The 144,179-nt window shown below is 38.2% G+C and overlaps 2 pseudogenes; both read left to right on the forward strand.

Moving 5' to 3' along the window:
- Positions 1 to 16,203: 16,203 nt before the first annotated feature.
- Positions 16,204 to 16,743, forward strand: LOC139448200 (uncharacterized; annotated as a pseudogene).
- Positions 16,744 to 58,882: 42,139 nt separating this feature from the next.
- Positions 58,883 to 96,610, forward strand: LOC139449009 (uncharacterized; annotated as a pseudogene).
- Positions 96,611 to 144,179: the final 47,569 nt, after the last annotated feature.

Below are 144,179 nucleotides of genomic sequence, written 5' to 3' on the forward strand. Positions count from 1 at the left end.
TCGAAAAAATCGAAGTACTATTGATCATTTAGTACGATTGGAATCTTTTGTGAAAAGTGCCATTGTCAACAAACATGCAGTGTCAATATTTTTTTATCTTGAGAAAGCTTACTACACTACCTGGAAGCATGGCATTTTAAAAGATTTAAACGAGTTTGGTCTGAGAGGCCGCTCACCACATTTTATATCACAGTTTTTAGCCGGCAGGCAATTTCAAGTCCGAGTGGGTTCAACCTTGTCTGACCATTATAATCAGGAGCAGGGTGTGCCACAAGGAAGTATTTTGTCAGTTACTCTATTTAGTATTAAAATCAATAGTCTTTCCAAGGTTTTAAGTGATGCAGTGGATGGATCACTTTTCGTAGATGATTTTAATATATCTTGTCGTGGTAAAAATATGCACACTATTGAGAGACAGCTACAATTATGCCTGAATAAAATACAGAAATGGTGTCTTGAGAATGGGTTTAAGTTCCCCAAAGTCAAAACAAACTGTATCCATTTTTGCAGCAAATGTAAACCGCATAAAGACCCTGAACTATTTTTGGCTGGTTTTCCTATTAAAGTTGTCAAGGAAGCCAAGTTCTTGGGTGTTATATTTGATAATCATCTCAAATTTTTACCACATATAAAATATCTGAAGACTAAATGTCTGAAGGCAATTAACTTGTTGAAAGTCGTTTCTCATTCAAAATGGGGAGGGGATCAGACTACTCTCCTTCATTTATATCGTTCTCTCATCCGTTCCAAACTCGATTATGGCTCTATCATTTATGGTGGGGCCTGTAAAAGCAACTTAAAATTATTAGATTCAGTACATCATCAAGGCCTGAGACTTTGTCTTGGAGCCTTTCGAACATCACCAGTCGATAGCTTACATGTAGAGGTCGATGAGCCATCTCTAAAACAACGTCGAATCAAACTTTCATTACAATATGTGACTAAATTGTACTCAAACCCTTCGAATCCAGCATTTGAGTGTGTGTTTAATCCTATGTATGCCAAGTTATTTCAATCAAAACCAAAACTTGTTCCTCCTCTAGGGTTCAGAATTCAGCCACATATTACAGCAGCTAATATTGATCTTTCAATTATCTCACCTTCCCGGCTACTGTCTACACCTCCTTGGCAACTAGTTAAACCAGAGGTAGACCTAACACTAACTACCCTAAAGAAATCTGACACAAACCCATTGGTATATCAACAAGAATATGCCCAATTAAGGTCCAAATATGATTCTCATCGATCTATTTTTACCGATGGTTCAAAGGATGGTGGCAAAGTTTCAAGTGCCACTGTCATTGGATCTAAAAGGGTGTCTTCGAGAATTCCTGGTACTAGCTCTATTTTTACAGCTGAGGCCAATGCTATTCTTATAGCATTGGAATACATTCAAAACCAATCATCTCATCAGTTCATCATCTTTTCTGACTCCTTGTCATGCCTTCAGGCCATACATAATTGTTCTTCAGACCATCCACTAATTCGTGATATTTTAGAATTGAATAATGTTCTCGCCACTGCCCAATACAACATCGTCTTTTGTTGGTTGCCCAGCCATGTTGGAATTGTTGGTAATACAATGGCTGATGCTGCTGCAAAAGCAGCTCTCAACAAATCTGTGACACCACTTCTTCTTCCATAGAGTGACTATAAGCCTGTTATGAGATGTTACATCAGGGACCTTATGCAAAAGAAGTGGGACACCCAAGCAGGTGTAAATAAATTGCATGAAAATAAACCAACTATTGGCTACACCTACTTGGGTTGTCAGTCCAGATTTGAAGAGGTAATTTTGCGGCGATGTCGTATTGGCCACACGAGATATACACAGGAATATCTTTTAAAAGGTGAAGATCCTCCGTTCTGTATCCCTTGTGATGGAGGAATCACGGTCAAGCATGTCCTGCTTGACTGTATTGATTTTTCCATCACAAGGGATAAGTATTTCAAAGTCTCATCCATTAGGGATCTTTTTAATCAGATAAGTCCACATTTTATACTTGCTTTTTTTACAGGAAATTGAATTGATAGATCAATTTTGATGACTATGTATTGTAAATAAATAAATAGCTTTTACTTTTGATAGTATGAATAATTAACTGAGATTGTAAGTGGCTATATCCTCGAAGGGGGTTAAAGTAGTGCAAAATTATTGTCCCCCTGAGAGGATATGTTAGACCACTTCATTCAAAGTAATTTATCTATCATTGTTTTTAAACGTTTTAAACGTTTTAGAATATTTGTATATTTTAATTTTCGGCTAATCTCGTCAACATTCGCCAATATCTAAAGGAATGGTGTAAATCCTGCTGGGGAACCTTGTAGGTAGCTAAGGTACTGTAAGTCCCCTTGGTCCCTAGTATGGTGGCTTAACTTTAGTTGTTGGTGATTAATGGCCTGTTTTTATAATGTGTCGTCTGTTGTAATCAAATCATTTATTGCTCTAAAACTAGTTTTATACTTATGATCAGTGATATATTACTGGTTGTTATACTGTCCTTCGTTGACAGCTTTTATATAAATCTATAATATAACTGCATAACTTGTTCAAGTCACGATATGGCTGAAATATTGCCGATGTGACTTTAAATTAACTCCCTCACTTTGATGATCGATAATATCTTCTGTTGCAGTGTGAAATGTTAATTTATTGTGAGTAAGCCTAATCCCTTTCTCCAGACATTAATTGATCACTCACCAACAACTGACAAGAGATTACTCCTCGTTAAGGCAATACTAAGTGATACAGTATACTGCAGGTTAACTCGATTAATTAACTAATTAAGGGTTAAATGAGATTGTTTACTTAGAGTGTGATGTAATCCGTTTGATGTCGAATTACAAAGAGTGAATCTTCAAAAAGGGTAAGCATATCCAACACTACCGGTAGCATCTGACATTCACAAATAGTGTTGTTCTAATACATCAAGCTATAATACTCACTGCAAAAAAAATCCATATATACAAGCTTGTATATCCTTTGGAAAGATGATATTTCCAAAGGATATACAAGATTGGAAAGATGATATATACAAAAATATACAAGTTTGTATATATGACATATACAAAATATACAAATTTGTATATATGGTGTATCCAAATTTGTTTTGTTTGTATATATTGGTAAAGGGAGATAATTATTATGTATTTGTGTATAATTATTATATATGTGCAAATTGAAGTGTTTTAAGTTGAGCACTGTGTTTCTTTGTATATGTTGGTAAAGGAGGATAATTGCTATGTATTGCTCTATAAATGTTTTGTATGTGCAAAATGGTATCAGCAAGTTACAAAAAACTGATTAAGTGGCGGGTAACATTACTGGAAGGTTTAATTAGTACTCCACACTGTTAGCGGGAGTACATACTGTCCTTGCAATGATATTGACGGGTGGGCGGTTGAGGCGTCTGGTACTTTTCCTGGCGCGGTGCTTGGTATGTGAGTAGACTTTATGGTCAAATGCACAGAGAGGATTAGCTGTCGGGGGCGATTGCTTTGGCGGTAACTTCTGTATTGAAAGTGTTTGAGCTTGGATTTGTTTTACGGGGAGGCCGCGATGTGTTTTGTAACATGCTCTCGTGCACATATGCCAACAGAGTGGATTGCACAGAGGATGAAAACTATTTTATCACTACTTAAAAGTGTTGAATTTGGTTTGTTCTGAGCTGTCGGTTTCATTGTAGATATACATTGTTATAATGTGAAATCTCGGCGGAAACGCGGAAAATCGCGTTTTGTAAAACGGTAGTCCTTGGAAACATCATCTACAAAATATTATCAAAGATTAGTTTTTAAAAATACTACGAAAATATTGTGTTTTCTTTGTATATATTGGTAAAGGGAGATAATTATTATGTATTTGTGTATAATTATTATATATGTGCAAATTGAAGTGTTTTAAGTTGAGCACTGTGTTTCTTTGTATATGTTGGTAAAGGAGGATAATTGCTATGTATTGCTCTATAAACGTTTTGTATGTGCAAAATAGTATAAGCAAGTTACAAAAAACTGATTTAGTGGCGGGTAACATTACTGGAAGGTTTAATTAGTACTCCACACTGTTAGCGGGAGTACATACTGTCCTTGCAATGATATTGACGGGTGGGCGGTTGAGGCGTCTGGTACTTTTCCTGGCGCGGTGCTTGGTATGTGAGTAGACTTTATGGTCAAATGCACAGAGAGGATTAGCTGTCGGGGGCGATTGCTTTGGCGGTAACTTCTGTATTGAAAGTGTTTGAGCTTGGATTTGTTTTACGGGGAGGCCGCGATGTGTTTTGTAACATGCTCTCGTGCACATATGCCAACAGAATGGATTGCACAGAGGATGAAAACTATTTTATCACTACTTAAAAGTGTTGAATTTGGTTTGTTCTGAGCTGTCGGTTTCATTGTAGATATACATTGTTATAATGTGAAATCTCGGCGGAAACGCGGAAAATCGCGTTTTGTAAAACGGTAGTCCTTGGAAACATCATCTACAAAATATTATCAAAGATTAGTTTTTAAAAATACTACGAAAATATTGTGTTTTCTTTGTATATATTGGTAAAGGGAGATAATTATTATGTATTTGTGTATAATTATTATATATGTGCAAATTGAAGTGTTTTAAGTTGAGCACTGTGTTTCTTTGTATATGTTGGTAAAGGAGGATAATTGCTATGTATTGCTCTATAAACGTTTTGTATGTGCAAAATAGTATAAGCAAGTTACAAAAAACTGATTTAGTGGCGGGTAACATTACTGGAAGGTTTAATTAGTACTCCACACTGTTAGCGGGAGTACATACTGTCCTTGCAATGATATTGACGGGTGGGCGGTTGAGGCGTCTGGTACTTTTCCTGGCGCGGTGCTTGGTATGTGAGTAGACTTTATGGTCAAATGCACAGAGAGGATTAGCTGTCGGGGGCGATTGCTTTGGCGGTAACTTCTGTATTGAAAGTGTTTGAGCTTGGATTTGTTTTACGGGGAGGCCGCGATGTGTTTTGTAACATGCTCTCGTGCACATATGCCAACAGAATGGATTGCACAGAGGATGAAAACTATTTTATCACTACTTAAAAGTGTTGAATTTGGTTTGTTCTGAGCTGTCGGTTTCATTGTAGATATACATTGTTATAATGTGAAATCTCGGCGGAAACGCGGAAAATCGCGTTTTGTAAAACGGTAGTCCTTGGAAACATCATCTACAAAATATTATCAAAGATTAGTTTTTAAAAATACTACGAAAATATTGTGTTTTCTTTGTATATATTGGTAAAGGGAGATAATTATTATGTATTTGTGTATAATTATTATATATGTGCAAATTGAAGTGTTTTAAGTTGAGCACTGTGTTTCTTTGTATATGTTGGTAAAGGAGGATAATTGCTATGTATTGCTCTATAAATGTTTTGTATGTGCAAAATAGTATAAGCAAGTTACAAAAAACTGATTTAGTGGCGGGTAACATTACTGGAAGGTTTAATTAGTACTCCACACTGTTAGCGGGAGTACATACTGTCCTTGCAATGATATTGACGGGTGGGCGGTTGAGGCGTCTGGTACTTTTCCTGGCGCGGTGCTTGGTATGTGAGTAGACTTTATGGTCAAATGCACAGAGAGGATTAGCTGTCGGGGGCGATTGCTTTGGTGGTAACTTCTGTATTGAAAGTGTTTGAGCTTGGATTTGTTTTACGGGGAGGCCGCGATGTGTTTTGTAACATGCTCTCGTGCACATATGCCAACAGAATGGATTGCACAGAGGATGAAAACTATTTTATCACTACTTAAAAGTGTTGAATTTGGTTTGTTCTGAGCTGTCGGTTTCATTGTAGATATACATTGTTATAATGTGAAATCTCGGCGGAAACGCGGAAAATCGCGTTTTGTAAAACGGTAGTCCTTGGAAACATCATCTACAAAATATTATCAAAGATTAGTTTTTAAAAATACTACGAAAATATTGTGTTTTCTTTGTATATATTGGTAAAGGGAGATAATTATTATGTATTTGTGTATAATTATTATATATGTGCAAATTGAAGTGTTTTAAGTTGAGCACTGTGTTTCTTTGTATATGTTGGTAAAGGAGGATAATTGCTATGTATTGCTCTATAAATGTTTTGTATGTGCAAAATAGTATAAGCAAGTTACAAAAAAACTGATTTAGTGGCGGGTAACATTACTGGAAGGTTTAATTAGTACTCCACACTGTTAGCGGGAGTACATACTGTCCTTGCAATGATATTGACGGGTGGGCGGTTGAGGCGTCTGGTACTTTTCCTGGCGCGGTGCTTGGTATGTGAGTAGACTTTATGGTCAAATGCACAGAGAGGATTAGCTGTCGGGGGTGATTGCATTGGCGGTGACTTCGGTTTTGAAAGTGTTGAAATCAATTTGTGCTGAGCTTGGATTCGTGTGTACGGGTAGGCCGCGATGTGATTTGTAACATGCTCTCGTGCACATGGCAGATTAGCCAACAGTGTGGATTGCACAGAAGATGAAAACTATTTTATTATTAATCTAAAGTGTTGAATTTGGTTTGTTCTGAGGTGTCAGTTTAATTGTAGGGAAAACATTTTTATAATGTCAAATCTAGGCGGAACGCAGAAAATCGCGTTTTTTTTAAAAACGGCAGTCCTTGGAAAAATCCTCTTCAAAATATAATGAAAGATATTCTTTTTAAAATACTCCGAAAATATCGTCTAGCCGGACAACCGTTGCGGATTGTCCTGTTTTCGAGTTTTCGGCATCAAACATGCCTTTATTATTATTCATCACACAATCATGGGATCATTTCCGGACATCATACGTTTTCTATCCTGAATACTTGCACTTTTATAAGTGAATGAGATGTTTTACAGTTGTTCATGTGAAAAAACTATGAATGTTTATTCAGCGTCCGAAAACCCATGACACGGGGGTATATGTTGTATTAATGTTTTATGTTTTACAAAAAGATAATAAGTACAAAGGTATGCTTTTCTCAATATGCTTCAACATGGGGAAAGGGACATTGCACGTTTGTGGCAGTATTGCTCCCAGGTGGCGTCCTCGTCCACTAATGCCTACATCCACTACAATAAACAAAGTCATGCACCAGTGATTTTCAGCGACACCTACTATCAGAGCATCATTTCTGCATCATTGCATTAGTTCTTATAGTATATACATCAGCAGATATTTGATGATTTCAAAGAAATTTCAAAGAGTTCATTCCTAGCATGGGTATGTTGTTTTCATTGTGTAGGATTTATTCCACACTGTTTTATTTATTTGTAGGCAAAAGTGGACTTAGGCATTAGTGGATGGAACCCAGGTGGCCGGGTGCACAGAAACTATTCCCGATTTTTTTAAAGTACTGATTTAACTCCGAAATTTTACATCCGCCATCTTTGTTTTTTTTACTTTTGCCACTGTTACATTTGTTGGTATGAATATTGTCCAGACGGCACAAAATTGCTTAAAATGCAATCAAAAGTTCAAAACATTTCTTGGGGCTCAGTCTCATATTGTTAGCAAAGTCAACAAACTACGACCATAAATGTAATGTACAACAGGCGCAAGAAAATTTAAAAAAATTCTTACAAATACAAATGATAAGAAGTCGAATATGAATACTTATACCTGTACTTTTTACAACAAGAAATTGACACATTGACGTATTCAGATTAAATTGATATGTTCTTTACTTATGTAAATGCAAATGATACAAAAATAATTAACAGTGAGATACTATCGCTATTGTGCAAAGCATCCAGTCCCAATGAAAATGAACAGTATGCCGATGTTATACAAAGCAATCATATAACATATCGCGACTGATAGTTCTAAACAATCAGGCAATCAACATAATGACGGTATCAGTGGGCACATCGTGATATTTGAAGATAAAAAATGATAACACATGTCATCAGTCTGGGAAGTAATACACAGCATCTTGACAATGAACAAAAAGAATAAGAAGAAGAATAGTTTATTAAAGTGTCACTATTTAAACAACCAACCATTTTGGCTTTTGAGACAAAATACGCATCACCCCTCCATAGAAGTACAACGAACACACACATCCGCAAATTCAGTCACTAACCCACCCACATATATTACGTTACACACACCACACCACACCACACCACACCACACCACACCACACCACACCACGGGATTCCATACTCGGTATTGACCCATGACATATGCTTCTTCATGTCAGGGAATGGGTTTTTGGATGGTGGTCAACGGACACGTCTTGCCTTAGGGAAAGCTGCTGTACTGTCCAGCTTCTTAATGTATGTCTCATCTGCGAGCCTCTTCGCCATCTGCAGTTCCGTCGACTCGCAGTTCTTTGGTCGTATTGTAAAAAATCTTTATGCCGTCTTCGTCATAGTTACTTTCCTCGGAGGGCATCAACTGAGCTATCTTTAATGCGTCCTCGTACCTCTGTTTCTTCTGGACGGGAAGGTTGCGATGGCGTATCCCGAGGACTCGGTTACGACTCTTCTGAAGAAAAACAACAACTTTATTTACAATTGCATTTCAAATTTATAATGCATATGTATGTATATTCATGTATATGCTCATGAGCAATGGAGGAGAATATGTGAAAATCAAATTCAAATTTATTCCGATAACCCTTAAGCAACGTGTCAGTATTATAGCTTGATGTATTAGAACAACACTATTTGGGAATGCCAGGTGCTACTGGTAGTGTTGGGTATGCTTACCCTTTTTGAAGATTCACTCTTTGTAATTCGACATCAAACGGATTACATCACACTCTGAGTAAACAATCTCATTTAACCCTTAATTAGTTAATTAATCTGCAGTATATTGTATCACTTAGTATTGCCTTAACGAGGAGTAATCCCTTGTCAGTTGTTGGTGAGTGATCAATTTATGTCTGGAGAAAGGGATTAGCCTTACTCACAATAAATTAACATTTCACACTGCAACAGAAGAGATTATCGATCATTATGCCTTTAAAAGAAAGTGAGAAAGATTAAGATTGAATGATACATAACGGGCCGTGCCTGCATTATATAGCCTGCAAGAATCGTCACTGTAAACTAATAGAGGATTAATTTCAATTTTACAGAATATTCAACTGCTAAGTATATGATAAAGTGTTGAAGTAGCATTAGATATGTTTGAGATTACAGTTTTCAATTAACTGTATAATGTAGCTTGCTGTCTTTGAGAGAGTCAGTATCTGTAGAGCTGGCTTGGTCTAATTGGTATTCAGTCCCTGGGACACAAATATTGTTTAATAGCATTGTTTTGTGAGCAGCCGGATGCGTAAATGATATGTAATATATTTCCGTATTATATTTTATAGTACTTGTTGTTTTAATATTGTTAACAACAGAGAGAACGAAGATTTTTTTTTTGAAAAACCATAACAGCATGCATATGTTCTAGCAAAAGGAAACTTGATAAATATTCATTTTGCTTAATTTCTACTTTGGAAAACTTATTTGGAGCTCTGAAAGTTTGACGCTGTATAATTTGGGACGCGCATGGTTGGATGCAAACTAAATGTTTAATTCTCGCAAATTTAAGACACCAGCGGCGGTATAGGAGCATATATCTAATGTCATTCAATACAGAATAATACATGAAGATGTTTCAATGTTAAGATTAAATATATCTAACGATATGGAAATTAAATCTTGATAACTGTTTTTAATCTTTGATCTTTTGGGAAAATAATAGTGGAACTGGTTGAGTGACTGACGTATTCTACATTAAAAAAGTGACAGATACGTGATTTACATCATTAAAATTTAAAGTGATACAGTGATACAATTATAAGTGAGGGTTGTGATTTCTTAAGGAACGAAGTCAGTATTTGGGGATTTAACTTGCGCGTTCCGACATTATGCGTATTTCGCACACGATTAAGAAAATAATGTAATTCATTTATTTATATGAAGTACAAATGCATCAATCCTTAATCACCCGACTTGTTGAATGTTATTTCTTGAATACACAAATTGCATAACACATTCCCTGAGGACAAACCCAAATGGCCCGTCCCTTTGTGACAGGTGTTAATTAGAGAATGTATTGCCACCACATTATGTCCCGGCACTTTTATGACATGTAATGAACCTAGTCGGTCCCTGAATCTGTAACAACAACATTGGTCTTATAAAATCAAAGTAGCATAAATGTTACGTAATTCGTATTAAAAAATTGACTGATAAATATAACATGAATATAACATAATATTGGGAAAATATACTTAAAAGGACATGATTAAAGAATTTCAGAATCAACTGTTTCTTGTATTTATGACCGACTTCACACAAACTGAATAATTAATCATATGTTTATATAGCTATAATTACATGCATGACACCTACATTATCATGAAATAATAATGTCGGTCATGTTTGTTAATTTGTACATTTCGTTGTTATTGGTATCCTGGGAATGTTGTAATTATACACGTGTTCTGGTCTTATTTGACGTAGAATACATGAAAAACGATTGGTCAACAGTTTGGTGCGGTCAATGGAAAGGTGTTCAATTACTAAGAAAAGCTATTTAACTGTTTAATACTTAATACGTGTCTTAAAATATGAATTAATTCTTAAGTTATAACGTTAGTGCAAATTCACCCGAACGTAGGATGCACATGGACCGATTGCAAAATAGCTAAATTGACAAATTGTTTCCCATAAACCACTGAATATAAACTCACTTAGCCTTTAGAATAGAAAGGCGAATCGTTTCTTAATATATTGTCTTTTAAGCCGATGGAACTTTAAATCACTACAACCGGGTCCGAGGCGATAAAGGATTATGTGACAAAATCTGGTATCATGGCTTAACTGTATATAAGTCACACTGTCCAAGTTTAATAATCCTCTATATCAGATGACTATTCAAATTATTAATGGTATCAGGTAGGAATAACTTGGCAAAGCATTCTGTTCTACAACATATAGCCTGTATATTGGTTTGATTTCTATAAATGTAATTACTAACAGCAAAGATGTTCTCCATCTTGTAAAAAGGTGTAATGGCTGTGTTAGTTTCTTTATATATTTTCTCGTGGCCTGTACCCCTTATCGCCCCACAAATAGTCCGTATTGAGTGAGTGAGTTAAAATTTAACGTCTCATCGGCAATATTTCAGCGTCCGGAATGAATCTTAGTGGAAACATTCTAGGATTAATTCTTGTTCTTGGTACAATTATCCCAAATATGGGCATTATATGCTTGTTCATAACTTCTAACGATTTATGTGAAAGGAGTTATTTAACTGAGTGAGTGAGTATGGTTTACGGCGGTGGACACCAGAAAGGTATCTAAGACTTCTAAGGCAATTTACTCATAGGGATTTCCTTTTTAACTCGTCAATATCAGAATCTGACTGAAATATTATTCCCAAAGTCATAAATATTAATTCCTTTCATTTTAAGATTAGGTTTTGCACTTGGGAAGACTTTAATTTAACGTGAAATAGAAAGCTTCTGTTTATTCTGGATTCAATTTTACTTACTTTCATCCATTTGGTAATTTTCTCCAAATCAGCATTAATATTTTACGCAGTAGTATTTGGAATTGTCCCTTTGGGGATTTGTCTGGACCCCACCGCAAACACAGTAAACAGAAATTCCAATGTGAATAATATGTACAATAGTTTGTTGCCTCGACATGCAAGCCTCCATAATTTAAGTTATAATGTAAAACTCATAATAATATTAAATTATATTTAAAACAAATAATTAATGGATTTTACATGGGAGACGAAGCGACACACATTGTATTTTATAATAATGCACAATTTTGAATGCTTTAAACCTGTTGCATTAAACAATTACTGGATTTGATATAGTCATATAGTGAATCAATATGTGTCTAGTCTTCCAAATGTTCTATTGCGAACACATATAGTGTCAGCGCTCATGATCGCCATATCTATGAATGAATAAAAATATCATCATTAATAAACTCACCTGAGCTCACTGTGTGTTCTGAAGACAAATCGCTGTTAGGCATCCTGCACGGCTTCGTTCACGTTCACCCTCGAATGTACCATAGAAATCTGCGATTGTGCGTGTTCAATGTTCGAATGCATTTTTGCGACAGGCGTTCGTTTATTTATTAAAATTCCACTAATTCATTAATCACATTGAGTTGCTCGCCTCTTCTCCAGTTGCTCACACTCTCAACTGATGTAGCTGCCTTGATTAACTGGAGTCCGGATGTACCTAATTACAAACTGTGTTCTAATTATGCTAATCATGGAAGTGCATTATACTGGATGACAAACTTAGTAATCCTTTCACACTAATGATCCTTGTTTACAATGAACGCATGCCAATTGACTAAACAAACATCCTTAAGTAGAAGTATCACAATGGACGGTGTGTACAACTGTTTGACAAACAATATCAACCAATATTTCATATTACATGAAATCACAGAAACATATATATTAAATTTTACTTTAAAAACTCCAGAACTAATGTCGTGAACGTAATATAATAGGAATTTATTCCAACGATGTGTTTCCTATATATGTTTCCTTGTACAATTTTAAATTCACGGGTTTTTTATCTATTATTTTGCAATGATCGTGACAATCGCTAAAAGGCTACTCTCTTGCTATTCCGTTTAGTGGTTATTCTAGTTTAGACAGCGACAGCCTCTCGTTATACAACCAGTGCTTTTCTAACCCCGATTTATTTAAGACAGCTTCTGTCATTCGCTATACAAACAGTGTTTTTTCTAACCCCGATTTAGTTAAGACAGCGGCAGCCTTTCCCCATACAAACAGTGCTTTTCTAACCCCGACCTAGTTAAGACAGCGGCAGCCTTTCGTTATACAAACAGTGCTTTTCTAACCCCAATTAAGTTTATACAGCGGCAGCCTTTCGTTAAACAAACAGTGCTTTTCTAACTCCGACCTAATTAAAACAGCAGCAGCCTTTCGTTATACAAACAGTGCTTTTTCAAACCGCAATCTAATTGAGACAGCGGTATTATTTACATTATCTGTTACTAAAATCTGCACAAATGTTCTACTTCTTATGTAAAATGCTGTCAACATCAAGAAATAAAAATTATTTCATAACACTCCAAATATAGTTGCCATAATGAAATAGTATTAATGTGTTATTGTCACGTGCAAAAATACTATTCGGTAGCATTAGTTTCAAACCCCAAAATAACCTCTTACGAGTTCAAAAAACTCAATGAAGCAGTGGTAAAATCTATCCATATATACAAAATTGTATAGTTTTGGAAATACCAACTATACAAAATTGTATATTTTGGAAATACCAAATATACAAAATTGTATATTTTGTATATATGGGTATTTTTTCTTGTGACTGACACGTTGCTTAACGGTTATCGGAATAAATTTGAATTTGATTTTCACATATTTTCCTCCTTTGCTCATGAGCATATACATGGATATACATGCATATGCATTATAAATTTGAAATGCCATTGTAAATAAAGTTGTTGTTTTTCTTCAGAAGAGTCGTAACCGAGTCCTCAGGATACGCCATCGCAACCTTCCCGTCCAGAAGAAACAGAGGTACGAGGACGCATTAAAGATAGCTCATTTGATGCCCGCCGAGGGAAGTAACTATGACGAAGACGGCATAAAGATTTTTTACAGTACGACCAAAGAACTGCGAGTCGACGGAACTGCAGATGGCGAAGAGGCTCGCAGATGAGACATACATGAAAAAGCTGGACAGTACAGCAGCTTTCCTTAAGGCAAGATGTGTCCGTTGACCACCATCCCAAAACCCATTCCCTGACATAAAGAAGGATATGTCATGGGTCAATACCGAGTATGGAATCCCGTGGTGTGGTGTGGTGTGTGTAACGTAATATATGTGGGTGGGTTAGTGACTGAATTTGCGGATGTGTGTGGTCGTGGTACTTCTTTGGGGGTGTGATGCGTATTTTGTCTCGAAAGCCAAAATGGTTGGTTGTTTAAATAGTGACACTTTAATAAACTATTCTTCTTCTTCTTTTTGTTCATTGTCAAGATCCTGTGTATTACTTCCCAGACTGATGACATGTGTTATCATTTTTTATCTTCAAATATCACGATGTGCCCACTGATACCGTCATTATGTTGATTGCCTGATTGTTTAGAACTATCAGTTGCGATATATTATATGATTGCTTTGTATAACAACGGTAGCTGTTCACTTTCATTGGGACTGGATGCTTTGCACAATAGCCAGAGTATCTTACTGTTAATTTTTTTTGTATCATTTGCATTTACATAAGTAAAGAACATATCAATTTAATCTGAATACGTCAATGTGTCAATTTCTTGTTGTAAAAAGTACAGGTATAAGTATTCATATTCGACTTCTTATCATTTGTATTTGTAAGAATTTTTTAAAAAAAATTGGCCTGTTGTACATTACATTTACGGTCGTAGTTTGTTGACTTTGCTAATTAACGATATTATAATTAGGCTGAGCCCCAAGAAATGTTTTGAACATTTGATTGCATTTTAAGCAATTTTGTGCCGTTTGGATAATATTCATACCAACAAATGTAACAGTGACAAAAGTCAAATAAACAAAGATGGCGGATGTAAAATTTCGGAGTTAAATCAGTACTTTTAAAAAATCGGGAATAGTTTCTGCGCACCCGGCCACCTGGGTTCCAGCCACTAATGCCTACGTCTACTTTTGCCTACAGTTACTATTGCCTCAACAACTACAAAAAGCGGTGTGGAATAATGCCTACACAATGAAAACAACATGCCCATGCTAGGAATGAACTCTTTGAAATTTCTTTGAAATCATCAAATATCTGCTGGTGTATACTATAAGAACTAATGCAATGATGCACTGATAGCAGGTGTCGCTGAAAATCACTGGTGCATGACTTTGTTTATTGTAGACCGTAGGCATTAGTGGACGACGCCGCCACCCGGGAGCAATACTGCCACAAACGTGCAATGTCCCTTTTCCCATGTTGAAGCATGTTGAGAAAAGCATACAATTGTACTTATTATCTTTCGTAAAACATAAGACATTAATACAACATATATCCCCGTGTTATGGGTTTTCGGACGCTGAATAAACATTCATAGTTTTTTCATATGATAAAACATCTCATTCACTTAAGAAAGACAACTTTATCATAAAAAAGTCATTATTGGAGTATTAACAATTTCTGTGTGACCCCTCCCCCCCCCCCCCCCCCCCCCGTTATAGTGCAAGTATTCAGGATAGAAAACGTATGATGTCCGGAAATGATCCCATGATTGTGTGATGAATAATAATAAAGGCATGTTTGATGCTGAAAACTCTGATCGAAAACAGGACAATCCGCCACGGTTGTCCGGCAACACTATATTTTCAGAGTATTTAAAAAAAATATCTTTGATTATATTTTGAAGAGGATTTTTCCAAGGACTGCCGTTTTAAAAAACGCGATTTTCCGCGTTCCGCCTAGATTTGACATTATAACAATGTATACCCTACAATTAAACCGACACCTCAGAACAAACAAAATTCAACACTTTAAATTAATAATAAAATAGTGTTCATCCTCTGTGCAATCCACTCTGTTGGTTAATCTGCCATGTGCACGAGAGCATGTTACAAATCACATCGCGGCCTCCCCGTACAAACGAATCCAAGCTCAGCTCAAATTGATTTCAACACTTTCAAAACAGAAGTCACCGCCAATGCAATCACCCTCGACAGCTTATCCTCTCTGTGCATTTGACCATAAAGTCTACTCACATACCAAGCACCGGGCCAGGAAAAGTACGAGACACCTCAATCGCTTACCCTTCAATTTTCATTGCAAGGGGAGTATGTACTCCCGCTAACAGTGTGGAGTACTAATTAAACATTCCAGTAATGTTACCCGCCACTATATCAGTTTTTGTAACTTGTTGATACTATTTTGCACATACAAAACAAATATTGAACAATACATAGCAATTATCCTCCTTTACCAACCTATACAAAGAAACACAGTCACAGTGTTCAACTTAAAACACTTCAATTTGCACATATATAATACTTATATACAAATACATAACAATTATCTCCCTTTACCAATATATACAAAGAAAACAAATTTGGATACACCATATATACAAATTTTTATATTTTTGTATATATCATCATTCGTATCTTGTATATGCTTTGGAAATATCATCATTCCAAAGCATATACAAGCTTGTATAGATGGATTTTTTTTGTAGTGCAGGATGATTGACTCATTACCTGTGGTGTTTTCCAACCCTTCAATCAGACTACTTTATGAGACAATTTTTTTAGTTTCCTTTTTACGGATTTTTTCGGATTGGTGAACTGACGGTGCGTAGTTCGGATGAGGAAGCGGCCTTGCAGGTGCAGGACGTTTCACTTTCCAGCTCCGCGGCCTATCTTAACATATCGACGTATAAACACAACAGCGGTAAAGCTTGCAAGATCGTCACACTAGACAAGTTAGACAGTAACCTATGTCCAGTTGCTGCGCTCAAACGTTACCTACGACAAAGGTCTCTCTTCCCAGGCCCTCTGTTTTGTGACAGATGCTTTAAAACGGTAGCAAGATCCTCCTTTAACGAGGCACTCAGAGTTGTATTTAACTTCTTAAGGTTAGATTCTACTAGATACAAAGGACACAGTTTCCGTATAGGTGCAGCATGCTCGGCAGCAAAGAAAGGCTGGTCTGACGCAAAAATTCGCAAAGGGGCCGGTGCAATTCAGATGCATTTAAAGCATACATTCGTGTTCAGCTGTAGAGAATAAGGGTTGTTGTCGGTAGCGTAGCTCAGCGGAAAAAGAGCTTATTCGCTGAATAGGACCAATTAACAAGTTTGGCTATCTAGAGTTTTATTTATCACTTAAATGTAGGGAAAATGCGATTGTTATTGATCTACTCATACAGCTGCGATTACAGAGTAGAGTCTGTTGTTCAATGTATCACTTACTATGTTATGATGTGTGTTAACTTGTTATGGTTCATTATGCCAAGACAGGGAGTGTGGTGTTTCGCATGGGCAGACACTATGCTTCATGGTCAGGCGAGTTTGTTCAATTAAAGTCAACTATTTAAAAAAAAATAGTAGCTACATGTAAATATTTACACGTCCCAACTAGGGGCCTTTTTGAATTACGTAGTAGAGTTGAGTGTTGTATGGTTGCATTTTATACCTTACCCTTATAATAATGAGCATGAGCAGACACTGTGCCTCAGGGTCAGGCAATTTGCTCAATGAGTTTCATTATTTAATTCTAATAATTATTAATGTTAATAATTTCATGTTCCATCAAGGAATCTTTTACGATTTCCATTTCGTGCGGGCTATCTCAAGTATTGGTCCGCACCAATAATTAACTACAGCTGTTTTAGATTACATTGTTTACGAAATGTAGGCCTATACAGTACGTCATGATACAAAATATTTTATGATAAGCTAGATAAGAGATATTGCCACCAGGATTTACGTTTGCAGGCAACAGACGATACCGAAGACGAATCCCCAGGTGGAAGTGAAGAGACTCGGGCGAACCGGTCAATACATAATACTTTCTATGGACCTGGAACGCTGTGCTATGTTTGTGTGTTTGTATCAAAGAAACTCAATCAATGCAGATCGAGTTACATGGAACATTTTCCTTGAATCCGGAAACATGCTTGATCAAAGTTGCAGGACTCTTCGCGGGCCTTGTAAGGCAGTGAACAATAAACTTTCACAAGCATTCCATACGTGATTTAATAGCTTGCATATATCATATTTCGTGCATAGAGTTAGGGAGGAGGAAGCTGCTTTAAATTTTATTGATACGTTTCTAAAACTCGTTCCGAGACCGTCGTCGGGTGGGGGCATAGTGTTCCACTATTTTGGCGTCGATTCCCCCACAATTTCGGATTGGCGAATTGTACGCTTAGGCGTATATACCTTGTAATAAATTTGTCCGCCTTTTGTGCGGGCCTAAACAACAATTTTCATTGTCTGTAATTTTTGCCACAAATGAACTGGACGTTCTCGGGTCTAAGGGTTTTTGAGTATAAATGCAAAAAATTTCAAAAACATTGTTTTATGGGAAAAAAACCCAGTTGCGCTTCATGTGCGCTGCCCGGTTACACCTAATGGCGGGAATCAATACGTCACTTACACTGCAAACACGAAAACGTCGTCTTTTTCCGTATATGGTCATTCGACGGAAAAACGACTAAAAATTCATTAAAATTGATTAATTGGTGAGAGTCTAGAAAGTGTACGGAAAAAGGTCGAGTTTTTCAAGCATAAAATGGACGGAAAAACGACAGTAAAACGATGCTTTTGCTCCGCCTCATACAAATGTCAACGGCCAATCCCGAGGCTCCGGTCCCGTAACGCACGTGATCCAGAGGCTTCCTTCAGGAGGATGTTGGTTTCATGTTTCTGGAAGCGGTGGCATGCCCTGCTCTAGGGTCTGCCCCGCGTAGTGCCACGAGATTTACTGATAAGTCGGTATAAGCATATGTAACGTGAAATTCAGGCACGCGCCAAAAAGTAATTTGAAACCAAGTTACCATGTTTAGTGAGATCACGTATCCCTCCGGCATGAACGGTTGCCTCTATCGGACAATCGGTTGTGTATTAAATGGTTACAGCAGTAATGAAAGTTAATGTCGAATTTATAATCCTGCATATTGCACTTGATACATGGTGCTCTAACGGGGACAAAACAAGTCCATTTGCGGGTCCACAACGTTGTATTATGCCCTCTTCACTCGATGCTTTGCTCTCAACTCCTAGCTTCATCTGTTGCATGTCATTGTATCCCATTTGCGTAAATCGATGCTCATGATGTCAGTCACTAGACTGTCTGGTCCAGACACGATTATTTACAGACCGCCGTCATATAGCTGGAATATTATTGAGTGCGGCGTTAAACAACAAACAAACAAATACTGCATTTCATTCATATAACTATCAGACACCTCGGACTATATGTACAGTACGGAAACCACGACCGCACCACGTTGTACCTCTTTCGCAATTCCCATGTCCCAATGAAGACGCAGTATCAAAAGAAAACAACGAGTATATCTTCCTTCCCGCATCCCCTTGCTTAGTTTGTCTCACAGTCAATGAAGCATATTATTTCCCTTCCGTTTAGACCTTACTGTAATGTTATATCCGTAAATAAAGCAAGTCTAGTTATTCCACATCTAAAGCATCTCACTGAGCTCCTTTCTAATATAGATATAGTAGGTCGTTGTTTGTATCCAACTTATACATTTTCAGAGACGTCGCATTAGTCTGCGCCTCACAAGTCACCGGCCAAACGGCTGGTTAGTGCAGGCTGGACCTGTGACCTCGTTACCCCCGTACCGAGGTGTTTGCCTGAGGGAGAGGGGGAAATAAGTTTGTGCTACTGACCAGCGCCGAGATCGCCCGGCGCATAAACCACGCGTCACGACACACAATATACTGTGTGTACAAATCTTTAGAATTGCGAGATGTTTCTTTGATTAACGCAGGAGTTTTATTGATTAAGATGGAATGTTACTCATTGGGTATTTCAGCTACTTACAGTCTGTAATGTGTTTGTTATTATTTCAACTGTAATGATCTGTCCTCAAGATCATATATCATAACCACTCTCTGCGGCCCCCTGACCACTCTGTGCTCTCATTCGTGACTTGTTTCTGACCAAATCTCATTATTGTGGACAGCTGAACTTTACGGAGTAGCATAGACATATCCAACGAAATCGGTCGGGCCATTTCTTCTAAATAAATGACATATGTGATGAAAAATTAAAGCTGGAAACAAAACACATAAATGTTTCAAAACCATATATTTTCAGAAAATGGATAAGCTTTGGATGCAATTTGAAATCTTGACGATAGGTTTAAAACTCTTACATATTTGTAATTAAAACATGAGTAGATTTGTTTATGTTAATGTTTGTATTTCTCTCTTTTTGGGAAAGTAAACATGCCTCCTCTGCTTGTCATATCGTGGTCATTGATCATCAGCTGTCACCACGTGACATGGTCCAGCACAAAGACTGTAATTGGAAAGCGCATGTACTCTGGCAACCTCAATAGCAACAATCTGCTATAAAGCTAAGATCCCAGCACATTCAGACCATTTGGGGATATTGTAGTCAGTACATGGTACCATACGCGTATATGATCTGTAATAATATGTGTTTAAAACATGGGGTTTGGAAGCGTTGGTAAAACACACGAACGCAGACTATATTCTGATCAATTCAAATGAAAAATATGCTTTCTTGTACGTCATTACACATAATTATGACACACACAATTATGACAATACAGTGAGTGAGGTCAACGCCACTTTGTACAGTATTTCAGTTACATTACCGCGTGTCAGACTGATGTGGGATGAAAGCCCAAAGTGATACAGATTTTGACGTTTTCTACTTTGCTGAAACCCATGAGCACGGGTACATGTATGGTGCTTACACACCTAGAGACAATGGAATCGAACCCACAATCACAATGCATGGGAACGCAACGATGCACAGCATATTACAGCGCCTTAGGTGGAACACAACCTTCGACCCCCACCCATTACACTTGAAATGCCTTTGTGTTGGGTTCCTCCGGTGGAGCAGGATACGATCCCCTTTTCTCGAATAACTGGTAACTTCACTATTTGAAAGTAATCCATAAACACATGCCCATGATGTCGCTTCTATGAAAGATGAATTTTAATTGTTGGTTACGTTCTTAGTTGGTTAGTTCATAGACCCAAATCATTCATCTCGCGGAGAAACCTCGTGCGAGCTTCACTGGCAAGGCGAACGTTATCAACATTTACGTGTTCTATTGAATTAAAAAAACGTTTGTCCTTGTAAATAGGGAACTTCTGTGGTTAGAACTCATTGAATATGGCATTTCAGGCAATAATGTCCACGCTATCAGATCCCTGTATGACCATGTACTTTGCAGTGTCTAAGTCAACCACTATGAAACTGATATCTTGCATGTACCGTCCCATGTATGTTATCGTTACCAAACATACACACATGGACGCGCAAGTGGTGGGTGAGCGTGAACGTGAACGTGATCGTGAAGAACGTTGTTCATTTCTGGTCGAGAAGCTACTTTCTTCTGCGATCACACCGCTTACAGCATATACGAGTATGTAGGCTCTTTGTTCATGCAGGAATGTACAGGAAATGATACGAAACAATTCTCTGTGAACTAAGTACATGTTTAGATGATATCAAGTCTCCGTTCTAAGATACAGTGATATAAGTATCTAGTACAATTAACAATACATGTATATAATAAAATAAAATAACTCTCTGACGGAATGTGTGGTACCATTCAATCGATCGGGTACGAATCGTAAATGTATAACTAGACGCATCATCTATTCATACCAGATACACAAAAACAGCCTGATTTTAGTAACAATGGCTATTACATGTCAACTGAAAATTCTAATCAGCAGATAAATTAGAGAAAGTGATAAAAATGAAAGTAATCCATATTAATCAATGCTGTCAATAAACTGAAAATCATATCTATCGGAGACATCCCAAGTAAGGTTGGGTTACCAAGTTTAATTCATGACCATATTTACTATAATTCAAAATAGTGATACATTCTTCAGAGGAAAGGGCATACACACAAGAATTTAGTGTTTCCGCACGTGAATGCACGTAATATTTGGCATCTCAGTTCTCTACTTCATAATGCTTCACACAGGTGCTGTATCTGAATTTGTTATGTGTATATGGAAGCATACGCATAGCATGAAAAACACTTGCTATTCGCCAGTCTACAACAGTGAAAATAGTCAAACAAACTTGTGTTGTCGGTGCAGTATCATATCCTTGGAACCGCTTGTGCACAGGCAAGTTGTTTAGTACAATATTTTATATTAAAATCTATGTCATATTGTTTCCACCGTTTTCTCTATAACCTTTTATGCATGTTTATGTTGCTTAATCTTATTGCTCACGTCAGTGTTCCCAAATCTCGATTATCAATACAACATGTAATGTTTCTCCTTCCTAATCCAATGTTAAAACACTTCAGATCATAACCAACATCTAATACACAACAGATGATGCCAAGACATTTTTTATTTGTATTTATTGTCTGTACGATATTAGAATTGATTTGATTAGTCTTTAAATCTTATGTCTTGTGTATTTGTTCACAAACAGGACCCTCAGTTGATTTAAGGAATTTAACATACAGTTGATCGTCATGTTATCTTACTTATATACGACAGTCTGATAACGAAGTTTTTAAAATTAATATGTTGAAAAAGACGATGAACGATGGTTGTGACAGGGATGATTGTATGGTAGCTGAAGCAGACAGATTAACAGCCGTTTTCGACGAGGGTCGCGTGCATCACAAGGTTATTTGAATGACAGTGGCAATTAATGAGACAATTATAAACCACTTTGTTTGATTGAACGTAATGTCAAAAGACAGTGAACCGACATCGTGGCGTGTTGATGTTGAACCGAAAACATACAATATCGGTCCGCAACGCAGCATCACCAAGAAACATAACGTCTAACGATACCTCATACACTAATTCTCTTTTCTCTATGAAACTAGAGGCTGGTAGTTTATTGTTGATTTCATGTTTTATGTATGTCATTTTCTTAAGATGATTCATAAGATATATTCTCTCACTTTTAATAAAATATTAATGAGCCTAGCAAATGATTGACAGTAACAGATGTGGAGTGTTCGCTAAGCTAATCTCCAGATCTGAACATCAGCTGTGCTACAATGTTTCACCGTCCCGATGAACTTGAGCCTGGTGTCCAGTATTTACTCCCCTCATTACTGACGTTTAGTTACACTGTTGGTATTTCACAGTAATGCCGACGTTGACCCTCGCAACTAATTCCTTTCTGTAGAATCAGTTCATAATTAGTTAACACTTCCCTTTGTAACCCTATCTATTGAATACAGGAAACGCTTTTGATTATTTTCCAATAATGAAGTATTCAGAATGAACAATAGACTTGTAGCGAATTCTGTGACAGAATATGACCATAAAATCCCGTGCTGGTTGAAAAGGGCCGTTGAGCTCATATCTTAATTAAGCGGCTCTTATGATCAGTTACTTTCTGGATATGATATACATGTTTTCGTTGATTACATGAAAAAGCAGAAAATACTGAATACATCAATTCGTGAAGTGTCGGCTTTAAGATCACTGCAGCCAAGCCTGAGACAACGGGAGCGTATAACCTGACAGAATCTTGATCCATAATTTACATCAAAGTATATACCAATCCTATCATTGCTTTTTATAAAAAAAATTAAAACTTCGTAAACTACCGGCATTGTTGTATTCAACAGGTAGTGAGTTCCAAATATTAGCTGCATCTGGAATAAATGATTTGGTATAATGATTAGTTTGACATTTTATATTTTGCAGCTGTGAGCAGTTTCTCAGATTATAATCACTTGCATCCGACTCTCTATTTGGAACTAAGGATGAGAGATAATCCGATACTAGATTGTTAACATATAGGGATGTGCCATCGGCCTTACTATTGTCGCAAAAGACTGTTCTGACTGCTTTGCCTTTATCCAATTCTCAAGCAATAAAATCATATAAGCAAGTCAGATGGTTAGCTGTAGGATCTCCTGGCACGAAACATGATTGAAGATTTGTAAGCAAATTATTATCTCTTAAGTACTTGAAAACATATTTAAAAACACACTTTTTAAATTTCTAAGCCACACAACACGTGAGAGCTATAGGTTATAATAACTGTATTCATTACTATAACCTTTCTTGTAAATAGGGGCGGTCGGGTAGCCTAGTGGTTAAAGCGTTCGCTCGTCACGCCGAAGACCCGGGTTCGATTCCCAACATGAATACAATGTGTGAAGCCCATATCTGGTGTCCCTACCGTGATATTTCTGGAATATTGCTACGAGCTGCGTAAAACCATACTCACTCACTCTAATAAATAGGTATTACTGAAGCTTCTTTCCACCTTACCGGAAAAGTAGACGTATCCAGGGATACATTAAACAATTTAGCAAGTGAATATGATATCGCTCAAGCACTTAATTTCAATAATATATTGCCGATACCGTCGGTCCCTGTTGCTTTGGTAACATCAAAAGACAGGAGAATATCTTGAACTTCTTTAGTTGTTAAAATGACAGCAGAGAGCGATTCTTCTGTTTTAAGCTAAATATCACGGAGAAGTTTTCAGGATAGTTAACAGATGCCTAGTCGGAGAAATAATTGTTCATCACATTTGCAATATCTCTTGTATCATCATATAGTATATCATGGTAATTGATAGGAGGAAAGTATGTACTATTGGTGCCCCTTAAATAATTTTTAACTAGCCGCCACAATGCTTTTTCACCTTACGCAACTATCAATTTTGAGTACATGTTTTCTCTTTGCATAGTAGTCGACGTATCTCACTAGCGATCCCTAGTGGATCATTAGGTCTAATTGTTACACATTTGTTAGGAATATAGGAATATGATTATTACATACGTCAATAATTGTCCGGGTAAAACATTGTGCCACAACATCAACATTTCTGGATAAGAACAAATGATCTAACTTTGTCTCAGTTTCTGAATTACATTATCATTTAGAAATTATACCAACTCATGATATTGTTTGGATGGGTACATTATGTATACATTTTGTAATCGATATATGCGTACTGAATGTTTGTTTATTACTAAAAACCACTGTTACTTTATTAGAGTGAGTGAGTGAGTGAGTATGGTTTTACGCCGCTTTTTCCAGCTATATCACGGCGGAGGACACCAGAAATGGGCTTCACACATTGTACCCATGTGGGGAATCGAACCCGGGTCTTCGGCGTGACGAGCGAACGCTTTAACCACTAGGCTACCCGACCGCCCCTTACTTTATTAGAACTTAGTAAATGACATGTAATATAATGTTAAACATAATGTAAAATTCCCTATACTATATTTCTTAGTAGTTTCTTATTTTTTTAATTTCATTGTGTATTACTACAGTAATAAACCCACCCACACACACCACATAACCCAAGACATCCCATGCAGTATTTCAAATATATAACCCCTGCCTCATCTCTTTATGGCCGTAAGCCAATTATAGAAGAGTGCACGTGTTTATGCAAGAAATCGCACTCACTCGTGTGTTCACTAATTAGCCACGTTATAATTGCTTAAATTGTAAAATAATCAGGATTCACGATAGAGATGCAATGACCTGTAACGAACACTGCAATGACCTATAACGAACACCTGCCACGATAGCCAGTCATCAGCTGTAACTTTATTTAACGAAGACGAAGTGAGGTTAGCGGCATAATCACATGGTTAGAGAAGAAGAAGATGGCAAGCAGTTACGGATGTCAGCAACCTGATTTCCCTGATCTCACAACTGGGACATTGACGGCTGCAAACGTAAGCATGTGTTCAACATATACAAACGTTTTTTTTTATATATTTCAGTGAAGCATTAGGGTGGCCCAGAACCATGACGTGTTTTTACAGACAATGACTAATGATTAATTATTGTTTGCTGTTAATTTGTGAAAAATATTGCTCTTTTCAAGATTTCGAAATTTCGGTGTCCTTGTGGTATGTCTTGCATAATAAGCTAAAAGACTAGTCATGGTGCGTCCCCTTCTTGTTCGTAATATCGACTCAATAACCTTTCTCTCACACTTGCCAGCACGGTCTTTGATCTGAATGAAGCGATTTCGATATGCTTTACCCAAATACTGATGGCTTCTGGTTTGTGTGTTTATGGTGAGAAATATTTAATATCACACTTGTTCCATGTTTCGTTATTTAGATTTCACACGGATACATGGAGATGACCACACCTGAATCATCTTCACGTACTTTGAATGGGGAGAACCTCACACCAGAACAACCAAGTAAGTTAAAATCCAGGACCTAAAACATATCAAATACTCTTAATTGTCCCAGATTTAAGATCGTGATGGACGGACATTTTAGTTTTTTTAGATTAAATGTAATATCCCAAGCATAATCACAATAGGTTATGAGATGATCATATGCGTAATGTTTCCGTCATAATTACAGGGAAATCGTACAATAAAACGGATATCATCTGTCCACTTCATTTGATGACGTACTTTCGAAAACAAAGCCCGGAACATAGACATTTGCTGGTATGTATCCTACTCGGTATAACATGATTTACGCTATTCAGAACATGTATAACATATCTATTTTATGTCACATACTGATATTAATTGACAAGCCTATATCTATGATCACTTAACAGATCAACTCTGTTTTATATATCTTCCTACTTCTCCAGCAGTATGCAATTACTATTTTCAGAGAGTTATGAGAGAAGCACACACTGTTCACAAGTTTGTCAATAGATTTGACAAATTAAGATTTGCGGCAGCTCTCGATCAGGTACTTTGTCACGTTCATACCTTTACCCATTGAACATGACTGTCCATGTCTTGACTATGTCATTCTTGAAATAATAAAACCAGCTACCGTTATAAGTGAATGATGAAATGATATACAATGCAACTGAAATTTAGGTGTACACAAATTAAAAGTGTACTTAATAATGTCCTAGATGTATGTGTGCATGCATGTCTTTCACAGAGTGGACGAATTAAAACAAACAAATGTATTTCGATATGAAGTAATTCTACCTCTAAGAACTATAAGAGCTATTAACATAGCATAAGTTCACAAGCTTATAATGTTCCAAATTTACAGGTTTTATATGAAATTCCCGCCCTCAAGTGTGTGAGAACCGAAGTTATAAAACTACTTTTTATTTCGTGGAGAAAAAGAAAATACGAACAGAGGTAAGTGTCCAGAATTTTAGAATCAGTCGATATGTTGTTATTTTGTCAAAGTGTAACTTACATGTACACACATTTGGTATTTAGTAAACGTTCTATTGTATTCAGCATGCGTAGACGAAAACCGAAGACAGCAAGCGTTAGACGACCTCTAGTTGACGTCCCCTTTACCTCGATGTTGGCGAAGTCGGACGGGTATCAGCTCGTCAACGCATCGAAATACCAAGCCAACGTATACCTCCAGCCGCCTCTGCATCCGAAGACAGTCTGTATGTTAATTCCTGTGTCCAGTAATTAAATGTGATTCTATTATCATAAGACGAATTATTCATTCATGTTAACAGTAGCACACAAAAGAATAATTGCTTTATACATACTGATTATGATATAGTTTTACTTTTTTCCTTGGAAATATACGCTTGTCTTTAGAAAAGTTTTAGACCTGCACAATCACTGTGGAATATATCTATTTTATGAAAAATACAACAATCTAGATATGTATTCAAAATCACGTCAAGCCAGCTCTATCTAGCTCTATTCCGCATGAAATCACCATCAGTAAAATTATTTGTTTAACTTTAGAGGCGAGAAGAGTATTGTCTAATATAAGATATCATAGACTAAATATTAGTCTAAAACCTTCTCAGTACATCATACACATTAAACGTAATGTGTACGATAACACTTTGTATCCTTCTCGAAGCTTTTCATTGTATAGTTTAATTATTTCAGTATTCTTATGTTCATGGTTTCGGCATATTTTGTTCTTCTGGGGTTGTAATATATAGAGTATAGTTTGCTTGTTAACCGAACAAGTTTCCTGAACATTAAGGAAAGTAAATATTTTCTAAATCAAACTAGCTTAAAGAAACATAAAACAATAGGCCATTATTTATTTGAACTTTGTATTTCAGGACAGATGAGGAGAACGGTTTTAAACATCTAAACGATGATGCCTGTCCAATGGCAGCATCTATCATAAGATGTTTTGACGAGGCAAGTCAAAGTCGGTGAGTTATTGTAAAAGTGTAAAAAAAAACATATGGTCCTCTGGTAAGGCATACAAAAAAACCGAACGATTTTGTACCTTAAAAAAAGCTTTCATCTACTGGCACTATTCCGCCTTCTGTTCTATGCATTGGTTGTATCATGATCACTTAAGGACGCATGTGCATATTACATGTATGTTTATGCTTTGATAAACGCATTAAAAGGCTGGAAATAAAATATTGGAACCATGTGTATCAACAAAGTATATATACTATTTTCCTTGTTTACTTTACAGAAGTGAACATGGGAGCCCGAAATATACATCGGATAGCGATAGTTTCCATTGCAAGTAAGAAGCACTTGATGGATCAGTTAACTGCATAGTGTGTACTCAGAATGCTAGGCCACATTTTGTCAAACGTTATGTTCAGTCGGCAACGGTGAATATGGTGAAATGGTTGACAACACCTCAGTATCATATTATATATTTTACTGCTTACTTACTTTGGAGATTTAACGTGCGCTTTCCGACTGATGCGTATTTCGCACACGGGCCCGGCCAGGCCATTTAATGTGTTTCCGAAAGGGGCGAGGGTGGTCTGTGCAACCCAAGAGGGGGCTTTTGGGGTTGCTTATATAGAATTTGGGAATTTTGAGATTTGGAATAGATGCTGATGGGGTTGGGGAGGAGAACTAAGGGAGCTGGGTATGGTGGATGATTGTTTGTTTATGTGATTTTGATTTGGTAGGTTATTATGGTTTTAGATGCGTTTTATTAGTTCCGTTTTTATTAAGAATACGCCTAAGGCCTTGAAGTTTTCTAGTTTATTTTGTGGGTTTAGTATTGCTTCTAGAGTGAGAGCCTTGTTTAGATTGAGGGTGGTTTGTAATGCGGTTCGATGTGTTAGGTAGTGTGTGCAGTGGATGAGTGCGTGTTCTGGGGTTTCTGGTTGTTTGCAGTGTGGGCAGTTACCTGTAGTGTGTTTTTTAAATTTTTTTAGGTGGTTATTTAGGTTGGTGTGTCCTGTTTGGAGTTTAGTGATTACTCTGTCGATTTTTTTTGATGGATGGAGAATTTTTGGTTTGGTTAGTGGTTTGCTGAGCACTCTTTTGATTTTGCTATTTGAGTTTAGATATAGGTTATGCCATTTTTTTGTGATTTTTTGTTTGTTTACACTTTTAATTTTTGATTTTGAGATGGGTAAGTTTAAGCTTATTTCTGGGATTTTAAGGGATAGTTTAGCTGCTTTATCGGCGTTTTCATTACCGTATATTCCTACGTGGGCGGGTATCCACAAGAAGGTTATTTGTTTGCCTGCTTTTGTTAGGTCGTTGGAGCTTTTAAGTATTTGATTTATTAATTTAGGTCGGTTTTTGGTATTTTTGTTTTGGAGGGCTTGTAGTCCACTTAGGGAGTCAGTAAGTATTAGGATTTTTTGGTTGTTTTTGGATTCTTGATTGTGGAGGGCTGAGGCCATGCCCATTAGTTCGGCCGTGAATATTGATTGGTTATTTGGGAGTCGGAAGGATTGTGTGGTTTTAGTTGGTTGTGTGGTATGGACTCCGAAACCCGTGTGTTTGAAGGTCGGATCTGAGGATCCGTCCGTGTAAATGTGACACCAATTTGGCCAATTTTTGTGTATGTATGCTAGTGTGGTAGTTTTAGCTATGTTTGAGTCGGTTTGTTTATTTATTTGGCTAGCTAGTGTTGTGTCTATTTTGGGTATTTTAAGTTTAGGGGTGAAGATATTTGATTGTTTGCAGTTTTGTTTAAGATTTTTAATTTGGTGTTCATTTAGGTAGTTTGTTATTCTTTGGGATATTGGGGTAAGTAAGGGGTGTTTACGAGCTAGAGCTTGGTTTTTAGGGCTGATGTTTTGGTTTATTAAGTTTTGGATGAGAGGGTTTGATTGGGACGCGGCCCAGAAATTTAAGCTTAGCTGTTCCCTGCGTAGACTTAGTGGCATTTCTCCTGTTAAGGCCTGAAGTGAGGTGTAGGAGGTGCCATGTTGGGTGCGTGTAATGAGTTTGAGAGCCTGATATTGTATTGAGTCAAGTTTTTTGGATAGAGAGTTGTTTAGGGTGTTGTATATGGCGCAGCCGTAGTCTAGTTTTGATCTAATTAGGGATTAGGGATATTTTACTGACATGCGATTCAATATTTATAATAATTACACACCTTTACATTAATATATAGTTTAAACAACACATTCCTGTCCATACATAATTTATAATATAATAGGCAAGACACAGCACACAAGTGACATGTGGCAGCTTAATGAGGGGTTCAGTATGTATTCCCGTGAAAGGAACTCGCAGATAAAGATTTTACCACTCCCAGTTGATCCACATAACTAATAAGTGAACGGGGTGTTTCTACTTGAACAGCACAGGCCTGTTGTTAAAGGCACACATTGCTAAGGCAATTGGGGATTAAATGGGGGGCTAAGGCAATTGGGGATTAAAAGGGGGTCATCTCACATATGACACAAGTAATTGGTGAACTATTTTCAGATACATTATAATAAGTGTCAACACTTTTTGAACAAATGTGTCCAAATTCATCGATTTACCACAGGTTGAGCAAACCAATATCGAGCTAACAATCATCCCGCTTCGATCATGTATTTAGAAGTCACCAAAGAAGAGTGAGTGAGTATTGTCTTGTGCCGCCTTTAGCAATATTCCAGCAATATCACGGCGCGGGACACAAGAAATGCCGCCAAAGATGAAGCATGGGAAGCTAGACCATGCCCATGAGAGGGAGAAGAGACAATCAGGAACCAGTGAACATTGCTGTTCACATTTAGTTGGAATTATGTATATTTAAGAAGTGAAGAAATGTGTGTCTCTTGATGATTTTGGATAACTAGGAAGTCACTGAGTGAACTGTGTTGAGCAGGTCTCGTTTAAGGGGGATGAGTACAGCTAAACGAGCGGTAAGAAACTGACGGTCTTTGTCCCTGTGTAAACATACCTATGTGTGTACCACAAAGCATGGGGGCTAATCCGACTAACTTAAGCCATTGGAGTTTACATTATCTTAATGTACGTTTCTGTAGTTTATATTGCAACACCTTCAATAAACGTTATATGGCTAGACAGTTATACTTTATGACACTTTACTTATTTGTTTACAGAGGTTCAACCTACAAGCGTGCACCCACCTCTTATGAAGTATGTGAAAGTATAACCAACAGGTATGCAAAATGTTACTACATTGATAGAAGCTATTTTACATGGATTGATCTTGGTCCGTTTAACCTGTACTCGACTTCGGCGATATGGGTTGTGATGAATACAGGTAAGCAAGACACGTATTTATAGATTCATATATCGAATGGAGCTTGTTTAATAAATAATTCATCGTTTTGCCTTTCTAACATGTATAATACAGTCTAAAGTTGTGGTTGTTTGTACAGGAATTCCCCTTGTACGGCTACAGCTTCTTCCAAACCCATGAGCAATGTTAACAGCAGGTAGGAGGCATAATGTTAATGCAAATTGTAATACAAAGAGATCACTATATCAGAGGGATACCAGTACAGTATCATGTTTGCAATACTACGCCACTCATCTGATGTTTCTACAAATGTTTGTTTTGCCATTGTACAATATGTAACCAAGTTTGTTGTTGCTTTGTTGCTGGAATGGTATTGATATACGTTCTACGTGTTTTCTAACCTATAATACAAGTTCATTCATACTTGTTACTTGCAGCCTGAATTTCATGTGGTATTGATAATGGCTTGGTCTCCATTACAGAAATCTGGCACGTTTGACCTCTGCAGAAGAAACGCCTAGTCTCAACAGCAGGTGGATAACATATAGTTTCTCTTTCTTCAAAATAAGTAATTAAAACAAAATCGACAAATCCCTTCCCATTATCATACGAAATCTCCACTATTAGGATAATCCTAACGTAAGGTGAGTCGTATGACGCTCTTTGAAGTCTACACAGAAAGAGCCTGATTGATTGTACCAGTCCTCAATAGTTGTGAAATTTAGGAACCAAGACAGGAGTTGCTGGAATATTGCTCGACATAAAGGGAAAGGTGACTATTGGAAAGTTGAAGTCATCTCTCTTGTAATAGAGTCTTGCGGTCGGGTAGCCTAGTGGTTAAAGCGTTCGCTCGTCACGCCGAAGACCCGGGTTCGATTCCCGACATGGGTACAATGTGCGAAGGCCATTTCTGGTGTCCCCGCCTTGATATTGCTAGAATATTGCTAAAAGCTGCGTAAAACCATACTCGCTCATACTCGTATACAGTCTTGTGGATAGTGTTTTGTCACTCTGACTGTTTACGCACCTGATCTTCAAATGAGGAACGCGACAATCTACACATCTTATAATGACATATTTATATAATGTATATTAATTAATGTGTTCGTATGGGGTAAATATGACAACTGCTATTTTCTCTTAAAACTATTTTCCATAACTAATTATGTTACTGATATAGTTTGCCTTCGTCCTAAACGTATGCTTATATTTGTTTCTCATTTAGGACAGCGACGCCGTTCCCTCACTATTTTAACGAAACAGACAGTGCTGAAGACAGGTAGGTACATGCACGTCGGATCTCTGTAATAGTTTACCTTAAAATAACACATGTATGCCAGTAATTGGACGACACTCATTTGAACTTTGTTTCATTTTAGTCATAATAAACCATCTAAAATACATATATATGTTTCAAATAAAAACAGTGTCCCTTTGGGCCAATTTGATCCTGCAAAGGTTATTTGTATTTGTGTCAATGGTAGTGACATCTGTCGAACATTAGTAATATTATGAAAAATAATTGTTACATCGTTTCCCCAAGAAAATACGTTGATCATATCTTTCAGCGACAATACTGAGAACGTGCTGTCTCACGGTAATTTTTCCTTAAAATAGAATGGAAGAATTGAGAATAAATGATGACATCAGAGCTGCTAGCGTTCCAAGATTTATTCAGGTGCAGTGTGTAATAAACATTTCAATTCAATTAATCACATAATCATATCTAATAATCATAAATTATATCATTACAAATAATTGTCATAACGTCGTGGTTTCTTATGACATAACTACTCAGAATATAAATCAATAAGCATTTCGCTTCAATCTTATAACATATCAAATAATCACCATTACATTATACACAAATAGATCAGGATGGAACTTTAAATAACGGCACAATAACAAAGACAACACATATGATTCACAATACCAATGTCAGCTGAAATAATGCAACATTAATGATAGACGTATTTGTAGATATATTACGGTAATGCAGTTTCGCGCATTACCGTAGTTCTTCTAATACAAGTGTTATTTAGCTATTTTATGCAGAGCTCGCATACGAGCATTGTGCATTCAACTATTAACATCAAGTTACAGGTATTTCATTTCCTATCAAGCTGACTGACTATTAACTAAGTTCAGCATTACTGCTAGCAATGAATCTACACATATTGACCACATGACATATTTTACTTTACGACGTCGTTGATACTTGTACTAGATTTCTTATTTATATCAAGATTTTGATCAGGAATAATTAATTTCATATTTTATTGATCGAAATTACTACAACCTACATAAGTGATTACAACCTTCATAAGTGATACCTATAGTGGCATATTGTGCATTGAGAACATTCCTAATTGTTATTGAAGATTCAAAATACATTTAACAATAACTTAATCATGAACCAACGCATGTGGTTGAAAATATACAATGTTCAAGAAATCTAAGACAATAATCATGAAATACATTCAACATATTTGAAAACAACAATTAAAACAATCTGAGACAATAATCATAATACACATTCAACATGAATGAAAACAACCATTGAAACAACGCATGAAAATGTCTTACCTTAAAATAGAATGGAAGAATTGAGAATAAATGATGACATCAGAGCTGCTAGCGTTCCAAGATTTATTCAGGTGCAGTGTGACTTGGTAGTTACTTACTTACTTACTTACTTTGGAGATTTAACGTGCGCTTTCCGACTGATGCGTATTTCGCACACGGGCCCGGCCAGGCCATTTAATGTGTTTCCGAAAGGGGCGAGGGTGGTCTGTGCAACCCAAGAGGGGGCTTTAGGGGTTGCTTATATAGAATTTGGGAATTTTGAGATTTGGAATATATGCCGATGGGGTTGGGGAGGAGAACTAAGGTAGCTGGGTATGGTGGATGATTGTTTGTTTGTGTGATTTTGATTTGGTAGGTTATTATGGTTTTAGATGCGTTTTATTAGTTCCGTTTTTATTAAGAATACGCCTAAGGCCTTGAAGTTTTCTAGTTTATTTTGTGGGTTTAGTATTGCTTCTAGAGTGAGAGCCTTGTTTAGATTGAGGGTGGTTTGTAATGCGGTTCGATGTGTTAGGTAGTGTGTGCAGTGGATGAGTGCGTGTTCTGGGGTTTCTGGTTGTTTGCAGTGTGGGCAGTTACCTGTAGTGTGTTTTTTAAATTTTTTTAGGTGGTTATTTAGGTTGGTGTGTCCTGTTTGGAGTTTAGTGATTACTCTGTCGATTTTTTTTGATGGATGGAGAATTTTTGGTTTGGTTAGTGGTTTGCTGAGCACTCTTTTGATTTGGCTATTTGAGTTTAGATATAGGTTATGCCATTTTATTGTGATTTTTTGTTTGTTTACACTTTTAATTTCTGATTTTGAGATGGGTAAGTTTAAGCTTATTTCTGGGATTTTGAGGGATAGTTTAGCTGCTTTATCGGCGTTTTCATTACCGTATATTCCTACGTGGGCGGGTATCCACAAGAAGGTTATTTGCTTGCCTGCTTTTGTTAGGTCGTTGGAGCTTTTAAGTATTTGATTTATTAATTTAGGTCGGTTTTTGGTATTTTTGTTTTGGAGGGCTTGTAGTCCACTTAGGGAGTCAGTAAGTATTAGGACTTTTTGGTGGTTTTTGGATTCTTGATTGTGGAGGGCTGAGGCCATGCCCATTAGTTCTGCCGTGAATATTGATTGGTTATTTGGGAGTCGGAAGGATTGTGTGGTTTTAGTTGGTTGTGTGGTATGGACTCCGAAACCCGTGTGTTTGGAGGTCGGATCTGAGGATCCGTCCGTGTAAATGTGACACCAATTTGGCCAATTTTTGTGTATGTATGCTAGTGTGGTAGTTTTAGCTATGGGTCGGTTTGTTTATTTATTTGGCTAGCTAGTGTTGTGTCTATTTTGGGTATTTTAAGTTTAGGGGTGAAGATATTTGATTGTTTGCAGTTTTGTTTAAGATTTTTAATTTGGTGTTCATTTAGGTAGTTTGTTATTCTTTGGGATATTGGGGTAAGTAAGGGGTGTTTACGAGCCAGAGCTTGGTTTTTAGGGCTGATGTTTTGGTTTATTAAGTTTTGGATGAGCGGGTTTGATTGGGACGCGGCCCAGAAATTTAAGCTTAGCTGTTCCCTGCGTAGACTTAGTGGCATTTCTCCTGTTAAGGCCTGAAGTGAAGTGTAGGAGGTGCCATGTTGGGTGCGTGTAATGAGTTTGAGGGCCTGATATTGTATTGAGTCAAGTTTTTTAGATAGAGAGTTGTTAAGGGTGTTGTATATGGCGCAGCCGTAGTCTAGTTTTGATCTAATTAGGGATATGTAGAGAGAGAGGAGAGTATCTTTGGAGGCTCCCCAGTTAGAGCCAGTTAGGCATCTTAGGGTGTTTAGGTCTTTACTGCATTTAGTTGTTAGGTTTTGGATGTGAGCATCCCAGGTGAGATGTTCATCGAAAATAAGTCCTAAGAATTTGGTTTGTTTTTGAAATTTGATTGTTTGATTGTTTAGCTGGAGGATTGGGGAGGCGGGTTTCATGTTTTTATGTTTGAATACTATTCCTGTTGTTTTTTCTGAGTTAAGGGAGAAGCCCCATTTGTCAGCCCATTGTTGTATTTTATTGAGAGATTTTTGGAGTAGATTTTTCGCCATTTTCATGCTTTTAGTGCGGATCCAGATGGCTCCATCATCCGCGAATTTTGATGTGTTTACTTTAGGGGATAGACCCTCGAATAGATCGTTTATCATTATATTGAAGAGGGTGGGGCTGAGGATACTGCCCTGTGGAGTGCCATTTTCTAGGGGACATTGGTCCGATAGAGTTTGGTCTATACCCACGGTTATTTTACGATTGTTTAAGAAGTCCTGGATGTAGTTTATTATCCGACCTTTGAGTCCTATTTTTTTAAGTTTTTGTATTAGCCCATCGTGCCATACCATGTCGAAAGCTTTAGAGAAGTCTAAGAAGATGCCTGTGGTATATTGTTTATTTAGTTGTCCTGTCTTAATATCTTGTTCTAGTCGGGCGAGGTTATCTAGGGTTGAGCGGCCAGGAGTGAAACCGCTTTGATCTGGGTTTATGGTGTTATTTTGGGTTAAGTAATGTTGTAATCTATTTTTAGCCATTGATTCCATTACTTTACATAAGTTTGAAGTTAGGGATATTGGCCTATATGAGTTAGCTTGATTAGCTGGTTTATTAGGTTTAGGGATTTTTTTGACTAGGGCCTGTTTCCAGGGAGTAGGAACCTGTCCGTTTAGGTAGATGAGATTGTATAGTTTGAGTAGTGCCTGGAGTAGTTTTAGGGGGAGTTTTTTAATTATTTGGTAAGAGGTTAGGTCTAATCCTGGGGCTGTGCCCTTTTTCCTGTTTTGGATTACGTAGAGGAGCTCCTCCATTGTGTAAGGTTGATTTATTAGGGCTCCCTGCCTACTAGGCAAGAGCCCTCTTGTTATCGTTAGATTTATTATTATTATTATTATTTATTATTATTATTATACCGGCGTATTTTGTACCAATCATAACACCAAAACTACTGCTCAGCATATCTTGAAACTTTGCAGCAAGATAGCTTAGCTACTGAAGTGATGCCCACAAAAATCTCAAGACTCTAGACTCAAGGACTAAGGGCAGATAACTCAAAACAACTTTAAAAATCGCAATTTCAACAGCTCATAACTCCGCCACGAAAGCTCCAAAGACTTTCAAAATTCTTGATCAGGTGCGGAATCAGATGCCCAACAAAATCTTTACACATCCAATGTAGCAAAATTGCTTCGTTTGGCCTCCATATCGGATTAAGTGTTTTGGCACTGTTTTTTACCAAATTTCTCAGTACTTGACTCCCAAAATCTCCTCAGCTCAAACTACCTGCTCAAAAGCTTCCAAACTCTCCATACTTTGGCTCCAAGTACCATACTAACAACTTCAAAGATAAAATGCTGAGATATGTCTTCAATGGCCGCCATGTTGACTCCAACTTCCGGCTCAAAGGTATTTTCAAACTTTTGAGAGAACATCTTTAGCAAGCTCTAGCATTGGAAACTTATCAGGTAAGGCACTTGAACAACTTTTGTTGAGTCTTGCTTTGGTTGCTGAACAAGATCTCTTCTTGCTCTTATGTCAAAAGTCACGTGATCTGGCGGCCATATTGGATTTTGCTAGCCTCTAATATAATTAGTTTGCAAACTACGTAGCTGCTAAAGTTATTGATTGAAAGTGCTACAAATTACCACAATGCACCAGCGTCAGATGCTGAACATTTCATGTTCTTAGATGTTTGTCAAAAGTTGCGTCGTTTGGCGTCCATATTGGATTGAAGACCGTCAGAATGCAAAAAATGATAAAAACGGCACAAAACAGCATATATCTCCGCCAATATTGCTCCAATAGCTACCATATTTTGCATGTGTCACCGTCATGAGATACTGATCATTTTCGATCGGGCCGTCAAAATCGATATTTCCAGCCGTTTGGCCGCCATCTTGGATTTAAGTTTTTTTTCGTCAGGTTGCCATGGAAACCAAACTTGACAACGGAATGCATTGATATTCACAGCACTATTAGATACAGATCATAAGAAGATGTCTGCAAAGTGTCAGATATGTACGTTACATAGTTCGTGAGAAAATGACAAAACAAGGTTTTGGTGGACAGACGCGCGGACAGACGGCGGACATATATTTCATCAAAACTGACCTATACATATCATAGAACAGGTCGGGGTAATGCATAATTACTAATCACTTCCACCGTACATGCAATTACAGTCGCGTGACAGCTCGCCAAAAAAAGTACATTTTCGTTTTACGGACCACCTAAATGACCTTGACCCCGTGACCTTGGTGACCTTGACTTTTTTAAAATGGTTTTAGTCCTGCTACCCGATCCCGGGGTCAAAAGTGCCAAAATCGCAAAAATAACGATTTCTTATTAGGGCTCCCTGCCTACTAGGCAAGAGCCCTCTTGTTATCGTTAGATTTATTATTAGGGCTCCCTGCCTACAAGGCAAGAGCCCTCTTGTTATTGTTCGATTTATTATTATTATTATTTATTATTATTATTATTATTATTATTATTATTATTATTCCGCCGATTTTTGTTCCAATCCTAACTCCAAAACTACTGCTCAGAATTTCTTGAAAATTTTCACAAAGATAGCTTAGCTACTGAAGTTATATCCACAAAAATCTCAAGACTCTAGACTCAAAGACTAAGGGCAGATAACTCAAAACAACTTTAAAAATCGCAATTTCAACAGCTCATATCTCCGTCAAGAAAGCTCCAAAGACTTCCAAAATTCTTGAACAGGTGCGGAATTAGATGGCCAACAAATTCTTTACACATCTAATGTAGCGAAATTGCTTCGTTTGTCCTCCAGATCGGATTAAGTGTTTTTGCACTGTTTTTTACCAAGTTTCTCAGTACTTGACTCCCAAAATCTCCTCAGCTCCAACTACCAGCTCAAAAGCTTCCAAACTCTCCATACTTTGGCTCCAAGTACCATCCTAACAACTTCAAAGAAAACATGTATTTATGTCAAATGTGATATATTTTCCTGTTAGCACTTGACCTGGCGATTCCAGAACACCAAACCGTTTGTCTGTAGCTCAATGGACAACGGAGCTACAGCGTTTCTAAGATGGCACTCTTTGGCCCCAGTCCATCAACTTGCCAAATAGCACAACTCTAGACAACTGTTACTCGGGAACTACTGGTCCGATTTCGGCTAAATTTCGTGTGTATTGGTAGAGTATTGTAGTCACGCAGCATATAAGAGAGAAATGATACATAATTTATGTATAACAACATTTGTTGCCTATTGTTCCTAGCCAGATCATTGACAGCGCAGGTAGAAACGGACTATAATGTTAAAGCGTACTGCAGACTGCTAGTGGGTAAGATCTACCGAAACTGACTATAATAATGAGCCGTTGTCAACCAGTGGTACACACGGGGTTTTCTTTGCTGATTGGATGAGTTGTTTTAACAAGAAGATGACAAGAAGGGACTGATATGTGTTGTTACTGTTAGATAATGTCCCAAGCCATCTCATCCCTGAGCACAGATCAAATTACAAGATCCATTTCCTGCATATTACAATATCAAGTCACCAACACCTCTGCATGCTGGTATCTTCCAACCTGAACAGACCCAGAGCCAAAATGGGAATTTTTTTCTTGGTCAAAACGGACCGGTGAAATATCCTATTGATAATCCAGGTCATATTATAGTCGTACACAGTAATGCACATATCCTTCCGCATATCGGAATGCACTTATATAACCACAGTAGATAATGCTAATAGATTAGGGACATTAAGAACTCAGTTTCAATGGTTTTTAGTACTCTGTATAACCAAAGTGCAATTTATCAAAATTACTTCTATGAATGGAGAACAGGATCCGCAGCTAAACAATTCCGATAGGGAGCCCGCCATCGCTGCTCGCAGCTATATTTTCTAGATTGTTATTGTTTGGTTCTTTTGTGGGTTTGTTTTCTGTTTTAAGTTTTTCTTGGAATTTTTGGCTGAAGTTGCTGTTACTGCTAACGGGCGAAAAGTGGTTGGCGAGATTATTTGCTTTTTGGGCGGGGTTGGTTGAGTTGTTAATGTTAGGGTTTTTTTTATGTAGTTTTAAGCCTCTAATGGCGTGGATTTTGCGCCAGACCGTTCTGGCATCTGTACGGTTATTTATACCTTCGCAGAATTTTTTCCAGTCTCTACTTTTGGCTATTTGGACTAGTTTTTGAACCTGGTGGTTTAGTTCGTGGGCTATGTTTAAATATTTGTAGTCGCGTTTTGCTTTATTGAAGGCTGATTTACGTTTTCGTCTAGTCTGTTCTATTTCCTCATTCCACCATGGTACCGTCGGTTTGCCTGTCTTAGATGTTTTGAAGGGGATGGAGGTTTTGGCTGCGTTTATTATATAGTCTGTTAGGTTTTTACAATAGGTTTCTGGATCCTTATTTTCTATTTCGTTTAAGTTAGCTTCGTTGCAGATATCTTGGAATTGGTCCCAGTTAGCTTTATTGTAATGAAATTTTGGTTCTTGGTTTTCTGTTTGGATTGGTACGTTTGTATTTCCTATGGTTATGTTTATGGGGAAGTGGTCGCTACCTAGCGGGACGTCGTGCACTTCCCATTGAGTGCTTTGGGCTAGATCTGTGGTGCATATGGTTAGGTCGATAGCCGACATTTTTTGGTTTATCTTATCGTACCTCGTGGGATGGTTGCTATTAAGGAGTACTAGGTCGTTTGTTTCTATCCATTCGGAGATTAATTTGCCATGATTATCTATTTTATCGTCTATGCTCCATGTAGGATGGTGAGCGTTAAAGTCTCTTAGGAATATAGTAGATTTATCGCTTATTTTGAGTAGTTTGTTTAGATCCTCAGGTTGGACTTTTTGTTCCGCCCATTGGTAAATATTTATGATGTTTATGTTTCGGTTATTTAATGTGATTTTAATGCCGTTGGCTTCTAGGTTTGGCGTGTCTATTTTTATTTCTTCGTAATTTATATCTTCCCTGATAAATATGATTAGTCCTCCTGCGGCTCTTCTTGTTTTCGGTTTAGCTCTGTCAGTTCTAACTGAGTTGTAGTTAGGTAGTGTGAATTTCGATTTTTTTGAGAATTTGGTTTCCTGTATACAAGCAATGTGAGGGCCTTTATTTAGTTTAAATTTAGTTTTTAGTTCATGGCCGTGGGAGGTGAGTCCGTTGGCGTTCCACTGAAAAATATTTAGTCCTTCCATTATTGGTTTCGGGTGATTGGTGATTTATTTTTTATTTTTTATTTTATTCGGTGAGTTCTTTTAGATGGAGGTTAAAGAGGAAGAGTAAAGATACGTGAGTTAATTTTATAAATTTTGAATATTATTTTTATATTTTGATGTGAATTATTAAGCAAGTTTGCGCACTATAACAATACCGAATGTCACCGAATGTAAACCCTCTTGGTTTATGGAAATGCAGTGCCTCAGTAAACGTATGCTTGACTCACGGATGCGCTCAGAAACAATATCTATTAAAAGCAGATATCGCCATCAACTTACCCCTGATTAGAAATATGGTCGGCATAACGATTATGAGCACAATTACACGACCCTGTCTTACTTTCCTTCTTGGGGCGGTAGGGTAGTCTTGTGGATAAAAGGATAAAAGGTTCGCGCGTCAAGCTTAAGAGACGGGTTCGATTCAACACATGGGTACAATGTGCGAAGCCCATTTCTGGTGTGCCCCGCCGTGATATTGCTGGAATATTGCTATAAGCGACGTTAAACCATACTCACTCACTCACTACTTTTATAGTTGTTTTATATCTAACAAATATCTATTTCAGCTGAAGCATACGACGGCGAATGCTGCGAGGTTTTCCTCCAAGCTAAACTGGACAATAAGGATTTCATGACATTAGAAGGACCATGGAGGGAAATAAATGTAAGATGTGTAGTTTAGATTGAAGCTTGATGATGGGGAGATGAAATCATGCATACTACTTTTGACCTATTGAAAATTATAACGTTGCTATATATTTCCCTCTGTCACAGTTGAGCAGATCAGAATGCAACAAAATAAGTGTGGCCACTGAGAGATATCCGAAAGGCTCGCTACAGGAAGACGTGTGAGTAGATATATTTCTAAATGTACAGTTATGTTTTCTGAGAAAACCCAATGTTTCACAGAATCGTTATATATGTTACACCAAGTTAGCACACATTCCTTGTCTTTATATTGAATTGACATATATGAGCAATGCTGGTAGCTATACTTTCCTGATTATATCCCCTACCCCCGGTGTGGCAGGGTTAAATCATGACCCTTTAATTTCACTCGAGTGTAATACTGTCCTTGGATAGAATCCAGAGTGACCAGAGTCTGGGGTCAAATCAATCCCCTCTCAGAATCAAAACAGCCCCTTCATGATATAATCAATCTCTCTTAGGAACAAATCACTTTCCCCAGAAAGAACGTATCATATACATTTATTTATTCGGAATTAGTATAATTTTATAAGGATACAGGATGCAACAGTAATTATCAACAAGGGCGTTACTGGTGTATCGTGTGTGTATGTGGCGTAGGTCGGAATGGTATTCACCACTTGACGAATCATGTTTTCCTCATATGCAATACATTGTATTAAAGTTCTAATTTTCAATCTAACTGCGCATAATTGTTATAATCCCACAGAAGAATAGGAAACCTTAAGTCACATTAGTTTCAAGTGAAGTATCAATAAATAATGTATTTTTCGTCAAAATTCATAGTCATCATATATATAAAAAGTAATTTAAAGTAACATTCTTTAGAAATATCGGAAACATAACTCACCTAATAAACTTGTACCCAGTAGATTAGGAGACATGCAAATAAATATTGCTATGACTTGTGTGAACAATTGGCAGTAATACTATGAGCAGTAATGCGTAACTGGTATTGCACATGCACTTAATTATGGTGGCTTTGAATATTTTTATATACTAGTAAAGCTACGTGTATGAGGGTTTGTTATATCAAACATTAGAAACGTTGGAAGAGTTGTAAACATACTAGAATACGTTTAATACAAAAAAATAACAAACCAAGGGTAATTTAAAATGCCTATTCTTTCGATATATTCACCTTATTACCTATTATCATGAAGATATATGTTTCAATTCTTTCTTTTTTTATCGCACATAATATTTAATAGAGCTTTCATGGATGGTATGGGTCCTATAGAGTAATTTGATCCTGGGGAGCGACCTGATCATGATCCTCCTTCACCGGCCTGAATAAACATATTCTGCAGTCATGGTGTAGGGCAATTATGAACAACATCCCCAAAGAGGTCAGCGGGGCACCTTGTGGCCGGTCAGATTATAGTGCCGGGGGGGGGGGGGGGGGGGGGGGGGGGTTGTACCAAAGGGCTATGGGCTGCTGGGATGCGTATTTTTTATCATACCACTACTGGAAGCTGGTCTCTGACATCCTGTATATCGCCACTGAAATGACCTATAAAGCATCTCTTCAAGGCTGTTCTTGGAAGAAAAAGATCATTACTGAAACTAGTCGATTTCAATTATGTTGTTAATGAAATGCTTAGGTCGTTGCAGTTAACTACGGAAATAATTCGGTTGTATCTTGTTAAAATAACAAGTCGCAATAGGATAGAATGATTCTTGAAAGTCCCAATGAACATTCCCTTTACTCTGATTTGGTAGACCATCGGTGATATGGGTAGACTAGTTGGGCACTAAGACCAGGACAGCAGTACACTGACAAGCTTTGTATTAAATAAGAAGGAACTCAACATCATATATATATAGACTTTGGATGTAAAGTGATTTTACTGTGTATTTATAACGTAATGCTGCTGTATGTGTACATTAAACCATGGGATGACACTTGTCTATATATGTTATTATATTATATATTAATATAACTTGACTGAGATTTATAAAAATGCAATATTGTTTATTTTAGACTGATGAATGAGCGCAGCCTGCTTGAAGAGAGACAAGTATGGAATCAGAACGTACAAATCCATCATGATGTTGAGTGAAATAAAAACATTTTGGAACACTTTGAAAATCCATCATGTGATATTTCAAGAATAGATATTGATCTTTATTCCACCCTTCTTACACAAATACAACCCACGCTAGAAAAACTGCAAAAATACAAAATCTGACGGTTTGATATTCGCACGCAGGATTAAGGAACCACACAATGCACGGACCCGCACATAAACCCCCATCCACGCAAACATCGACACACCTACTCACACACCGACACGCAACCCATAAATACATGAAGATTAAATAAGGCTTTGGCAGTTTCATTTGCAAATGAATATATCTTGAGAAACATTTCTAATGCGGAGACAATTGTGGAAGTGTTGTACACGACAGCGCCAGCGGTCAAATCTTCGTCGCGTAGAATGAGGTACTTTCCAAATATGCTCGGTGTGGAATAAGGGTTTCCAATTGTAAAATGATCTCTCTTATCTGACTGTACCATTAACTTCACTGCCCCTAGTCTCATGCGGGGCAGTGAAGTTGAATCCTAGCTAAACCTGAACTCACAATGAACCATGTGGCACGGGGAAGACTGTCCTCTGTCCAGTTATACTCTGACGAGAACAACATATTGAGGATGAGTAGTAGCCTTGCTGGGGCTTTAAACATTTTATTTCAATTTAGCGGATTTTGAAATGTAAACAGCAAATAAAATTAAGTTTTAAGTCATCTGAAGATATTAGTTGAATCCTACTTATTTTGTGGCTACTATGAAATTTATCAAAGCTCTTTTGAGCTGAGATGAATGTCATAAAATTCTTGGCAAGTCTATTATAATAATTTCCTCTAAGCTACCATCCGTTAGGTTTTTCTTGAACACTATAAATCATGAAATTAATGAGTCACCTAAATACCGCGAGTGTCGACCCCCGAAACTGCTTTATGAAAATAATGCGAGCGATCCTGCCTTTGAACAATACAAACTTAACTTAAACTGTTGAACTAAGGTCCATGAAATCAAAAGCAGACATTGTAAGAGAACGCATATTCAATGAGATTGTACAGGTTCTCTGTGTGGATGACAAGCACAGTTTGTAACTACTTATTATTTCCAGGGATTGTAGGATGAATGGACACCTTCTGAAGGCAACATGAATTTAAGTTTGCAATGATATGTTAGTATGTTAAAAAGTTAATATGTTCAAAGGGTTCTTCATTCATTACATGTACAGTGTAGAGGATTGCTTCTTTCTTGGATTAGTAATGTGTTTTTAAATAATGATAAACTGCGGGGCATTGAGGATAATTGAGAATGGAAAGAACTGTTGTTAAATTTGATTATGTCCATTTATCCACTACTCATTATTGCAACAGTTTGTAAAAAGCCAACTGTGATTGTGTAATTGAGTGTTAACATCAATTGGTTCAATGCAGTCTGTGGTAACAATTGAATCTGCAACCACATGAACCAGACTAAGTTTGAAATATTGTCAACTGTACCGAAAAAGGAAAATGCATTATCATTAAAAATACAAAGACTACCATCAACAGTTGTGTATTAAGCGAAATGATTTTTTAAATAAATTATGTTTTAAAAATATATCCGTGTAGAAGTATTCTTTAATGCTGAACAAGCGTTCATTATTTGGATATAACAACACTGAGGTAAGAAATTTTAATTGAAAATCAAATCTATGATAAAATCAACTGAGAGGTATAGGTTTAATAGCTCCTCAGTTTATTCTTGTCTTTATTTTACCTCTAGCTATTCAGAAATAAAAGTGTGATTATTATTTCATATTAGATATAGAGATAGGTATTGAGATTATTTCTAATCGTGGTATTGTTAATGCAGATCTTAATTCATAAGGATATTCCGAGATGCACACATCTAAATTTAGTTTGTTTGATTAAATGTGTATCATTTTGAAATAGTTACAGAGACTTGATAACGTGATAGTAAAATATATCGTTCCTATGCATATAACTAAGAATGTTTAATTTCTTTCATGTATCTCAGAATAGCGTTTCATCGGCTAGTCCAGGGAGAGCAATTTGCTGTCCATCAACCGACTGACCTGCGCCGGGCAGTTAAAAGCGGTACTGCAGAGTTTAATGAAAAGTTGCTTGCTCTCTTTTGAGCAAGCTATTACCCTGTTCCATATAGTATTGAACACGCGTAGCAAGACTAGATAACTTGAACATTTCATTAAGTGTTTCCTTATTTGGTAAATTCCGCAGTGTGAACACATGACAAGCAGGAGAAGTTTTGTTTAAGAAAAGAGTAGCCGCTATTCGTATTCAAAATTGGTTGTACAACTCGAGGGTAAGGGCTTGACTTTCTGGTGAAATACGCTTCACAAAAAATGCTCGATAAGATTTAAGATGACCATGGTTCCTGAGTTGTCATAAGAATAGACGAGCGGCCTTGACAGTGTTGACATATTCTCCAATGAGTCCAGTCTGTCGATTTTGTGAACCGGCCACCAAAACCGATCTACATCATAAGTGCAAGACCCATGCCATCTGATGTATGCCATACGCATGTCCTGGCCGTGTATATCGAACTGAAAGAATCCAAGTGTTTTGCCAACTTGGAACACTTGGCCTTTCGTCACAGCAACTGTCGAGTTTTCAAAGTTTGACTCATTTGTCAGTGCCCTGTATGTATACTGCTTCTTAAAAATTCTGTGTGTCCATATTGCAGTCTCAAATCGTTTTATTGTTTGTGACAGTCCTTTGTTTGACAGCCACATTTTAACAACCTTTTCCTCTGTCCTGGAAATGTTTCTGGACTCGTTCTTCAGAGTATCCGGTGAGCTTTCAGAGTGAGTCGTTAAAACACCAGCATATCCCAGCAACGTACACAGTGACTGCATCTAAAGACAAGCGAGAGGAATATAACTGCGACGGCAATTTCAAATGACTTAAAATTGGTCGAAGAGTGAACATTAGAATATACATTGTACTTGTTTTCACGACAGTATTGATACCGAAGCGAATCGATGTTCAGCGCAGGGTTCAATTCATTCCACTCAAAGACATTTAATTTTATTATTTATGCTAGCGTGTATAAAGACTCCTAAATTTACTATTTTCTACTACTCAAATTTGATTGTTGGAATAAATAACGAAGGGATTCCTTGTGAAAATGGACAAGGAAGGGATTTCATTAGGCGCATTCTATTGAGTCGTTTTAGGAAATTCCTTTGACAAGCATATATTTTCAGCAGTCTTTGACTGGACAGTACATTTGGCTCTTTTAACTGTAGTTCAAATGTCGATTTCATATACTACTTCCTAGACTAATCAAGATAAAGTTTGATTAAAATAAATGTAGATATTTGTAGCCGGCTAGGTTCAGGGCTGTGTCAAAATATTTGCATCAAATATCGTTTATGGTATTTAACTTATGTGAGTACTTTACAACGTATTGATAAAATCGTGTTCTTAAACATCCTAATTTACATTGTGCTCATATCGTGACAAACAGATAACAGTTTTAGCAATATCCCTTAAGCATAGAACAGTGAACGCTGAAACATATCCGGCAGATATCCATATTGGAAATTATATTAACCTTTGTAACCTATATTCATCTGTATTAGATAAATTAATACCTACAAGAATATTAATTTCATTAACATAAAATATACGGCTGTCCGTGTGCCCTTTAGTAGTGAAATAAAAAAATCTAAAAGCAGAGCATACAGTATAGAGTGGGATATCAACCTTCACTGAAGACAAAGAGGATTTTTCTGGAAATCTTGTGGATGTCATCCTCTTTGTCAAATTTCCAATCATCCGCTCTCCGCCATACATGCTATGAGCTATCAGGGGTCCATGTTCTTTCATCTGGGCAGGGATGTGATGAAGAAGATGAAACATCATAGTCTGAAAAGGAATATGATGATATAAAGGAGGTGCAGTATGTGGAGCTTACTGTATCTAGTGTTTAACGCTACATTGAATTGTATATCTCTCACCTGTGCTTCAGAAGAAATTTCTTCTGATTATGGAAATGGTTTTGTCATGTCTATTTACATATAGTTACAATGGTTGCAGATCATACTGTTTAAACATACGTTCATGAATAGAGGAAATTCGATCTCTTTTCTTGCATTCATCTCTGGGATGAGATGTTCCAACCTCTGGATTGTATTGTCGGAGACCGTTGGGAGGTTGATGAGGGCAATGACTTGGCATATCATTCCTATGGTTCTTGTTTCCTCTGGCCCGAGAAACGTTCCTGTTTGAAGTACGTAGTTAAGGTACCCCTCGGATGCAAACTTGAACATAAAATATAAATGGTAAAGAGAGATTATCGAAGATCGCATATCCAACCCAATGTGTCCCACATGTATCCATATATCTTGTATTCTCAGATTCAGTAAGTAGATTCAGTATTTAGCACTACTGTTACATGTGCATACGCTGGGGTGTATCGGTCAAAAATTCTACTGGGCTCAGTATAAGTCTAGCTAGTTTACTGTCCTTCGTTGGCAGGTTTTGTATTTAAGTCCCAATGTTTTTTATTATCTTTAAACCCTTGATAGTCACAATATGGCTGAAATATTGCCGATGTGACATACATTTTTAACTCACTCATTGGGCACAGTGTATGATGAACTTTCGATTTAATGGAAGCTCAGTATTCCTATGAGGTCCCTTGAGGATTTCCCGTCATGCGTCGTGAAAGGGCAGGTTATACTAGATCAAGGTCAGAGGTGTAACATTAGGAATCTAACTGTAAATTGTTTAAGTAATGGTTACCAAATTGTATGAAGCCTATAGCGTTCGCTAGCAAACTCAGTCTGTCTGAAGTGGGTATTTTAGTTACATATATTTCATACTTCGTGTTAGTAGTCATTGGAAATGTTTCAAACCTTTGTGCATTGATTTGTTGTTTCAAATACACCCTTGGTGAACGGTTCTTCTGGTAGAGGTCCACAGTAGTCAGGGGAGAAGATCCCAAGACCCAAGTCCTTCTTTTGCGAAAAGCACATATGAGACATGGCTCTGGAACACCAAAAACGCACGAAAAATTACATCTAAGATGAATATACTCGCAGTGGCAACAAAGCCTTTATACAATGTATATACATTCCGTAGGCCGTTGAATGTGTAGCAACCTGGGGACGCGTTTTGCTCAATTTACTGAATACTAGGCTAGATTTGTGGAATAGATTACATATCTGATTTAAGACAATATGATTTCAGCTTAAATCTCGAAACTAGCCATGTAAAACCTGATTTCCATGATCAAATACCGCTTCATTAAAGCACTAACAGGTTTAATATGTGTACACCTTACCTTTCTATATCTTGTCTTTCTTTTAATTCTTTTCTGAAAATGGAAATGTATTTCTTGTAACGCGTGCAATTTGGGAGCGTGCAAATTGTTGAATTTGAGACCCGATTTTGCGTCTAACCCGTTATAGAAACATACACCACCTTACCTTTTATTCAGCTTTGCGTTGCCACGTGATCTGAGGCTGCTTGTGTCAGTCACCTTCCGCGTCTCCTTTAGCCTGGAAACAGACAATAAACCTGTAAATATACTGGTAAGAGGTACATTGCACAAACGGGAATGGGAATGAATGTCTATATACTAGTGAGCATAACAAATGTTGAATAGCATTTTCTATTCTTACAGCTTTTCATAAACGTGGCGAAACCAAATGATAAATAAATTGATACTTGCCATCCGTATCCACTTTTCTTTTTTGGAGTCAAGTCTGGGTGCATGCCTACTTCCGTGTTGTAACCACGACGTGTTGACTTGAGCTTTTTCAATTTTCCTGATGAAATCAAACACGATCTGAAACTAATTCAGTTGAACAAAGTCACACCTTTCGTCAAGAATTGAATAATTGAAACAAACGTAATATTCCATACCGAATTATCTGATTATATGTTAACCACAAATAAAAACACGTTGTCAATACACAAATTTAATATGAACTTAAAGATGACAAATTATCCTAAACAGTTGGTGATTGCATTTTACCAGCAGCTGAATAAACTAGACTATCTAGAATAACTATATAACTAGACAGACAGATAGACAGACAAAAGTAATTGGCTAAATTTAACATTAAATATGCCATACTTTCTGTTTCCTTTCTGGTGCTGGCAGACTTGTCTTTCATAGTTTGTCTCTTTCCTGTGGACAGAGCCAATTTAAGAATGCAAGCAACAAAGTACATTATTATTTCCGACCTGTCTACTTCACACCTGATGAAATCATCTGAACCCAGAATACCTGATATTTGTGGTCACGGCACAGGTAGGTACTCCAACTCCCACCTCTCATGACTGACTTCTAAATAACACATATCAGTTATCTTGATAATCCTAGAGACATGAAGGAAGACACGAGTAATTCGATCGCGAGTAACCATGTTTCAGTAACATGATCAGTTACCATCTGGTGTGATCCATGAAAAACTTATCACTGCCCAAGTTTGACTGCAATAGGTTTAAGGCTTCACGGAATTATGAATATTTGAATATTTAGATAAAAAACATCATGATCGTATATGCTTTTGAGATAAACATTTGATAAATTGTACTGTTGAGTAAATCCGTTATCACATTTCCTGTTTAACGAAATGCTACATCTTAAGTTATATACGTTGCTTAGCAAGAAGAAATACAGTTGGATAATTTAAGATCCAACGTTTACAAGACCATCTGCAGACGTGACGAAATGAAACTTACCGCCTTTTTTGGAGGGATCTTTTCAACAAACATAGGATCTTTGTCTTGCATTTGAAAGAAGTTATTACTTTGAAAGTCGTCTTCACAATGTTCTGTGTGAGCAAATAATGCATACATCTTAAATAATTGAAAACCTATTGATGTCTCTCTCAAATGTCGGCGTTATTTTAGGTAATATTTATCAAATACAGTATCAAATCAGTTATAAGGCAATTATTTATAATACATTTACCCCGCTCATGTGCATGACATCGATCATTTGACTGTTCTGTCCGTAATTCGGCAAACGCCACCAAACCTCTTTTCCACTTTTACCAGTTGCTGTCTTCAAAGCAGCAAGTCTTTTCTTGGCGTTCCTGGGTTTATAGAGAAAAAATAAACAATTAGGATATTGTTAATCACCTCAAAGTGACTGTTTCTCTTACAGTGAACCTAAACGGCTCTAGATTTTTACATTTGCTGTATGGGTATACATGTGTGGTATTGAGACGAAAGTAAATTATCTGCTTGTGCCTGTGAAAGTGTTATGTCTGCGACTACGGATACCCATTAGATGTGAATGTGACATATTTGATTAACCTACAGTTTTATCTTCCGTGAAGTGGCACTGTCTATTATTCGCTTCTGTACTTCTACGGCACAAGCTGCGCTTTTCATCTCTGATGAGGAACCGCTTGCAGTTTCTTTCAAAGGTAGTGACCTTCGTGTCTCGGTATTTTCAAAATTGTCTGTGTCACACCTCATGTGATTGCCTTCTGGAAGATAGCGTCTGTTTTCTATGAACACTGTTGAACGGCATATATTGTCATATGTGCCTGAAACATAAGGTATTATTTTTGATAATAATAATATTCTGACATTTAAAAATATTTTGATATGCAAGCAGTGGTCATATTTGAGATATTGGGAAGAAGGTCGCCTTGATCGGAAACACCTAACGTAGAAGGTTCCGCGAATACTAGATAATCTACACGGACACAAATGTAGTCCGGAAATCACACAGTCTTTCCACAAAAGTTGGGAATTTTCTGTATGTATTTTCGTTGTTAAGATCCGAACATTTGTATATATTCATCGCTTATAACATACCAAGTTTGGGTGTTCACGGTGAAACGGCTGAATAACCTATTTATCAAACGAGGAAGTGAAATATTACGCTTTGGCATAGACTGCATACTGCCATCCATGCCAAATATACATGTCTTGAATGGAAATTCGATACGCATTGAGACCGCCTCCGTGGTCTAGCGGCCGCCCGGAGAGCGGAAGGTTAGGGGTTCGATCCCCGAATGCGTCATACCAAAAGACGTCAAAAGATGGTACTTGTTGTTACCCTGTCTGGCGCTCGGCATTAAGGGGCTAAAACAAGGACTGGTCGGCTCGGAGTCAGTATACTGTGTCTGAGTGGGGTATTCATGTTAAACTGCGGCATGGTATCTCAGTGAGCTAGCACTATAAATCGGCATCAGTCCGGACTAGTACAAGCAGCCACACAAACACACACGTGCATGCACGTCGCTATATAAGTGCAATAATCTTGGACGCGACGTTAAACCCCATTTCACCTCACCTCACCATACGCATTGACATTCTGCAAACATACCTTTGATATGGCATCGTAGGCAGGAAGCTGCTGATCCCACATTCATTCTCAAACATGACTTGCATCCACCTGGATAGTCGAATATAAGTTTGTCCAGAATGCCTCGAAGATAAACGTTTTCTTTTCGGTAACCGTCGTAGAGTAATACTCCCTCGTGAAGGTGTTGTAATTCTTCCACCAGCGGAACATGATAGCAATCTAAGGATTTGGGCTGTTTGGGGCCTAAAAGTCAACGTGAACAGACATTTGTAGCATAGTCAAAACAGTTCTTTAAAATGGAGCATCAAAATGCTTTTATTTCAGGGGAAACATAATGTTGGAATATATATTAATGACATCTATGTTCGTCATTTAAATGTCGTTTTACATATAAGTTTTCCTTTTAGTATAAAAACGGTGATTTCTTACAACCATGGTTTACTTTGCGTGCACGATTTTATAGTTCACTCAAAATTATTTCATTATAAATATTTTGAAACTTGTACTATTATGTTCTTTGGACAGTTGGGTTGGATGTTTTCCAATCCTGCAACGGATGAGGGAAAAAAATATGATTAAACCACTTACCGGGCGTGATACCGTAGCTAAGAAGAAAACCAAACTTCTCACGCACAACAGGAGGCAGGTTGTAGATCTTGACGACCATGCTCCACAGAGATGTTGCTGCTTTTTTGTGATGCCACGGATTGGATCCGTCTTCCATAAATCCAAGGACAAGGTTCCGTTGATCACCCTTGAATTTAAGGAATTGCTGGTGGTAAACAAAATGTATTATCGACTGTTTTAACAATCATACTTATTCAAATACACATGTCCCCGGTGAATGCAACAACAACTGTATCGTTGCTGTTTGAAATGAACAGTAAACGTTTGTATTTTGCCATGCCGGTATCCTAAAAGTAACATAATAAGATATTATATAGCATAATTATTATGTGGTCTGTATATGGAGCGAAGTACACAACGGGAATGGTAAAACGATATATTCATAATGGCACTTAGGGTCTCGTTGAATTCGTATACATTTCTTTTACTGTAATCTTGCAATGTAGCCATGTACATGTACATTGATGAATGACAACCTCGTGTCATTTTCCATGTTCACAACATAACATACGTATTAACCGCATGGTTTTAAAAAGATGGTAAAAAGAACTATACACGATAGCAACTTTTAAGGTCATGTATGTTATAATAACATATTATCTACCACATCAAGGCATATTTAATATTACCATCGTTGGTAAAAGAGAAAGTACAATAAAAACCTTCATACCCTAAACAAGGTTGCCTCCAGGGTTCTCTTCCAATGAAGGCTTTCCTTGAAATCCATGACATAATCGGATGATAAGGGAGAAGTTTCTTGTAAAAGTCTAGCAATCTGGGGAATCTCATAGAGCTGAGCCAGCCTTGGTAGCAGTTCAACGTACTGAAAGCTTTTGCTTTTTGATCGAGGGCACTTGCAATTTGGACATATCTGAAGTTGTGAGTTTTCACCAAAATAACAAATACAGTCATTGTGACATACTTGAAGTGTTTTGGTCTCTGGTAATAGATCTCTCACTAGAGAATAGCACTGTCTGTATGTACCTTTTATTCTCATGTCGGATATTGCACTACTTTCAAAGAAACTCTTGAATAGACTTAACATTTCTGTGAACGCTAGATCAGAAAAGCCGGGATGCTTCTCCTTTATGTTTTAAAGGCTTGAATGGAAATCTAAAACAGTCCAAGAAGAACCTCCAAACAAAGGCATGTTTCTTTCATCGAATGGATTCTTCAAAAAGGACATGATTGATGGGAAGTATACATCTTTTTCTTGACAGAAGATTACATGGTCTGGAACGCTGAAAGATAATATTGTTATGGCTTAGTTTTGTACTTAAATTTACAGTTATAAGTTACAATACTGTGCGACATTGAATTCGTCTACGACCATACAATTATTATTCAAATGGTGTACATAAAGAAAAATAACTCGTAAAGTGTACTTACCTTCCTATTCCTGTTTTACAGTTGAGTAAGTCTGACATGGTTTTCAGGTCTTCTCTTCACGCTCTCGTCGACATGTTATTGAATACAGCAACGTGAAAATGTTCCCCGTTCAAGTGCAAGTGTAATCGTTTTATAGACAGTAACTGTTCAAGTATTCGGTGCATAAGTAGCATCATCGATGTGCAGCTCGACAATGACTAGCATAAAGTAACCGCCACATATATTGGTGGAGCATTACATAACAACCGTGCAGAGTTTCGTAACATCTCCGCGGCATTTACATAACATACAACACGTGTTGAGGAAGACGTTATCTTACTATTGGGCTCATAACGCTAAATAAATGTAAATCAACAAAATTACATATCTGCAAAATAAAATGTAGTAGATCACGACTTTAAATGGCATTGTGGAATAAATGTGACGACTTTAATGTAACAACAAGTGTATACATCAGCAGTTATCGCTTGTTGCGTTCACGGTTTACCGACTTTTTATCCTGAACACACGTTGACTCCTTTGTCTGACTAAGCTTTAGTGAAGATAACATATTTGAAATGTTGCTTTCCGGGTCTATGAGTTTTATGTTTACATAGAAACACTTATATGCCTTTACTTAAAAGACCTTAATCGTCATTATTAATCCTCATCATCATTGTAGTGTATATGTACTGTCAGTCAGCCCTGGTGTTGGCCCGGGAGCGCCAAATTTGATTTTGAGGAGGAAAAACCCTCGTGCGTTCCCGGGACCGGTTCACGGTTCGTTGCCACGGTATTTGGAGCTCCCGGTTCCATGCAAGTAAAACCAGAACAAAGGAGAACGGCTTATCAATTAGGTTTTAATCCTAAACGGAATACACATTTGGTGTGTTCTATCTAAACACGTTTAGGTTCTAAACGCATGAACTGAGCTTAAACACACGAAATAAAGTGCATATCACCAGCCAATAAGTCAAAGGTGGCGTCCCCGTACCATGACCGTGCAACTATGTCACTTCAACCGAAATTGCTGAGGCAGAAGGCGACCTCCCATACACATAAAACAACAACACGTGGATAGGAGGTCTCATCCTAAGCCTAGCTTGGGTCAGGCAAGGTACTCCGGGGCACCAACACCACTACTACCAATATGACAAGGTGCATAGTTCTAGCTTCTTGTACATATCTACATGTAAATAGTAAATACTTCTATATAACCCCAAGCAACGGACTAGATGCTGTCACTTCGTACCGAGAACCATACGTACACTGATCCCTATTCTGACATAGTCTGTGGGATCTTTTATTACACAATACATTTCTCTCCCCTAAAATTATAACAAATACTTTTCCTGATGATAGAGAGAGAGAGAGAGAGAGAGAGAGGGGGGGGGGGGGGGGGGAGAGATATTGGTTTTGTTTTTATAGTGCTGATCCGTCGCATATGAAAATATCCAATCAACGTCATCTGCGTCCATGACGTTGTTAGTAGCACGTTTTGCATAGGGTTCGGGGATTCCGATGACTCCCTTTCAAGTTACTTTACCACATAACCATGAACTAGTATATTTAGGAAAATCGAAAAACTACATCGCATCGGCGAATACAACCCTAAAGCAGCACCCATCCAACCCCCCAACCCCCGACCCTGCCCTGACCCCCCCCCCCCCCCCCCCCCCCCCCCCCCCGACACACACACACACACACACACACACACACACCCTCAGTACCCTTCCGTATGTGCTACAGATGTGGTGAGAGTACCCTGGAAATAAAGGCCGTGATCAATTACTTGTTGGGATTATAAACAGCCAGAGACCTGGGGAGCTCTCACAGTAAGCGGTTCATCGCGCGCATGTCGTGTCAGAGGTGTCAGGTCAGGGCCTGGATTATTTCTGCTACATGTGAGGGTACGGGTTGCGCGGTCGCTGTTCTTTGTTTCCTTCTCATCTCAATCAGACGTGTTGTCTTTAGAAGAGTGGCTGATACATTTGCATTAGCCAGTCTATTGGATCTGGCAAACAGACAATCATAAGGATATAGATCGGTTACTTACATGAACGGACTTGCAAAATGCAACAATGTGCCAATTGTATGCATTTTGTAAAGCTGCTTAGATGTATGATTTAAAAATATATTCCTCTTCGTATATAGATAGATAGATAGATAGACAGATAGATAGATAGATTGTCTTTATTTCCTCTAGTATTGAAGATACATTATGTAAGATAGATGCTATGAACAAATGCTGCCACTTGTTAACGCAATGAGAGACTAGTTACATAGTTTCGCCCCATATCTCAAGCTCAAGGTCTTTCATGCAATCAGGCAGCCCGCCTGGGAGGAAAGACATGATAACATCATCATCATTTGACCAAAGGTGAACAAAGGAATTCGCATCTGTGATATCAAAGATAGTTTCGAACATTTCATTTCTTTCTTGCATATTAATAGTACATTACATAAAAATATGTTTGACTATGTCATGGGCAACAGTCCCGCGACGACAATCTCACGATTCTACCTTAGATCATCCTATTTTAAATAAATGAGACAGAACATAAAACGTTGAAGGAAATCGTTAAGAAAGTTGCCAAATCATGTGTTGCCCTTCTGATCTGGTACCAGTATCTGTTAAAAGGTCCTGTCGGTCGCACATGTGTTTCACAATTCTTGCAGAATCTGCATTTCTTATCTTTTCATTCACAAGACTAGTCCATTTACATTTACTGGGAACATAACAATAAGCTATGTAATCATTCAAGACAGGGACAAGATCGTATTTATGTACAAGGCCCAGCATGTTGAAACAGGGAGATTTGTCAAATCCGGTTGACATTTGTATTGCCCAAGTCTGCCAATAAATAGTTGTTTGAAATAGAAGTCACATCTAGATCGACACAATTTACCAAATAAGAGCAGAGCTTGTTTATCAATGTATGGCTGAATGGTAATAAGATCTAGACTATCCAGTACAAGTTCGCTTGGTGTAAGTCTTGGTAGACCCTGCACCTTTTTACTGAAGTAGCGCTGTGGTATTTCACGCAAATCATACTCTTTACCAGTAAGTTGCCCCCGTACATTGGATCCATATAAGGCACATGGCAAGATAACTCTCTGTAGTATTCGCACAGCTGCAATTGGGTTCAACCCACCGAAATACAAACCATTGTTTTGGTTCACATTGATAAGTCTTTTCAGTTTTTCACATGCAATTCGCGAGCGTTCGAGTGTTGAGATACTGTCACTAAGGCATACTCCAGCATACGTTACAAAATTATTGTGTGGCAATACTATCTTTCACAGGAAACATGAGGGTCGGGTACATTATATTTACTGTGCGAAAATACTACGACTGCACTTATATTCACACTTCGTAGACATACTTGTGTACTATGTTTGCATTGCGGGAATTCACCTTAATCGCTAGACGCACTGTATATCATGTAAACATAAGTTGTAATAGCATGCAAGTGTTAGTATGTTGCAATTAAAGTGTAATATGTCGTTGCGTATTGATTCATTATATTTGGAAGATAATGCATTCACTAAATTGTGTGAAATTCCAAATATCAAATTTAACGTGTATGTACTTCATATTCTTTGGCGTTTTTTAAGACTGTACGTTTTCTTATGATTTTCTCATCGCCGTTGTTATTGTGTTGTTTAATCAATGGAAGATGCAGATGGTATAATGTGCTGATGTAAATTGTCCACGAAAACCTCTCAGGTTTTGAACGAAAATTTTCACCAAGGAACTACACATTCCGCGAAGTCATGTATGCAAATGTGTTACACCCAGTATCTTTTATGTAAAGGAAATATTCAATAATTGAATTATTAAATATTCTATCATGAAATTGGAATTTACTCGATTCTGATTGGTCAATCAGAGGCTATTAAATAACAATATACCCCCTCTGATAGAAACAGCTGGTTTGACGGTATTCATAGAATATTCATAGAATAGTACTATTTTCAGTCATTGTCGGTAGGCATATTTAAATAATTACATCTACAACTACAGGTTACAAAATGCACAGATGCGGTTACTACAATATTTAAAGGATGTGTGGCAATACATTTCGTGCAGAAAAACACGACAGAAATCAACAAAGGGAATGTATTTACGTTTGGAGACAACAGAGAGCTTTGAATTTTTTGCGCTTTTTATATATACGATCTCATATCTTTTGCGTCACAATGAGCGATATGACGTCATAATGGTGACGCGCGATGTAGAGCGAAAGCCGTGCAAAACTTGCTTTGTTTTTTTAGGGATGCCCACCTCATGTTAGCTTACCAAGGCTTTCAATGCCTGTCATATGTTCGAGTGAAGTAAACAAACTGCTTGAGTATATACAGCGCCATATTTTGTTCGGTGATTCCGTAATTCAGATTGACAAACCACTCAATACACTGAACTCAACCGATGCCGCTTCACTCAGTACATTTGCTAACACAAAAGAGTTCGCGTCATGGTAGAATGGAGATAAACATACTGTGTTTTCAATATAGAGCTAGGTTACCTTTAGATTTAACCGCGCTAAATTTAACATTTGTAACCTCACGCTGCGCGTTCGGTTCCAAATTCAATTTAGCGGGTTAAATCTACAGGTAGCTCTACATTGAAAACACAGTATGTTTATCTCCAAAATAACTGACTTATATACCTGTAAATATAACCGTGTGGGATACTATGTGTGACTATCATACCATTAGCATTAACCTTCCTGCTTCTATAATTGCAAGCAATATCAGAGACGAATATATGGCAATAAACACCAAACGATCACCACCTACAAAGATAAGTTGTGAGAGCTGTTATTCAGTGCAGTTAACATATCTTTGTGTACGATTTTGTTGGTTATATTGGACCAACAAACGGAAAGTAATATCTTCGTGTGGCCGTTTCTGCAACATGCCCTTTTCTAATAATGTTGACAGTATGCGGCAGTCGCGTTGTCTTAGATCAATTACGTTCTGTAAACAATCCGCGAAATCGCGTGAGTGGAGAATGGCGACAGCAAGTACTCAACCGGTGGAATTCATTGCTTCCACTTGGAGCCACGTGCCCCGCGCCAACTCCGGCCCGTAATCTAACACGCTGGAGCTAACCAATGAAAGCTCGACAAATAGAAATGCCAGAGCACGCGGAAGCTCGATTGACAATGTCAATCAAGCAAAGGGAGGAGCTTGATGAAATCGTTCTCTCGCAGAAAATTCCGATGTCAAATAACGACAGATTCTCGACGGAAAAACGATGGTTGGAAAGCGTCCAAATAACGTCGTTTTTCCGTCCAATGCCCATATACGGAAAAAAAAGACGTTTTCGTGTTTGCAGTGTTAAAAGATATGACGTAAACGGTGACGTCATCAACGTTAACTTTCTGATTAACGCGCATCTCCGCTTGAATAGCTGCCCGCTCAAGACGTGTTTTGCCCTGTCTCATTTTAGCAACTTAAAACCACCTCCTCCCAAGCCTCCTCCTCTCTATCTCGCTATTTAGGTTCCTTTTTCTTAGTCATGTGCGTGTATACGTCGATTCCCCCACCTTTGTGGCTTATTTCATACAATTTCGGATTGGCAAATTGTACGCTTAGGCGTATATACCTTGTAATAAATTTGTCCGCCTTTTGTTGTTTAAACAACAATTTTCATTGTCTGTAATTTTTGCCACAAATGAACTGGACGTTCTCGGGTCTAAGGGTTTTTTAGTATAAATGCTGATATGGAGCATTGAAGAAATTGTTAAATGCTGGATTAGAATGATTGGAGCGGAGTTTTGTGATATATTGTAATGCCAGTTTTATTCGTCTCAGGCTAAGACTGGATTCATTGGCTTCCATATATAGACTGTCAATTGGCGATGACCTAAATGCTCTAAGACACAACCGAAGTCCCTGGTGGTGTATAGTGTCAAGTACTTGAATGTATGATTTACGAGCTAAACCATAAATGAAGCCGCCGTAATCAAGTTTAGACCTTATCAAAGTTCTATATAGAGATGTAATAGTGTTTCTCTATCACCGCCCCACCTAGTATTTGACACTACCTTTAAAATGTCAAGCGCTTTCAAACATCTAGCTTTAAGATTTTTAATGTGAGGTATAAATGATAACTTTTGATCAAAGGTAATACCCAAAAACTTGGTTTCTTTGACCACTTTTACTGGAATATTATTTAAAGTCAATTCAGGATCTTTATGCGGTTTCCGTTTATTCCAAAAATGAACATAGCAGGTTTTAGTTTTGGAAAATTTAAAACCATTTTCTAAGGCCCATTTTTGTATTTTATTGAGACAAAGCTGTAACTGTCTCTCAATGCTATTCATATTTGCACCACGGCATGAAACATTAAAATCGTCAACAAACGACGAACCATCAATATTTTCATTTAAAACTTTAGCAAGACTGTTGATTTTAATGCTGAAAAGTGTGACTGATAAAATACTGCCCTAAGGGACCCCCATTTCCTGATCATATATCTCGGACAATGTGGAGCCTACTCTAACTTTAAATTTTCTATCTTCTAAAAAGCGAGTGATGAAATCAGGCATACAGCCACGTATACCCATGTCGTGGAGATCTTTTAATATACCATACTTCCACGTGGTATCGTAAGCCTTCTCAAGCTCAAAAAAGATCGACACAACATGTTGCTTGTTTACAAGCCATTCCGTACAAATGATTCCAATCGGACAAGATGGTCGATGGTGCTCCTCTGGTGTCTAAAACCACACTGAATGTCTGTGATCAGATTATTTGATTCAAGAAACCAAACGAGACGCCGGTTGATCATCCGTTCCATGGTTTTACAGAGACAACTTGTCAGTGCAATAGGTCTGTAATTAGAAGAATCTGTGTGATCTTTACCAGGTTTAGGCACAGGTATTATAGTAGCCTCATGCCAGGAAGGAGGGAAGTTACCATTTTCCCATATACTATTCAATATGGATAAAAGGGTTAAAAGAGAAGGCTCGGGAAGATGTTTAAAAAATTGATAATGTACGTCATCTGGTCCAGAAGCTGTATCATGAGCCTTGGCCAAAGCCTCTTGTAACTCAGTCAATGAAAAGGATTCATTGTAATCCTCTGCATTATCAGACCGAAAATTCAGAGTATTCCTTTCCTGCTGATTTTGAAATTTTTGAAATTTTGGGTCATAGTTGGCAGAGGAGGAATTTTGGCTGAATGTTTCTGCCAACTTATTAGCAATATCCTGTTTTGATGTCAATACATCATGATTAGATAGTAGATGCTGAATATTGTTCTGTGACCCCTTTCCTTTTATCTTTCTCATCATATTCCATACTTTATTAAGGGGGGTACGAGAATTTATTTTTGAAACAAACTTTTTCCAGCTTGTACGTCTATTTTGTTTAAGTGATCTACGAGCCTTTGCTCTTGACATTCGTAAGCAGTTTAAATTATTGGCCGTGGGGTGTTTATTAAACACTCTTTCAGACTTTTTCCTATTTTTCCTAGCTTTTCTACAATCATCATTATACCATGGTGTTTTTACATGTGGATTTGTCGATGTCTTAGGGATGGTTTCTGTGGCAATGTTGATTAATTTATCCGAAAATGATCTGATCTGATCAGGATCATCAATAAAATTTTCAAAGGTCAATTCATCACTGCACATTGTACTAAAGGTTTGCCAATCTGCCTTGTTGAGTTTCCAATTAGTAATGGGTGGCTCCTGACAAGGAACGATAGTTTTGAGTAAGGTTGGGAAATGATCACTCCCACAAAGGTCATCATGTACTGACCATGAGAACTCATCCAAAAGAGACGGATCAGCAAAGGCTAAATCAAGAGCTGAGTAAGTACCAGTCGCTGGATGTAAATACGTGTTGCTACCATCATTAAATAGACAGAGATCATGCTTCTGGAGCAACTCTTCAAGTATTATCCCCTTTATGATTTTGATCACCCGAACCCCATAATGGGCTGTGACCATTAAGATCGCCCATAAGCAAAAATGGCTTAGGAAGTTGGGTGATAAGAGTATCTAAATCTTTTATCTGAAGTGCAGTGGATGGAGGTAAATACAGAGAACATAAAGTAATAGCAATATGCAAAGTTAATCGTACTGCAACCGCCTGTAGGTTGGTATTTAGCGGTATAGCACTGTGTAATGTACCTTGTCGAACGAGTACACTGGCACCACCCGTTCTTTTACCATTGGTAACCTTTGCATATGAATGAAACATATGATATTGACGGAAGTCAATATTATCGCATTCTCTTAAATATGTTTCTTGAAGACTAAAAGCCACAGGATTAAATTCCTTAGATAGAAGTTTAACCTCATCAAGGGCCCTAAGCCCTCGACAGTTCCATTGTATAATAGTGTTATTATGCATTATGGTGCACTGACAGGAGACCTTTCACGGCCTCTTTTCCTAGGGGAATGGCTTCTCGGTCGTGTGTTTTGTGGAGACTTGTGGAGAAGACACATCCATTTCCTCGAACACACCAAACCTTTTAAACTTAGTAACAGGATCTCTATGACCCTTAGGGAGACGATCTAATTTGCCTTTGTTTTTTTAGTAGTCAACATTTGGATTTGATTTCTTAGCTGGTTTTGGGGTAGGTGTTTGAGAACTGGCAGTTTCTAAAACAGTTGCTGAATTAGCAGAAAGTGAAAGTATTTCAGGTGATTCGGTTGAGGTCCGACAGTTGTGTGTGAAACAGGCTTGGGAACAGGCCGTGTATTTGGTCGTGAAACAGCTGCAGAGTAAGAATTTCGAACACACTGTTCTTCATCTAAAACAATTTTCTTAGCATCTTGAAAAGAGATGTTCCACTCATGTTTGACTTTGACAACCTTTGACTCGCGTTTCCATACTGGACATTCTTTTGATGAGGAAACATGGTTACCGCCACAATTCACACATGAGGGATCTTTATCACACTCAGAACCGTCTGCACAATTGCCACCACACCGCATGCGCTGGAACCATGTCCATAGTGTTGACATTTGTAGCATCTCAATGGATTTGATATGTACAAATCAACCTTGATACTACAATATCCAGCTCGAATTGAAGTTGGAAGAGTCGGATTACCAAAAGTAAACAGGTACGTATTGGTCTTGGTGACCTCACCATTTCTCTTTGAAGTAAACCGTTTCACAGAGAGAACATTTTGGCTTTTGAGTTCTTCAAGGATATCTTCTTCAATCATATCAGCCCTCTGTCTTGTACTATTCCCTTGCTGCTATTCAGTGACCTATGCGGGGAAACCACAACAGGAACATTTGCCAGTGACTTTATGGGAAGAAGGCTAACTCCTTGTTTGTGTCTCTTACATTTTATCAGCAAACACCCACTACGTAGTCTTTTGGCGTCATCAACGTCTCCAGCTATGCCTTATATAGCCTTCTCAACGGCAAATGGGTTAAGCTTAAGAGGTGAACCATCCAAAGCAGAAATGACCAGAAATCTGGGCCAGTTTTCAACAGTTACAGTAGCCTGCGGACGAACGTCCTCATTACCAAACCAACCATCTGAATCATGGGAACGTTTTTTCATAGGGGGTTCCATGTTGGTAGTGATTTTGTTTCACCATCTTGGCTCCCGACCCAGCATGGAGTATCAACAAGGACGATGCCATACACCTGTGGGCCTCCGACAGGTGACACCAAGGATACCAAGAGGGTATACTCAAGCAGAAGCATCAAAAAAATGTTCCACCGGATTGGCTCATGAGCCACCGCCTTCTGGGCATTATGACTCTAGGCAAACATAGCAATGTTCAAGTAATTCTTGATTTTATAATTTCAAACAATAGATGGTGAGTGCTGGTTAGCGCTAATAGCTCTTCCCCCGTTTGGAACCGGGGCAGAATATTTCCACAGCACCCCATTGCTGGTCGTAAAAGGCGACCAAAGTGGGCAGCCCGTTTGCCGTTGGTTGCGTCCCTGTGTCGGCGGAGGACTGGAGTCTGGTGGTTGAGGGCACTGGTTCCTGGTATAGCGTTCCTTTGCCCAATACACCACTTCGACCCTTACTTCGCCTAGACGGGTGGTAGGATGGGCCCGGTCCTATCAATCGGTTGGTCATGCCTAGCCCTGAGCACTTATTGTGTTTATAATTGTGTGACTTTTGATTTAACCTTCTAATTTAGGTCTTGGCCAAATTTTGATGTGACGAATCTAGTATTTTGTTTGTGAAATATTTGAATTGCCTAGAGTCGTATGCCCAGAAGGCGGTGGCTCATGGGACAATCTGGTAGATTAATTTTTTTTTCGTTAATCTGCTTGAGTATTCCATCCCAGTATCCTTGGTGCAGCCAGTTGGAGCTCCACTGGCTTACAGCATTGTCCGTGTGATACTCCGTGGTGGGTGGGGAGCTGGGATGGCGAACTATATACAACTCCACCATGGCTCAACCAAAAAAAACAAAACGAGCATTAGATGATTCCTCTGGCGAGGAACATACCACTCCAAAACATTGTTTGAATAGTTGGTCTCGATTTTTAGTAGTTTCTGCTGCTGATGGAACACCTTTGAGGCTAAATCCTTTTGCAATCTCCAAGGCTGTTTACGGCATTGCGGGTGACGTGCAAAATTGTCAAAAAACTTCGATCTGGACTCATACTGGTCGGATGTAAATCGGAAAAGCAATCTACAACCTTACAAGCTGCCAAATATCTAGTTTCTACTGCTGTTTTGATCTCACCACATAAAACTCTCAACTCTAGCAAAGGCATCATAAGAGACAGAGATCGATGTCTCTATGACATGACTGAAACTGAAATTTCAAATAAATTGAAAGATCAGGGCATTACACATGTCAAACGTTTCACGTACAAAAGAGATGATGCCATTTATAAATCTAACGCGTATCTAATCACCTTTTCAAAACCAACTCCACCAAAAGCATCAAGGCAGGATATTTTAACATGGAAGTGGATAAGTACATTCCAAATCCACTTCGGTGTTACAAGTGTCAGCAGTTTGGGCATGGAGCCAACTCATGTCACAACAGAAAGAAATGTCATCAATGCGGAGAACAAGATCATAATACTGAGGATAAGTGTACAAAAAATCCTAAGTGTGCAAACTATTCTGGTGATCATGTGGCTTCTTCGAAGTCATGTCCAAGGTTTAAAATTCAACACCAGAATGTTCAGCTAAAGCATGAAAGGAATATCGCCTTCCCAGAAACTAAGCAAATAATTATGGCCACTGTATCCCCAACTACAACTGTCTCCTACTCAGCAGCAGTAACACGCGCATCCTCAAAAACAGTCACATCCGTTCAATTTCAGACAGACATTACCTGGGTTTCCTCAGAAAATTATTCCTTGCTACTTTCTAGTTCTTCCTCACAAACTGACACATTACCATCAACATCTGTGTCAACACCATTCATTGCAGCAGCAGTGGAACCGGAACCAGCACCGGCACCAGCACCGGCACCAAAACCATCTCCTGTGTTGAAAAACGCCTACAAGATCGTGTATCAAAGGGTCGCCGTTACCCTATACAAATTTACAATCGATTTCAGACCTTGGAGGACATGGATGTCTCTCACATTCTCAAGGGCGCAACAGAAGTAAGTCGCCGCGAAATGGGAGAAATAGATCTCTTGTTCATCCGCCTATTACATGAACAATTCCCATCCACTAGTACAGTGGAATTGCAGAGGTCTCAGGACCAATTTTAACGAGTTACATCTTTTAATCCAAGATTATACACCATCGGCAATCTGTCTCCAGGAGACATACCTTAAGCAGAATGACAACTTTGCTTTGCGTCGGTACAATTCCTTCCATTCCTTTGCTCCACCAGGTGTTAAAGCTACTGACGGATCATCTGTTTTGGTGAGTCAAGGAGTGATCCACAGCCCTGTTTCACTTCATACCAATCTTCAAGCTGTTGCAGTCCGACTGACTTTGCACATAACCTTTACTCTGTGTTCTCTGTATATTTCACCTTCTACTATGTTACAGCAATCGGATCTTCAATCTTTATATGACCAGCTGCCTAAGCCATGCATGATCATGGGTGACTTAAACGGACATAATCCGTTATGGGGAAGTGTTGCCGTCAACCCTAAGGGAAAAGTCCTTGAAGATTTTATTTCCGATAACAACCTGTGCATTTTCAATGATGGATCAAATTCTTATCATCATCCTGCTACTGGAACATATTCCGCTTTAGATATGTCCCTAACAGATTCCAATCTCTTGAACGAATTTACATGGTCGGTTCACGATGACCTGTATGGAAGCGATCCTTTTCCTTCAATCCTGACAGCAACTGATCCATCTGATGTTCCACCCACATCAAGGTGGAACATCACCAAAGCCAACTGGCCTTCCTTTCAGGAACTCTGTACTGATAGGTTGAAGCCTGATGTGTTCAGGGATGTAACTGATCCTATTCAGATGTTTTCTGCAATCTTAAACGAAATTGCCGACATAACCGTTCCAAAGTCCTCTGCAAATCCACACATTCGAAAACCATGGTTTGATAAAGAATGCAAACAGGCTAGGAAGAGTAGGTAAAAGGCTGAGAAACATTTCTGCCGACATCCAACTGTCCATAATTTGAATCATGTCAAAATTACAAGTGCCAAGGCACGTTGTACCTTCAAGCAAAATAAACGTAAGTCTTGAAGGACTTATGTCTCTGAAATTAATTCTCACACGCCGATATCCAAGGTGTGGAACATGATAGCAAAAATTAAAAAGGTTGAAAATCGAGTGTTCACCATCTCAAAGACGGTGACCATCTGTTACCAGATAAGTCGGACATTGCCAATAAATTGGGTGAAACGCTGGCCACTCACTCTTCATCTTCCAACTACGACCCTCAGTTTCAAAATTATCAGAAACAACAGGAAAAAAAGAGGGTTGATGTTACTTCTCAAAATGGGTAAGATTATAATGAGGTATTTTTGCTCCACGAGCTAAATACCGCCCTAGGTCAAGCGCACAATACTGCAATGGGAAATGATAATATTCATTATCAGCTCCTGAAGCATTTACCTAATTCATGTTTAGAGACATTACTTAATAAATTTCATCAGATCTGGATGTCAGGAAATTTTCCGCCATCATGGCGTAATGCAATAGTTGTTCCCATACCCAAACTGATAGGGACCATACTGATGCATCCAATTACCGACCGATATCACTAACCAGCTGTGTGTGCAAAACCATGGAGCGAATGGTAAACAATCGACTGGTGTGGTACTTGGAAACTAATAATCTTATAAGTAACATACAATGTGGTTTCCGTCAGAACAGAAGTACCATTGACCATCTGGTACGTTTAGAATCCTTTGTCAAAAATGCAATTGTAAATAATCAGCATGCAGTATCAATCTTTTTTGATTTAGAAAGAGCGTATGATACCACTTGGAAGCATGGTATTTTAAAAGATCTACATAATTTGGGGTTAAGAGGCCGTTTGCCTCAATTTATATCCCAATTTATAACAGACCGACAATTTCAGGTTCGTGTGGGTTCCACCCTGTCTGACCATTATAATCAGGATCATGGTGTCCCACAAGGCAGTATTTTGTCTGTAACTCTGTTTAGTATAAAGATTGATAGTCTGTCAAAGGTTTTAAATGATTCCATTGATGGTTCACTTTTTCTGGACGATTTTAATATTTCATGTCGTGGAAAAAATATGCGTACCATCGAGAGACAGTTGCTGCTATGTCTCAACGAAATCGAAAAATGGTGTCTTGAAAATGGTTTTAAATTTTCCAAAGTTAACACCATTTGTATCCATTTTTGCAGGAAATACAAGCACCACAAGGACCCAGGGCTATTTTTACATGGCGCTCCTATCAAGGTTGTAGAAGAGGTCAAATTCCTGGGTCTTATTTTCGATCACCATCTAACTTTTAAGCCGCATATTCATGATCTTAAAACTAAATGCCTGAAGGCTCTAGATTTGTTGAAAGTTGTTGCCAATACAAAGTGGGTAGGTGATTAGACAACCCTCCTCCACTTGTATCGGTTTTTGATCTGCTCTAAATTAGATTATGGTTCCATCGTTTATGGTGGAGCCTGTAAGAGCAATTTACAAAAATTAGATTCCATTCACCATCAGGGCCTAAGACTATGTCTTGGCGCATTTCGAACGTCTCCTGTGGATAGCTTATATGTAGAAGCTGTTGAACCATCGTTGAAGCAATGGCGTATCAAATTATCGCTTCAATATATTGCAAAATTACGTTCTAACCCGTTAAACCCTGCATATAACTGTATATTTCAACCCCTTTACGAAGACCTTTTTCATAGTAAGCCTAAGCTGGTCCCACCACTAGGCATTCGGATAAAACCCCACGTTACAGCTGCACATATTGATTTAGATAATATTTCTCCGTTCAGGCTTCTGTCTTCCCCTCCTTGGCAACTTATCAAACCGGAGGTGGACTTGACTCTCACACAATTTAAAAAACAAGACACAAATCAATTACTATATCAGCAAGAATATTTACAAGTTAGAGCTAAATACAAATCCCACCGTTCCATTTTTATAGATGGATCCAAGGACGGCGGCACAGTCTTCAGTGTTGCTGTCATTGGATCAAAAACCGTTTCATCTCGCTTACCAGACTATAGCTCAATTTTCACCGCTGAAGCCAAAGCAATATTCACTGCTTTGAAATATATCCAAAAACAGTACAGTTGTAAACGGTTCATCATCTTTTCAGATTCATTATCGTCTCTACAGGCAATCAAATCTAGCTCTTCACATCATCCATTCATTTTAGATATTTTAGAATTGTATAATGACCTTGCTACTGGCCAATATGACATCGTCTTTTGCTGGTTGCCCAGTCATGTTGGAATCACGGGTAACACTATGGCTGATGCTGCAGCATAAGCAGCTCTCAACAAATCAGTGACACCACTTCTTATACCATACAGTGACTATATACCTGTTATTAGATCCTATATCAAAGACCTAATGCAGAAGAAGTGGGACACCCAAGTGGGTATAAATAAATTACATGCAATTAAAGCAGATATCGGTTATACCTACTTGGGCTGTCAGTCCAGATTTGAAGAAGTCGTATTACGACGATGTCGTATTGGCCATTCTCGTTATACTCATGAATATTTGTTAAAAGGCGAGGATCCTCCATTCTGTATCCCTTGTGATGAAAGAATCACAGTCAAGCATGTCCTGCTTGACTGTGTTGATTTTTCCATCACAAGGGACAATTATTTCCAGGTTTCATCTATGAAGGATCTTTTTAACGTAAGTTCTCATTTAATTATTGTTTTTTTAAAAGAAATAGAATTGATTGATAAATTTTGATATGTATTGTAAAAAGTATGTGATTTTGATTTGGTAAAATAATTATATAACTGTGATTGTTGGTGGCTGTATTTTCAAAGGGGGGTGAAGTAGCGTAAAATAATTGTCTCCCTGAGAGGGTACATAAGTCCTATTTCATTTTCCATGTTTTTAATCGTAGAATTCTTGTTGTTTTTAACTGATTTGGCTTAAACTTGCTGACAATCACCAGTAGCCAGAGCGATGGTGTAAATCCTGCTGGGTTACCATGTAGGTAGCAGAAGTATCGTAAGTCCCCATGGTACCTAGTATGGTGACCTACCTTTGGCTATTGGTGATCTATAGCCCATTTGTATTGTGTACTGTTATGAATTGTTACAAATTTTATTATGATATGCTAGTTTTACAATCTACATCTGTGATAGTCTAGTGTTTTTACTGTCCTTTGTCGACAGATTTTAATGTCTATATTTATGTACATGTATTATTAATGTACAACTTGATTTAGTCACGATATGGCTGAAATTTTGCCGATGTGACTATAAATCTTAACTCACTCACTCACAAAATTAAAATCAAATCCGTCCAATCCAGCCTATGCTTGTATATTTAATCCTCCCTACGAGGACTTATTCCATACAAAACCGAAGCTGGTTCCTCCACTAGGGATTAGAATAAAACCTCATGTAACAGCAGCAAATATTTACCTTGATTTTGTTGCACCATACCGTTTACTGTCTACACCTCCTTGGCAACTAGTCCACCCTGCTGTAGACCTCACACTTGCTAATTTTAAAAAAATCAGACACAAACCAGTTAGTCTTTCAGCAAGAATATATCCAGATGAAATCAAAGTACGATTCTCACCGCTCCATTTTCACTGATGGATCCAAGGATGGTTGCAATGTTGCCAGTGCTACCATCGTTGGATCAAAAACTATTTCTTCCAGATTACCAAACAATGGTTCTATCTTTACTGCTGAGGCCAAGGCTATTCAAACAGCTTTGGAATATATTCAGACACAAAATATCTGCAAATTTCATCATCCTCTCTGATTCTTTGTCATGCCTACATGCATTAAAAAATGTCCGCTCAAATCATCCACTCATTCTTGATATTTTAGAATTACACAATACTCTTGCCACTGGCCAATACGACATCGTCTATTGCTGGTTACCCAGTCATTTTGGAATCACTGGTAACACTATGGCTGATGCTGCAGCAAAGGCAGCTCTCAACAAATTTGTGACACCACTTCTTATACCATACAGCGACTACAAACCTTTAATTAGATGCTATATCAAAGACCTTATGCAAAAGAAGTGGGACACCCAAGTAGGTACAAATAAATTACATACAATAAAACCAACTATTGGTTACACCTACTTGGGTTGTCTGTCCAGATTTGTGGAGGTCATTTCACGACGATGTCGATGTCATATTGGCCATAGCAGATACACTCACGAATATTTGTTGAAAGGTGAAAATCCTCCATTTTGTATCCCTTGTGATGAGAGAATCACAGTCAAGCATGTCTTGCTTGACTGTGTTGATTTTGCCATCACAAGGGATAAATATTTCAAATCATCATCTCTCAAGGATCTTTTTTATAATATTAATTCTCATTTAGTTATTGGGTTTTTAAAAGAGATAGAATTGTTTAACAAATTTTGATGATATGTATTGTATAAAATGAATGACCTTTTAAAAATTAGTAGAACGAAATTATCTCTGAGTTTGTTACTGGCCGTATCCTCAAAGGGGGTTGCCGTAGTGTAAAATTATTGTCCCCCTGAGAGGATATTGTAAGTCCATGTCTTTCAAAGAATATTTCTGGCTACTAGTGGTTTTAATCGTAGAATATTTGTATTTTTACTTGTGGCTAACTTTGCAAACAATCGCCAGTTGCTGAGGGTATGATGTAAATCCTTCTGAGGTCCATGCAGGTAGCAAAGGCACTGTAAGTCCCCATGGTCCCGTGTATGTTGGTCTGCCTTCAGTTGCTGATGATCTATAGCCCATTTTTATATTGTGTCTTCTGTTATAATCTGATTATTTTATTGTGCTAAAACTAGTTTTACAGTGATATTTTGCTAGTTGTTATACTATCCTTCGACGACAGGTCTTAAGATATTATATAAATGCAAACTTGCTCAAGTCACGATATGGCTGAAACAATGCCAATGTGACTTTAAATTTTAACTCACTCACTCACTAGTGAGAGATATGGGACGGTAATTTGATGGATCTGTATGATCCCGTCCAGGTTTTGGTATAGGGACTACAATTGCATCATGCCACGAAGGAGGAAAAATCCCTGATGTCCAAATATCATCAAATATAGTTAAAAGTGTCTAGAGACATGATTCAGGCAAGTGTTTGAACAGCTGATAATGAATATTATCAGCTCCAGTTGCAGTATCATGAGCTTGCCCAAGGGCGGTATTGAGCTCATGTAGTGAAAGACTTCACTGTAATCTTCACCATTATCAGAGTGAAAGTTAACCTTTTTCTTTTCCTGTTGTTGCTTTAATTTCTGAAATTTGGGATCATAGTTGGATGATGAAGAGTGCTTGGCTAAAGTTTCACCTATTTTATTTGCTATGGCGGATTTATCCGTTAATATATTATTACCATCTTTGATATGTTTAATGCTGGATTTAGAACCCTTGCCTTTAATTCTTTGAATCATATTCCACAGCTTAGATATAGGTGTGCGTGAATTGATTCTAGAGACATAATTTCTCCAAGACTGGCGTTTATTCTGTTTAAATGTTCGTCTATCTTTTGCACTATTTATTTTTAGATTATTTAGATTATGGACCGTAGGGTGTCGGCGGAAAAACTTCTCTGCCTTTTTCCTACGCTTTCTAGCCTGTTTGCAATCATCGCTAAACCATGGTTTGCGAATGTGCGGGTTCACAGAGGATTTGGGAATGGTTTCATCAGCTATGTATTTCAACTGTTCTGAGAACATCTGAAGAGGGTCTGGAATGTTTTTAAAAGTTTCAGGTTTCAGTGTTTCAAAACAACGGGTATGAAATAAGGGCCAATTTGCTCTATTAAAATTCCACCTTGTTGAAGGTGGCTCATCAGTTGGAAGAATAGTTTTTAGTAATGTGGGAAAATGGTCACTTCCACACAGGTCATCATGAACTGACCAGTCAAATTCGTTCAGTGAATTGGCATCTGTAAGTGACAGATCCAATGCTGAATAAGTTCCTGTTGCAGGATGTAAGTACGTGTTTGAACCATCATTAAATATACATAAATTAATGTTTGTAATAAAATCTTCAAGGACCGTGCCCTTAGCGTTGGTATCAACACTTCCCCACAGAGGGTTATGTCAATTGAGGTAACCTATGATAACACAGAGTTGAGGGAGTTGGTCAAATAAAGACTGAAGATCAGCCTGCTGAAGGGGAGAAGATGGTGGAATATACAAAGAGCAAAGTGTGAAGGCGATGTGAAATGTTAGCCGGACTGCAACGGCTTGAAGATTGGTGGTAAGAGGAATTTCTCTATGGATTATGTCCTGTCTCACCAAGATTGAAGAACCTCCAGTGGCTTTTGCTCCTGGAGGTGAGAAGAGATTATACATGTTATATTTCCTGACATCACATTTTATCTGTGTTCTTGAGATATGTTTCTTGTAAACACATAGCTGATGGTTTAACATCTTGAATTAAAAGCTGTAAATCATTATAATTATTTCCAAATCCTCTACAATTCCATTGAATTAAGGTGTACGATTGAGTCATGGTGGCTCAATCGGTGAACGCTCACGTACACGTGAGGAAGAAGGACTCCTACTACTGCTCTGTGACGATGGCGTTACATCGATGTCCAGAGCATCAAAGGAGTTATGGACTACTATCTCCGAAGATGAGGAGTTCCTGGTTATCTGTTTTTTATTAAGTGTTTTTCTTTCTTTTCTGGTCAAAGGTTGAATGTCTGGTTCTACAGCATCAGCTTTTTTAGTGACAAACACTTCAGCAGCATACACCGTATTGTCTGGTTCAGACAGATTCACAGTTTGGGTGGAAGATGTTTTAGAAGTTATGCTGACAGGTTGATCTGACTTTACCCAGGACAACTCTGTCAGAATAGAGATTGAGGAAGTTTGTGTAACAGGACGAGCAACACAGTATTTTGTCTGTAACTCTGTTTAGCATAAAGATTTGTAACAGGGATTTATTTAGCTTAGTTATGTCGTGTACATAAATGTATAATTAATCATTTTAATCTTATTTATGGTTTTAGGTATCCGGCAGACGACGATTGGTTTATATATATACAAGTTGAAATTCAGTCCGTCTGTCTCTTGCTTTTATGTTTACTGCACAATTCTGTGTCACAGGGCTGGTCACATTTTGGTTATAAGGGTATTTGGGTTGGTCTATTTTCATGTCATTGTCTTTGGTGTTTTAACAATAGCCCAGGCCAAGCTTCTCACTTGATTGGTCCTGTTTTCAAATATACATGTCATCCGCCATGTTACTAACCAGTCACACTATCACTGAATGAGGATTGTACACCTGCTTGATTTTTTGCACAACTGAAAGGTTAGTTAGTATACATTTTAGTTGTTATATAAATTGTAAATTAAAGTCTAATATAAGTCATATATAAAATAGGTATAAATATGTTCATGATCAACCTAGTGTAAGTATATACACAATCTACCATTTAACCTGTATGAATGTGCGTATGGTTTGTTTTCTATGTTTAATCTGGTCAATATGCTGGCTAGAAATTATTGTTTTGTAACTGTTTACTGTATGGTGTAATATTGATATATCATTAATCCTGTATTGTTGATAAAATTGTAGACTTTCATTGTGGTGGTCACTATTATGTATATATGTTTCACTTAGTATAATGGTAGCCCTTGATCAATGTATTATCCCTTATATAGGTTTACTATACGAGTTTGCTGTCGCGTTACTTGGTGCGTGGACTCACTCCCGTGTCACCCACAGGGTAGGTTTCTTTGTACAGACTCTATGGTCTGTTTCATTATTAGGCCATGTTATATTTTATAGTCTTCATGTCAACAGATACTTTGTTCATCACATGTAAACATGTAATCATATAAAGTCATTTGTGTAATGTATTACTGTGTAATACCTGTATATGATGATATATATGCGCATTTATGTACTTAGTTCATAATGATGATAGGTTGACCACGTGTGATTTTAAATCACGTATATTGTTTATTTTTATTATCATTACAGAGTGCCTTCTTCCACTACGCTGGAATAAACCGATTGTACCTCACAACCCGTAGCCTGTGGTTTATGTAATAACCCCCTAACACCACTATATCATGGCTGCAACAATGGAGCCCCCAGTGAGGATATCTGTGCAACGCCAGTAGCCTATTTTGGACAGCATTCAACTGTTTGCCTCCGAGAGATGGATCTAATGTTCCATATCCGATTCCAGTCTTGAGTTAGACTTGTGCCTCATGCCGGGTGAGAACTTTGATAAGGACTATATAGTCGTGTGACTATGATGACATTATATCAGTGATTTGTGGCTTTCTATGTATCTGACACTGATCTAGATCAAACAAGTTTGAACTTTTTGTGCATTGAAAAAGTTTCTGTTTCTTCATGATAAAGAGATTGATATGCCTCATCATTTGTATATAGCAATGTTTGAGTGAAGTATAGCCATAAAGGCTTCATGCTGTTTATTCCTTGTGTTGATATGTGGTATACCTTACTTGTATTGTGATACTTAATTGTATTTACACATATATCTGCTGGCTTGTCAAAGTTGTTTTTTTGCTTAGAACTTAAAAGAAACATTTTTTTAGTTCTATTTTTTTTGTGGTTTTTATTTATAACAGGCACACATGCATGTATGTTACTACCGTGCCATTAGTAATTTGAACTAGTACCGGTACTACTTTAGTATATGTAGTTTTGTGAATTTGCCTTAGTTAACCTAGGGATGGCACTTGTTTTTCTTAAGCTTAGGTAATCAAGGGACATAGATTGGTGATTGCTTGATGTGTGACTGAGTGGACTTTGAATACATTCTCAAAGTATGAATTAAATAGGAATAAATTCTTTATCACGTTGGTAGTTACTATATTTAGAACTCAAATTAGTGTTATTTGATAAAACATATTGATAGATTTCACATATCACTGCACCAACACTGCATTATACTAACAATACTTCCTTTGCAGTATACAGGTCATAGTTCATCGGCCATTTGTATTTTGGGCTATTCTTCAAGGATTGGTTGATATATGGTCTCTGGTGTTGTTTCTTTGAGTTCTTCGTGACACTGAATAATTTTTTGCTTATGCGTTGCGCTGCGTGCCCGCGCTGCGCCTGAAATTGCTGCTTTGCCGCGTTGTACTCTACGTTTGCTGCTTCTCGCTTAAACCGATTGTACCTCACAACCCGTAGCCTGTGGTTTATGTAATAACCCCCTAACACCACTATATCATGGCTGCAACAGATTGATAGTCTGTCAAAGGTTTTAAATGATTCCATTGATGGTTCACTTTTTCTGGACGATTTTAATATTTCATGTCGTAGAAAAAACATGCGTACCATCGAGAGACAGTTGCTGCTATGTCTCAATAAAATCGAAAAATGGTGTCTTGAAAATGGTTTTAAATTTTCCAAAGTTAAGACCAATTGTATTCATTTTTGGAGGAAGTACAAGCACCACAAAGATCCAGAGCTCTTTATACATGGCACTCCTATCAAGGTTGTAGAAGAGGCCAAGTTCCTGGGTCTCATTTTCAATCATCATTTAACGTTTAAGCCACATATCAATTATCTGAGAACTAAATGCCTGAAGGCTCTAGATTTGTTGAAAGTTGTTGCCAATACAAAATGGGGAGGTGATCAGAAAACCCTCCTCCACTTGTATAGGTCTCTGATCCGCTCTAAATTAGATTATGGTTCCATTGTTTATGGTGGAGCCTGTAAGAGCAATTTACAAAAATTAGATTCGATTCACCATCAGGGCCTACGACTTGGTCCAGGAGCATTTCGAACATCTCCCGTTGAAGCTGATGAACCTTCATTGAAGCAATGCTGTATCAAATTATCACTACCATACATTACTAAATTACATTCTAACCAATTAAGCCCCGCATACAACTGTGTTTTTCAACCACTTTACAAACAACTTTTTCACAGTTAGCATAAGCTGGTCCCACCACTAGGCATTCGGATTAAACCACACATTACAGCTGCCAATATTAATCTTGATAATATTTCTCCTTTTAGGCGTTTGTCTTCTCCTCCTTGGCAACAAGTCAGACCGGAAGTTGACTTTAGCCTTTCTCAATTTGAAAAATCAGACACAAATCAGTTGATATATCAACAAGAATATATACAAGTTAGAAATATATATGAATCCCATCGTTCCATTTTTACAGACGGATCCAAGGATAGCAGCACAGTTTCCAGTGCTGCTGTCATTGGATCCAAAACCATATCATTCCGATAACCTGACCATAGCTCAATTTTCACAGCTGAAGCCAAAGCGATTTTAACGGCGTTGGAATATATTCAAAAACAATCCAGCAGTAAACGGTTCATCATCTTTTCATTTTCCCTTTCTTGTCTACAGGCAATAAAATCTAGCTCTTCACGTCATCCATATATTTTAGATATTTTAGAACTATATAATGACCTTGCTACTGGCCAATATCACATCGTCTTTTGCTGGTTGCCCAGTCATGTTTGAATCACTGGTAACACTATGGCTGATGCTGCAGCAAAGGCAGCTCTCAACAAATCTGTGACACCACTTCTTATACCATACAGTGACTATAAGCCTCTCATAAGGTACTATATCAAAGATCTGATGCAAAAGAAGTGGGACTCCCAAGTGGGTATAAATAAATTACATGCAATAAAAGCAAATATCGGTCCAGATTTGAAGAGGTCATTATGCGACGATGTCGTATTGGCCATTCACGTTTTACACATGGATATTAATTGAAAGGCGAAGGTCCTCCATTCTGTGGCCCTTGTGATGAAAGAATCACAGTTAAGCATGTCCTGCTTGTCTGTATCGATTTTTCCATCGCAAGGGATATTTATATCAGGTTTCATCAATCAAGGATCTTTTTAAAAAGGTAAGTACTCATGTAATTCTTGGTTTTTTAAAAGAAATTGAACTTATTGATAAATTTTTAATTGTGTAAATAGCTTTATTTTTTATTGGTAGTGTATAATTTGTAACTTAGATTGTTTGTGGCTATATTCTCAAAGGGGGCTGAAGTAACGTGAAATTATTGTCCCCCTGAGAGGATATATAAGACCACATCATTCAAAGTACATTTATTCTTGTCACAGTTTTAGACGTAGTATATTTATTAATTTTAACTGTTGGCTAAATTGCATATAATCACCAGCGGCTGAAGGCATGGAGTAAATCCTGCTGGTGAGTCGTGCAGGTAGCAGAAGTATTGTAAGTCCCCACGGTCCCCAGTAAGGTGGCCTAACTTTGGTTGCTGGTGATCTATAGCCCATTTTTATTTTGTATAGTTGATTGAAAAAGTATTCTTTTTAATGTTCTCAACTAGTTTAAAAATCAAAATTGTGATACTCTAGTTATTTTTACTGTCCTTCGATGACGGATATTTATTCAATTCAAATATATGTATTATATGTCAGTTCTCGTCACGATATGGCTGAAATACTGCCGATGTGACGTTGAATATTAACTCACTCACTCACTCATAAATTTTGATTGTTATATTTTTTAAATAGATAAATAACTTTTATAATTGGTAGAATTAATCAGTAACCAAGATTGTTAGTGGCTATATCCTTGATGGGGGTTAAAGTAGTGTAAAATTATTGTCCCCCTGAGAGTGTATGTAAGACCACTTCTTTCAAAGTATGTTTATTTCTGCTCGTTTTTAGACGTAGTATATATGTTCGTTTATTCTGGCTAGATTTGTCATTAATCGCCAATAGCGGAAGGGATGATGTAAATCCGGCTGGCGTCCATGCAGGTAGCAAAAGTACTGTAAGTCCCCATGGACCCTAGCATGGTGATCTACCTTCAGCTGCTGGCGATCTATAGCCCTTGTTTATATTGTACCGTTATATATGGTGATATCTTTTATAGTCAATGCTAGTTTTAAATATTAATCTGTGATATTCTAGTAATTTTACTGTCCATCGATGACAAGTTTTAATTTAGTTAAAACATATGTATTAATAAGTGAAATTTCTCGTCACAATATGGCTGAAATATTGCCGATGTGACGTAAAGCTGTAACTCACTCACTCACACTCACTCAGTGATGTCAATTTGAGTATTGTTAGTGCTGTTTGGCGATCTTTCACATTTTGAAAGTGTATAATGTCAATTAACCCGAAATTGTTCTTAATCACAAATAAAAAAGAGCACGGTCACTACATACATAGACGTAAACGGAATTTCGTCAAGATACACATAAGTGACATAATCTCAGAAACACTCTGCGTATGAACTTATCACGACCACTTCCGTCAATTTTGTTTTGACGTCAAAAACACGGACAATTTTACCGGGATTTTGTATCGGTATATATAACTCAGCGTAAATTCTCAGTGAATGTGTTCTTCAAAATAAATGTCATATGTCTATAACTGTAGGGATATGTACTTTCCAATGATATGAATAACTGGACATTTAGATTTCAAACACAGGCGCTTACTTGCCTTTACTTGCAATATTCGGGTGCTTCCATATAACAATTAATGTAGAAAAGTAGGAAACTTATATAATACCAGCACTTTTATTGATGGCTAGGCAGTGCAAAGATCTTTTGGATTTAGTGACTTCAGATACTGATGGAAAGTCAACTCGAGTTGCGTCTTATACAATCTGGTTACACTGTGTGAAGAATAAGAACGTTGTTACAGTTTTGATACAATGTATATGGTTTTGTTAACCGCGACATCATCCCAGTGCGACACTGAGCGGTATGCAGTCTGACTGACGTCCAGGCACCATGAGGGTTAAACCTTTTACTGTCCCTTTTACGGCAAGCGTGCGTTGCTGAAGTGAGAGAGTTTTGGTTAACGCCGCTTTTAGCAATATTCCAGCAATATCACAGCGGGGGACACCAGAACTTGGCTTCACACATTGTACCCATCTAGGGAATCTAACCCGGGTCTTCGGCGTGACGAGCGAACGCTTTAACCTCTACGTTACCCGACCGTCTCGGGGTTGCTAAAGACCTATTCTACCACTGATCTCCATAGGTCCCGCATAAAGTAATAATAACATCCGTACATGCCATATAATCACACCCAATTTCTCACAACTGGCCAAATCCTGGACCGTATCATAAAAAAACTGAAAGAAGTATCCGAGACAAGTTGTCACCATAGAATTTAGTACAAAATTCTCTACAATTTCCCATCTGCTAATCTCACGCAAGATTTAATGTCAATATTCATATGTTTTATCAATCTTAATAATTTAGAGGTAACCCCCAAATAATATTTTAATGCTTCCCTATTGATGTAATTGAAAGTTTATTTACACGTCGATGCAAGCAGCGTATATTTCTTTATTTGTTACCAAGGGAATAAGTCCCTGCAAAATATATATAAACAGTACAGAGTATAATAGTCTTCTCAAATGGCGGTTTGCTCCTGTACTATCTGTCTATATATACAGGCCACGAGGAAACACGAGAATTCAAAATATATATTTTACTTATTGAAGATAAGTGACAAACCCATTTGTAGTTATCCACAACTGAGTTCGGAGCGTTCCTATGAGTATGTTTAATAGCACCAGACGTTCAAGCAAGAGGTAAATAACCTGAGGACCAAATATGATTGAGCAATGAAACTAAAACCTGCAGAAATGCATCCTGGCCGTTCATGAGGAATTCATTGATAATATTATCATAACTACGTCTGATATTCACAGGACATGGGACATGAGTTTAGTTATCATTCACACATTGTTTCCGCATCTTACACTTTCCTTGACCCTGTTGTAAACTTCGTGTAATTCATATTCGTTTTCAATTTAGATTTATTGCACAAAAGATGTCAAATGATCAAATATTAAGAGAAAAGGATAAAAAACTTAACACCGTCTACCACAGCCAAATGTGAATGGCGATAATGACACATTGAACGAATAGTTTTCCACCTGTAGTCAATATCACTCAGTCTTGTACTGCTTGAGAATAAGATGCTACAACATTAGAAATAATTATTTATTTTTTAAACAAACTTTACCATCAAAATAACTGTTGATTACACCAGCTTGAGTTGCCACTTAAGATTACATTTGAGGTGATTATGCTACGACTGTAATGTAAATGTAAATCGACAATGCGAGAGAACAACCAGTCCAGATTTTCTGAGGATACAGGCTTTACCTGGCGCAATTGGTAAAAGAGCTGAGAAAAGTATATTTATAGACTGCTGAAAACCAGTGATGACACCAGTTGTTCGCGAAAAGGGTAAAAAGCCCTTGCCTGCCCCACCGGCAAAACCTGCCTTTCACACAATTTGCACAAAAAGCATTCATTCTCTTCCTGTCCGCTGTGTTGAGAATAACACAGTCAGGCACGTTTTGCAAGTAGCAAGGTTAACTTTCAGGTAATCTTTAGTGTTTCAAGCGATGGTGCTCTGATTGATACATTTTATCAAATATACGTTTGGTAACAAGTACATAACTTTACAATATGAAAACGTACATTCAGAAACTGATGATGTTAATCGACTGGAGGTGTGTTTGTTGTTTAACGACGTACTCAGGAATATTCCAGCTATATGACGGCGGTTTGTAAATAATGTTTGCCGATCTTCAGTTACAGGTGATCTATAGTCCGTTGTTGTGATGTAGTGTCATAATGGATAGTCATATTTTATGGTTACATAGTAGTTTTGAATAGAAATATGTGATACTCTAGTGATACTTTCCATTGTCGACATGTTTATATCGTCTAAATATATTTATTATTAATGTGTAACTTGTTCGCGTTACTATGTGGCCCAACAGACGCCTATGTGATTATTAATTGTAATTCATTTACTCACTCGACTGACAACTAAATTTGCCAACGATCTCCTGTAAAGCGATGGTGTTGCAAATCCTTACTTGAGGTTCCCATGGTGAATTATATTTTGTGTGCTGTGTTCGGTTTGGAAATGAAAGCAATTTTCTGCCAGAGGCGTGTTTATGAGAACACGTGGTTGTACCAACGCGATAATACCTATGAAATAGGCGCAGGTGGGAGTGGCTAAGGGGTATAAGTATGACTGTTGTGAGTTTGAATGAAGTACCATTGACACTGTGAAGAGAATATGGCATCGTATCGTTTACTTACCGTGCTCATGATAGTTGCATTGGCGCTATCGGTCCATGAAACAGATGCAAGGTCGCGAAGGAGAAGGCGAAATAGCTGGAGGCAGCCGGTCTTTCATCCGACCCAAATTGCATCCTTTGTGTGCCGTGCAATTCGCGGGTTTCAGAATGCATGCAGGCTGTGTAACTGTCAAGCACCAGTATCGGTGACCTGTCAAAGATCCTGTGCAATCAAAGAAGAAATAAGAGAATGTGCCCAAGAGGTTTTGTGTCCTCAGGCTGACTCAACTACTACCCAAACGACAACAGAGGATACAACGACGGAAACAACGACAGAAACAACATCAGTAGATACAACATCACCAGACACCAGATTGCGTGAGTATACAACATCGTGTACTTTATATATTGTGAAACAAACTCAGTGACAAGAGGTTCTCCTAATATAGTAACTAATAGTATTGTTATAAAGGTTTGTATTTAGGTTGTACACAATGTAAAGTTAATAAAATATTGGTTGAGATAAATATCACAAGTGGATAATGTTATTCGTAAACAGACATATTGTTTTCAGTATTTAAGATCAGAGACTGATGAAATAATTTGGGGTTATAAAGTGAGAGGCTTGTTGCATTTATTTGGTTTCGTTGAGGATTGGTTGCAAATGGGTTTGGGGATTAGTGGCTATTTATTAGCAGCGACGTATCGATAATGGATTTCAACTTTATTAATGGTAGATAAAAACAAGTATCAACATTAGAACCATATTGTATAATACTAGATCTTTTAGCTTTGAAGCTTGTGTTAAACACATTGATTTATTTATTTAGAAATGCTCTTATGCATTTCTGTTGCTCTAGCCATTCTCTTAAGTTAGAAAGTGGAAGAAAATATTATATACCAAGGACTAAAGGGTTGTGCCCATTGTGTGTTGTGTACCATTTTTGCTTTGAATTCCCTTTCTATTCTGATCTTAGACATCATATTCTTCCGTTATACTATTGTATAATTCCCTCACCATCAGACATTCAGACAGTTACTATGCTGTAACTCCCCTTACTAAAAGACAGCTATATCAATAGCACCGACAAAGATCTAGCTGGCTTTAATTTGCCAATTGCCATTTTCATTATATCACCTGTCAGTGCTAATGAACCCACGGCCTCCCGTTTGCCTATTGTCTGTTACCAATCAGTGATACGTTAGGTGATTCGCGATGGAAAAACACTTATCAGCGCCAATTATATGTTGGCTTACCTTGTTACGTTTCCACCTTTGTTATCTTATAGCGTTTGTTGTTCTTACAGGTACATATATATATTCTATCCCTCATAACATGTATTCACCCGATGACGGAGTAAGAACACTCTTCAAAATAAGAAACGCACAGGTTGTATGTTGTTCATTGAACCTGACTACTAAAAAGTTCCGGTACATAAATTGAATATATGTTATTGGAAAATGTTGGTGGCCTGCTATTCGACAAACGGTGCGTCAAAACGCTGCCATTGGTACCCGATCCCGAATAACGCGTTGAGGTATATTCTGCTATTCCTGCTGAAGTGCCACGAGCAGTGTATGGAGATTCTGCATTGGTTGATTCCGAAGGCCCAATCGGTTGCTCGAGCAGGTAACATCTGTTTTGCTAGAGGAAGGCCTGGCAGACACGTGCAGTATGAGGTCGAGAAAAAACCGCTATTGACGTCAATGAACGACTGAGTCTGCAAGATCCTTCGTTACCGGACAACTATTTAGTGCACATGCACAAGCGACATCCGGTTGCTATGATGGCTACCTGCCCACACCATGAAGCTTTCACCACCAAATCGATCGAATCGATGCACAAAATCGATCGAATCGATGCACAAAATTGGGCACATTGTTCATTGAGAAGTCTGTTGCCACAAATTTATACAAATAATCTTAATTACAATCATCCCACAACATAAGATTTTTGATACATGAGAACGGATTCTTTTTTCAAATATCATGCAGCTGACAATGAATAACATGTGACGATACAAAATGTCGGTTTGTTGTAGGTTTTCAGCTCAAACCATGAAAAATCAACTGAAAATGCCGTTCCTTTCAGAATTAAATGTTAGAAAAAAACGTTATAAATTCATTAAGATCCTAATCTTAAAAGCCATCTCCGATAACATATATAATAGTTAACAAGATCGACATGGACAGTGGATGCCAATGTGCAACAATTGTTAGTGAGTGAGTGAATTAATTAAGGTTTTAAGTCACATCAACAATATTTATTGCTATTAGCTATATCATGACTAAATCAAATTAAATGAGTGAGTGAGTGAGTTAATATTTAAAGTCACATCGGCAATATTTCAGAACTTGAACAAGTTAACATATATAAAAAAACTGTCGTCAAAGGACAGTACAACTAGCAATATATCACAGATTATAACTTTAAAACTAGTTTTAGAACAATAAAATGTTTGAATTATGACAGACGACACATCATAAAAACAGGCTTTTGATCACCTACAACTAAAGTTAGGCCACCATACCAGGGACCATGGGGACTTACATTACCTTTGCTACCTGCATGGACCCCAGCAGGATCTACACCATCCCTTCAGTTATTGGTGATTATGGAGAAATTTAGCCAAAATTAAAACAAACAATCTTTCTACGATTAAAAACCTGGTATATATGAATTACTTTGAATGAAGTGGGCTTACGCACCCTCTCTGGGGGACAATAATTTTACGCTTCTTCCACCCCCATCAAATGTGTGAGTGAGTGAGTTAAAATTTTAAGTCACATCGGCAGTATTTCAGCCATATCGTGACTATCAATAGTTCAATATAATACATATATTGAAACGACCCCCATCAAGGGTACAACCACTAACAATCTTAGTTCATAATTATATATTACCATTTCATAAAATATATAACTTTCTACATCAAAATTTATTAATCAATTCAATTTCTTTTAAAAAAAATAATTAAATGAGAGTTTATGTTAAAAAGATCCTTCAGTGATGAAACTTTGAAATAGTTATCCCTTGCGATGGAAAAATCAATACAGTCAAGCAGGACGTGCTTGACTGTGATTCTTTCATCACAAGGGATGCAGAATGGAGGATCCTCACCTTTTAAAATATATTCCTGAGTGTAACGTGAATGGCCAATACGACATCGTCTTAAAATGACCTCTTCAAATCTGGACTGACAACCCAAGTAGGTATAACCGATATTTGCTTTTATTGCATGTAATTTATTTATACCCACTTGGGTGTCCCACTTCTTCTGCATTAGATCTCTGATGTAACATCTAATAACAGGTTTATAATCACTGTATGGTATAAGCAGTGGTGTCACAGATTTGTTGAGAGCTGCTTTTGCAGCAGCATCAGCCATTGTATTACCAACAATTCCAACATGGCTGGGCAACCAACAAAAGACGATGTCGTATTGGACAGTGGCGAGAACATTAGAACAATTATGTATGGCCTGAAGGCAAGACAAGGAATCAGAAAAGATGATGAACTGTTGAGATGATTGGTTTTGAATGTATTCCAATGCTATGAGAATAGCACTGACCTCAGCTGTAAAAATAGAACTATTACCAGGAATTCTCGAAAACACCCTTTTAGACCCAATGACAGTGGCACTTGAAACTTTGCCACCATCCTTTGAACCATCGGTAAAAATAGAGCGATGAGAATCATATTTGGACCTTAATTGGGCATATTCTTGTTGATATACCAATTGGTTTGTGTCAGATTTTTTTTAGGGTAGTTAGTGTTAGGTCTACCTCTGGTTTAACTAGTTGCCAAGGAGGTGTAGACAGTAGCCGGGAAGGTGAAATAGTAGAAAGATCAATATTAGCTGCTGTAATATGTGGCTTAATTCTGAACCCTAAAGGTGGAACAAGTTTTGGTTTTGATTGAAATAATTTGGCATACATAGGATTAAACACACACTCATATGCTGGATTCGAAAGATTTGAGTACAATTTAGTCATATATTGTAACGAAAGTTTGATTCGACGTTGTTTAAGGGGTGGCTCATTGGCCTCTACATATAAGCTATCGACTGGTGATGTTCGAAAGGCTCCAAGACAAAGTCTCAGGCCTTGATGATGTACAGTATCTAATAATTTTAAGTTGCTTCTGCAGGCCCCACCATAAATGATGGGCTGTACCCTCGAGGGGGGTTGAAGTAGCGAAACATTATTGTCCCCCTCAGAGGGTATGTAAGTCCCAAATCATTCAAAGTATTTTTCTGCATGCCCGGTTTTTAATCGTAGAATATTCGTCATTTTAATGTTTGGCTTAATTGGTACACTGTCGCCAGTGAATGAAGGGATGAAATAAATCCTGACGGGGTCCATGCAGGAAGCAAAGGCACTGTAAGTCCCCATGGACCCTAGCATGGTGATCTACCTTCAGTTGCTGGCGATCTCTAGCCCATTTTTATATTGTGTTCTCTGATACTTCTGACTTTTATATATTCTCAACTAGTTTTAAATAAATTCTGTGGTATTCTAGTTATTGTACTGTCCTTCGTTGATAGCTTTTTATATTGTATACATTTATGTATTGTTAATGTACTTCTCGTCACGATATGGCTGAAATATTGCCGATGTGACGTTAAATATTAACTCACTCACTCACTCATAAATGATGGAGCCATAATCGAGTTTGGAACGGATGAGAGAACGATATAAATGAAGGAGAGTTGTCTGATCCCCTCCCCATTTTGAATGAGAAACGACTTTCAACAAGTCAATTGCCTTCAGACATTTAGTCTTCAGATATTTTATATGTGGTAAAAATGTTAGATGATTATCAAATATAATACCCAAGAACTTTGCTTCCTTGACAACTTTAATAGGAAAACCAGCCAAAAATAGTTCAGGGTCCCTAAGCGGTTTATATTTGCGGCAAAAATGGATACAGTTTGTTTTGACTTTAGAGAACTTAAACCCATTCTCTAGAGACCATTTCTGTATTTTATTGAGGCATAATTGTAGCTGTCTCTCAATAGTGTGCATATTTTTACCACGACAAGATATATTAAAATCATCTACGAAAAGTGATCCATCCACTGCATCACTTAAAACCTTCGAAAGACTATTGATTTTGATACTAAATAGAGTAACTGACAGAATACTTCCTTGTGGGACACCCTGCTCCTGATTATAATGGTCAGACAAGGTTGAACCCACTCGGACTTGAAATTGCCTGCCGGCTAAAAACTGTGATCTAAAATGTGGTAAGCAGCCTCTCAGACCAAACTCGTTTAAATCTTTTAAAATGCCATGCTTCCAGGTAGTGTCGTAAGATTTCTCAAGATCGAAAAATATTGACACTGCATGTTGTTTGTTAACAAAGCAGTGGGATCATTACGTTCTCAATTGTAATCATGAAATCACAACTGGAAGATATTGTGAATCAAATTTGAACGAAATCGGCTAAATATTTCAAATTTTATCAATCCAGAGGCCTCCGTTCCATTGCCAAAGTTACGATAAGGTTCGATATCATACATAACTATTGAACAAAATCGGACAATATCTCAATTCAACCAATCAGAGTCCTTCGTTCCGTAGCTGTAGCATTAGAGTAGTAATTGGTTATAAGCATCAGGAGGCATAACCCCTCATGTCAACCAATATCAACTAAGTGATTATTATAGAGTGAGTGAGTTAAAATTTAACGTCGCATCGGCATTATAACACTGAATGGATAAAGCACCATAGACAATATATTTGTATTACAATCGGTTATTTAGAAATACCTCTCCAAGTCAAAAGGGCGCTGCTATTATTTATTCATAGACTTTTCGAAGGAATTCGACAGCGTCCAGCTCCATTTATTGAAATATGTACTTTTACAAAAAGGTGTAAAAGGTAAATTTTTCACAGTGGTCTCATCTCTGTATAGTCAGCTAAAATCATGTGTTCTAGTTAACAAGTCCTCACTGTCTGAGTTCTTTGAGTGTACAATAGGAACCAGGCAAGGGTGTATGATAAGCCCACTGTTATTCACTGAATGTTATTTTTGAATGAGCTACTGGATAATTACAGTGAGTGAGTAAATGTTGCTTTAAGCCGCATCAGCAATATTCCAGCTATTCGCGGCTAGAAAAACAAAATCAATTTACTTTTGGTCAACATTATTTAAAAGTCATGACGACGATCACTAAAACTTCAGTCCCTTATCACAGTAAACAGTAAAAACATTCAAAATTTAAAATCTACATCTTTTCATACAGTTTAATTTAGATAATTACAGGTTTAATGATTGCAAGGGTATTTTTGTCAATGAGTATGCTGAAAACATCACTTTGATAATGTTTGCAGATGATATTGCTAATGTTGGAGATTCTGTTAGAAGGTTACAGCACCAGATAGATTGTCTAGCAGCATTTTGCAGTCAGTATGGGAGGGTTAATTTGGTGAAAACGAAAGTCATGGTATTCCGAAGAGGTGGTATTGTAACAAAAAAAGAAAAGTAGTATTTATGATGGTATTCCTCTGGAAGCAGAATCCGCTTATAAGTATCTTGGTGAGTTTTTCACTCCTAAGCTCTCATGGAGTTTGGCAAGAAGTACCCTGGCACAACAAGGAGAAAAAGCTCTGTATATTTTGTTTGGATTCTTGAAAAAGTCTAAGCTGAACATTAAAGAGTCCTTGTTTCTATTTTATAGGATGGTTTCTCCAGTCTTATGTTATGCGTCATGTGTTTGGGGATTTGAAAGTGTCCAAGTTATAGAAAATGTGCACTGCAAATTTCTTAGAAAAGTTCTCCATGTTAATTCAAACACTCCAGCAGCAGTCTTGTATGGGGAGCTAGGGCGGTATCCATTACATGTAACAACCATGTTCAATTCAATTAAGTATTGGCTGAAAATGTCCACAAATATGTATTCTAAGGCTTGCTATCTGATGTTATATCAGTTAGATGGGGCTGGTAGAGCCACATGGGCAACTAGAATAAAATATCTGTTAAACATACTTGGATTTGGTCTAGTTGGGTTTGAACAGGGTGTTGGTGACATAACCCATTTCCTTAGAATTTGTAGGGAAAGGTTGCAGGATTGTTTGAAACAAACATGGGCACTATCTATAAGTGAAACAAGTAAGCTTTATAATTATTCAATTATCAAATCAGTGTTGGAGCCTGAAAGGTATTTGCACAATATGAAGAGTAAAAATTTAAGAATTGTTCTTAGTCGATTCAGATGTGGTAACCACAAACTGGCTGTTGAAATTGGGCGGTGGGGAGGAGTTGCTAGAGAGGATAGATTATGTAAATATTGTTTTGATAATCTGAGTGTATCAATTGTGGAGGATGAAGTTCATTTTATTACATCATGTTACTTGTATAACAAGTTCAGAAATATGCTTTTGCCAAGTATTTGTACTAGTAATCTTTGTACTCTCGACAAATTTGAGAAAGTTATGACAGATAATGTTTTGTCAGAATCTTTAGCACTGTATATTGTTAAATGCACGCAGGCAAGGCAGGTTTATCTCAGAGGTTAAAGGGAGACAACTTTATATAGAGCTTACGAGTGCTTCACTTACTTTTGAAGATTATAGTAGATCTCTTCTTAATGATTGTAATTGTTGTTTGTAACTTAAAATTGTTGTGACTTGATTATATACACCTGTACTCTGGGCTGGAGGAATACAGAATAAAAGAGTCTTGAAGTCTTGATAACACTGTTATAATAGAGAGGGAACCGCAAAATGATTAGTCATTTTTTCATCTAGATAAAGAAACGATCAATGGAACTTGTGATTATCCTGAATGTTAACCCGTATTGTAAATATATTTAGTCAGGGTTCACCCACAAATCTTAATGTAAAAATATTTACATTAAGGCTTGTCCTGCAACCCTTAGTGTAAAAGCAGTTACGTTAATGATAAATACGCAACCCTGAATGTTAATTTGTTAACACATTATCACCTTTTGTTTGCTTATTTGTTTGTTGTTTAACGCCACACTCAACAATATTCCATCCATATGACGGCTGTCTGGAAATAATCGAGTCTGGACCAAACAATCCAGTGATTGATATCATGAGCATCGATCCACGTAATTGGGATACGATGACGTGCATCAACCAAGTCAGCGAGCCTACATTTACACCTACATAGTTAACACATCCTAGCTGACTGATATTTCAACACTTTATTTAAGAAAGTTATAGAGGACCAGTGCAGGAGGTGATATTAGTAGAAATCCCTGTCATGTACCAAATTTCAGTATTATTTAAGAATTGACTTGAAATTTGTTTGCGTTTATGGAGGTATAGACGTAACAACCGGTGCCCAAACCGAACAAATCCATGTATCTCCATAAACGCAACCAACCCTGAAGTCAATTCTTATACCACGAAATCGCTTGCAATGTCTATATATGTGAATAAGCTATGAAAACATTTGCCCTTATATTAAGGACGTTTGAAAATAAAAACAGCAGTTATGACTTGCTGGAAAGGTTTCCTTTAAATGCTCATTAAAAGGGCTACTTAATCTGTTTCTCATGTTTTAGCCTGTGCACCCGCTACATTTATAGACTGTAGAGATCCAGGTGCATGCACTGGCTCCATCATAGAAGACAGAGCCTGTCCCGCCGACCTTGTGTGCTGCCCTTGTAAGTATATCTTTGTTTTCTAAAATATAAACAATAACCTTAATGGATAAAGGACAACATTTACCAAAACTAAATATTTGTAATCGAAAAACGTCCCGCAAATAATAACCGCATATTATTTCTACAAACATAACCACCTTGAGATTTTTCTATGTATATTGTATTGGCAAGCAGTTTTAATCACATCGCAATCAAGATCACTTACAAAGTGCAACTTTCTGAAATCGTTCTTAAGGTTCTATTTAGTTTGCGGAAAGAAAATATCATAATTATCATTTTGAGGTTTCATTTATCAACAAGACATAATCAATTATCTGGTTGACTGGTTGTTCAGTTAGTATATGCTTATCCATAATTCATGTTATATCCCGTTTGGAACAGAGGGCAGAAGAGGACGGGAAACCGAGATCCGATCACACTGAGCTGGAACGTAATGGTAACTCAGTCGCAACTTCTGTTTGTAATATATTTTGTGGCATTAAAGACCGTTTTAGACTTACAAGGGTTATCAGATTTGACTTTTGTTTAATTAGGATAATACGTAGATAAATTCTAAGCATTAAGTTGTAATATTTTTCCCGGAAGAACTGGGAATTGTCATCAAAATAGAGCCGTTTGGAAACAGAATGAAGTTTCAGTGAAGACTTGGTCCATGTTAGGATGAAGACTACTGGAACATTTTAATTCCTTGTTGTCTGCCAATCATAAGTGTGCGATTTATTATTGTAATTTCGAATTGTTTGCGCCAATATCAAATATGTATTCGAGAACATTTTGAAAACTATATGCACCTTCACAAAACATCAGATACAATACAGATACATACATGTGGCTGAAGTATTAATGATTAACCAGAAAGTTTCACCAAGAAAATAGTGATGCAGAGCATCAAACTCGAGTAATCAGTATCATTACGATACTTAAAATGTATGGAAAATAGTAGGGCTGGGATGGGTAACTCGGGTTCTCGGGTCGGGTGGGTACTGAGTAGGACCCGGGTACCCACAGGACTACCCGGACCCGTGGTTAGTCACGAGATATATTGTTTCATGACAAAAATTCACTATTTAACTACATGGTTACACAACAATTTTAAGTCTCTAATGTTTGCATTTCTTCATGACTATGAACACGTTCCTTCTGACTTATATATGTTTGAACTAAGCTAAAACTTCAGTCAACTTCAGTGTATGCATGACCACATTGTTTTATACATGTATCTAAATACATATTGCCAGGGCTAATGTCAATTTTGTAACTATCTCTTGACACCAACAGCGTGTACCCGAGATTGGTCGGGTAATAGGGGTGTGGGTACCCGGGTAGTATATTTGGACTCGTCCCAGCCCTAGAAAATAGTAAAAAAGATAGAAACTGTCAACCTACCGGAAAACCATCGGTTTAATCAAAGTCAACGAAGAGTTTCTTGTAACATTTAAAACAAGATAAAAATATCTTACACCAAACAAGGCCTGTCAGGTGAAAGGACCTCCTGGAGTACAAGCACGTCGTTAGTCGGTGATATATACGGCTGCAGAAAATGTCAGGAAAGTTGACTTCCTTTGCTGCTTCAATAGACGTACAATGTCTGTCGCTGTTAGGAAACAGTGACATCCTCTTATTTCTGTGGTGAAACGTCTTATGTTAATGCTGAAATTAAAACACATTTAACGTTAAACCAATGGATAAAAACACACTTTGAACAAATTAATCACGTATGTTCTTACCATGCAATTACCCGTAAGTCCAATTGCTAAAAGTTATCATCGCCAAGAACTCTAAAAATTGTTACATGCTTACAAATATAAATCTGCATGTTTTTTCGAGGCAATGTCTGAACCAACAGAAATAAAACATGATGTGTATCAGGTTAAATAGTTATCATGTCCAATTGTTGTGGCGGAAATGTGCAAATACATTGCTACCCAAATCCCCACCGGTTAAGACGAGATTGCAAGAATTTGACATGAATGAATAAAATACTTAAAAAAAAGGTTCTGCCTCAGTCTAGTGTGTGTATGCTGATTATAAGCGTCCGATAATACTAATGAAAAATATTATGCGGTGTCTGAGTTGTCTGGTGGTTGCAATGGGAAAGGAACCCATTTATGAGCATTCCCTACTGTCAGGCACTTATTTGAATCGCACTTTACCGGTTCTTCTTGTAAGCAAACCAATGCAGCCTAACAATAACATACAGCTGAGGTTCACATGTTTAACTTCAAACTGTGTTTCTTATTCTTTGCGATATTAAGCGACGTCACAAACAATGGAGGACAGTGAGATAAGAAATCACAGACTATACATTTACAAAATTACCACGGTAATAAAATACGGACCATGTGCACTGAATTGTTTTAGAAAACTTATCCATGATGCCACATCGGTGAGTGAGTTGGGTTTAACGCCGCTTTTAACAGTATTCCAGTTATATCACGGCATGTCAGCTTAATGTGGGAGGAAAGCACGAAGTGATGGAGGTCTCAGACGTTTACCACTTCGGTGAAACCCACGAGCACGTGTATGGTGCTGACAAATCTATAAACATAATCGGGGTTAACCGGTATTAGAACCCACAATCATAGGTTTCTGTCGTGTCCAGGGGACGCAACTCTGCACAGCGAATCGCGGCGCCTTAGAGAACTGAGCCACCCGTGCCCCCGCAAATACATGAATCGATAAGAGATTAAGAGATTGCTGCCTTCGCAAACATTCCACCAAGAGGGAACCACCACAGAGACGCGTGACATTCCTAACCTCGCCACAAATCCCAGAAACAGCTTTTGAAATTGCAAAAGGGTTGAGTTTAATTGCCAGTTGATCTTTAGCCTCAATCACAAGAAATCTCGACCATGAATCTATGTCTTGGATTAAGTCTGATCAACCTGTTCCAACCAAATCCGTTACTCCACAAAGGTCAGTTGAACATCAGCCTAGTTCCTCAATCATTCACTCTACAGCAGTAATCAGAATGTGGGTCAATCTGACCCAGCTGTTCCAGCACCATCCGTTGACATTGTACACTCATCCAAAAACGGAAAGAAAAAACTGAACAGACAAGCTGCCAGGATACCCTCTCAACCAGAGGTACCATTTCACAACTCCTTTAAACTTCTAGACATGGAGGTAACTCCGTCTTTGGAGACCAGAAGGAGCTCCTCTCCCTCACGTCCGCGTTGGAGATCACCGATTGAGCCACCATGACTCACTCATCAAATTTAATTCAATGGAACAGTAAAGGACTCAGAACAAAATTATAATGATTTACAACTCTTAATCCAGGATTTTAGACCATCTGCAATATGTTTACAAGAAACATATTATAAAGACACTAACAAATTTGATACTAGAGGTTATACCCCCTACAATTTCTTTTCACCTCCAGGTGCTAAAGCCACTGGAGGTTCTTCAATTTTAATGAAACACGACGTCATCCATAGCCCCGTTCATGTTACTACTCACCTTCAAGCTGTTGCAGTCCGTGTATCTTTGCACATAACTTTTACTTTGTGTTCGTTATATATTCCACCATCTACTTCTCTCCGACAGTCTGTACTTCAAGCTCTCTATGATCAGCTCCCAAAGCCCTGTGTTATAATGGGTGATCTAAATGGGCACAATCCACTTTGGGGTAGTGTTCAGACAAATAATAAGGGGAAGCTTTCGGAAGACTTCATTTTCAACAATGACTTATGTATCTTTAACGATGGTTCAAACACATATCTACATCCTGGTACAGGTACTTACTCTGCTCTGGATTTATCAGTTACAAACTCTTGATTTATTAAACGAATTTGAATGGTCCGTCCATGAAGACCTCTGTGGCAGTGATCATTTTAGAACCTTACCTTCAGATGTTCCTCCTTCAACGAGATGGAACTTCACTTAGGCCAACTGGCCTTTGTTTGAAATGCTTGCATCCAATCAATTAAAACCTGATCTGTTTCTTGACGCTTCTGATCCTGTACAATTATTTTCGGATGAATTAAACAAAATAGCAAATGAATGCATTCCTAAGTCCTCTACAAATCCACACATCCGTAAACCATGGTTTAGCAATGACCGCAAACAAGCGAGGAAGGCACGGAAAAAGGCTGTGCACTATTTCCGGCGCCATCCCATGGTCCATAGTTTGAAAAAATATAAAATCTTAAATGCTTAAGCAAGGCGTACGTTGAAACAAAATAAACGCCAATCTTGGCAACATTATGTTTCCAAGATATACTCACGAACGCCCATGTCCAAGGTTTGGAATATGATACAGAGAATTAAAGGTAAGGGCTCAAAATCTAGCATCCACCATCATCAGAATGGGGATGAACTATTAACAAATAAACTGGATATTGCAAATAAACTAGGTGAAACGTTAGCAAAACATTCTTCTTCCTCAAATTATGTCCCTCGATTTCAAAAATTTCAAAAACAGCAGGAAAAGAAAACTATAAATCAGATAATTGGGAAGATTATAATGAAATATTTTCGATCCATGAACTTCATACTGCTCTTGAACAAGCTCACAATACTGCTACAGGAGCTGATAATATACACTATCAACTCCTGAAGCATTTACCAGAACCGTGTTTAGAAACCCTTTTGTTAATTTTTGATGATATATGGATATCAGGTAAGTTTCCTTCTTCCTGGCGTGATGCCATAGTTGTACCCACACCAAAACCTGGACGGGATCACAGTGATCCCTTAAATTATAGACTCATTTCATTGACCAGCTGCGTTTGCAAAACCATGGAACGCATGGTCAACAATAGATTAACATGGTACTTGGAATCAAATAATTCAATTACAAATATTCAGAGTGGCTTTCAAAAGAATCGAAGTACTGTTGATCATTATATTTTAACCAATCACGTCGTAGTACGTTGGAGAAATCCAGATCTCAGTCTAGCTGTGGCCAGAGGACAAAATCTCAGAAATCTGCGTCCCGTCCAGAGTATGGTGAGAAGCCTACAGACCCAGAGTCAAATACCAATCGTATGCACAGCCGTGCGCGTGACAGTACCAATATGGCGGCGGATCGGCCCGCAGAGGAGTGGCCGTTAGCACAGGAATATCTGCTTTCACAGTGAGTGAGTGAGTGAGTGAGTGCGTGAGTGAGTTGGGTTTAACGCCGCTTTTAACAGTAGTCCAGTCATATCACGGCTTGTCAGATTAATGTGGGAGGAAAGCCCGAAGTGATGCAGGTCTCAGACGTTTACCACTTTGGTGAAACCCACGAGCACGGGTATGGTGCTGACAAACCTAGAAACATAATCAGGGCGAACTGGGATTGGAACCCACAATCATAGGTTTCTGGCGTGCCTAAGGGACGCAACTCTGCACAGCGAATCGCGGCGCCTTAGACGACTGGGCCACCCGTGCCCCCTGCTCTCACAGATAATGGCTCAAAGTATGCACACTCAGTAACTGACTGTTGGAATGTCGACCTCAATATCTCAGTTTGGGGATACCTTCACAAGGTTAATGCAAAATAATGTTGAGAAACGCCCAGCTCAAGATGTGCTCGATGCCTCCAGATTGCCGAAAATTCGGAGATCTGGTGACGATCCTTGTGTAGATGCTGGTGAAGGATCTGATCACAGTGAATATGAAGCAGACTTGGATGATCTGTTTGATGATGCGCAGTCCACTCAGAACACTGTTCTTACTGCACAGTCCCTTCAGCACGGCCACACCTCAGCCCCTGATCTGTCTCAAGTCGTGTGTGACGACGTTGGTTCAGGTGACACAGCAGAAGATAGGGACATTCTTGATTCACTGTTGGAGGATTATTCTTGTGAGGGCCAAGTTGGGCCTCCTATCAATTCAAAACTAGCTGCTGCTATGAACAAGATGATGTTCCAGAAGTTGGGTGATGACAAATTCAAATCCAAAACTCAGGCCTATGACAGACCCAAGAACTGGGATATCCTACAAGCGAGCAAAGTCAACCCAGAAATCTTGGGCAGATTGCGGGCACACACCAGGTCTAATGACATCAAGATGCAGAAGCTTCAAACCTGCCTTATCACAGCTACAATGCCCATTTTACAACTGACTGACACACTGTTGAAAGTCATGAATAAAGAACTTTCTCATGATATGTTAAATGTGAATGCCCTTGCCAAGCTGGCAACGGATGCTGTCTCCCTCATATCCCATGCTAACACCGAACTTAATCACCGCAGGCGTGAAATGCTAAAGCCTTGTTTAAACAAGCAATTCCAACAGCTCTGCTCGCCCCAGACGCCAATGTCCACTCTGTTTTTTGGCGACAACCTGGCGGAAACCATAAAAGACATGAGTGCTACTAACAGGCGTCAGTTGTCAGCTTACCACCATGGGGCCATGTGTTTTCCGGCCCACGACCCAACAGACCGTCAACTTCACGGCCTTCATTCACTTATCCCCCACATCGACCTTCTCAAGGCAGAGGCAGGTTTTTTTTAGCGAAGGGATATCAAAACTTCAAGAAGAAAAGGATGGATCAGGAGAGGAAATACTAGAGACTGATGCCCAGTAGGTAAGACGAGACACTGTTACACAAGATGTTTTCCAGGCGGGCAGACTCCAGTTCTTTCTCCCTGAATGGGAAAAACTTACATCTGACAGTTATGTCTTACAAACTGTTACAGGTTGCTATATAGATTTTGATACGCTCCCGCAGCAATCCCAAATTCCACGAGAAATAAGTTTTAATGACAGTGAACATTGCATTATTGCTAACGAAATTGCGAACTTAGAGAAGAAAGGAGTGGTATTCAAATCTCATCAAGGACATGGACAGTATGTGTCAACTATATTCATTCGCTTGAAGAAAGACGGCTCCTATCGCCTTATCCTGAATTTGAAACATTTGAATGAAAACGTTGATTATGTTCATTTTAAGATGGAGCGTCTTTCCGCCGCCATCTCCTTAGTCAGGAAAGACTGCTTTATGGCATCCATTGACTTAAAAGATGCGTATTCCTCAGTGCCCATTCACCCAGATCACCAGAAATATTTGAAATTCACGTGGCAAGGACAACTGTATCAGTTTACCGCGCTTCCGAATGGACCTAGTTGTGCCCCCAAATATTTACCAAGATTCTCAGAGCACCTTACTCATATCTACAGTCAAAAGGTCACATGAATGATGGTTACATTGACGATTCGTTTATCTCGGGTGATGACAAAAGTGAGTGTAGAGCGTTTAACACTGCAATTGACTTGTTGAAAGTCGTTTCTCATTCAAAATGGGGAGGGGATCAGACAACTCTCCTTCATTTATATCGTTCTCTCATCCGTTCCAAACTCGATTATGGCTCCATCATTATTATGGAGGAGCCTGTAACAGCAACTTAAAATTATTAGATTTAGTACATCATCAAGGCCTGAGGCTTTGTCTTGGTGCCTTTAGAACATCACCAGTTGACAGCTTATATGTAGAGGCTGATGAGCCATCTCTCAAACAACGTCGCATTAAACTTTCACTGCAATATGTGACTAAATTATACTCAAATCCGCCGAATCCAGCATACGATTGTGTGTTTAATCCTATATATGAACATCTATTTCAATCAAAACCAAAACTTGTTCCTCCTCTAGGGTTCAGAATTAAACCACATATTATCGCAGCTAATATTGATCTTTCTACTATCTCGCCATACCGGTTACTGTCTACACCTACTTGGCAACTAGTCAAACAGGAGGTAGACCTAACACTAACTGTCCTAAAAAAGCTGACACAAACCAGTTGGTCTATCAACAAGAGTATGCCCAATTGCGGTCACAATATGATACCTATTGCTCTATTTTTACCGATGGCTCCAAGGATGGTGGCAAAGTTTCAAGTGCCACTGTCATTGGATCTAAAAGGGTCTCTTCAAGAATTCCAGGTAATAGTTCTATTCTTACAGCTCCCGTTACATTCAAAACCAATCATCTCAACAGTTCATCATCTTTTCTGATTCCTTGTCATGCCTTCAGGCAATACATAATTGTTCTTCAGATCATCCGCTGATTCTTAATATTTTAGAATTGAATAATACCCTCGCCACTGCCCAATGCTGGCTGCCCAGTCATGTTGGAATTGCTGGTAACACTATGGCTGATACTGCTCCAAAGGCAGCACTCAACAAATCAGTCACACCACTTCTTTTACCTTACAGTGATTAAAAGCCAATAATTAGATGCTACCTCAAAGATCTAATGCAAAAGAAGTGGAACACCCAAGTAGGTATAAACAAACTTTGTTATAAAACCAACAATAGGGTAAACCTACTTGGGTGGCCATTCGAGACATGACGAAGTTGTTTTGCAACGATGGACACAGTCGATGTACACACGAGTATCTTTAAAAAGGTGAGGATCCTCCATTTTGTGTACCTTGTGGTGAGAGAATCACAGTCAAGCATGTTTTGCTTGACTGTGTTGATTTTTCTCTCATAAGGGACAACTGTTATCATTCAACGTCTTTAAAGGATCTTTTTTTATAAAACAAGTGCTCATTTAATACTCAGATTTTTAAAACAAATACTATTATTTGATAAATTTTGAATTGTTTTAGAATAGTTGGATATTCTTGTCAACTGAAATGTATGAAGGCGGTGCCACTCAGGGGGTTAAAGTAGTGTAAAATTATTGTCCCCCTGACTGTGGCACATAATTCCATCTATATTGAAGTAATTAATATCAACTAGTGTTTTAATTCCTTGATTGTGTTTTGATTTTTTAATATTGGTTTATATTTCATACAACCACTCGAGACCAAAGTGATGACATAAATCCTGCTGGGAATCATGCAGGAAGCAAAAGTACTGTAAGTCCCTATGATCCCCAGTTAGGTGGTCTAGCTTTGGTTACCAGTTGTCTATAGCCTGGTTTTACTTTCTAATAACTAATACACTGAAAACTTCTTTGTTTTAATATTGCTCAGGTAAGTTTTATGTCTACACTGTGATAATTACCTTACTGTTTTACTGTCCTTTGTCGACAGGTATTTTTTATAATACTAAACTTGTTCTCATCGCGATATGGCTGCAATATTGCCGATGCGATGTAAAATCATAACTCACTCACTCACTCACTTAATCCAAAATTGAGAATTCACACAAGTCCAAAATATACATCAAAATACAACACAGGTGTGCATATACAATATAACGCACAGGGCCTGGCATGACCAGCCAATTGATAAGACCGGGCCCATCTTACCACCCGTCTAGGCGAAGTAAGGGTCGAAGTAGTGTGTTGAGCAAAGGAACACAGTTCCAGGAACCAGTGCCCTCAACTACCAGACTCCCGTCATCCGCCGACACAGGGACGCAACCCACAGCAAACGGGCTGCCCACTTTGGTCGCCTTTTACGACCAGCAATGAGGTGCTGTGGCAATATTCTGCCCCGGTTCCACACGGGGGAAAAGCTATTAGCGCTACGCAGCAGTCACCACGAAGAGGGGGGTTGCTCTTCACGAGTGCCTCAGAAATTTAAGCAACGACAGGAAAAGAAACAGGTTAATTTTCACTCTGATAATGGTGAAGATTACAATGAAGTATTTTCACTACATGAGCTCAATACCGCCCTTGGGCAAGCTCATGATACTGCAACTGGAGCTGATAATATTCATTATCAGCTGTTAAAACACTTGCCTGAATCATGTCTCCAGACACTTTTAACTATATTTGATGATATTTGGACATCAGGGATTTTTCCTCCTTCGTGGCATGATGCAATTGTAGTCCCTATACCAAAACCTGGACGGGATCATACAGATCCATCAAATTACCGTCCCATATCTCCCACTAGATGCGTTTGCAAAACTATGGAGCGTATGGTGAACAATCGATTAGTTTGGTATTTGGAAACCAATTATCTCATTACAGATATACAATGTGGTTTCCAGAAAAATAGAAGTACCCTTGATCATCTTGTGCGTTTAGAATCATTCATAAAAAAATCCATTGTAAATAAACAGCATGCTGTATCTATTGTTTTCGATTTAGAAAAAGCTTATGATACAACTTGGAAGCATGGCATTTTAAAAGATCTTCATGATTTTGGATTGCGAGGTCGTTTGCCTCAGTTTATATCGTTTTTAACCGACAGACAATTCAAGTCCGTGTGGGTTCAACCCTGTCTGATCATTACAATCAGGATCAGGGTGTCCCACAAGGCAGTATCTTGTCTGTCACTTTATTCAGCATGAAAATTAACAGTCTCTCCAAGGTATTGAATGACTCAATTGATGGGTCACTCTTTGTAGATGACTTCAACATATCTTGTCGTGGCAAAAACATGCATACAATAGAAAGGAAACTGCAGCTTTGCCTAAATAAAATCCAAAAGTGGTCGCTTGAAAATGGCTTTAGATTTTCTAAAGCAAAGACAACTTGTATCCATTTTTGTCGAAATTATAGACCGCATAAAGACCCGGAACTATTGTTAAACAGTGCCCCCATCAAGGTTGTTGAGGAGACCAAGTTCTTGGGTCTTATTTTTGATCGCCACTTGATGTTTGTACCTCATATTAAATATCTTAAAACTAAATGCTTGAAGGCTCTTGATCTACTAAAAGTTGTTGCAAATACTAAGTGGGGTGGGGATCAGGCAACCTTACTTCACCTGTATAGATCCCTTATAAGATCTAAACTAGATTATGGTTCAATTGTATATGGTATAGTTGCTAAAACTAATTTAGAAAAATTAGTTAGCATACATCATCAAGGACTGTGGCTCTATCTTGGGGCATTTAGAATCTCTCCTGTAGATAGTCTGTATGTGGAGGCCGATGAGCCTTCACTTCCACAACGCCGACTAAAATTATCCCTTCAATATATAACTAAATTACGTTCAAACCCATCAAATCCAGCTTATTATAACTGTGTCTTCCAACCTCTTAATGATGAACCATTTCACAATAAACCAAAACTTGTACCGCCACTTGGCATTTGGATCAAGTCTCACATTGCAGATGACAAATATTGACTTAGATTTAATATCTCCATGCCGTCTATTGTCTACTCCCCCTTGGCAACTAGTGAGGCCTGAAGTAGACCTTTCTCTCACTAATTTTAAAAAATCTGAATCAATCAACTAATGTATCTGCAAGAATATAATCAACTACGATCCTCATACAATACGTACAAATCTATATTTACAGATGGATCCAAGGATGGTGACGCTGTTGCCAGCGCCACTGTCATTGGATCCAGGACTATATCAAACCGAATACCAGACAACTGTTCCATTTTCACGGCCGAAGCAAAGGCCATATTCACAGCATTAGAATATATCAATAACCAATCTAAACATAAACAATTCATTATATTTTCAGACTCACTCTCTTGCCTTCAATCTATTAACAATCTATCTTGTTCGCATCCGCTTTTAATCAAAATTATTGAATTGTATAATGATCTTGCTACTGACCAATATGACATCGTTTTTTGTTGGTTACCCAGCCATGTTGGAATCATTGGTAATACAATGGCTGCTGCTGCTGCAAAAGCAGCACTCAACAAATCTTTGACACCTCTTCTGATACCATACAGTGTTTATAAACCTGTTATTAGATGTTACATAAGGGATCTCATGCAGTAGAAGTGGGACACCCAAGTAGGTGTCAATAAATTACATCAAATTAAACCGACTATCGGTTATACCTACTTTGGCTGTCAGTCCAGATTTGAAGAGGTCATTTTGCGACGATGTCGTATTGGCCATAGCAGATATACACATGAGTATTTGTTGAAAGGTGAAGATCCCCCGTTTTGCATCCCTTGTGATGAAAGAATCACAGTCAAGCATGATTCGTTGTCTTGCCTTCAGGCACTTAATAGTGTCTCACCATATCACCCTATTATCCTTGACATTTTAAAACTCTATAACCCTCTTTCTACTGGCCAATGTGACATCGTCTTTTGCTGGTTACCAAGTCATGTAAGCATAACAGGTAACCCAAAAGCCGATGCTGCAGCGAAAGCAGCATTTGGCAAACCATTATCTCCACTATTGATCCCGTACAGTGATTTCAAAAGCTATTCTCGGGATCCATGCAAAAGAGTAGAGACATCCAGGTAGGAAGCAATAGACTTCATGAACTAAAACCAACAATCGGTCATACCTACTTGGGTTGTCAGTGAAGACATGATGACGTCGTTTTACGACGATGTCGCATTGGCCACAGTCGGTTTACACACGAAATATCTGCTTAAGACAGATGGGGACGAACCTCCTAAGTGGATCCCTTGTGATGAGTGAGTGAGTGAGTTGGGTTAAGCGCCGCTTTTAACAGTATTCCAGTTATATCACGGCGTGTCAGCTTAATGTGGGAGGAAAGCCTGAAGTGATGCAGGTCTCAGGCGTTTACTACTTCGGTGAAACCCACGAGCATGGGTATGGTGCTGACAAACCTAGAAACATAATCGGGGCGAACCGGGATTTGAACCCACAATCATAGGTTTTTGGCGTGCCCAAGAAAGCAACTCTGCACATCGAATCGTGGCGCCTTAGACGACTGGGCCACTCGGGGACTGGGTTCACCGTCAAGCATATAGTGCTTGACTGTGTGGACTTTGTAATCGCAAGAGATTCACTTTATCAAAGCGTAAATCTGAAAGATCACTTTTCCCGTGCCAGTGGGCATCTTATCTTAAATTACTTGAAAAAAATGGTCTGTATAATAAATTTAAATGTATGTGAATAAATAAATACTTGTTTTTAAATTTGGTGTGATGCTATTATCAACTGACATTATTAAAGGCTCTGTCCAGGAGGTTCACGTAGCATAAAAATATTGTCCCCCTGTGTGACACGTAAACCTATCATAATCGATGTAACTATCATCAACCAGTGTTTTTAAGCCTATACATTGCTGAGTATTTTGTAATATTGGCTAGTATTGTGCACAACCCACCAGTGGCTAAAGTGATGACGTAAATCCTACTGGGGTATCATGCAGGAAGCAGAGGTACTGTAAGTCTCCATGATCCCGAGGGAGGTGGCCTAGCTTTGGTAACTGGTGGCCTATTGCCCTTGTTTTAAAACTGTATACATCATATTGTTATGTTCCAATATGTTTCATAAATTGTTTCTTAATATAGTATGCTCCAATATGTTTCACAAATTGTTTTTAAATATACCTTTACATAAATAACTCAATTGTGATTATATGAACTTGGTCTCGTCGCTATATGGCTGAAATAATGCCGATGTGACGTTAAATTTTAACTAACTTACTAACTAGTATTGTGATCTACCTTCAGTTAACGGCGATCTATAGATCGTTTTTATAATATATTGTTCTGTCAAGTAATGTATTTTTATGGTTCCACGCTAGTTTTATATCATAATCTGTGATAAGTCTAATTATTTTACCGTCCGTTGTTGACAGGTTCTTATAGTTTACATGTATTTACTATATATAACCTTTGAAAGTCACGATATTGCCGATGTGACTTTAAATTTTAAGTAGAAATGTATGTATTATTAATGGACAACTTCTCCTCACGATATGGCTGAAATTTTGTCGATGTGATGTTAAACATTAACTTACTTACTCACTCCTTTATATGTTCATGTCATTAATTTCAGACGGGGATGCGCTGAAAACTGACATCTAGGAGTGAAAGAAGATACTATGCGATACACAATTTAAGGAAATGATTTTTGTGTGTTTGTAATATTAATTACCTTTATTGGTATATAGTTCAATAAATTATTAAGGTCAACCATTGTGTTGTTTATTTTTAGCTGACTGAAAGGCAATTGAGCTTATGTCAGACATGATTGTCAAGCGTCCATCGCAAACGAGTGCCAGGTGCAGAGATCTCATCCCGACGATGACCAGGTTGTTACCAACAATGTTTACACGTCCTACAGTGTTGTCACTAACCTTCGTGTACAGTTCAATCACCCTGTGCACTAAAAAGAATCCACTCATCCGATGGTAGATGGTGGAAACACGAATACCAACATATCCCCGAAACGCATGTCCAAACGCTCAAATGTAATCAGGTTCACCCAATAGGGAATAGGTACCCGATATGTGAAGTGAATAAACAAAACCTCAGGGGCCCGTAGGCAGCTTCCGTTGTGAAATTCCAAGGAAGTTGAGAATGATAACTTGAAAGCATTCGGCTCCACTGTTCGGGGAAGAAATAAACCGCATTTGAGCAGAAACTGGCATCTGGAAAAAGTGTGGTATATAAATGCATAATATACTGAACCGCAAAAGAAACGTCACCCCAAGTGACATTGCATGAAAAGTTGTCATTTAAATATTTGGGTAGTTTTTGTCAAAGTTTCTAAAATTTAAAATTACCTCGTCCGGAATAATGAAATTTGATGATAAAAAAGACAAAGCAGATGACAATAAAACCGATCGCCCAAACGCATCACGGCAACGGCCATATTTCAGCCATATCGTGACGAGAAGTACATTAATAATACACATATTTATACGAAATTAAAACCTGTCAACGAAGGACAGTAAAATAACTAGATTTATCACAGAATATATCTAAAACTAGTAGTTAGCCATCAAAATATAACATCATATGAAACAATACAAGACAAAAATGAGCTATAGATCGCCAGCCACTGAAGAGAGATCACCATGCTAGGGTTCATGGTGACTTACATTACTTTTGCAACCTGCATGGGCCCCAGCCGGATTTACATCATCCCTTCAGCTGTTGAAGATCATTGAGAAAAATTTAGCAAACATTAAAATAACACATATGCTACGATTAAAACCGTGGTATGAATAAATATACTTTGAAAGACGTGGTCCTACATACCCTCTCAGGGGGACAACAATTTTACACTACTTCAACCCCCTTCGAGGATACAACCACTAACAATCTCAGTTACTGATTTATTTTACCAATTGTAAAAGTTAATTTATCTATTTACAAAACATGATGATCAAAATTTATGAAACAATTCTATGTCTTTTAAAAAACAAGAATAAAATGAGAACTTACCTGAGTAAAAAGGTCTTTCATAGCTGAAACTTTGAAATATTGATCCCTTGTGATGGAAAAATCAATACAGTCAAGCAGGACACGCCTGACCGTGATTCTTTCATCACAAGGGATACAGAATGGAGGATCCTAACCTTTAAGTAAATGTTCATGGAATTTAACACACATCGTCTCATACAAACACAAATAGTTGTTAAACGTTGAAACAAGTTTACCATAGAAATTAGCCCCCTACTCCAATTTACTCGCCGACTCTGATTGGCAGACGCAGCTAACTTATTGTGAATATATTATACGCTTTAAAGTTTAAAGTACTCAATGTCAAGCTGAAACTGTATTTAAGAATCCTAACATGATGCTGTCAGATCACAATTTCTCACAATGGCCTTTCGATGTGTCATTTGAACATGTTGAAAGGTTTTACAAGAGATATTTGTCAGTAATAACTGATGCTATTTCTGCCCTTACATTACAACAAATAAATCAGCCAATATGGAACTATTTTATTGATATGTGGCAACAAACATACTTCAGGCTGTACATTTTACAAATGGGTTAATATCTATATCATCTTGTTCCTCCTAATGTCTGAGCAGGGGCTCGCTACAATTTCGTAACTTCTTTACAGCTAAAGACAGAAAATACTAGAACAGTTTACTACTACAAATCAAATACTGTATGTGTTTCACTGAAAGTGTCGCCACAACTGAAAATCTTCAAATACCTGTATATGGCTATAACTTTGACTATTGTTTCTGTCAAATGATATATTCCTGCCTCGGGTAAGGATGCAGTGATTTATTTAAGTGCACACATATATCACAGATATACTCCTGAAGTCTATGAAAGTTATTTACAAGTGATAAACATAAGGACTTAAAGGTGGAGAATGTATTGATGTCAACTTCTTTATTATGATGATCACAACATTTCGGAGTATATACTTACTCCTTCATGAGGTTAAAATTCACAATTCTGCTTCTGCTTAGATCAATGCTCATATTGTCAACTATATTTGCCATTTTTATATCATATTCAGGTGTATAATAATACATATTATTTCTAATAATGGCGTAATTTGGACACACAAATATAAAGAGTGTTAGAAATTGGCACTAGTCCTGTAGCCCTTGCCAAACTGCCCAATGGTAAAGGTATCCTAAGGATTAGTAGAAATTGGCCATTTTTAAGGGTTTTGCTATATGTTATCATTATAAGGACTAGCGGACAAAGACTGTTAGTTTATAACGATGATAAAGTAACCCGATACTTGCCGTAACAGGCGTGTTACGACGTAAATTGTAATAAAAAGGTAAATTGTAATACTTGCAGCAAATTGTAATAATTTTGACGTAAATTGTATTAACAACGTAAATTATAATTAAATTTGATGTAAAATGTAATATGCAAAATGTAATAAAAATTGCCGTAAATTGTAATAATCTCTACTTGCGGTAAAATGTAAAAATTTCTTACGTAAATTGTAATAACCTTACTACCGAAGTGTCCAAGACGCCAATTGACTAGAAATGACCTTTGTCAGTTGAGCTATAGGCTTTATCGTACAATCGTCATTAAAGGGTGGTATCAACATCGATAAATTTAAATGACTGAAAGATCCATCCTCGGGTTCAAAATTATGGGTTACACAACCGTATATTTGACAAATAATTAATTGTGACATATTGTTCATTACTCTTATAAGGCTATTCAAGATGTTTTTTGCATGACTTGCTTCAACAGTACGTTGACCAGTTCGACACGACTGAACGAATGATGACGAAGGGTACAAACACAGGCTAGTCAACCAGTGTGTCGATTTGCAGTGGAAACGCTATACGAGTTGATAAGGAGAACATGATGCTTTTCTTGAAACAAACGAGGGATTTTAATCATATTTATACAATTCATTTTATTTTGACGAAGAATTCAAATACAACAAATGAGTTGACAGATCCCGTGCATACACAAATAACATCCGGTATCTTCGGATAAGTCTTGTACAGTTTCAAAGAGTATACGAATGATCATAAATTTCTTGCAATCAATTGCTGAAATATACTACTCAAAATTTGATAAGGATCACTAGGTGATATGTGTGTAAGTTACCACAAACATAACAAAAGACATGACTCTGACTCAGAAACGTGTTTAATCATGTTATGAATGAAAATTCATGAACGGCATGAACTTGTATCAATATGGAATGTTTGAAATCTGCAAACACCAAAAGGCATTTCATTAAAAAATGTTAACAGTAAACAAGAGAAAGAATTACACAGTTATGAGGGATAGTCCATCATTACACTTAGTCGATGAAGTGTCAATATCGAGTATGACCTCCCCTTGCATCAATGACGGCCTGACAACGTCGAGATATGCTGTATTAGCACCCGGATGTTCCCAATGGGAAGGTTGTTCCACTCTTCCACGAGGGCATGTCCGAGCTCTGCCAAAGTCGTGGTTTGTGCTCTACGGCGTGAAAGGGCAACCTGCAGCATGTTCCAGACATGCTCAATCGGGTTCAAGTCCGGCGAGCGCGCTGGCCAATCCATGCGGACAATTGTCTCCTGCTCAAGGTACTGCTCAACCACCCTGGCGCGATGAGGACGCGCGTTATCATCCATCAGGATGAACTCAGGGCCAACAGCACCAGCGTAGGGTCTGACGTACACATCGAGGATCTCATCCCGGTACCTCACCCCCGTCATTGTTCCTCTCTCCAGGACATGAAGATCTGTCCTTCCATCTCTGTTGATTCCACCCCAGACCATGATGGAACCACCACCATAACGGTCATGTTCACTGATGTTGGCATCATGGAAACGTTCACGTTGTCGTCGCCACACCCGCTGCCTCCTGTCTGTAAAGTCCAAACAATACCTGGACTCATCGGTGAACAGAACTGGAACCCAATCGTTCCGTGTCCAAGTGACATGATCTTCAGCCCATTCCAATCGCTCCCGCCGGTGTCGAACAGTCAGGGGGATTCGGACACATGCCCTTCTCGAGTAGAGACCTGCATTGTGAAGACGATTCCGTATCGTCTGAGTGGACACATTCACCCCCAAGGCGTTCAGGAGGTCGTTACGTAGGCTGGTTGCTGTCCAGCAGGGATGACGTCGTGCCTGAAGAGCCACAAAATGATCTTGGCGTTGGGTTGTCGACCTCTGACGACCACCCCCATGTCGGTGTGCTGCTGTACCAAAATTTTGCTGTCGGGACCAGGCCCTGCTTACAACGCTCTGGCTGACGTTTAGTGCATTGGCAACGTCACGTTGTGAATAGCCAGCATCAAGCATTCCAATACATCTGACCGCCTCCGTGGTCTTGTGGTAGAGCGTCCGCCCGGAGAGCGGAAGGTCCAGGGTTCGATCCCGGGCCGCGTCATACAAAAAGACGTTAAAAGATTGTACTTGTTGTTACCCTGTCTGGCGCTCGGCATTAAGGGGCTAAAACAAGGACTGGTCGGCTCGGAGTCAGTATACTGTGTCTGAGTGGGGTATTCGTGTTAAACTGCGGCATGGTATCTCAGTGAGCTAGCACTATAAATCGGCATCAGTCCGGACTAGTACAAGCAGCCACACACACACATACACGTGCATGCACGTCGCTATATAAGTGCAATAATCTTGGACGCGACGTTAAACCCAATTTCACCTCACCTCCAATACATCTGCCCAGTTGTTCTGTCGTCAGGCGACGCCTTACACGTTGAGGGGGCATTGCGTAGATAAACGTAATGTAAACACTCAATTGAGTTTAAAGTTTCAGAATGAATCAGACACCGTTGCCTGATTGGAAATCGTGCAATGGTAGCAAAAGCATGAACTGTGATGTGAAACGCATTTCCCATGGCATGAAATGCACGTGCAAGTGTGTTGGAGACGTTTTTGATTTCACTTGAACACAATATTGCCAGTTATTTTGTTTTTTTATTAAGAAAAATATCTACGATCCTTATCAAATTTTGAGTAGTATATATCTGCTTGTATCCAAATAGAAAGGAATTGAAAATTTATAATGAAAATATGTTTGTCACTAAAGTACATTTTCTCTTTGACCTTGAAGATCATTAAGCTCGACAATCGTTGGAGGATGAAAACATTAGACACTATCGTCCACTTACATACTTTCATCTACGTACATGAAACTGTCATCTAGAGTATGTAGAAGTGCAGTCATATATGTGATACCAATGACATACACATATGTGTTTGTGTGGGGGTGTTTTTGTATGTGTGTGTAGTGTGTGCAACACGTGTTTGTGTCTGTATCTGTGTGTGTATATGTGAATGTAGGTGTGTGTATGTGTATGTGCGTGTGTGTGTGTTTGTATGGGTATGTAGTGTGTGCAACACGTGTTTGTGTCTTTATCTCTCTTTGTGTGTATGTGTGTGTGCGTGTGTGAATGTATGTGCGTGTGCGTGTGTGTGTGTGTGTTTGTGTTTGTGTGTGTTTGTGTGTCTATGCTGATGAGGCCCAAATATCGCAGCAGCATTATGATTTGGTTTCTTAGATAGTTACTAGTCTTTTCATCAGAATTAGCTGGAATTATTTTAATCCTCTTAAACCCCCAGAGAAGATTATCCTCTGAGGTAATTAGTGATAACTTATGAAAACGTAATTATCTGTTTCGAAAATTATGTACCGCATTATACGTGAGGTACCAAATTTGGTATCAAGGCTGCTTGGCACAATTCACCAACGATTGTCGAGTTTAATGATCTTAGAATACTTTTCGAATAAGGTCAAAGAGAATATTTACGTTAGTGACAAAACCCTTTTTCATTATAGATTTTCCATCCTTTCAATTTTGATCAAAACAGATATATTTCATCAATAATTGATTGCAACAAATTTATTATACATTCTGATGTTCTTTGAAACTCAACAAGAAATGCCCGAAGATACCGAATATTATTTGTGTATGCTTTGAATTATGATTTCGTGCCGTTATCATGATGGATTCTGTTTTTGTTGTTGGGGCAAGGAGTTATTATCCCAGCAAAAGTTGTCAGTAAGTTGTTGTTAGTTCTTCATGACATATGAAAGGAATCCAGACAGTTACATTTATTCATTTCTTTCATTAAATATACTTTCTCCTATGAAAGGAAATATTTCATGTTATATTAATGATCTATATGTTAATCATACATTGCTACAAATATTGAATAAGTTAACATGGTTTGCATTTATTTATTATCATTTATTATATATTATATTTATTATACTTATCTGTGAGAGTGAGTGAGTGAGTGAGTGAGTGAGTGAGTTTAATTAAAGTCACGTCGGCAATATTTCAGCCATAATGTGACTTGAAAGAGTTGGACAAGATTAATAAAAAACTGTCGACGAAGGACAGTAGAATAACTAGCAATATATCACAGATGGACTTAAAACTAGTTGCAGAACATTAAAACTATTTGAACAGTTGGATACGACACAATATGAAAATGGGGCTCTACATCACCAGCAACAAGGTTAAGGTCACCATACTAGGGACCAAGGGGACTAACTGTACCTCTGCTACCTGCATAGTTCCCCAGCAGGATTTACACCTTTACCCAAGTTACTGGTGATTGTTGCAAGTTTAGCCAGAGATTAAAATCAACAAATATTCTATGAATAGAGGTAGATATAAATATACATTGAAAGAGGTGGTCTTACATACCCTCTCAGGGGCACTCGTGAAGAGCAACTTCCTGGTGGTGAGTGCTGGGTAGCGCTAATAGCTCTTCCCCCGTGTGGAACCGGGGTAGAATATTTCCACAGCACCCCATTGCTGGTCGTATGAGGCGACCGAATTGGGCAACCCGTTTGCCGTGGGTTGCGCCCCTGTGTCGGTGGAGGAAGGGATTCTGGTGGTTGAGGGCTCTGGAGCCAGGAACAGTGTTCCTTTGCCCAACACACCACTTTGACCCTGACTTCACCTAGACGGGTCATCGGCTGGTCATGCCATGCCCGGTGTATGAAACATGTTCATATTGACATATTTCCATTAATGTGAATGTTGGGTATGTATGTTGTAAATGAATATTATATGATATATAACTTGCCTAGAGTCCCATGCCAGAAGGTGGTGGCTCATGGGCCAATCTGGTACTATCAACCTCTGAGTTCTGTCTGTCTCCAATTTTTTGTCATGGGCCGAACCAGCCTGGCATTATATTTGGTAGAAAAATTCAGCTATTCACGTTGCTTTTACTGTAGTATACCACCTCTGTATCCCTGATGTCTGCATGTTGGAGATCCAGTGCAATAAAACATCGCTCTTTTGTGGCACTCCATGGTGGGTGGGGAGTAGAGGTGCTGAATTATTTCCTTTCATCATGTCTCTCCAATACCCTGGTTCAAATCGTTCCAAACGCAGACATGTCGATCTAGATGTATCTGATCACACTGAAAACATATCTCGTGAATTGGATTCCTGGGCTCGATTTATTGTGATCGAGGCAGCTGATAAACAACAACTCAAACTTAATCCATTCGCCATTTCAAAAGCTGTTTCAGGAATTTGCAAAGAAGTTAAAAATGTAACACGTCTTCGTAGTGGCTCTCTTCTTGTTGAGTGTTCACGGAGACAGCAATCTCTTAATTTGCTATCTGTAACTACATTTGCAAATATTGATTGAGTATGCTGTGTCCGTACACAAAACTTTGAATTCTTGCCGAGGCATTGTTCGAGACAGAGCTCGTTGCCTGTCCGACATGTCGGAGCAAGACATTACAGATGAATTGGCTAGTCAAGGGGTAACTGCAGTTAAGCGTTTCACCATGAAATCAAGAGACGGTGACATCATCCCAGCAAATACTTATATGCTTACTTTGGCCCTGTCGGCCCTTCCTAAGTCTGTTTAAAGCTGGTTATCTAAACATCGGAGTGGAGGTGTATGTCCCCAATCCACTCCGATGTTTCAAGTGCCAAACATTTGGACATGGATCAAAATCTTGTTTTCACTCTGTAGTTTGTCAGCGCTTGTGGTGACGACCATGACAGCACTGGATGTACAGCTGTCATTAAATGTTCAAACTGTAAAGGCAAACATCTGGCTTCACCAAAATATGTCCAGTGTGGCAAAAGCAATCAAAAATCATAAAGCTCAAACATGAACAAAATATCTCGTTTTACGAGGCTAAGAAGGTTATTGAAAGTCAGTCCCCGTCTACTCCACTTACCAGAACCTACTCTGCTGCTACCGTCTCTGCTCCTTTAACTCCTCCAACAGTATCGATTTCTGTTCAAACAGAATTGACATGGATTAAATCAGATACACCTATCAGCATAACTTCTGTGATTACGTCAAATTCATCCTCGAGTCAAACTGAAACTTTGTCTGTTAACCCTGGTGCTGTTGCATCAGCTACTAAAGAGCCAGAGGCTACTGTTGAACCAGGAACACTTGGATCTGCCGATGTTACTCTGACCAGAAAAGAAAGGAAAAAACTTAATAGGAAACAGACAACTAGGAACTCCTCATCGTCAGATATAGTTGTCCATAACTCCTTTGATGCTCTGGACATAGATGTCACCCCATCGTCACAGAGCAGTAGTAGGAGTCCTTCATCCTCACGTGAACGTTCACCGATTGATCCACCATGACTCAATCGTCCAACATAATTCAATGGAATTGTAGAGGACTTAGGAATAATTTAAATGATTTGCAGCTTTTAATTCAGGATTTTCAAACATCAGCCATGTGTTTGCAAGAAACATATCTTAAGAACACAGATAAATGTGATATCAGGAAGTATAATATGTACAACTCATTCTCGCCTCCAGGAGCAAAAGCCACTGGAGGTTCTTCTATCTTAGTCAGACGGGACATAATTCATAGTGCTGTTCCTCTTACCACCAATCTTCAAGCCGTTGCAGTCCGGCTAACGTTTCACATTGCCTTTACACTTTGCTCTTTATATATTCCACCATCTTCTCCTCTTCAGCAGGCTGAACTTCAGTCTTTATTTGACCAACTCCCGACGCCCTGTGTCATCATGGGTGACCTGAATGGCCATAACCCTCTATGGGGAAGCGTTGATACCAATGCTAAGGGCGCGGTCCTTGAGGATTTTATTACAAACAACAATTTATGCATATTTAATGATGGCTCAAACACGTATTTACATCCGGCAACAGGAACTTATTCAGCATTGGATCTGTCATTTTCAGATGCCAGTTTACTAAACGAATTTGACTGGTCATTTCATGATGACCTATGTGGAAGTGACCATTTCCCCACACTACTAATCTATTATCCCAACTGACGAGCCACCTTCAACAAGGTGGAATTTTCATAGAGCAAATTGGCCACTATTTCAAACCCGTTGTTATGAAACACTGCAACCTGATACATTTAGAAATACTCCAGACCCTATTCAGGTCTTCTCTGAACAACTGAAAAACATAGCTGATGAAACCATTCCTAAGTCCTCTGTGAACCTGCACATTCGTAAACCATGGTTTAGCGATGATTGCAAACAGGCTAGAAAGCGTAGAAAAAAGGCAGAAAAGTTTTTCCGCCGACATCCGACAGTCCATAATTTAAATATTGTAAAAATAAACAGTGCAAAGGCTAGACGAACTTTCAAACATAAACATCAGTCTTGGAGAAATTATGTAACCAAAATCAATTCACGTACACCTATATCAAAGGTGTGGAATATGATTCAAAGAATTAAAGGCAAGGGTTCAACATCAAGCATAAAACATCTCAAAGATGGAAATGATATACTAACAGAGAAATCTGACATCGCAAATAAATTAGGCGAAACTTTAGCAAAGCATTCTTCTTCAACCAATTATGATCCCTAATTTCAGAAGTTTCAGCAACAACAGGAAAAGAAAAAGATTAATTTTCATTCTGAAAATGGTGAAGATTATAATCAAATATTTTCAATGCATGAGCTCAATACGGCCCTTGGGCAAGGTCATGATACTGCAACTGGAGCTGATAATATTTATTATCAGCTCTTAAAACACTTGCCTGAATCATGTCTCCAAACACTTTTAAATATATTTGATGATATTTGGACATCAGGTACTTTTCCCCCTTCGTGGCGTGATGCGATTGTAGTCCCTATACCAAAACCTGGTCGGGATCATACAGATCCAACAAATTACCGTCCTATATCACTAACTAGCTGCGTTTGCAAAACTATGGAGCGTATGGTGAATAATCGCTTAGTTTGGTATTTGGAAACCAATCATCTCATTACAGATATCCAGTGTGGTTTCCATAAAAATATAAGTACCATTGATCATCTTGTGCGTTTAGAATCGTTCCTAAAAAATTCCATTGTACATAAACAACATGCTGTGTCCATCTTTTTCGATTTAGAAAAAGCTTATGATACAACTTGGAAGCATGGCATTTTAAGAGATCTTCATGATTTAGGACTGAGAGGCCGTTGGCCCCAGTTTATATCCCGTTTTATATCCGACAGACAATTTCAAGTCCGCGTGGGTTCATCCCTGTCTGATCATTATAATCAGGATCAGGGTGTCCCACAAGGAAGTATTTTGTCTGTCACATTATTCAGCATCAAAATTAACAGTCTGTCCAAGGTATTGAATGACTCAATTGATGGGTCACTATTCGTAGATGACTTTAATATATCTTGTCGTGGCAAAAATATGAACACGATAGAAAGGCAACTTCAGCTTTGCCTCAATAAAATTCAAATATGGTCGCTTGAGAATGGTTTTAAATTTTCCAAAGCAAAAACAAATTGTATACATTTTTGTAGAAATTATAGACCGCATAAAGACCCGGAACTGTTATTAAACGGTACTCCCATCAAGGTTGTAGAGGAGACCAAGTTCTTGGGTCTTATATTTGACCGCCACCTGACGTTTTTACCTCATATAAAATATCTGATCATTATAATCAGGATCAGGGTGTCCCACAAGGAAGTATTTTGTCTGTCACATTATTCAGCATCAAAATTAACAGTCTGTCCAAGGTATTGAATGACTCAATTGATGGGTCACTATTCGTAGATGACTTTAATATATCTTGTCGTGGCAAAAATATGAACACGATAGAAAGGCAACTTCAGCTTTGCCTCAATAAAATTCAAATATGGTCGCTTGAGAATGGTTTTAAATTTTCCAAAGCAAAAACAAATTGTATACATTTTTGTAGAAATTATAGACCGCATAAAGACCCGGAACTGTTATTAAACGGTACTCCCATCAAGGTTGTAGAGGAGACCAAGTTCTTGGGTCTTATATTTGACCGCCACCTGACGTTTTTACCTCATATAAAATAGCTTAAAACTAAGTGCTTGAAGGCTCTGGACCAACTGAAAGTGGTTGCAAATACTAAATGGGGTGGAGATCAGACAACCTTACTTCACCTGTATAGATCTCTTATTCGATCTAAATTAGATTATGGTTCAATAGTATATGGCGGAGCTGCTAAAAGTAATTTAGAGAAATTGGATAGTATACACCATCAAGGACTGAGGCTCTGCCTTGGAGCATTTAGAACTTCTCCTGTAGATAGTTTGTATGTGGAAGCGGATGAACCTTCACTTGCACAACGTCGCTTGAAATTATCTCTTCAGTATGTAACAAAATTACGTTCAAACCCATCTAATCCAGCATATAATTGCGTTTTTAATCCTCTTAATGAGGACCTGTTTCAAAACAAGCCCAAGCTTATCCCACCACTTGGAATTTTGATCAAACCACATATTACGCCTGCTGCTATTGATTTAGATATCATATCTCCATATGAGCTTCTGTCTACTCCACCTTGGCAATTAGTCAGGCCTGAAGTAGACCTTTCTCTCACTAAGTTTAAACAATCTGACACGAATCAAATTATATATCAACAGGAATATGTTCAATAACGTACTAAATATGAACGTCATCGTTCCATCTTTACAGATGGATCTAAGGATGGTGACATTGTTTCAAGTGTCACTGTCGTTGGAAAGAAAATCATATCAGATACCTGATAATAGTTCGATTTTCACTGCTGAAGCCAAGGCTATCCACATTGCCTTGGAATACATTCAGCGCCAATCTAAATATAAGCAATTCATTATCTTCTCTGATTCTCTTTCCTGTCTTCAAGCACTTAAAAATATATCGTCAAATCATCCATTAATACTTGCTATTTAAGAATTATACAATGATCTATCTACTGGCCAGTTCGACATTGTCTTTTGTTGGTTACCGAGTCACGTCGGTATTGTGGGTAACACCAGGGCTGATGCTGTTGCTAAAGCATCTCTTGATAAGCAGATCTCCCAAATGCTGATACCTCACTCTGATTTTAAACCGTCAATCAAAATGTATATACGACAGTTGAGGCAAACAAAGTGGAACACCCAAGTAGGTATAAACAAACTTCATGAAATTCAACAAACTTTAGGTTTTACCTACTTGGGTTGTCATTCAAGACGTGATGAAGTTGTCCTCCGACACGTTTTACTCATGAATACTTATTAAAAGGCGAGGATCCTCCGTTTTGTGTCCCTTGTGATGAGAGAATCACAGTCAAGCATGTTTTGCTTGACTGTGTAGATTTTTCTCTCACAAGGGATATCTATTATCATTCATCTTCTTAAAAGGATCTTCTTAATAATGTAAATGCTCATTTAGTTATTGGCTTTTTAAAAGAAATAGAACTAATGGATGAATTTTGAAGAATTGCTATGTGTTTTAAATTTAATGTAATATTCTCATCAACTGAGATTATAGATGGTGGTGTCACTCGGGGGTTAAAGTAATGTAAAAATATTGACCTCCTGCCAGTGACACATAAATCCATTATCAATCAAAGTCTATAAAATTGACTAGGGTTTTAGAAATTAAGTTGTGACTTTTTAATATTGGCTAGCATATGGTGCAGCCACTGGTGTCCAAAGTGATGACATAAATCCTGCTGGGGATTCATGCAGGAAGCAAAGGTAATGTAAGTCCCCATGATCCTCAGTGAGGTGGTCTAACTTTGGTTGCTGCTTGTGTATAGCCTATTTTTAATTGCTATTTATTATTCTATGTATTTACTGATGTTTTAAATTTGATCTGGTTTGTTTTATTGTTTGATTGTGATTTTTACCCTACCGTTTTACTGTCCTTTGTTGACAGGAATATCGAAATTATTATCTTGTTCTCATCGCGATATGGCTGCAATATTGCCGATGCGATGTAAAATTTAACTCACTCACTCACTACCCTCTCAGGGGGACAATAATTTTACGTTACGTCAACCCCCGTCGAGGGCATAGCCACGAACAATCTCTGTTAATAATCATACACTACCGATTCATAAAATACATATCAAAATTTGTGAACTTGTTCAATATCTTTTAAAAAGTTATGGATTAAAGATGAATTAACATCGTTAAAAAGGTCCTTAACTGTTTTGACACTGAAATATTGATCCCTTGTGATGGCAAAATCGATACAGCCAAGCAGGACATGCGTGACTGTGATTCTTTCATCACAAGGGATGCATAACGGAGGATCCTCACCTTTCAATAGACAATCATGAGTATATCTGCTGTGGCCAAAACGATATCGTCGCATAACGACCTCATCTGGACCGACAACCCAAGTAGGTGTAACCATTATTGAGTTGAATGTCATGTAATTTATTGTCTACTCGGGTGTCCCACTTCTTTTGCCTTAGATCACGGATGTAAGATCTTATTGCAGGTTTCAAATCACTATATGGTATCAGAAGTGGTGTCACAGACTTGTTGAGCGCCGCCCTTGCAGCAGCATCAGCCATGGTATTTCCAGTTATGCCCGCATGGCTCGGCAACCAACAAAATACGATGTCGCATTGGCCAGTTGAAAGATCATTGTATAGTTCTAAAATATGTAAAATAATCGGATGAGTAGAAGATACCTTAGTTAACGCCTGAAGACAAGAAAGAGAATCCGAAAAAATGATGAACTGTTTACATGAAGACTGGCGTTGAATATATACCAAGGCTGTAAGGATAGCATTGGCCTCAGCAGTGAAAATAGAGCTATTGTCTGGTATTCTAGACGATATAATTTTGGATCCAACGACAGTGGCACTTGCTACTTTGCCAACGTCCTTGGAACCATCAGTAAAAATTGAACGGTGAGTGTCATATTTGCTTCTCAGTTGTAAATATTCCTGTTGATATACTAGTTGATTTGTGTCAGATTTTAGAAAGCGTGTCAGTGAAATGACTACTTCTGGCCTCACCAACTGCCAGGGAGGAGTAGACAAAAGCCGGGAAGGAGAGATAAGATCCAGATCTAGATTTGCATTAGTAATATGGGATTTGAGCCGGATTCCAAGTGGAGGGATCAGTTTCAGTTTCTTCTGAAATAGATTTTCATACAGGGGATAGAAAACGGAGCCATAAGCAGGATCAGAGGGGTTCGAACGTAATTTAGTAATATATTGAAGAGACAATTGAAGAGACAATTTAATACGGCCGTGTTTTAAGGAAGGTTCATCAGCCTCGACATAGAGGCTGTCAACAGGAGAAGTTCGAAAAGCACCAAGACAAAGTCTGAATCCTTGATGGGGGATTGAATCCAGTTTTTTTAAATTACTCTTACAAGCTCCAGCATACACAATGGAGCCATAGTCCAGCTTAGAGCGAATAAGAGATCTGTATAAGTGAAGAAGGGTTTTCTGATCCCCTCCCCACTTTGAGTTTGAGACGGCTTTTAGCAAATCTAAGGCCTTCAGGCATTTTGTCTTTAGATATTTAATATGTGGCAAAAAAGTTAGATGATGGTCGAAAATTAATCCTAAAAATTTGGCTTCTTTTACAATCTTGATTGGAGTGCCATCTAAAAAGAGTTCAGGATCGTTATGAGGTTTATATTTCCGACAAAAACGGATACAATTGGTCTTGGTCTGTGAAAACTTAAAGCCATTTTCAAGACACCATTTGTGATTTTTATTAAGACACAACTGTAATTGGCGTTCAATAGTACGCATATTTTTACCATGACATGAGATATTAAAATCATCCACAAACAATGACCCATCAATTGAGTCATTTAATACTTTTGACAGACTATTTATTTTTATACTGAACAATGTGACAGACAAAATACTGCCCTGTGGAACTCCCTGATCCTGATTATAATGATCAGACAGGGTTGATCCAACACGAACTTTAAATTGTCTGTCCGTTAAAAACTGTGATATAAAATGAGGCAAACGGCCTCTTACACCAAAGTCATGTAAAATCTTTTAAAATACCATGTTTCCATGTTGTATCATAAGCTTTTTCAAGATCGAAAAAGATAGATACAGCATGCTGGTTATTTACAATGGAATTTTTGATAAATAATTCTAAACGACCAAGATGGTCAATAGTACTGCGATTTTTGCGGAAACCACATTGAATATTGGTAATAAGATTATTGGTTTCTAAAACCCATACTAGCCGGTTATTGACCATGCGTTCCATGGTTTTACAAACGCAGCTTGTTAACGAAATAGGTCGATAGTTAGACGGATCAGTATGATCCCGGCCAGGTTTTGGTATCGGGATAACGATGGCATTGTGCCACGAAGGAGGAAAGTGTCCTGATGTCCAAATATTATCAAAAATATTTAAAAGCGTTTCGATACATTAATTGGGTAAATGTTTAAGGAACTGATAATGTATATTATCAGGCCCTGTCGCGGTATCATGAGCTTGCGCTAGGGCAGTATTGAGCTCATGTAGTGAAAATACTTCATTATAGTCTTCACCATTATCCGAATGAAATTTGGGATTATAAATGGATTATGAAGAATGTTTTGCTAAAGTTTCACCCAACTTATTAGCGATGTCTACCTTGTCAGTTAGTAGACCATGATCATCTTTAAGATCATGAACGCCAGAATGTGAACCTTTCCCTTTGATTTTTTGTACCATGTGTAACCACACCTTTGTCATAGGCGTACGGGAATTTAATCTTTGATACAAAGTTCTTCCAAGACTGTCGCCAATTTAGCTTAAACGTACGTCGGGCTTGGCACTTTTTATCTTCACAGTATTTAAATTATGAACTGTAGGATGATGGCGAAAGTATTTTTCAGCCTTTTTCCTTTTTCAGCCTATGGTCACTGCCACATAGGTCATCATGGACAGACCAATCAAATTCGTTATAAATGTTTGAGTCTGTGAGTGACAGATCAAGCGCAGAAAAAGTTCCTGTAGTGGGATGTAAATATGTGTCGGAACCATCATTAAAGATGCATAAATTATTATCTGAAATGAACTCTTCAAGAAGTTTCCCTTTAGCATTGGCGTCTGAACTTCCCCATAGAGGGTTATGCCCATTCAGATCTCCCATAATGATACAGGGTTTAGGAAGTTGGTCAAACTAATTTTGAAGGTCAGACTGCTGAAGGGAGGAAGTCGGAGAAATGTACAAGGAGCACAATGTGAAGGTTATGTGCAAAGAAAGTCTAACTGCAACAGCTTGAAGGTTGCATTTAAGAGAGACAGGGCTATGGATGACACCCTGCCTCACCAAAATAGAGGCACCGCCAGTGGCTTTATCTCCTAGAGGTGAAAATGAATGATATGAAGCGTACTGACGAAGATCAAATTTATCAGTATTTTTTAGATATGTCTCTTGTAAACTGAAAGCTGATGCTTGTAAATCTTGTGTCAATAATTGAATATCACTAAAATTGTTCCTAGGTCATCTGCAATTCCATTGTAATAAATTGATAGACTGGCTCATGGAGGTTCAACTGGGGACTGTGGTCGTGTGGATGTGCCACTTTCAGGCACTGAATGAGAAGGAGCAACGTCCATGTCAAGAGGTTCAAACGAATTTTGAACCGTAACAGGAGCTGCCAAAGGAGATGACACCTCCAAATGTTGAAGAGCTTTGGTCCTTTTCTTCAGCTGTTTCTTTTGTGTTTTAGTGAGGTGAACAACACCCTGGACGAGAAGAATCAGTATCTAGGGTTGTTTCTGGTTGTGGTTCCTCAGTCTGGCTGGCTGAAGAACGTTGAAAATGTTGTGAAATTTGTATGTTTTCATCCAAGTTTATCTGGGCTTCATTAATCCAAGATAACACTGTTTGGCAGGAAGTCGAGACTGACGCAGATTTAGTAGGAGTGACTGGAGAAGAAGAAGAAATTGCCGCTGAATACGTTAGACTAGTGGTAGGTGCTGATTGCGTAGGAACTAATTTCTTTGCATCAAAATAAGAAATGTTATTTTTGCATTTGAGTGTGATAATTTTGGTTTCATGGACAAAATAAGGACAGGATTTAGAAGATGCCACATGCTCACCACTGCAGTTGGCACACTTCATGTCATTTGTGCATTCGGAGCTCTCATGAGTTCCACTACAGCGTGAGCATCTTGCTTTGTTAGTGCAAGACCTTGCACCATGCCCAAACCTTTGACATTTATAACACCGGAGTGGATTTGGTACATAGATTTCCACACCAATGTTACAATAACCAGCTTTAATTGATTAGGGAAGTGTTGTCAGTCCAAAAGTAAAAAGATAGGTGTTTGTTTTGAAAATGTCTGAATCCTGTTTCCTTGTAAAACGCTTTACAGAGGTTACGCCTTGGTCTTTCAACTCAGCTACAATGTCATATCTGAAAGACAACGCGACCAGTCTCTGACAATGCCTTTACATGTATTTAGCGTCTTGTGTGCTGAAACAACAACCCGGGTGTTTACAAAATGCTGTAGACCCAGCAGATTTAGAGATTGTTGCCTCTTCACACATTCTGCTAAAAGCGAACCGACACGGAGGCGAGTAACATAATTAACGTCTCCGGAGACACCTTGGATGCCCTTGGATACAGCAAAAGGATTAAGTTTTAATGGACTACCATCTGCAGCTTCTATGACCAAAAACCTTGGCCAAGAATCCTTTCCTAAAGTAGATACTTCTTCATCGTCAGAAGAAGAAGATAAATGTCTTCTCTTATTTGCTTTGGATGAACCAGATTGTGAGTGTTGAGCCATGGTATGAGAATAAGTTTCAGCAACCTTGCTCCCCACCCGCCATCGAGTGCTAACAAGGACGATGTTGCAGTGGAAGCCAGACAGCAACATCAGGGCTACAAGGATGTTATACTCCAGAAATACAGACATAAATAGCCAAGAATTCCAAAAGAAGAAATGTCTGACTGGTTCGGCCCATGACAAGTTTCCCAAGAAACTCGGAATTCAGAGGTCTATATCACCAGATTGGCCCATGAGCCACCGCCTTCTAGCATAGGACTCTAGGCAAGATTAACAATACAAAAGATTTGAAAAAAATGTTACAGTTTAACATTGGACATGTGATTCAAAATAAGAGATTGACCATGCACAGGGCATGACATGACCAGCCGATTGATAGAACCGGGCCCATTCTACCACCCGTCTAGGTGTAGTAAGGGTCGAAGTGGTGTGTTGGGCAAAAGGAACACAGTTCCTGGCTCCATTGCCCTCAACCACCAGAATCCCGTCCTCCACCGACACAGGGGCGCAACCCACGGCAAACGGGTTGCCCAATTTTGTCGCCTCATACGACAAGCATTGGGGTGCTGTGGAAATATTCTACCCCGGTTCCACACGGGGGAAGAGCTATTAGCGCCACCCAGCACTCACCACGAGGAGGTTGCTCTTCACGAGTGCATTATCTGTGAGAAGTTCACAGAGATCGAGAATACACAATATGTAATAGTATATGCAATGTAGGTAAAGAATATCCACGCCCCTCTTTTGATATTAATAAAAACATTGCATATACTTTTATGTATTAAGTATTCTCCTTTCCCATGCATGGGAAATCTATGCTGCATTTTTAACCCGAGGATGGATCTTTCAGTCATAAATTTCGATGTGTACAGTTGCAGATGTGTACAAGCTGCACGTAAAATAAACAATAAAGGTAGTCCTTGCGGGTTCAGATACCTACATGAACATCGCCAAGGACATTTTCATTATTTGCTTTACATTCTCCGAGCAATGTTAAAAATAATGAAACTTGAATAATAATAAATTGATATATGTATATGACCATGTATAAATCAGATTGCACACAGACTACTGCAGAATGACATTTCATCCATTTGCTAGTTTAGTTTAGGTTAAACATATTTTATTCACAGAAAAAAATGAGAATTGTATTGGGGACAAGTTCTTGCAACTTAGTAAACCCCTCTCCGCATAAAATATGTACAAATATACAGTTGCAAAATAAATAAATTTGCTTCAGTCAGTAAAATTCAGACTTTCCACATTTACACATCATTATGTTTGTGTAAGTTTGTTACGTTATAATTATTCCATTGTGTATATTATTACCTACTTCACCAAATGAAATATAATTCCATAAGGTTAAATATGAACAATTATGATGAAAATCGTCAATAGGATATATTACAATTAAGTAGAAAACACACAGAGTATTTCTCAAATAAATAAGAAAACTAAGTTCATTCTAGTAATAAATCCTCTTCTGGACAACCATAGAAATGAAATTCCAATGCGTTTATATATACATATAATTAAAAAACAATGTACGATAACGACCTCAATCCTCCCCCACACCCATACTTTAATGACGATTGTACGATAAACCCTGTACCAACCCTGACAAGGATAGGTTCTAGTCATTTAACGCCTTTGACACTAAACTTATAAGGTTATTACAATTTACGTAAAAAGTTATTACATTTTACCGCAAGTTGAGATTATTACAATTTACGTCAATTTTTATTACAATTTGCGTATTACAATTTACGACAAATTTTATTACGATTTACGTTATTACAATTTACGTTAAAATTATTACAATTTGTTGCAAGTATTACAATTTACCTTTTTATTACAATTTACATTGTAACAAGGCGACTATGCTTGTCTAAAGAGTTGTCTAACGCGATCAGGTGGCGGTCAGGCTCGGTGACTTGGTTGATGCATGTCATTGATCCCAATTGTGTGGGTCGATGCTCATGATGTCAATCACTGGAGTGTCTGGTCCAGGCTCGATTATTTACATATAGCCGGAATATTGCTGAGTGTGGCATAAAACAACAAACCAAACCAAATCATAAGTGCGGGATGGGTCATTTGAACTTAGCAAGTTTTATGTGAACTTAAATCACTACAACCTGATCTGAGTCATGAAAAGATATGACTTTGATTCAGTGAACATTTGCATCATGATAGTTTTAACTGTAGGTACAATTATCTGTTTTTTTGTACAGTTTCTGTTTATTAATTGTATATGTTGTTCAAATAAGCTTTGCCTCTTCACCAACCCTATTCCTCTTTTGGAATAAATAGTGTCTAATAATTCAAATACCATCACTACTAATCATCCTAGTGAACACAACAAAGAAATGCGCATCAAAACCGTCATTACTATTTCTAATCTCTGATAAAGGAGAAAAACACTGTTATCAGCAAGATATATTTCCTTGGTCCCCAGAAGCATGTGACATAGTAAACTGGCTTGCTAAGTTGAATAGCAGTAAGCGCGGTTGTAAATGCACAACTGACTAAGCTTACTTACTAACTTACTTTGGAGATTTAACGTGCGCTTTCCGACTGATGCGTATTTCGCACACGGGCCCGGCCAGGCCATTTAATGTGTTTCCGAAAGGGGCGAAAGTGGTCTGTGCAACCCAAGAGGGGGCTTTAGGGGTTGCTTATATAGAATTTGGGAATTTTGAGATTTGGAATAGATGCCGATGGGGTACGGAAGGAGAACTAAGGGAGCTGGGTATGGTGGATGTTTGTTTGTTTATGTGATTTTGATCTGGTAGATTATTGTGTTTTTAGATGAGTTTTATTAGTTCCGTTTTGATTAAGAATACGCCTAAGGCCTTGAAGTTTTCTAGTTTATGTTGTAGGTTTAGTATAGCTTCTAGAGTGAGAAACCTGTTTAGATTGAGGGTGGTTTGTAATGCGGTTCGATGTGTTAGGTAGTGTGTGCAGTGGATGAGTGTGTGTTCTGCGGTTTCTAGTTGTTTGCAGTGTGGGCAGTTACCTGTAGTGTGTTTTTTTATAATTTTTTAGGTGGTTATTTAGGTTGGTGTGTCCTGTTTGGAGTTTAGTGATTACTCTGTCGATTTGTTTTGATGGATGAAGAATTTTTGGTTTGGTTAGTGGTTTGCTGAGTACTTTTTTGATTTGGCTATTTGAGTTTAGAAATAGGTTATGCCATTTTTTGGTGATTTTTTTGCTTGTTTACAGTTTTAATTTCTGATTTTGAGATGGGTAAGTTTAAGCTTATTTCTGGGATTTTGAGGGATAGTTTAGCTGCTTTATCGGCGTTTTCATTACCGTTTTCATTACCGTATATTCCTACGTGGGCGGGTATCCACAAGAAGGTTATTTGTTTGCCTGCCTTAGTTAGGTCGTTGGAGCTTTTAAGTATTTGATATGCTTACATTTGCCTTGTCGGCCCTTCCTAAGTCTGTTAAAGTTGGTTATCTGAACATCGGAGTGGAGGTGTATGTCCCCAATCCACTCCGATGTTTCAAGTGCCAAACATTTGGACATGGATCAAAATCTTGTAATCACTCTGTAGTTTGTCAGCGCTTGTGGTGACGACCATGACAGCACTGGATGTACAGCTGACATTAAATGTTCAAACTGTAAAGGCAAACATCTGGCTTCATCTAAATTATGTCCAGTGTGGCAAAAGCAATCAAAAATCATAAAGCTCAAACATGAACAAAATATCTCGTTTTACGAGGCTAAGAAGGTTATTGAAAGTCAGTCCCCATCTACTCCACTTACCAGAACCTACTCTGCTGCTGCTGCTACTATTTCTGCTCCTCCAACTCCTCCAACAGTATCGATTTCTTTTCAAACAGAATTGACATGGATCACATCAGATACACCTATCAGCATAACTTCTGTGATTACGTCAAATTCATCTTCGAGTCTGGTAACCCTGATGCTGTTGCATCAGCTACTAAAGAGCCAGAGGCTACTGTTGAACCAGCAACAATTGGATCTGCCGATGTTACTCTGACCAGAAAAGAAAGGAAAAAACTAAATAGAAAACAGACAACCAGGAACTTCTCATCTTCAGATATAGTTGTCCATAACTCCTTTGATGCCCTGGACACCCCATCATCACAGAGCAGTAGTAGGAGTCCTTCATCCTCACGTGAACGTTCACCGATCGAGCCACCATGACTCAATCGTCCAACATAATTCAATGGAATTTTAGAGGACTTAGGAATAATTTAAATGATTTGCAGCTTTTAATTCAGGATTTTCAACCATCAGCCATGTGTTTGCAAGAAACATATCTTAAGAACACAGATAAATGTGATATCAGGAAGTATAATATGTACAACTCATTCTCGCCTCCAGGAGCAAAAGCCACTGGAGGTTCTTCTATCTTAGTCAGACGGGACATAATTCATAGTGCTGTTCCTCTTACCACCAATCTTCAAGCCGTTGCAGTCCGGCTAACGTTTCACATTGCCTTCACACTTTGCTCTTTATATATTCCACCATCTTCTCCACTTCAGCAGGCTGAGCTACAGTCTTTATTTGACCAACTCCCGACGCCCTGTATCATCATGGGTGACCTGAATGGCCATAACCCTCTATGGGGAAGCGTTGATACCAACGCTAAGGGCACGGTCTTTGAGGATTTTATTACAAACAACAATTTATGCATATTTAATGATAACTCAAACACGTATTTACATCCGGCAACAGTAATTTCCGTCATTTACAGGTGCCAGTTTACTAAACGAATTTGACTGGTCAGTTCATGATGACCTATGTGGAAGTGACCATTTCCACACACTACTAAAATCTGTTATCCCAACTGATGAGCTACCTTCAACAAGGTGGAATTTTTCATAGAGCAAATTGGCCACTATTTCAAATCCGTTGTTATGAAACAATGCAACCTGATACATTTAGAAATACTCCAGACCCTATTAAGGTCTTCTCTGAACAACTGAAAAACATAGCTGAAGAAACTATTCCTAAGTCCTCTGTGAACCCGCACATTCGTAAACCATGGTTTAGCGATGATTGCAAACAGGCTAGAAAGCGTAGAAAAAAAGGCAGAAAAGTTTTTTCCGCCGACATCCGACAGTCCATAATTTAAATATTGTAAAAATAAACAGTGCAAAGGCTAGACGAACTTTCAAACAAAATAAACATCAGTCTTGGAGAAATTGTGACCAAAATCAATTCACGTACACCTATATCAAAGGTGTGGAATATGATTCAAAGAATTAAAGGCAAGGGTTCAAAATCAAGCATAAAACATCTCAAAGATGGAAATGATATACTAACAGAGAAATCTGACATCGCAAATAAATTAGGCGAAACTTTAGCAAAGCATTCTTCTTCAACCAATTATGATCCCTAATTTCAGAAGTTTCAGCAACAACAGGAAAAGAAAAAGATTAATTTTCATTCTGAAAATGGTGAAGATCATAATGAAATATTTTCAATGCATGAGCTCAATACGGCCCTTGGGCAAGGTCATGATACTGCAACTGGAGCTGATAATATCTATTATCAGCTCTTAAAACACTTGTCTGAATCATGTCTCCAGACGCTTTTAAATATATTTGATGATATTTGGACATCAGGTACTTTTCCCCCTTCGTGGCGTGATGCGATTGTAGTCCCTATACCAAAACCTGGTCGGGATCATACAGATCCAACAAATTACCGTCCTATATCACTAACTAGCTGCGTTTGCAAAACTATGGAGCGTATGGTGAATAATCGCTTAGTTTGGTATTTGGAAACCAATCATCTCATTACAGATATCCAGTGTGGTTTCCGTAAAAAATAGAACTACCATTGATCATCTTGTGCGTTTAGAATCGTTCCTAAAAAATTCCATTGTACATAAACAACATGCTGTGTCCATCTTTTTCGATTTAGAAAAAGCTTATGATACAACTTGGAAGCATGGCATTTTAAGAGATCTTCATGATTTAGGACTGAGAGACCGTTGGCCCCAGTTTATATCCCGTTTTATATCCGACAGACAATTTCAAGTCCGCGTGGGTTCATCCCTGTCTGATCATTATAATCAGGATCAGGGTGTCCCACAAGGAAGTATTTTGTCTGTCACATTATTCAGCATCAAAATTAACAGTCTGTCCAAGGTATTGAATGACTCAATTGATGGGTCACTATTCGTAGATGACTTTAATATATCTTGTCGTGGCAAAAATATGAACACGATAGAAAGGCAACTTCAGCTTTGCCTCAATAAAATTCAAAAATGGTCGCTTGAGAATGGTTTTAAATTTTCCAAAGCAAAAACAAATTGTATACATTTTTGTAGAAATTATAGACCGCATAAAGACCCGGAACTGTTATTAAACGGTACTCCCATCAAGGTTGTAGAGGAGACCAAGTTCTTGGGTCTTATATTTGACCGCCACCTGACGTTTTTACCTCATATAAAATAGCTTAAAACTAAGTGCTTGAAGGCTCTGGACCTACTGAAAGTGGTTGCAAATACTAAATGGGGTGGGGATCAGACAACCTTACTTCACCTGTATACATCCCTTATTCGATCTAAATTAGATTATGGTTCAATTGTATATGGCGGACCTGCTAAAAGTAATTTAGAGAAATTGGATAGTATACACCATCAAGGACTGAGTCTCTGCCTTGGAGCATTTAGAACTTCTCCTGTAGATAGTTTGTATGTGGAAGTGGATGAACCTTCACTTGCACAATGTCACTTGAAATTATCTCTTCAGTATGTAACGAACTACGTTCAAACCCATCTAATCAAGCATATAATTGCGTTTTTAATCCCCTTAATGAGGAACTGTTTCAAAACAAGCCCAAGCTTATCCCACCACTTGGATTTTGGATCAAACCACATATTACGCCTGCTGCTATTGATTTAGATATCATATCTCCATATGAGCTTCTGTCTACTCCACCTTGGCAATTAGTCAGGCCTGAAGTAGACCTTTCTCTCACTAAGTTTAAACAATCTGACACGAATCAAATTATATATCAACAGGAATATGTTCAATAACGTACTAAATATGAACGTCATCGTTCCATCTTTACAGATGGATCTAAGGATGGTGACATTGTTTCAAGTGCCACTGTCGTTGGAAAGAAAATCATATCTTCCAGGATACCTGATAATAGTTCGATTTTCACTGCCGAAGCCAAGGCTATCCACATTGCCTTGGAATACATTCAGCGCCAATCTAAATATAAGCAATTCATTATCTTCTCTGATTCTCTTTCCTGTCTTCAAGCACTTAAATATATCGTCAAATCATCCAATAATACTTGCTATTTTAGAATTATACAATGATCTGTCTACTGGCCAGTTCGACATTGTCTTTTGTTGGTTACCGAGTCACGTCGGTATTGTGGGTAACACCAGGGCTGATGCTGTTGCTAAAGCAGCTCTTGATAAGCAGATCTCCCCACTTCTGATACCTCACTCTGATTTTAAACCTTCAATCAAAATGTATATACGACAGTTGAGGCAAACAAAGTGGAACACCCAAGTAGGTATAAACAAACTTCATGAAATTAAACAAACTTTAGGTTATACCTACTTGGGTTGTCATTCAAGACGTGATGAAGTTGTCCTCCGACGATGTCGAATTGGCCATACACGTTTTACTCATGAATACTTATTAGTTTTGCTTGACTGTGTAGATTTTTCTCTCACAAGGGATATCTATTATCATTCATCTTCTTTAAAGGATCTTTTTAATAATGTAAATGCTCATTTAATTATTGGCTTTTTAAAAGAAATAGAACTAATGTATAAATTTTGAAGTATTGCTATGTGTTTTAAATTTAGTGTAATATTATCATCAACTGAGATTATAGATGGTGGTGTCACTCGGGGGTTAAAGTAATGTAAAAATATCGTCCTCCTGCCAGTGACACATAAATCCATTATCGATCAAAGTATATAATATTGACTAGGGTTTTAGAAATTAAGTTGTGACTTTTTACTATTGGCTAGCATATGGTCAGCCACTGGTGTCCAAAGTAATGACATAAATCCTGCTGGGGATTCATGCAGGAAGCAAAGGTAATGTAAGTCCCCATGATCCTCAGTGAGGTGGTCTAACTTTGGTTGCTGGTGGTGTATAGCCTATTTTTAATTGCTATTATTATTCTATGTATTTACTGATGTTTTAAATTTGATATGGTTTGTTTTATTGTTTAATTGTGATATTTACCCTACCGTTTTACTGTCCTTTGTTGACAGGAATATCGAAATTATTATCTTGTTCTCATCGCGATATGGCTGCAATATTGCCGATGCGATGTAAAATTTAACTCACTCACTCTCTTCAGCATGTTCTCAAGGCCCCCTATGACCAGCTACCTAAGCCTTGCATCATTATGAGTGATTTGAATAGACACACCCTCCCCCATTGGGAAGTGCACATTCTAACAATAAAGGTAAAGTCCTGGAAGATTTTATTTCCAACAACAATTTATGTCTTTTTAATAATAATTCCAACACCTATTTACATCCCGGTACAGGTATATACACTTCCCTGGATTTGTCAATTGTGGATTCTGATCTACTGAATGAGTTTGAATCGTCAGTCCATGACGACCTGTGTGGAAGTGACCATTTTCCAACCATTCTCAAACCTGTTCTTTCATCTGATGTTCCCCCATCGTTAAGATGGAACTTCACCAAAGCCAACAAGCCTTTGTTTGAAACACCTTCATCTAACAAGTTAAAACCTGACCTGTCTACCAATGTCCCTGATCCTGTACAGCTTTTAAACTAAACAAATAGCCGATACCTGTATTCCTAAGTCCTCTACGATTCCACACATACTTAAACCATGGTTTAATTCTACCTGCAAACAAGCTCGGAAGGCTCGGAAAAAGGCAGATCATTATTTCCGTCGCCATCATTTGGTACATAATTTGAATCAATGTAAGATTTTAAATGCTAAAGCTTGGCGAACGTTTAAACAAAATAAACACAAAATAAACGCCAGTCTTGGCAGAGTTACGTTTCAAAGAAAAACTCACGTACGCCTATGTCAAAAGTATGGAACATGATCCAACGAATCAAAGGTAAGGGTTCTAAATCTAACATTCGGCATCTTAAAAATTGGAATTTATTATTGACAAATACTTCAGATATTGCAAATAAACTTGGTGAAACTTTGGCTAACCCTTCTTCCTCATCAACCTATGTACCTCAATTTCAAAAATATTAAAAAAACAGCAAGAGAAGAAAACTTTTAATTTTAAATCAGATAATGGGGAAGAATAATATTGAAATATTTTCTATTCATGAGCTTCATACTGCCCTTATGCAAGCTCATGATACTGCCACAGGAGCTGATTACATACATTATCAACACTAACCTGAAACATGCTTAGAAACCCTTCTATTAATATTTGATGAAATATGGACATCTGACAACTTTCCGTCTTCGTGGCATGATGCCATAGTTATTCCCATACCGACACCAGGACGGGATCATACTGATCCCTCAATTATAGACCGATTTCATTGACCAGCTGCGTTTGCCAAACCAAGGAACGCATGGTCAACAATAGATTAATATGGTACTTGGAATCTAATAATTTAATTACTAATATTCAGTGTGGATTTCGGAAAAATCGAAGAACTGTTGACCATTTGGTTAGATTGGAGTCAATCGTTAAGAATGCCATTATTAACAAGCAACATGCATTGTCTATCTTTTTCAATTTAGAAAAAGCATGTGACACTACATGGAAACATGGTAGTTTAAAAGATTTACATGATTTTGGATTACGAGGCCGTTTATCCAAATTTATATCCAGACAGACAATTTCAAGTTCGTGTGGGTTCTACCCTGTCTGATCATTATCATCAGGATCAGGGTGTCCCACAAGGCAGTATTTTGTCTGTCACTTTGTTTAGTTTTAAAATATATAGTCTTTCCAAGGTTTTAAATGGTTCGATTGATGGATCACTTTTCTGTGGATGATTTTAACATATCTTATCGCGGTAAAAATATGCACACTATCGAAAGATAATTGCAATTATGTGTAAATAAAATAAATAAATAACGGTTTTAAATTTTCTAAATCAAAAACAAAATTGTATACATTTTTGTAGAAAATACAAACCCCATAACGACAAGGAACTAGTTTTGAATAACACTCCTATTAAAGCTGTGAAAGATGCCAAGTTCTTTGGCATAATATTTGATCATCATCTGACCTTTTACACACATAAAATATTTGAAAAATAAATGTATGAAGGCCCTTGATTTGTTGAAAGACGTTTCAAATTCCAAGTTGGGAGGGGATCAGAAAACGCTCCTCCGACTGTACAGAGCACTCATTCGCTCTAAACTAGATTATGGCTCCATCATCTATGGTGGGGCCTGTAAAAGTAATTTAAAAATATTGGATACCATTCACCGTCAAGGTCTGAGACTCAGACTTTCAGAACTTCTCCTGTCAATAGCTTGTATGTTGAGGCTGATGTACCATCCCTTACACACCGTCGCTTAAAACTATCCCTACTATACATTACAAAACTGTTTTCCAATCCATCTAATCCAGCTTATCACTTATCATATGGCCGAAATATTGCCGATGTGACTATAAATATTCACTCATTCACTCACTTGTCCGGATCCATTAAATACAGTGTCACCTCGTTTGTCGGGATCCGTTATATACAGTGTCACCTCCTTTGTCGGGATCCGTTATATACAGTGTCACCTCGTATGTCCGGATCCGTTATATACAGTGTCACCTTTTTTTTTGTCTGGATCAGTTATATATACTGAACCGCAAAGAAACGTCACCATAGATGGATATATGAGAAAACTTTATTGTCCAAAGACTGTAAACATACTTTGAGACATGATATAAAACTTGGTAAAAGGCATCAAGGCATTCGTCACCACTCGCCCCTTTCCGTAACCTGCAAGAAGACTCGTCCCCATATCGATGAATGTTATGTGCGAAAATACGACAAACCAATCAGAATGCGCGTATGATTTCAGGTACTTCGTCAAAGAATACCTCAGAAATAATTTTTGATTTTACACACTAGTATGTCTTGCATCTAAAAATATAGCCAAGACAAATTTAAATGTGTTCAATCATACTGTAAAATTCCACACGTCCCGATGTGCTTTAAATTGCATCTGATATATACTCTTCAAAAAAAGAAACTTGACAGATGTAAAACCACTTTTTGCCAAATATCTAAAAAAATTACATTAAATGAGAACCAAATAAGTCAAACAGAAAGATGATGTGTCTATAATTCGCGAAAACACAATCAAAGCACATAAACGTGGCGTTTGGGGATCAATTTTACAGCTTCTTCCAAACGCAACCGCCTGTAAAAAACTGAGGGAGGCTGGACTTTTTGCACGAAGACCTGTTCGACGTCATGTATTGACCCCACGTCATCTGGCGGACCCACGTCATTTGGTGCCAACAGAGGGTTAGATGGGCACGTGCAAGGTGGAGAAATGTACTGTTTACTGACGAGTCCCGTTTCCTACTCACACGTGTTGATGGGCGCGCACGTGTCTACAGACGTGGGGGTGAACGTTACGCCCCCAACTGTGTGCAGCAGGTTGTCCCATTTGGCGGCGGGAGTGTCATGGTATGGGCAGGAATTCATCACGGTGGTAGGACGCATCTCGTGCATATTTATCCAATCACGAATAATAAAATGTTCGCATGACATATGTTGGATAAAAATACATGCTAAACAATATAAATCATAAATTGTTCAGATGATGCATAAACTCGTAGCCGAGGACAGCCGTTGCAGTCGCCGTCAGCAGTACAAACCATAACATGATGGTCGTCACCGTAAGCATAGAATCCGGGGTAGAACAGGCCTTCAGCAACCCATGCTTGCTGTCAAGGGCGTCTATGCTTGTCGAATGAATTTATTCGAAAGCTAAACACATCTAATTTTATAAATAAAGAGTATTGGACACAGATGGTGAGCCTATATTGTGTAACTGGATCCTAACACTCTGGAATAGAACCGGTGTTGGGTAAGTATTGCATCTATTGTACCTGAATGAGTTAGTGGGTAGATGGGTGAGCGGAAGGTTGAGTGGTTGAGTGACTGCGTGAGAGACAGTGAGTATCGTCCTGTGCAGGAGGAATGTCAACAGTGACACAGACCATACATGTCTGAAACTTTGATGAAACTACCTGACTTGACAGGCTTATAAACCTACGATTAGCGGATCCTGGTAGTACTAAGGGACGCAACTCAGTGACTGCCATTGTTGGTTTGGGATCTTAGCCGTAGGGAAGCCCTATTACAGAGCTACTGCCCATCTACATCTCTGACGTATTTCATCGGATTAGAGTTATCGACAAATAGTATAAATAACGTACAATCGCTGGAGGCTGTCTCGAATGTTTTTGACAAATGTCGATACGTATGTATACCCTCAATTGAAAACCAACAATCTATAGACGCTTCATCTGCGTTTAATATTATGTCAGGGTCAGGTACATGACCTACACAATCATTGTGCTTTACATATGATGAATCTGTGTGTGTGATCGTAGAAATACGACCACATTCTTCTCATCGTGTTAGCCCTGTAGGGTAGCTAGGCACATCTGCGAGCAGAGGGGTTGAACTTCGAGTCAATATCGTTGTAGCCAGGGACGTACCAGCCAGACCAAGCTCCACTGAACCACTGAATCTATCTGGTCAGGAAAGGGGTTGAGTCCAGCCGGCCACACACACTTGGAGGTACCAGTTCTTGTCACCTCGGTACATATGGCCTGTAAATGAACATGTCAAAGTGTTAAGAAACGATAACAGCAAACATCAACCTCTTCTTACGGTTACGCCATTGTGGCAAATGAGTATGTGAGTGTCTTCTACAACAGCTCCAGTTCTAGGATTGCAAAGGACATCTGCTGACAAGACTGTGCGGTACCGTCTTCGTGGCGTCAGAGATGTGCCGACACAGGCCTAATATACTAAATATATGGCCACCCAATCTACTAAATAAATGCCCATGCGATCTACAAAATAAATGCCCACGTGATCTACTAAATAAATGCCCACGCAATCTACTAAATAAATGCCCACCGAACCTACTAAAAAATGTTCATCGAATTCACTAAATAGATGTCTATCTTACCTGGGTGTTGATGTCGTAAGAGACAAGATCTGAGATGCCTGACACAGTTGTTACAGTCAGCGCCAGCAGAAACGACCACAGCATCATGGACGTCATGATGAGATAAAGATGATCACCGACTACAGTGCGTCTTTTATAGCTGTAAATGTGCAAGATAAATTTTTCAAATGCGACAACGCCCAGCTAAGAAATATAAATTGATTGCTGACAGTTTTGTATGGAACTGTGTGATTAGTGATAAATGAAATCCCCCTACGACAGTTTCATTTGTGTTCAAAACATTCTGATGGTGCTCCCTGTTGTGTTGTGAGTGAGTGAGTTGAATAAGGCGCCGCCTTAAACAATACTTATACCGTCTTGCGGTTGGAGCTACCAAGTTTATTCAGTTTCTAGTACCCACGCGGAGAATCGAATCCTGTCGTGATCCGTCAACAGTGATCTACTTGGCTACCGCTTTAATCATGAAATTGTCATGGTAAGTAATAAATTTGGTAGTATCTTGCTGACTATTTCCTGAACTCATCTTTAACATAGTCAACATATAACGTACAAAGGATGTATAGTTTCCACCGCCATGTACAAATACCGTGTCTTCACATACAAGAGAAAGTTTAAGCGAACGTACGAGGGTTGGCTGAAACGTTCTGAGCCTCCAAAGGATGTAGAGTTACTCTTAACGGTTTGCATGTATTAAGGACAATACCGGCTGCATATTATGTTTGGCATCAAAGTGAGGTGTTCTCCGTTGATGCTGGTGAAAATGAACAAAACTGGCTACCGCTGTCATCATCTGTGGGTATGACAAAGGTTCCAGCACGCTGGGTTCCAACGCTTCTGGTCATAACACTCCACGTTCATAATCTCTCATTAGATTTTACGTCGTTCTGAAGCAGATTTTGTTGAGCGATTTGGCTTAAGACAGTGGAAATATTTGACGTCTCCGAAGAAGAAGGATATGTCTGTTCTATCAGCTGGCAAGGGGGAAGCCTCGGTCTTCTGGTATTCCAAAGGATTCCTACGTTAGACTTTCTCCCGGAAGGTCAAACCAGTAAAGGCCATAAAACCGGAATGTTAAATTAGAATTATAAACTACCACTGTTATCAGCCCCATGTGCTGCAAAAACCTGAAATAGTTAGTGAGTGATTACGTTGGGTTTAATGCCGCATTTAACGGAATTTCATCTGTATCTCAGTTTGAAGGCCGAAGTGTATTAGACACTTACAACTTACCACCTACGAGCATGGGTATGGTGCTGGCAAACGTAGGAACATAATCAGGACAATTACGGGATTCCAGGTTTCTGGAACGCCTCAGGAACGACAACCTTAAGTATCAATTAGTAACCAAGCCTTTCTTTTCACCCGTTTCCTGAAAACAATGTCATATTGGACAGTGAGTGAATTGGGTTTATCGCCGCTTTTTACAGTACTTCAGTTATATCACGGCGTGTCAGCTTAATGTTGGAGGAAAGCCCGAAGTGATGCAGGTCTCAGACGTTTACCGCTTTGGTGAAACCCAAAAGCACGGGTATGGTGCTGACAAACCTAGAAACATAATTGGGGCGAACCAGGATTCGAACCCACAATAATAGTTTTCTGGCGTGATCAAGGGTCGCAACTCTGCACAACAAATCGCGGCGCTTTAGACGACTGGGCCACCCGTGCCCCTACCTATATGACAAACCTTATGACGTATATAATAACCTTTAAAGGTTTCTGTTTGGTCTTGGCGGATTATGATACCCAGAATTTGTTGTCGGGGAATTAGCTTGGGACCGCACACCTTAAAACAGCAACCTATGCTTGTCGTAAAAGGCGACTATGCTTGTCATAAAAGGCGACTAACGGGATCGGGTGGTTAGACTCGCTGACTTGGTTGATGCATGTCATTGATCCCAATTGCGTAGATCGATGCTCATGATATCAATCACTGGATTGTCTGGTTCAGACTCGATTATTTACAGTCCGCCGTCATATTGCTGGAATATTGCCGAGTGCGGCGTTAAACAACAAATCAACCAACTAGCACAACCAAGAGAAGCATCTATAAGTGACCAGTATTTATTCGGTGTATCTCATCAGCCTTTTAACATATCACAACAAACATAAGCAAGGTACGACCTAAGACAATTAAATTATTCCGAAAATTATTAATCAATAGTTACAGTATAAATACAACTGACAATGTATCATACAAATAAACATTGCATTTTTAAACAATGAAATCGTTGACACTTTTACATTTGGTTGAAAAATTAAATACATGTGTTAGGGCGTAATTGAGGACAATGTATTGTAAATAAATACGAAACTCTTCAGTAAGCCACGTACATGTGTTACCAATAACTAAAATAATCTTACATGATCTTTTATTTTGATGAAGAACGTAATAATGAGCTTTACTTTAATACCCCCAACAGAAGAAGAATACGAATACACATAAAAAATAAATAAAAATATATCTTAACAATTACTAAAATAATCTTACATGATCTTTAATATTTATGAAGAACGTAATAAGCTTTACTTGAATACACCTAGCAAAAGATAACTAAAGCCGAATAATAAGAATACACATGTATCAATATCTATCCTACCATTTACTAAAATAATCTTTGATATTTATGAAGAACGTAATGTTAAGCTTTGATTTAATACAGCTAGCAGAAGGCAACTTAAACCGAATAGGAGTACACATATATTAAAAAATATTTTACCATTTACTACAATGATCTTAAATGATCTTTAATATTTTTTAAGAACGTAATGATAAGCTTTACTTTAATACACCTAGAAGAAGACAACTTAAATCGAATAAGAATACACATATATTAATAACTATCTTACCATTTACTAAAATAATCTTACATGATCTTTGATATTTATGAAGAAGGTAATGATAAGCTTTACCTTAATACAACCTAGCAGAAGAATAAGAAAAAAATACACATATTTCAATCAATATCTTACCAATTACTAAAATAATCTTATATGATCTTTGATATACTTGAATACACTAAGCAAAAGATAACTAAAGCCGAATAATAAGAATACACATGTATCAATATCTATCCTACCATTTACTAAAATAATCTTTGATATTTATGAAGAACGTAATGTTAAGCTTTACTTTAATACAGCGAGCAGAAGGCAACTTAAACCGAATAGGAGTACACATATATTAAAAAATATTTTACCATTTACTACAATGATCTTAAATGATCTTCGATATTTATTCAGAACGTAATGGTAAGCTTTACTTTAATACAGCTAGCAGAAGACAACTTAAACCGATTGGAGTACACATATTTTTTTTTAAATTACCATTTACTAAGTTTTACATGATCTTTGATATTTATGAAGAACGGAATGATAAGCCGCACTTTAATACAAGATTAAAGAATACAACTTAAACCGAATAATAAAAGTATTAATAAAAAATTTCAATCTGCACGTTAAATAATATGACAACATCTTTTATATCTAAACTACTGTTCATAATCAAAATTCATGTCATTTAATGTGTACAATACATAAATAGAGCTTACCAACACTGAAAATATAGCAATCAATTAACAACTGAATAAAACAACATGTGTTATGTGTGCTCACGGGTTTTGCGTGTACAGTATGGTTATTTCACTTCATAATTACAGTGTTTACACATTAATTACATCAAGGGTAGTTTGAATCATATTAATTATTTAAAGATACATTCATTTACATAAACTTTGATTGCAAACATTCCATAAACAGGTGCACAAGAATTACTTTGCTTCCACAAGCACGATTAAGTGTAACTTTGATTTGCAACTGTATAAACGTTATTATATTCATACTATTGAAACAGTCCGTTTTAACGGACCGTTTATGCCTAGAGTGAGTGAGTATGGTTTTACGCCGCTTTTAGCAATATTCCAGCAATATCACACACTGTACCCATGTCGGGAATCGAACCCGGGTCTTCGGCGTGACGAGCGAACACTTTCACTAGTAGGCTACCCGACCGCCCCCGTTTATGCCTAGAATTGTTGCGGGGAATTAACTCCGGGATCTCCATGCAACGCCTTCAAAAACATACAGAGAGGCTCTCAGGTCAAATGCAGGAATCATTATTGTATATGACATCGAAAGGCAACAAACATACATTCAACAGCACCTAAGTATTTCATTTCATAGTTAAGACATCATAATGAGCAATTAATTAGTAAAGCATTTATATATTGAAATTAATAGTTAAGAAATGATAATGATAATCATTATAGTATGGTCATATACTTTCACTTAATAATTCATTCCGAATATTCTTAAACTTAAGCACCTCAAAATTGAATTTAATTGATAAATAAGTGAAGTATATTACTGGTGCCTTGTTGAAAATATAACAATGATTACATAGTTCCTGTAACCAGGGTAACTGCGGGACAGATACCTGGGGCTTAATTCATTATATTGAAACATGAGATGTTTCCCGTGAAAATGGCACTCGTGAAGAGCAACCTCCTCGTGGTGAGTGCTGGGTAACGCTAATCGCTCTTCCCCCGTGTGGAACCGGGGCAGAATAATTCCACAGCCTCCCATTGCTGGTCGTATGAGGCGACTAAAATGGGCAACCTGTTTGCCGTGGGTTGCGTCCCTGTGTCGGCGGAGGACGGGAGTCTGGTAGTTGAGGGCACTGGTTCCTGGAACTGTGTTCCTTTGCCCAACACACTACTTCGACCCTTACTTCGCCTAGATGGGTGGTAAGATGGGCCCGGTCTTATCAATCGGCTGGTCATGCCAGGCCCTGTGCGTAATATTGTATCTGCACACCTGTGTTGTATTATAATGTATATTTTGGTCTTGGTCATGTTAAACTTGTATGTACTCACAATTTGTGATGGAATTAATTGCCTAGAGTCTTATGCCAGAAGGCGGTGGCTCATGGGCCAATCTGGTGATGTTGACCTCCGAGTAATGTATGTCTCCAATTTCTTGTCTAGGGCAGAACCAGTCTGACATTGAATTGGTAGATAAATATAGCTATTCGTGTCTTATTCGCTGGAGTATAACAACCCTGTATCCCTGGTGTTTGCATTCTGGATATCCGGTGCAATGTAACACTGTCCTTGTTGACACTCCATGGTGGGTGGGGAGCAGGGTTGCTGAATACTTTTCTTTCACCATGGCTTCTAATCATCCTGGTTCAAAGCGTAGACATATAGAATTAGGCTCATCTGATGAGACAGTTGCAAATATTGATTTTTGGGCTCGTTTCCTTGTGATCGAGGCTAAAGATCATGAACCCATCAAACTGAACCCTTTGCCATTTCTAAAGCCATTCAAGGATATTGTGGAGAGGTTAAAAACGTGACACGACTTCGCTCTGGCTCCCTTCTTGTTGAATGTGTAAGGAAACAACAATCAATCAATCTGTTATCAATCAGTCAATTTGCCAATATTGAGGTTGTTGTTTCTGAACACAGGACACTCAACTCCTGCCGAGGCATTGTCCGTGACAGGACTCGTTCTTTATCGGACATGTCTGAACAAGAAATTGCTGAAGAGCTTCAAACTCAAGGAGTATCTGCTGTTAAACGTTTCTCCCGCAAGAAGGACGATTCAACTTTTGAACCAACAAATACGTACTTGTTTACGTTTGCCAGATCTTCTATCCCACAATCAATTAAAGCTGGATACGTCAACATCGGAGTGGAGGTGTATGTCCCCAATCCACTCCGATGCTTTAGATGTCAACATTTTGGCCATGGCTCTGACATGGGTCAAATCTGATCGACCCCTGGCAACTGCTCCTGCCATCGAGCTTGCCAAATCTGATGCAAAAACAACAGCACCACCTTCAACTTCTCAGGCAGCGAGTCAGACTCCACCTGAACCAACAACAACTGCAAGTGTCAAGCGGTCTAATCGGGAAAGAAAAAAGTTAGGTAAAAAACAATTACCAAGGAATCCCTCTCCTTCAGAGGTACTTCTTCAAAACTCCTATAGTGCTCTGGACATGGAAGTAACACCATCGTCTGAGAATTCTGGTAGGAGTTCTTCCTCCTCACGTTCGCGAGAGAGATCCCCTATTGAACCACCATGATTCATTCGCCTAATATACTTCAATGGAATTGCAGAGGACTAAGAAAGAACTTTAATGACTTACAATTGTTGGTTCACGATTATAACCCGTCAGCATTATGTCTCCAAGAGACATATCTTAAGCACACTGATACGTTTGATCTCAGGCAGTACAACTGTCATCATTCATTTTCTCCTCCAGGTGATAAAGCGACCGGAGGCTCTACTATTTTAGTCAGACAGAACGTCATTCACAGTCCTGTACATTTAAATACTAATCTTCAAGCTGTAGCTATCCGTATTACTTTGCACATTGCATTTACTTTGTGCTCTTTGTATATCCCACCTTCATCTGCTCTTCAACAGTCTGATCTACAGAATCTATATGATCAGCTCCCTAGGCCCTGCATCATCATGGGCGATTTAAACGGGCATAACCCTCTGTGGGGAAGTGCAAGTACAAACAACAAGAGGAGAGTTATTGAAGATTTTGTTTCTGATAATGGTTTATGTCTATTTAATGATGATTCAAACACCTACTTACATCCTGCTACTGGAACCTATTCTGCCCTTGATCTGTCCCTCACAGATTCAAACATTTACAATGAATTTGAATGGTCTGTGCATGACGACCTATGTGGAAGTGATCACTTCCCTACTGTCTTAAAAACTGTAACATCAGATGATGACCTGACTTCATCACGATGGAATTTTAGCAAGGCCAACTGGTCCTTGTATGAAAGTTTATGCATTGATATATTACAACCTGACAACTTCATACATGTACCTGATCCCATCAACTCAATGATATTGCTGACAAAACAATCCCTAAGTCCTCTGCAACTCCTCATCTTCGTAAACCATGGTTTACCTATGATTGCAAACAAGCAAGAAAGTGTAGGAAGAAAGCGGAAAAATATTTTCGCCGACATCCTACAGTTCACAACTTGAATACTGTTAAAATTACTAATGCCAAGGCACGACGTGCTTATAAACAAAATAAGCGTCAATCTTGGAGGAACTATGTCTCAAAACTTAATTCACGTACACCCATTTCCAAGGTGTGGAACATGGTTCAAAGAATAAAAGGCAAAGGTTCAAAATCTTCTGTACATCATCTAAAAGAAGGTGACAGATTAATAACTGATAAATTAGATATTGCAAATAAACTTGGCGAAACTCTTGCCAAAAGTTCTTCATCAACAAATTATGTCCCTGAGTTTCAGAAATATCAGAAACAACAGGAAAAGAAAAAAGTTAATTTTGATTCTACTAATGGTGAAGATTACAATGAAGTATTTTCATTGCATGAGCTACATACCGCTCTTGAGCAAGCTCATGATACTGCAGCGGGTGCTGATAATATCCATTATCAGTTATTGAAGCATTTGCCTGAATCATGCCTTGAGACACTTTTAAATATCGTTCACCAAATATGGACTTCAGGGCATTTTCCTCCTTCGTGGCATAATGCCATTGTGGACCCCATCCCAAAACCTGGCCGGGATCATACAGATCCCTCAAATTATCGCCCTATATCGTTAACCAGTTGTGTTTGCAAAACCATGGAGCGAATGGTGAATAATAGATTAGTTTGGTATCTGGAAACCAATAACCTTCTCACAAATATTCAGTGTGGTTTCCGGAAAAATAGAAGTACTATTGATCATTTAGTACGGTTAGAATCCTTTGTTAAAAATGCTATTGTTAATAAACAACACGTAGTATCCATTTTCTTTGATCTTGAGAAGGCATACGATACTACCTGGAAGCATGGCATTCTGAAGGATTTACATGATTTTGGCTTGAGAGGTCGTTTACCTCATTTTATATCTCAGTTTTTAACAGACAGGCAGTTTCAAGTCCGAGTGGGTACAACCCTGTCTGATCATTATAATCAGGATCAGGGTGTCCCACAAGGCAGTATCTTGTCTGTCACCTTGTTTAGTATTAAAATTAATAGTCTGTCCAAGGTTTTAAGTAATTCAGTGGATGGATCACTGTTCGTGGATGATTTTAATGCATCTTGTTGTGGTAAAAATATGCATACCATAGAGAGGCAGTTACAAATCTGTCTCAATAAAATTCATAAATGGTCTCTCGAAAACAGGTTCAAATTTTCTATGTCTAAAACTAACTGTATACACTTCTGCAGAAAATATAAGCCGCATAAAGACCCTGAATTATTTTTGAATGGCACCCCTATCAAAGTTGTTAAAGAGGCCAAATTCTTGGGACTCATCTTTGATAGCCATTTAACTTTCTTACCACACATTAAATCTCTTAAAGCTAAATGCCTGAAAGCACTCGATTTGTTGAAAGTTGTCTCTAATTCCAAGGGCACTCTTGAAGAGCAACCTCCTCGTGGTGAGTGCTGGGTAACGCTAATCGCTCTTCCCCCGTGTGGAACCGGGGTAGAATATTTCCACAGCACCCCATTGCTGGTCGTAAGAGGCGATCAAAGTGGGCAACCTGTTTGACGTGGGTTGCGCCCCTGTGTCGGCGGAGGACGGAATTCTGGTGGTTGTGGGCATTGGAGCCAGGAACCGGTGTTCCTTTTGCCCAACACACCACTTCGACCCTTACTTCGCCTAGAAGGGTGGTAGAATTGGCCCGATTCTATCAATCGGCTGGTCACGCCATGCCCTGTGCATGGATATGTGTCAATTTAGAAACATGATGTCAAATAATTTATGATGATCAAATATGTACATAACTATGCCAATGTAATTATTGCCTAGAGTCCTATGCCAGAAGGCGGTGGCTCATGGGCCAATCTGGTGATGTCAACCTCCGAATTCTATATGTCTCCAATGTTCTGTCACGGGCCGAACCAGCTGGGCATTTCTTTTGGTAGATAAATGTAGCTTTTCGTGTTGTATTTACTGGAGTATACCACCCCTGTAACCCTGGTGTTGTAGACTGGCTTCCTCTTCGGCATCGTCCTTTTTGA

This window comes from Haliotis cracherodii, unplaced genomic scaffold (genome assembly GCF_022045235.1).
Source record: "Haliotis cracherodii isolate W230 unplaced genomic scaffold, xgHalCrac1.p SCAF_7, whole genome shotgun sequence".
Lineage (NCBI taxonomy): Eukaryota > Metazoa > Mollusca > Gastropoda > Lepetellida > Haliotidae > Haliotis > Haliotis cracherodii.